Source organism: Vanellus vanellus (genome assembly GCF_965231255.1).
Source record: "Vanellus vanellus genome assembly, chromosome: 2".
Classification (NCBI taxonomy): domain Eukaryota; kingdom Metazoa; phylum Chordata; class Aves; order Charadriiformes; family Charadriidae; genus Vanellus; species Vanellus vanellus.
In genome coordinates, this window is record NC_138906.1 from 36,415,467 (window position 1) to 36,550,984 (window position 135,518).

The 135,518-nt window shown below is 40.5% G+C and overlaps 3 protein-coding genes and 1 long non-coding RNA gene across 4 annotated transcripts; 2 read left to right on the forward strand and 2 right to left on the reverse strand.

Moving 5' to 3' along the window:
- Positions 1-11,387: 11,387 nt before the first annotated feature.
- Positions 11,388-14,765, forward strand: IL6 (interleukin 6; the record flags this gene model as incomplete). Its single annotated transcript, XM_082479272.1, has 4 exons — positions 11,388-11,639; positions 11,765-11,878; positions 12,131-12,277; positions 14,574-14,765. 4 exons carry the CDS (start codon positions 11,388-11,390, stop codon positions 14,763-14,765), a joined length of 705 nt encoding a protein of 234 aa, XP_082335398.1.
- A 9,820-nt stretch (positions 14,766-24,585) lies between these two features.
- On the reverse strand, positions 24,586-30,158 carry TOMM7 (translocase of outer mitochondrial membrane 7). The gene is made up of 3 exons (XM_082479132.1): positions 29,903-30,158; positions 26,516-26,564; positions 24,586-25,287 (listed from the first exon to the last, which is right to left on the reverse strand). Exons 1-3 carry the CDS (start codon positions 30,081-30,083, stop codon positions 25,272-25,274), a joined length of 246 nt encoding a protein of 81 aa, XP_082335258.1. The 5' UTR covers positions 30,084-30,158; the 3' UTR covers positions 24,586-25,271.
- A 98-nt stretch (positions 30,159-30,256) lies between these two features.
- LOC309668660 lies at positions 30,257-36,119 on the forward strand. Its single transcript, XR_014268863.1, has 3 exons — positions 30,257-30,493; positions 35,244-35,279; positions 35,768-36,119. It is a non-coding gene; the product is annotated as an uncharacterized lncRNA (long non-coding RNA).
- A 26,311-nt stretch (positions 36,120-62,430) lies between these two features.
- On the reverse strand, positions 62,431-110,654 carry HYCC1 (hyccin PI4KA lipid kinase complex subunit 1). Its single transcript, XM_082479586.1, has 11 exons — positions 110,636-110,654; positions 91,162-91,241; positions 90,141-90,242; positions 85,464-85,643; positions 82,474-82,554; positions 81,040-81,155; positions 80,594-80,689; positions 75,120-75,236; positions 74,318-74,405; positions 73,617-73,776; positions 62,431-64,921 (listed from the first exon to the last, which is right to left on the reverse strand). Exons 2-11 carry the CDS (start codon positions 91,210-91,212, stop codon positions 64,365-64,367), a joined length of 1,548 nt encoding a protein of 515 aa, XP_082335712.1. The 5' UTR covers positions 91,213-91,241; positions 110,636-110,654; the 3' UTR covers positions 62,431-64,364.
- Positions 110,655-135,518: the final 24,864 nt, after the last annotated feature.

Below are 135,518 nucleotides of genomic sequence, written 5' to 3' on the forward strand. Positions count from 1 at the left end.
GGCTGCAGAGTAGCCTTGGCTTGTGATGGTGTAACATAAGGATGCTTTTCATGTGACCTTTCTCCTCCTGATAAACTCTTGCTTGAATATGGCAAGTTAGAAGCACTAAAGCAAGAGGCAAAAGAGAAAACTAAAATAGGAAAGAGAAGAAGTAGAATAATTACTTGCACAAGCCACACCGAAGGTTTTTACCAGTGCTTTACCACGTAAAAAAATATTCTCTGATGCTAACCACGGAAAAGGCATCCCATGTTTTTTTCAGTCCAGTTCAAGATGAGGGCTACCTAAAATTGTCTATACTTTATAGTGTGGTGCTGTATTAACACTGAAAGGGAGGCTAACACATACGCACAAAGGAACATCCTGAGCTGATTTGGGGGAAGACATTTTGGCGAAAGAGAAGCAAAGTGCAGGGGGGTTGGTTTCTAAGAATACAAAAAGTATACGTATAAGTAGGGAGTTAATAGCAAACTTCAGGAGTATCAAGGGACATTGCACTGTGAGATTACAAATTCCTACAGATGTCAGTAAGAGCTATTCAGGAAAAGGCCCTTATTGAACCAATTAAAACTGTTTCAACATTTTTTTTAAATTACAAAGAAAAAAAACTATCTCAAAATCTTTGAAAAGAGGTATCACTTCTGGCAAGTGGCCACAGAAAAAATTATTTCAAAAGAAAAAAATTTCAAAAGAAAACCTGGGACCGCATTTTGGAATCATGAAGTGCCAGGGTCCCATAGTGTACTTCGTGACGTTTAATCATTATAGTCTTCTTGTCACTCCAGGCTATGTCCAGATTACTCGTGCGTAAGTGGCTCACTCAAAGGAAGAAGTGGCAGAACAGAGTGACTGTACCCTGGCAAAGAAGTGTCCTGCGTCAATGGCAAGCAAAGGATTTCAAGCAGATGTCATCTAATGTTTGGGACCGGCAGTTCCTCCTTTTCTGATATGATCTGACTTGTTTTCTTCCTTGTGGTAGCTCAAAAAAACTACTTATATTTCTTACCGTGCTAGCCTTTGTTCTGGTGGCACTACTTTTAGAAGAGTTTTCTCAAAGTTTGACGAGAAGGAGCTGAGGCTCAGAAGAGTGAACAAATTGTACAGAGAGTAGGAGGGATGGTAGAAACCATTTCCCCCTTTATCTATTTGTCAGTCTTTCCTTTTAGGTATAAGATAGTGCCAGGTTCATAATGAATTAAATAGAAATGTTGCCATTGAGTTCACCCTCTTACAGTAATTTTACCATACCACCGAGGAAGTTTTAAACAGTCTGACACTGATCTTTCCCTTTTGAGAATCAGTTATTTTCGTTGCCCCTGTGACCAGTTCTCTGAAACAATATACAAAAATTTGCTCATTATTGACAGAGTAAGGAAACTATGAAACATGAAACAAAAAGTAATGGAATTCTAGAGATGTTAAAAGGAGCCTCCCACACATTTCGTATCATCGTCAGAAGCCAGAAAATGTCAGCTTTGTTTTGCTGACTGTTCGCAGGCTTTTTATTCTGCAGAGGTTCTCGGTAGACCCAAGAGCTCTGGCTACACCATCTGTCCACACGCCAACGCTGCTCTCAAAAGCCATGCTTTCCAGAGGTTAGGAGCTCCTGAAATTTGCAGTCTAGAGGGTCTTGCAACCCCATCACATTGCTTAGTAGAAAAAAACGTCAGCTGTGGACTTACCTATTCGGATGGCAAAGCATGCCCTGACGGTGGTCTGTGGCTGCAAAACTCTTCAGCTTGACTCTCTTTGCTCTTCCATCAGGCAAGAGGAGTCCTGTCAAAATCAGTGGAGTTACAATGGCATAAAACACGTGCAGTGGCTTTCCGTGGGCAAAAGGAAGTAAGGCTGCCCAAAAAATCCATTCAGGGAATAGCAAATATGTCCAAAACATGATCTGGAACTGAAAGCAGGTGGGGAGACAAAAGTCCTCATGAATTCAAACTGACTTTAGCTACTACCTTTGTCTGTTAATAAAAAGCAACAAACACGTCAATGTCTTAAAACTTTTTCTTTTTTTTTTTTATCTGGTTTCAAGAGTACGTGCTGCTTTGGAGCTGTGAGACGTGAAGGTTATTTTGAGATGAGGTAAAACCTTTTTCTTGTTCAACGCAAAGCCATGGTGATTTTTATTATTTGTTATTGGTAGAGTCCTAGGAGTTGCATTGCAGCTGGCTCCATCATGCAGACACAAGCATGCGGGCAGACACGCAGTGACTCAGATCACAGAATGGGTCCCAATGAAAACTATTTTTCACTAAATTCCTTTGGTGGCTTAGTCTTAAACTAGATCCTCTCCCCAGTCTGACACAGCTGCTCGAACGCCAGCACTGACACACATGGGAGGTGGTGAGAAAAAGTGACTCGTGGCAGAAATCAGACTACAGACTGGCAGCGACCCTCTTTTTGGTAGCATCATTCCCACATTGATATCAGCTCATAACAGTTGTGGAACCACATGCTAAATGTCAGGCAGAAAGCAGCAGATTTCACTGAACGGGCATGTGGCACCCAGGCTAAACAGGAGACATAGCTCATAGCTGATAATTGCATAGCAGTCTCCAAGGAATGCCTTCTATATGACTTTTCAAAAGTCCTTTAAAAAAAAAAAAAAGTAGAAAATATATTTTAGAAAGTAGCAATTTTACAAAATGTATAAATTCTGCAACTTCACACCAGAAATTTTGCATAGACTGTTACAAACACATAATGAAAATACTGTGAAATGAAACACAAAAATTTAATTTATCCTGTCTTAAAGGTGCCTGTAATTCTGACCAAAGTCTTTGCTCTCTGTTTGTGTTTGCCAATGGTTACTGTACTCACAGGGAATAAAGAGAATCCATTTTGCGGCTTTCACGTAGACTGTTTTGAAAGTCTAAGCCCTTCCTCCTGACAAGTACAGACAAGCAGTACCAGAAAAATGTAGACCATAGAAATCCCAAGATCTGAGCATTTACAAATGACAATGTAGAAGATCAAAGTCAGAGCAGCGGGGAGTGACACTTGATGCTACAGAGCTGAAGTACAAAGGGAGATACTCGATGTGTTCCCTCTCCATGCCAGAATTGCCACTGTTGCATGTAGCTTCGGGCGTAGGGAAGAGTCGGGGGCTTTTCAGATCCAAGCGGTTCAACCGGACTGCTTCCGTTTTTTAATTTTAACTTTTGGTTTCACATGTGTTTTTAACATCAGCGGGGGAAATGGAGTACGTTCTGCGTTTGGGACGAGCAATACCAGGGGACTTTACAGTGAGCAGGGCCTGACTGGGGCAGGCAGAGCCATGGTGTTCCCCTGCCAGGCACGGGCAGAGCCCCCGCTGAGGAAGGGGTAAGCGAGAGCCACTTTGTTGCATGAGGAGGTCTTGCGTCAGCCCGTAAGAAACTCCACGGAGAGGAGTTTTTCCCCCTCGGAAAGCAAGCGTCTCTGCCGGGCAGCCGGGACCCTTTGCCGGGGAGGATGTGGCACCCAACCCTCCCGGCTTTCACCAGACCAGCTCTTCCTCCCAAAAGGCAGCCCACGGAGGAAGCGATGCCCTCACCCCTGCCCGGGCTTACCCAACAGCTCTGAGGTCAGAGCACTCCCTGGAAATCACTTTCTATTTCTGCCCAAGGGCCGAATTTCTTGTACTACGCATTTGAGCAAGCGTCGCCTGGATTCCAGGTCAGGCCACCGAGGTGGCACGCGGTCTCCTGACTTTCTCTTTCTGACAAAAAATGGCTCACTTTAAGAGGAAGGATTGGAAACCATCTTGGCCAAGATTATTCTTAGGAGTTGGGGGACTTTCCTGTAAAGTAGCAAATCTGGGTTCATAATCCCTTTAGATAGGGAAGGGATATGATTCAACATCTCCCACATCCTGGTTGAGCAATCTAAACCAAAAGTACCAGACCATCTAATTGGCCATCTGAAGGAAAAACCTAGTTGGACCTAGACCACTTGAATGTCCTGATGGGATCAAAGTCCTTATAGCCAGCCTGGCCCCCAGGATACTTTTGCTTCAATAACAGCACTGTGGGAAGAGTGAAGATTACAGATCCAGCACAACCTATTAATCCTATTACAGTGTGCTGGCATGTAATTAGAAAGGGCTCCCGCTAGAGTAAGTAGGTTCGCTTTCACGAGTTCAGTTTAGAACACTAAAGGAGTTTACTAGAACTCACCCAGAAAGGAGGAAAGACCCCAAAAAACCCATGTGTGAGACACTTTCTGAGTAGTGATATTCAGGTTTCTCAACAAGATTGTAAGGTTAAATGTACGACCTAAGTGGCAAACTCCACAGCAGCTCCACCGTGTCCCCACAGGACCTTTGAGCTAGAAAACCTTCACGAGACCGCACAAGAGTTATTGCAGGTGTGCAGTGCATTTCACGTTTCTAGTTACCCGTCTCCTAAGAAAAAATTCCAACATATAAACTGCTAACGAAATGTTATCTCCTGAAAGGAAGGTACTGAAGCCTTGCATCTGATTCTGGAGATGGAGTTACAATACTTTTATCAGCGGCCTGTTAAGCCATACTACCACATTATAGCATACGTAAAAGGTAGCCCTCCAGCTGGACAGTCTACATGTCTCGTTATACTCAAATGGGATATAAATTACATCTACCCGCGTTCAGCTATATTTCCCTATTCTAAGCTCTGATGTAGAAATAAAGCTCTCCGAAGCATGAGAAATACTATCTCTTGCGTCATTTTGCATAGAGTGGCAAAAATAACCTCTGATACCACCCTACTTCTGTTCTCAGTACAGAAAGAAACTGCTGCTATCCAGGAAAAAGTACAAAAATATAATTCAGTGACTTGGGTTATGCGTAAGTAATTTACAACACCACAGAAAGGCAATCACCAGGAAAAGCAGAACGAGGATGTACGGCTGAATGTCAAACTGAGTGAGATAACAGTCTGAAGAAGAGATTACAGGCACCAAAAAATTAGGCATGAATGAGGGTAAACACATTTTGATCTACAGATGTCTCATTGAGCAACACATTGACCTTTTATGTAAGAATGAAATAGACCCTTTGGTTACTGAACTGAACCAGACTTGGTATGAATTCACCAGCGGGATTACTTTACGGATAAACATTGACACCCCTTCAGTTTCCTTTGGCATTGAGCAAGCTCCTCAGAGAGAGAACTTGCCTTTTGAATGCTTTGTAAAACACAATCTACTGCTAATGCACTATGTTAAAAATAGCAAACAATAAAGATAACAAATATTTATACCATTCAGGACCTCCCATACACTCAGGCTCCTCACTGTGTTCTTTTCAGCTTCATCATCTTCCCCGGTGACTGAAAAACTCCCTCTTCTCCTTTGTCATAAAACTGCTTCGAATTTTCATCTGTCACGCTTAGAAGAGAGCTCAAAGGGAACCAAGAAGTTCCTTAAAAACGAGTGGAATATACAGTCAATTTATTTTTAAAAGGGAACAGAGATTTTCTATAGACCCACAGCCCAACAATAATTTAAAACACAATACTCATAAAATGGGATCCTTGCCAAAACAGTGTGTGGCCATAGTGGGCGATGATCACAAACAAACCAGATAACAGCATGCAGGTATCACGCTTGTGAACGACAAAAGGCCGCTGGGGTACTTCTAACTCGGCCGGTTCTCTACTCCGGTGCCTCATGCAGCCCTGCGAAGAGGCGTCACCCACCAGAGCAGGCGCACTGCGCCGTGACGGACGCAAAGCAAGAGCTACCTTCCCTCCATGAGAAAAGTTTGTGGAATAGCTTCCTGATGCCGTTTATCAGTGCAGCCACAGCAGCAAAGTGCTGCTCGTACACATCCAGGTTCGATGGCGAGTATTACAATATTCCCTTTCTGGAATTAAAATGCCTGCGATCGTTTTGATTTGAAGATGTGTCTATTTAAAGCGACCTGTGGCATTCGGATATTCACCAAGAACAGAAAGAACCTCTTTCACCTAGGACTGCACACCTGCCAGCCTCAAAGTTGACTAGAGAAGACCATGGCATTATTTAGGGCAACTTAGGGCAACTAAGATGATTAAGGGCTTGGAGCATCTGCCTTATGAGGAAAGGCTGAGAGAGCTGGGACTCTTTAGCCTGGAGAAGAGAAGGCTGAGGGGAGACCTTATTATGGTGTACAAGTATCTAAAGGGTGGGTTGAAGGAGGATGGAGCCAGGCTCTTTTCAATGGTTCCCAGTGACAGGACGAGGGGCAATGGGCACAAGTTAGAACACAGGAAGTTCCGTTCAAATCCACGGAAACACTTCTTCACAGTGAGGGTGACAGAGCACTGGCAGAGGCTGCCCAGGGGGGTTGTGGAGTCCCCTTCTCTGGAGATTTTCAAGACCTGCCTGGATGCAGTCCTGAGTAATGTGCTCTGGGCAATCCTGCTTTAGCAGGGGAGTTGGGCTAGATGATCTCTAGAGGTCACTTCCAACTCTGAAAATTCTGTGATTCTGTGATTATTTTTCTTCTCAAGATTAAGCACATAAAGCTGAAAATGAAGACAGAATTTAAAGCTAACTAAGAATTTTTCCTCTAAACCTCTGATTTAGCTTAAGGCATGGAAATTCATGGTATTTGCATATGATACACTCCTGTAAAAAAATTTAAGTCTATTACTACACATCCTAGTCTTGTTTAAAAATGATGCAAGCCTGCCTTTAGGGAAGAAAAATGAGCAATCCGCAGAGTTTTTCACCAAAAAAGTCCCCAAAAAACTCTGCAGTTCCCTAGCAAACAACCAACAGAGAACCAAAGAGCTTGCAAAGCTGCAAAAGCAAAGGGCCATTAGCCAAGTGCACCAGCGCTCTTCGGTGACGTGCGGCTTCTCAGAGCAATGTTTCCTTATGAGAAACGTGAACACAGGATATTAATGACCCGTTCAACCTCTTCACTTCAAATGCAGCACAGGGCAGCTTGGTTTAACATTCACACATGCAAGCTCTTAGCAGAGCCAGTGGTGACCATTTATTTGAAAATGTATTGGAGGGGGGATGTCCAGTTTTTGAAGCTTGGGATATTTGATGGAGACTGTTGAAGATTATACTAATGCTTTGTACCACAAAAACTCCAGAAAATGTAGAGGAAAGGCACATAAACATTTACAGATCCTTTAATGTCAGCACATGCTCAATATCAAGATCCTTGAAAGAAATGAGCTCTAGAATGGGTGTTCACACCTTGCTGGACTACAAAGAACTCATCTCCACTTTTTACAAGATCTGTAGGAACTCAAGATCCCTCATTCCAAGCTTTGAAGGATTCAACCGAAAATATGTTAGGGGAACTGAACATCAGCTTTCCACCTCACTCAATACATTTGGAAGTTATCTGTTTAGTCATTGTCATGAACCCACTTGAATGGTCTACCAACAATTGGCATTTTCTTCCACATACAAACTCACACTTTTAAAGAAGAACACCACATTTTTAGTTGTATTCCTTCTCTTATTATCAACAGCACAATCTGAAGTCATAGTCTCCAAATAAACATTAGTGGTTTGTATTACTATTATAGAATAGCGGAGATTATTAGAACAAACAGTCAAACCAAACACACAAATAAATCAGAGTGAAACAAGCTGCAGCCCTAGTAATTCTCTTACTTTATTAAAAGACCTTATTTTTCCATCTAGGAATGCTATTTATATAGTCATTTAGTTGACTCTCAGCATTCAGCAAGCAAGGTCTCCTGCTGCTGCTGGTAGCACTGGGCTTTACCTCGGTCCACGGCGGGGCTCCTTGCAGACACGTGCCTGATGGCTGACAGAAGAGGGGTGACGAGTTTTGATCACAACAGCTCTGCAGCCTGTTGAATTCTTCAGTGGCAGTAGCATTTCCATGCTGGTGTCACCCACCTCTCCTGAAAACACCTCTCCTGTGTGCAAACTTCCCAGGTTATCAGGAGCAAAAGTGGCATGGGCTTGTTCATAATTCTAGAAGAACCAAAACTTGTTCTGGAACGGGTCTGAGTTGCCGTACTGATCCTAGAAAACTGAGTTTGACACATGGGGTGATCCTGGATTGGCTCCCTGGCCATAAACTCACCCCCAACTGTAATGGGGAGTAATCTTCATGTGTGGACAGCCTGAGAGCAAAGATTTTTTACAACATTCAGAACCGGTCCCTCTGCTCCCACAGAAATGTACAGTAGTAACGTTCATTGCTCAGACAGAAGAAAAAATCTGATAAGCACTGAGAATTTCTGAAATCCCACCTTAGGGAATTTTTGTATGTCAGGATGCAGCCACCTGGCTTATAGCATAAATGACACGGAAAAAAGAACCCGTACAGTGAAATGAAGAACAGCAATAAAAGGATACAAGAAACGGTAGTCTGCGGTATTACAAAGACGCTATGCAGGAAAGAAATTACGCTGTATCTTGAAATTATGTCTTAGACTCTCAGTAATACTACTTATACATTTTAAAGTACCAACAGGCAAATTTCCTGACCTGTAGCTAAGTCATGAGCAAGTGCTGCTTGTTCAGAGCTTACAAGATTTTGAACAATGTGGCTACTGATGAATCAGCGTAACTCAGTGTAGTACCGTGCGGATTAATTAACCCACTTTAAGCCCTCCCCAAACTTTAACCATTCTTATAGACAGATCAGCGCAAAGTAATTCTTTTAGGTGCAGTACCGATTAAAAAAGTGGTTTTCCATAAGAAACTGTCCAGAGTAATAGCAGAAGTACTTTAATGCTATTGTGTAAATTGGAGTTCCTCCTTCCCTTGAATGCTATTCTTTGTCCTAGATTATCAAACTGAGTTTCTAAGACATTAACGAGCAACTTCCACTGCGGCATGTAAGTATACCTCGTACTTCTGAAAAGTCACATGGACAATCACATAAAAGAGTAAAGAAAATCCCAAAATGCAAAAGGAGACAATAGTAACTGAAGGCTTAGAGACTTTTAGATGAGGATGTACAACAGTTGAAATTTGCTTTCATTTCACTCTGAAGATGTAACTACATACATCAGCAAGACTGATCCCTTGACAACAGTGGTCAGCACAAAAAGGTTCTCTGGAAATTGCTAAGGAACAGACATCCTCATGACACAAGGAGAAAAGGACAACTCACAAAATAAGGTTACAAAATTAAAAATTACGGAGCTACAAACAAGACTTCCAGAACGCCTGCTGAAAAGACATTATGAAGCACATGTAGTCTTCTACCAAGCTCTGGCAATTTTAGGAATAGTCAGTGTTTTCACTTGGGTTAGGAAAAGTTTGGCTGTCTGCAGTGAACAGCCTATGAGCCGCCTGGCAGCGGAAGGAAATCCCTCTCTGAGACTCCGAGACGTGTACGTCCATGTGCTATCAGGAGTTCCCGTCCCTGCTGTACCTGCCCCTGATGGTTATCAGAAGGCAAATACCAGGCTTGTCCGGAGCATTGACCTCATCTGGTCTGGCTGTTTTAATCCTTTGGCACCTTGCAACAGGATGTTTTGATTTGATACTGGTCAAACATACCTTTAGTGGTACGTTTTATTCTTATGCCCAACGCCACAGACCTTGTCAGGGAGAGCTAATGTTACGGAAGACCATTGCTATAGCTCCCCTCCACCGCGCGCAGGGAACTGGGCAGAGACCGAAGGCTGCTGTTGAAAATCTCTCTCTCACACTTGTGTTTCAGCGTTCTCCACTGGGCAAAATTACTGCCACTGCCTTTCTGCTACTGGCAGAATGGAACACTAAATAAAAAAAAAAAAAACAGTAGTACCCTGCTTCTTTCCTGAGGCTCTCTATCCAGGCTGTTCTTAGAAAACTCATTAGCAGTATCTGGGTTTTTTTTTAAAGGGAGAGTCCAAATGATGACACCCAAGTTCAGTCACTGTATCCTCTCTTTATCATCTCTCTTATTCCCCATGTTCTGTTCTCCCCACTCTGTGCCCTCCCGTTAGCACCTCCCAAAGCAGAATCAGGTCTTTCTCCGGTCTTCCTTACATGAGAAAACGGTACCGATTTAATTAAAAAAAAAAAAAAAAAAGTCATTTTGGCCAAAATCAATTCAAGACATTCCAAAAGTTGTGTCAGCATGCCTTGCACAGTTTGACTCAGTCCACGCTCTACATGCTTGAGCCAAATGGGCGCACTTGCCCTGGATGAAGAGTCCCTCTGTGAAAGGTGAAAATTCCCACCACACTTCCCAAGGTAGGCAGAAAAGAGATAAGGCAGCAGATAACAGGGAACTGCGTGGCATTTCCTGCAGCCACCCTCCTGTGGGAGCCGTAGGAGCTGGATTCGCCCCAGTCCCTGTGCATTAAAAGTCCCTGTGTATTTCATCCTGCCTGGGCACAGTTCGCAGGGAGAGAGGCAACTTCGGACTAAAACTAAACGCACACGTTTAGTTTCACGTATATAAATAATGAAAATAGCTAAAATATAGAGATAAATACACATAATACATAATACATAGTCGTTGAGGAACGACTGAGGGATCTGGGGTTGTTTAGCCTGGAGAAGAGGAGGCTGAGGGGAGACCTTATCACCCTCTACAACTACCTGAAAGGAGGTTTTAGAGAGATGGGAGCTGACCTCTTCTCCCTGGTGACAAGTGATAGGACAAGAGGAAACAGGTTCAAGTTATGTCAGGGCAGGTTTAGATTGGATATTAGGAAGCATTTTTTCACTGAAGGGGTTATTAAACATTGGAATAAGCTGCCCAGAGAGGTGGTGGATTCACCATCCCTGGAGGTGTTTAAGAAAAGGGTAGATGAGGTGCTTAGGGACATGGTTTAGAAGTGGTGGTGTTTTTATCAGGGTAGGTTAATGGTTGGACTTGATGATCTTAAAGGTCCCTTCCAACCTCACTGATTCTGATTCTATGATTCTAATACAAAATTCATAAAACATTAAAGCACATTAAAATATTATAATAGGTGAAAGTATACGAAACATATAAAGCATGTATGTACATAGGCAGGTATGTACGTATGATTTCCGAGGCTTTCTGTGTGGCTGGAGCTGACAGGCTCAGAGGCTGCCGGCCGGCAGCGGGACCGGACGGCTCCAGCCCCGACCCCGACCCCGGTCCCACGGGACCAGGTGAGCGGTCGGCGGGGGAGGTAGCCCGGCCCTCAAGGAGTTACGGTGCGGGAGCAGGATGACTTCATGCTGCCGCCGGGGCAGCTCTCAGCTGCCCCCCCTCCCTCCTCCCCGGCCCCCCCCCCGGCCCCGTTTCACAATCCCGCGGCGCTCGGACGGGGCGAGCGCTGTGTCAAGCCCAGCGCTCTCCGCCGCGCACACACCCCCGTGTTCTCACGCCGGATTTTCCCGGGCCATGAATAATCTCGAAGCCCCCTCGATAAATACACGTTCAGGGATGCCCGGAGCTCATTCAACCCGCCAGCCTCACCGACGACAAGGGGCCGGGGCCGCAGCCGAAGAGCCGCACCATGAAGTTTCCCGGGGGCTGCTGCGACTGTGACCGCCGCCGCCCGCCCGCCCTCCGCGCCGCCGCCGTCCTGCCGCCGCCGCTGCTGCTGCTCCTCCTGCTGCTGCCGCAGGCCGCCGCCGCCCCGCTGCCCGCCGCCGACTCCTCGGGGGAGGCCGAGCTGGAGGAGGCGGCGGGGCGGCGGGCGGCGCTGCCCGACTGCGAGCGGATGGCCCTGCTGCTGCGAAGCCGGGCGGCTCAGCTGCAGGAGGAGGTGGGTAGCGGGCGGCCCGGGGGGGGGGGGTGGGGGGTCGTACATTGGCTCACACTCGGCCCGGGGGGGGGGGGGGCTGCCCTACGGGCAAAGGTGCGATTAAACCTCTTGGTGTCTCTCCCCAGATGTGCGAGAAGTTCACCGTCTGTGAGAACAGCATGGAGATGCTCGTCCAGAACAACCTCAACCTCCCCAAGGTGACAGAGGAAGATGGGTGTCTGCTCACCGGCTTCGATGAGGCAAGGAACTCCTCTCCTTTCTGGTCTAATCCTATATACCTGGGGCAAAAAGCCCCAGCTGTACTTTTTTGCCTGCTCCAAAAGACTGCAGAAGTGGACCTAAAGATCTGCGCCAGCTCCAGCTGGCTTTGGGATGGCACAGACCTCCACGCTCTGTATAAGCATCACCCGCTTACCTGCGCTGTGTGTGCAATATTGCGATCGAGGCATTTCTAAGCGCTAAGTGACCTTCTCACCTTCTTCTCATTTCAGGACAAATGCTTGAAGAAAATCTCCAGCGGGCTTTACACATTTCAGACATACCTTAAATACGTACAAGAAACTTTTACTAGTGAAAAGCAAAATGTGGAATTGCTGTGCTACAGTACAGAGCACCTGGCACGTACCATAAGGCAGATGGTGAGTTGGTTTTAAATTCACTCCAATAATTGTTATGGCTTAGCACCGATGTGTAGTCAGAGAAATAGGATGCTATGGGAAGTTGAACATTTCCCGCTTTCATTTCTCTTAGCGGAAACAGGTGATGGCTCCTTATGCTCACTTACCCTTATGACTAACTAGCAAGTTTTACAAGGTTTTGTTTTCCTTTCTTAAAGAAACAACTCTTCTTTTTACTTTCCATTGTTATTTCTAATTTCCAAACCAACAATTAAACGCATCATATTGTTTTATGAACAAATATACTAATGCTGCCTGGCTGATAGAAATAAGATTTCTCAGTGAGTTTGTTCCTAACTGCAGAACTGCAGTTCAGTCCAAACCTTCTAATGCTGCAACCCCCCAAGAAGTAGAAATAAATAACTTTAAAAAAAAATACATAAATAAAAGCAAATACATGTTTACAATATTATTAATCTTTAAAACTCTCCAAAACAAACTTTTAAGCCAAGCTGTGTGGTATATTGAGATACAAGTAGCTTAAAAATCAAGGCAGTTAAATTCAAAACATAATAACGACTAAATAAAAGTTGCTGCCTATTCAAAAGCACTTTTTACTGGCAATCATAATGAAAAATAATCTTCCTTCTTTAAAAACACACAATTCTCTTTCGATTCAGTAAACTAAATGTTATTTATATCTGACAGTCATTTCCTATGTTTTGGAGAGCTTTGAAAGATCCCACTTCAAAAATTCACTTCATTCCTGCAGTTCTTACTCATGTTAATAACCCTTAACATGAATACTTCGTCATCAGGGAAACTATTTGCCTGAGTAAGAACCACCCAGGTGAGTAAGGACTGCAGAAATCTCAGGGCATTATTTCCTTCAAGGTGTTTTTCAGTGCTTGAAAAGCCCATTGTATGTTTGCCATACCTTTCCCGACACATTTATTTATGTCCGTCATTCTTTCAGTGAAAGGGGGCTGAATTGCTTTTTTTCCACACCATACTAGCTAAGAAGAATAGTCCTGTCATAAGACAGCAACCGATTGCTGGCTTCCAACTTGATGTATTAGTTTGTAGAAAGTTTGTTTCATAACTGGGGGAGACTAGTCATTTTTGAAAGTGACAAAGATCGAGGTAACTAGAACAGGCAGAATTAAATACAATAGTCAAAAGCAAAACCTGTACTTAAGGAAACTATAGAGATGTTGAGAAAAAGAGGAGTCTTGATCTCCAGGTTGGAAGTTTGAGGTTTGGTTTTGTTTTTTTGTTGTTGTTGTTGTTTGGTTTTTTTTTCAAGATAAGTCTATCTGCTATTTAAGGCAAGGAGAGCAAGGACAGGATCTGTCACTTGTGGTCAGGTAGATCAATCAGCACGATACCTGTCTGGATATCCAGATACAAACTTTTACAGTGTGCAACAAGGAGTTGGGATATACCAGTAATCGGGTGCATGATCAGAATCCTCTTCCAAGTAGTCTGGACAGAAAAAATATTCCTCTTACTGAATTTCACCAAAAAGATGTTCCAGAAGGAGGTGCACGTGCTATTGTCTCTTATTAAAGGGTAGATCCTAAAACCAGGATGAAGTAGATACTTTATTGTTAGACTTCTAGATCCCAAATCATCTAAAACAGCTCTATGATTTGGGTAACTCCCATTTTCAGAAGTCATTTACCTGCTTCATGGGACAAATTCTTAACACACATTTGGGTACCAGGTGCCCAGCATTGTCAGTCAGCATTAGGTACAAAGCTCCTTTCACTCATACTGCAGCTAGCATCCCACACATCAGTGAAAGTTGGTGACACTTAAGACTCCCACGTGCCTAAATGCCTGGAAAGTAAGAATTAAGCAGCTAAACAAGTTTGACATCTTTAGAAACTCTTAATCCACAAAATGTGAGAGTACTTCAATGTCATCTAATTAACTTATGACTCAGAATGGAGCACCCAGTACAGGTTAGGACAAATCAGCATCTTCACAAGTCACCACGCGGTCGGCAGGTAGCAGGAGAGGTGTATTGACCTGTTCAGCGCAGTGTGTTGGACCACGACGCCAGATGTTGCATTCAGACCCAAACAAATGGTACAGATCAGATGAGACTCTCTGATTCTTCCGCAGTAATCATAGCAGGTGCCAAGGTCCCTCAAACCCCACTGCAGAAGTGGGGCTGTAGGGAGGCCCAGGTCCCAGGGAGGTCTATCATCCGCAGCTGGTCTGGAACATATTATACATACAAACTGATGCTCCCCAGCAAGCTCAATTACAATGTTTTAACCGGGGCACCCCAATATTGTCTTTTCCACAGGTGATAAAACCCAATGAAGTGATCATCCCCGACTCAGCTACCCAGGAGTCCCTCCGCGCAAAGCTGAAGTCCAACAAGACCTGGATAGAGAAGATCACCACCCACCTCATCCTCCGAGACTTTACTTCATTTATGGAGAAAACCGTGAGGGCTGTTCGCTATTTGAAAAACACCAGGAGTTTCAGTGCCTGAATGTTTTAGTTCAGGCACAATCCTTTGTTACAAATCTGTCATGTGGCAGATGACAGTGTTGTTCTGTTTTAAGAACCAGAAATAGTAACAATGGTTTGCATTTATATATATTCTGATTTCCTTCCAGGAACCTATTTATTGTATTTAAAATATTTATTAGTTTCTAATGTTTTGTATTTATATTTTCGATATTTAGAAATAATTTAAACAAAGGACCTATTTTATTTCATTTCTAATGGTACTATTTAGAACATCAACTTATTTAATATGTATTCAACAACAGCAAAAAAAGTATTTTCAGAAGCCAGAAAAACTGTTGTATAACTTATGCTTTTAAAATATGAGAGATGGTATTTATGACTTATTTATATTTTTAGAATAAATAAAAGCCGATTAAAAAAACCAAAACCTGGATAACCTGTTTGAACTTTAAATAAGAATATAGAACTCTAATGTATCCAACTTCTAATACCTGCAATTATCAAAATAACCACTTTCAAGAATTTAAATTTTATCTGTATAATTCGGTCAGTTATGTACATAGCGCATACACACACACATACAGACAATCTGATCAACATATAATTCTTAAAATGTGATCTAAATGAACCAGACGCACTGAACATGGCAATTCAAATGAAGACGATAAAGCATCATTGCTCTTCAGAAACAAATGAACAAGTCCCCTATATTTAATAAACAACACTCCATACAATTGTAATTGGTTTTAAGTAGATGCTTACAAGTCAAGCAATCTCTTTTAAACGAATAAAATCACGAGACACCAAATTAACAGGTTTGACATGAATACTGTCATCCATTAGACTTACTGCTGTCATCCAAGGGAATTTTTCAAGTTTGATTAAACATCTCTCCCTACTTCCCCAAGAAGCAGGAAAAAAAATAATCTTAGGTTCTTTCCTTAGGTAACATAAATCAACATATTGCTGTGGAGATGTCAATGACTGTTGATGACCTAATGCATTCGTCTTTTGTCATTTATGTTCCACTAGCACGGACAGGCCACACAGCATGAATGCAAATTCTTGAATATACTGTAGAGAAAAAAAACAAACCCACATCCTTAGTCTGAGTACCAAACTGCTGAAACATTCCTCAGCTGTATCATCTGCTTCATCATGGCTGTGCAGGTACCTCCTACACCCAAACTCAGAGGAATTCACAGCACACACAAATGATGCGAGCAGCCAGAGCTCCTTGAGCTTTGTCCCTACAAATGGTGGAACATCAATTGCCCTCTCTTTCATGAAGCATGGTGGAGCAGATGAGGAGATGAAAGGCATGCCCTGGAATGTGGATAAGGATGTCAGTAAATTCTCCTCTTCCTCTGAGCGATCTGATCCTACACACACACATTCCACTGCTGGGGATGCCAAAACGGTGACCAGTCCACCCAGAGCCCGCAACTTAAGAGGCTCAAAACAAACCAAACCACAGCTTTGCCCAATATGGTAAAACCAACGTCTCAAGTTGTGCAACATCTCAAGAAGGAAAGAGGAGACCTCAAAGTGGTCACTTTCAAGATGTCTGCGGTGAATGTTTTTTTCTCGCAACATAGAAGAACCTGCTTTAGCCATCCTGGCATGTGTTCTAGGAGACACAGGAGAGCCTGGTTTGGCTTTGTCACAGCTTTCCTTCACAGAGATTTTCTTAGTGATCATTTGGTTAGAGACCATTCTGGCCTGTATTATGTCCATAATAGCTATGAGACCCCAATAGCTATGACACCCAAATGTAGACCCCACGCTGGACCTTTTAAGGACTGTATTGACTATGCGAGAACAGAGGGGGTAAAAAACAAAAGACAGAAAGAAAGACAAAAAAGAAAGGCATGTCCTGGTCTCACCTCTCCCAATACTGGGTGGTTGCCCAAGATCACCATTAGTTACTATGTACACTGCAGCTAAACAAACTCACACTGATTTCCTCCTTGAATTCCAGGAAGCATCTAAGATACAGGGTACTGAAATCTTGCACAATTAATAGACAAGCATCCACACTTTCCACCAGCACCCTTCAGCTGGTGGCCACCCCAGGTTTTCCACCATTCAAATAAAGATGTAAATGTTACCACATTTTAGGATGCAGAAGATGAGCAAAGATCACCGCTTGCTGGGTGGGGAAGTCAACTTCAAGTCCTTCCTAGGGTGACAGGTACCACTGATGCTGCTGCTGAGCTGCCATCATTCTACCTGTGCCTCCTCCAAAGCCACCCGCAATTCAATGCAGCAGCTGCCTTGCTGGCCATCGTCTTGCTGTCACTGTGCCAACGTCAGGGACTGTACCCAGGATAAGCACCACTTGCTGAAATCTACACTCATTGGTGCTTGCGGCACATGAAGAATTGCAGTGGGGAATTCACGTGGAAGTCAGAGGAGAACTAAACGCTGTTGAGCATGTTATAGGGCCTCTCAAACCAACTTATCATCCTTTTTCCAGTTTGCTGCGTAGAAAGTATTTTACAGCCATCAATAAACACACATGGACATTTGTTTTAGTTGGCAGACCAGCGCAAACACATAAAAACCCAGAACAATAGTAAAAATGAACATTCCCAACTCTTATAAATCAATCCTCAAAAATAACTGTGCTACTTTTAGCAACAATGAAATACCTCAATGCTTCTGTTGAAGACTGCTCCTCCTAACTGACAGCTAACTCACTGAGCAAGGCAGAAATACCCCCAAACCAAAAAGACCTGCTAATAATTGCTTATAAAAACTAAGAAACTCCACAGCAAAGCAGCATTTTGGCTGCTGCTGTACAGGACCAGCCTCTCCCTACAGATCCCAGCTAGCCCTTCCCCATGTTCCCACTGCATCCCTACTCGTTAACCTCACACAGAGATTTCGGAATGCTCAAAAGATTACTAACTCACTTCAACTTGAATTTGCTTTCCCAATGCAGTAAGAGGGTAAAGCTATGTTAAAAAGCACACATACACTCTACAGTATGCAAGAAAAAAGCCCATGGTGTTAAGAGACATTGTTAAGAAACAAAATATTCCTCGGCGCTGTGGACATGACACTAAAATGCTAGACACGAGAGGAAAAAAAAAGACAGAATGCAATCTAATACTAATCTGTAATGCACTACTTAATTTTTTTTTTTTTTTGCAATGACAGTCTCTGAAGTATCATTTTTCTGTTTAACCACACATTTTCATCAGACGGCTAAGAAACTTAAAAAAAAAAAAAAAAAAAAAAAAGGGGGGGGGGGAGGAAGCATTTCAGCCTGATCCGCTTCCCTGGCTGCAGTACCGCAGTACCACCCCCTGCCCAGTAAGCCCATGTACTGACATAAATGCTGAATTTGGCAGAAAGAACAACAGCTACTTGAAAGAGACTGTCTGCATCTCTAGTACCTTCACAGATTTTATTAGCAAGTGAGGTTAGCAAGACAGAGCTGATGCTACAAGAGGCGGAAGATTTACACCACCAGTGAAGCAAGGGGAGCAGGATCACTTTTCAGCAATAATGAGGCATTAGGCTGGCTTAGCTCAATGGGAAACTTCCTCCTAAGTTTGCCACTGTTATTTGTGACTAATAATCTTCTCCACATTCAATTTAAAAGATAAAATGGTGGAAAAGTAAGTATACAACAGTATTTATCATTCAGATCCTAATGGTCAAGAAATGCTGCCAAATATATATGTATTATTGTAAACTTTGTAATATTGGGTGGGAAGCTTTCTGTAAGCCCTTGCTTCTCCAGGTGAGTGACCAGATAACAATTTCTGACCCCTTGCAGTGACTGTCTGTGTTGTGGTTTGGGCCGGACTGACCACTCAGGTGGAATGACAGATGCTCTCCCCCACCTCTCGCTGAAGAGAGAAAGAGGGGAGAGAGAAAGAGACTTATGAGTTTAGAAAAAAACCCTAAACTACTTTAATGAAAAATTAATAATAAAATAATTTTAAAAGGAGGAAAAAAATATATACAAAACCAGATCAAGCTCCCAGGATTATGATCATGTCACTGACAGGCACTGGGAAAGTCCCAGACTGGACTCAGTGATGGATGGGAACTGGATTCCAGATCTGGATTTAGGATCAGGATCAAAGGCAGACAAACAGACAGAGTCCTCCTCAGACATCAGCCATTGAAGAAAGAGCACTGCCCCTTGATCCCTCAGCTTTTATACTGAGCATGAGGCAGATGGGGTGGAATACCCTGTTGGTCAGTTTTGGGTCACCTGTCCTGTCCGCTCCTCCCCACAGGTGCGACGCCTCTACGCTTTTCCACTTCCAACCCTCCAAGAGGGCAAGTAACAAAGTTATCTGGCCTCGGGTGTTATAGCAATGAGCATGAGCAAGAGCCTCTCTGCATACCATGCCTTGGCATCAGCTATAAACATAGGTCTTATCACTCTGGGAGCAAACAGTGTCTGCACAATATGCTGTTAATCTCAGTAGTGAGAAGAGTCTTAGCTAAAAAGTAAAGTTACTGAACAGAAAACTGGTTCTGTTTTACCTCAAACCAGGACATCTGTCTTCTTGATAAGAGGAAAACCAAACCCCACCCCTGCACCCCCAGAAATGCAACCCCTGCAGGCTCCAACACTGAAATACCATTTCCTCCCTGAACTCTTAACAAAATCAACTAATTCCTGTAATCTAAACATATTTAGCCAAATCTCGGTATTACTTTCAAGACTGACTTTGGCTGCTATCAGAAAACACACTACAGAAATTTTGCAATCTGAATTTTTATTTGGTGACCAAAATCTAAGACGACTGAATCCTTCGTGAGAAAATCTATTTTTAAAAAATTAAATATTAATCTTCAGATTCAGAAAACTGAGATTTGATTTGCCCTGACATACTTATTTCTACCAGACAGTGCTTACCTAACACAACATTTTCAAGATTTCATTCCATTTCAACTGTACCGAGAGCAAAATTCGACTGGTTTCAATAACAGCTAATGTATTTATGATTGGTTGTCTCTTTATCCCTTTGAACTTAGATATTAATACAGTTCTATATTCTGTACCATATAAATAGGGACAACATGATGTATAAGCAAATTCTTGTAACGGTTTTATTACCTGAATCACTCAGAGCTGTTACACACACACAGAGAAGTAAAATTACCTAGGGAAAGCTCAAAGTCCTGTCCTCAGCTCAAAAGAGAAAAACCAGCTACTATGCCATCACTACTGCAGAGCAATAGTCTTTGGCTCCTCTTCCACTTCTAACACTCTGGAAAGAGATGTCAAGGGAAAAGGGACCATATCTTGACTATGCCTGTGGATGCCACATTAGCATGCGTTAACAAACACAATGAAGTTCAAAGATGTGCCTCAAATTGCAAGACCTATACCCCTCCTAATCATGTAGCTTAGTGACCTGGGATGGGACTATAAAAGAAAACAGAATTTCTTAGAAGAGAGACCATTTGGGATGAGGGCAGATGTTCAGGCAATCTTCCAGTCTGGCTGGAAAGCAACTGCTTTCAGGTTGCACTGTCAAAAACTGCACCCTTTGGGGGGTCTTTACGAGAAAGAAGTGGACCCTGAGAAACAGAATTGGAGCATAACTGGAAATCTGGGCTTATCCCACTTCCTAAACTAATAACTGCTCCCTGCTTTGCAGTTCTTCAAACTTCTTATTTTTGATAGAAACTTGGAATTGATCTCTTCATCAGAAGAAATAAACAGAGAGTAAATATCCTTTTCCACTTAGCAGATAAGCATCCTCTCTCTCTTACACATCCCCTAATCCTGAATTAACATAAACATAACCATGAAACAATGCATGTAACCCACAAGCTTAACCAAGAAACAGCTATTGCATTGCATACCATCATGGAAAAGTATTTAGAAATTGCAATTAAGCAGTCACTTGTAAAAATTAAATTAGTCATATGACATTTAACCAGGATGTGGTCTCTACTCCTGTGGTGAAGACAGATGTAATGAGCTTTTATTTCCAAATATATCATGAGTATCATCATAGCTTAAATTCCAAGTCTAGAATGAAATATTTCCAAAAATACCCAGGTTATATAGTTTGCCTTAGCATTTTTTCCTGATAAAACCCAATGTGTTAGATCCCCGTTTCACTTACAACACAATGCAATAAAAATACATCTTAAGAAACATTTTGTCATCTACTTCCATTTTGGAAGACAGCTTGTACAAAGAAGCAAAGGAAGGGTTTTATACATTGCTTACACAGGGACCCACTGTGACAAAATTATGAATGTTGTTTCGGTCTGCAGAGTTTAAATGTTTGAAAGCTATAGGTTTAAGTTAATGTGAGTTCTGCTGATTATTTAATTAAAGAAAAAAAAGCACATACCCTCTGTTTTATAACTGTGATGAGATACAGTACAGTGACTTTATACTAGCCATATCTACACCAGGAATTTGTAGCAGAACTAGATACTTGTTCTAAATTTCTTATCAGCTTCATTTTTACCTCACAACTGGCCAGGACTTTACGAGTTTTTAGAGCAAACTAGTAGGTTCCTTTGTAGATTAACTTATTAATAACAAATTTATACTGAAAGCCAGATATCTTTTTTTTCCTCCCTCGTTTAGTGATGACACTAAACAAACCGGTTTTTCACTCTGCTACCAGGAGATTCCCCATCCACACACCAAGACCACCAAACTCACAAAACTCCTTCAGCATCATACACCAAGTATTGCAGGGCTCTGCGCCTCCTTCTCTGACGCATGCATCTTTTTCTCATTTCTTATTTAATTTTCACCTTTAAAACCTTGTCCATTTTTCCTGCTCTTTATTCTTCTTCTGACTGACCTTCTTGTCTTTGTTGCCTTTTCAGAACCCTTTCTGCCCCCCTCTTAGCCCAATGTCTTTGTCCCCCTTTGCACTGTTTGCTATGCCCGCCCCCAAGGGCAGTTCCTCAGAGCCAAGCTTGCAGGAGATGCCTTACTAAATGGGCTCTCACAACTGAGGCCTGATGAGTTACTGCCCTCCACGATTACCAGATAATACCAGGTCGTAACTGATCTTCTGACTCCAGCCAAATACAATGATGGAAGAGGCAGATTTAAGAAAATATAGAAATGACAGAAAATACAGAAACTGTTCCTGAATGGTAAAACCACCACCAGCTCTTGTGCACCAGTGAACAAGATATTCAGAAGACAGGATGCCATATTGCTCCTTGCCCTTCATAACCTCCTGACACTTTGCCAGTATTTCACACACAGTCTGGCAGAGGAGAAACAGCCCATTATTTCAATCTCTTGTTCTCAGACACACTCCTTGGAGACCGAAGAAAAGCCATTGCTGCTATTGTCACTCTCACAGGAAGTGCCCGAGAGGAAGACCAACACCTTCTGACAAGGAGAAACATTGTCTTCCTGATGTGAAAGGATCACGGGCATGGGACTACAGGTCACTTGAGATGCAGAACGGGGAATTCTTCTTCCCTTAAAATCTTCAAGATGCCTTCATTTTTGGGAACACAGCATAGTGAGCACGGCAGCCTCTGATCTTCCTACGAGTGGTCCAGGAGAAAACGGTCCCCTTGGCCCCTTGCGCAACTGTTTGTCACCAGGCACAACGGGCAGAAGGGACAGTCTCCCACCTGGGGTATTTCCCCACACTAAGGCAACCACAAGCACACTCCAGCTCCACTTTGCAGTCACAAGGCGCACAGCCAAACAATTTCTATCTCCAGGTAAGATGAGATGAAGACACCTCAAAGTTAGTACAATCTTCACAGCACACAGGAAGGCATCAATGATTTTATTTCGCACATCTCAGACTGTAGCCTTGAGCTCAGCTGTGGAAGCCACAGCTCGATTTTCAGTAAACTACACTCATCGACTTTATTCCAACACAGAGTTCATACGTGGTCTCGCAGGGCTGCACCACAAACCCCACTACAGGAAAGAATCCATATTTGGCTGCAGAAGCCACCAATTCACTTGACAGAGATCAATACAGTCAAGCAGGGGAGCTCACATTTGCTGTTAAGCATCTCCCATTTGACAGGAAAATAAAACTTTCTCAGGTTTTACTGGGAGAAAGATGGAAAAGCAAAAATTATGAGATTAAAACATCTGGAACAAGTAACACTGAACTTCAAGTCCCTAACCCACAGCCCTGACAAACATAAGAGTCCCTCCACTTTACTCCAGAGAACTGTCCTCTTCTCCCTAGCACCACCAGAAAAAAAACCAAACAAACAAAAAAAAAAAAGAAGTCTTGATAAAACTAGCATATTTCCTGAAGTTATTTTAAGGAATGAAGGCTGCTCTTCATAGGAATCTGTTTAATGTTTAACTTCACAGAACACTGGTCTGCTCTTATAAGCACATCTGAATTTTGTGAAAATTACAATAGCTGCAAAGTAATTTCAAGACATTGCAAGCAAAGATTCCCTCATATTTAAGCCTGAAAAAAAATAGTTCTCCAATTCCGTTTTTTGCTACCTTACAATTAATTACCAAGATTTATGATTACTATTCTGTTTTACAGGGAAAAAAGGAGTGTTTATTTAAGGACTTTCACTCACCTGTCAGTTACAGAGAGAGGGCTATACTGAATGAAACACATTTGTACATTTGTGTTTGTACAAATGACATACATTGTACATATTAGCGTTGAATGTACATATTGGCATTGAATTTCACATGATTTGAATGTACTATGAAAGCCACTTTTTCCTCAATGTGAAACCCCAAAGAGGCTATGCTAATGACTTTCCTGAACTATACTTGATTTTCCTTAAAAGAGAACAATAATTTCACTTATTTCCACAATAGTTGTGACTCATCAAAAATTTCACTTAAAGCACATTGGATAGCAAATTTTAAAAGAAGTGCATAAGCAATGTTATCCAATAATTTCAAGTCTTTGAGAAAAAACTGAACTATGACAAATTTTAAGGGAAATGTTCAGGATGGTGAGGCCACAGAATCCATCCCGTGCTTGATATATCTATGCTTATGTAAAACTTTTAACGGAAGAGACAAGAATGCTTCCCTATTTCTCTACCTCTTACCAAATACTATTATTCTTGGAAAGCAGCCAGAGCAACCATGCAGTGGTTAAGACCCACAAACCACATCCCCAAGTGTCTGACACAGAACAGAGCACATGAAATACACTTCTGCAGGTGTTTAGGTCCACCCACTGCTGCACTGTATATCCTTGTGAAATGCAAAAATCTGATTTTGAGAAATCTGAGTTATTTCACTCTGAATACTGTATCCCTCAGTACTGAATATCTTGAGTTATTCCACCAAATTCAACAGAAGCAAAATGTTCCTGATCATGATTAAAGCCACTATCAAGTAGCAACAGATTATTTCATTACTATTGTAATTAGGATCAGTGAAGAAAAAGGACCAGTATTTGAACTCCTTTCATAATTTAAGACTACTTTCATAATTTAAGACATATAAGTGGTTACATTAATCTCAAGTTACCATTAGAAAAAAGGCACTAGAAAAGCTGCACTAGCAACAGGATATAGGGTCACGACTGTTCTGCATTTGGTCCTTGCTCTACTCCCCTGTCAGCAGTCTATTATCATTAGCTATTCCACTATTTCATGACATTTGATTTAATTACCACAATTAATAGAATTTCAAGGAACATGCTGATTTGCATTAGCTCTTATAAATGTTTCCCATTTTATTTTTTTTTTCTTTCCAATTCTTGTCTCTCAATTGAATTTTTTCCTCTTGGCTCATTTCCTTTCTAATCACGTCTGCCCTTAAACACAGTAACATTTTACCATGAATTTTCATAGCAGATGAGAAACTGAGCAATCTCCTATTCCTTAAACATTTTATTAATGTAAAAATTGTCTGAAAATCTATGGGGTTAAAAAAAAAGCCAATCTGAAATCTAGAATACTTTTGTTGCAGTGGTAATTTGGAGCCAATAAACATTTGAGGTTTTTTTTTTAAATCGCAGCATAGATACAAACTATCCTGTACAGTTCTAGAGGGGAGAGAGTAATTTACCTAATGCAGCTTCTATTTAACAGAAACCTAGCAGTTGCCATTTCAGTGCCCGAATTTCAGTGTTAAAAGGGAGAAAACCAACTGAAGTCAAACCATCAAGATTGCAAAATAAAGCATATACCTTGTTTAGTGTACTTGTTTTCTTCCTTCAGTTGTACATTAATAAATTCCGCTTACAGTAAGAGCACTATATAAGCATACACACACACAGAGCATTTTTGTTGTGTCCTCCCAAAAACAAACCAACCCACACAACAGGTTATCCTTTCTGTAATAAAATCACTACATTATACTTATGTAAAGACTTACAAACAATGTGCATCCATTCAAATTGTATTTATTTAATTACACTGTAATGCAAATAAGTTAGGTCCATATAAACTCCATTTTGTTGTATGTACAACCTATGTCATTAGCAAACTGATTGAGCCAGCTGGTGTAAGTGTCCACCTCATCCTCTGGAATGTATGTATCTTCAGACACTTTCTCTGTCCATCGCCTGGTTCTAGAACAGGACCGCCACATCCTTCATCCCCAAAGTAGACTGAAAGGGGAGGGGGGAGGAAATGAGTCAGATTTTCAGCATGTTCTTGTTTTTAAATGGATATTTGTAAAACACAATTCTGGAGAAACAGCCCTGTAAATGTACAGAATAAACACTAGCCCCCAAAATACTGAAATAATGCCACCTTTAAAATAAAATGTAAGCCTGCAGAGCATGAAAATGTGCTCAGAAAAATCACCATCTGTAAGCTTTGGATTAGACCAAACACGTGCTTCTGGTATCTATGTACATACACTCTGGTATGAAATACATACTTTATGCTGTGCAGAGACACACTCAATGGACCAAGGAAAAAAGTCTTAAGTGAAGCTTAACATAGAAACACTGTCAGCAAACAACTCCCGCAAGGTAGCTCTTAAGACAACAAAAGATTTTACTGAAATTGTAACATGATCTTGACATATTTTTTCATATTTTCTACTGTTAAAAGTAGCTTCCTTGAACGCTTGAAGCCTAAAAATGGGATTTCTATACATTGTAACTATGTGAAGCTAGAAGGGTTAATATATGACTTTGCAAACAGTACAGGCCATCAATACAGTGTTAGGAATACCTGGTTCTGCACAGTAACCAAAGTTATTTCCAGAAAAGTAAGAGAGTCGCACTTTCTTCAAAACTTTAATTTAATTACTTTGACCCATGGAAGCCCCCCAATAAAACTCAAATACCACAAGAATTCAAGTATTACTAACGCCATGATACTGCAGCACTAACAAACAGTCCCACAAGAAAGAGGCAACATGAGCAAATGCACTTTGCTTCATGACAATGACCGATATTGAAGAATGTAGCCCTTTATTTCTTGCAGCTTTTATGCAGAGTAACTATCGCATTTGCAAAGGAAGGAGACTGGGTTTTGTTTTAAATTCATGCTAGAAAGCTGAGAAGTTATTCCTCAATGCAGAAACTTGCATGCCCTAGCTCTACAACAGATCAGAAGGGCAGCTTCCACTCAAAATGTACAAGAAGTGCCATATATTAAAAGCCATGCAAGATTCAGATAAAGGGCCTCTGAAGAACTTGTGTTTTGCTGTCTTCTCCTTTGGATTTCTAAAGAAACAAGAACCACGACCAGCTATGCTTTCACCCTAAACAATTAAAAACAATGGATGAAAGTAACCTTCACAACTGTTGCTGTTCAGCGATAACACCCAAAACAGTAGCTATCTGCATTGAGTTTGTATGTACATTTGGTACCGATACATACCTCCAGATAGTTGGCTCAGGCATTCCAGGATCTGCACCTCTCTTAAAACCTGAAGTGAAACATACATTACATACATACATATAAATATGTATGCGTAGACTCCTACATAATTAAATCACCATAAAATTATTCTAGCCCATTAAATTGCAATACAAAAGAAAACCTACTGAGCAGGGAGCTGCAATTCACGAAGTTGTGTATTAACCTGAATAAAAATTGCACATTCTTATCAGGGTTAGAAAACAGAGAAAATAAATACAAGTGTACAGTTTCTTTTTTTTTTTTTTTTTTTTTTAATTCTTACCTGCATCTTTATCTGACTTAAAATTCAGGGACAAATAGCTATGTGAGATGAAGGAAGTTATCCCAAAGATAAAGACGCACATACCTATACACACACAAGCATGCAGATTTTAAATGTTGTTTAGAAAGCAACTTAGTAAGGCCACACCAACAGTGACACCTATAACTGGTATAAGTGAGCTCCTGAGTCCTAACAGGCAATATTCTGCAGTGACATCTGACGCAGAACTTAAAAGCAGTATTTCAGTAACAGTTCACTCAATTTAGGATAATAGAATTCTAAATGTTAAATCATCCTAAAATCTTCTTTTTTTTACTGGCACTTTCTGAAAAGCTGCCTAGTACTAATGTTTGCAAAGAAACAATATGTTTGCCAATCTACTAACACCCAGGAAAATGAAAAGTAATTATAAAGAGTTCATCCCCAGCTAATGACTCAAATACCAATTCACTGAAGCAAATGTATGCCAGAGAAGCAACTGAAGTTTCAGTGTATGAAATATCTTGGCCCGCTGGACTGTGAATTAAAGGTTTTGAAGCGGAATCATGCAATTCATGCACTGTTCAACACACTCTCTTCCACACTTGCTATCTAGAAATGGATATCCTATGAAAAATATGTTATTTCCCTCATTTACAGAAAATAAATAATGTCAGCTTGCCTGAAACATAGGCCATGAAAGTTAATGGCAAAACTTCCATTAACCTTCAGGGGAACAGGGTTAGCCTTCAAAGATAACCTTATGTGATTTGAGACTATTAAACATGCTGACCCATCTTCTTTAGTTGCCATACTGTCCAGTAAAGTTGCTTTAAAATTCATGAAGTTTTATTAGGAGTCACACTGTGCATGTGAATGTTTCAGGCTTCCCCTCCCCTCCAGCACTTTTAAATAAGCAAGCCAGGTTTAACAAAACTGCACTGGTCTAATTTACCTACTTAAAACAGGGGCAGCCACTTCAAAACAAGTTTAAAAAACACAACAAAACAAAACCAACAGACCAATGACCTATAACTGCACATTCATATACCAGGCTCCCTCATACCTCTCATGAGCATCCCATCCTGACCTAGAAAGCCTCTCATTGAAAGTTAAAAGCTCAAAATTTCTTAGTTTCTTTGCCTGTGTTCAGTTTAGTGCGTATTTCATATGCACAGGGGTCAACAGAAAAATTTACCTCGAATCAGTGACACCAAAGACTGTGTAACCTCTTGCCCTTCCACTGCATCACACTTTCCTTCCCAGATTCAAATGTAATCCCAGTACAAAAAAGGTTCTTCCAGATCTACAGATTTTGAGTGCATGCCACCTCCAAATGTCTATGCCAAGCAAAGGTGGTACCTGCACATGCCCCTCCCATCTGCTTACACTTAATGTCCCTTCACTACAGCAGACGAATTTAGAAGACAGCAATGTAGATGTGGAACAGCACACTTCTTTCTGGAGATATGAAGTTAAACAACTACAACTTAGTTTCTCACCACCACTACCTAACAGAAATATACTTGACAACCTGATATTAGTGAAACTGTAAACACTAAGATGCCTTTATATGACTCGAAGTAACTTAATTTAATTTCCTCTGCTGTCCTCAGAACAAAGAGCATCCTTCCCATATTCATAGCTACTGTCACAAAAGTAAAATCAAAACAGAACTTCAGCATGAGTAAAATCAGGTCACAAAACCTGCTGAAATTCCCCATCCAAAAGTTATCAATTTAAAATAATTCATAAACTAAAAATGGAAGTGTAATTAAACTTTAAATCTAATACTGCCAATTAGATTTTTCTATAGTATTTAAAGTGACCTCTTCTACTTGTAGTTGTTAAAGGATGTAAGCAACTGTTGAAGAGACCAACTTTTTCCTGATTGTTATCTATAATGTGAACAATCAAAGCCCTTCAAATTGGACGCTGTACTCCCCTCAATTAATTAAAACGACCTATCAGGTTTGACTGTAAACACATCGAGCTCCCAACCTTCCTATGTTTGCATTCAAGGCAGAGATGCCTGCCTGTTTCAGACGCTTTTCCCAAAAGGACAAACAGAGTTGGGGCAGAAAATAAGCCAGAGGAACAGCAGGAATCAGCACCCCTTGTCATTAAAGAAGTGAAGAAAAGTGTCAGGCCTATTGAACACTGTGCATATCTTAAGTAGGCCACTCTCTTTCACAAGGACAGCTGATGGCACACAGCCCAAGCTCAGTGGGAGACCTACCATGCAGCAGTGGCGCCCAGTCAGCCCCATGACAGGAGCAAGCGAAACACAACCTGGGCGCCGGGAATGACTTTAAGGGACCCCCTTGAATGGTCCAACAGCAGCTCGGAAACAGGAGCCGCGCCATTTTGGGAGAGGCGGTAACCTGTACCAAGCTGGCAATCCCACTTCACCCAGAAGCTGGCAAGCCCCTCGTCCCCACGAAGCAGAGCTCCCGGCCGCAGGCCGCTTTCTCCTCGCGCACGGCCACCCCGCTGCAAGAAACAAGCAGGCTCGCCCACTAGAGCGATCGGTCACTGAACGCATCGTTACATCGCGGCCCCGTCTGCTGTTCAAGCTGCCCCGGTGCACGCTCAGCCCGCTCCCCAGAGGGGCCCGACCCGCCGCGGCCCTCCCCTCATCTGGGCACCCAGGCTCAACGCGCGCTCCCAGCGCGGGAACAGCCTCCAGGAAGAAAAAGGGGCAAAAATAACTTTTTAAAGGAATAAATAAATAGAGAAATGAATAAATAACTAAAACTACCTCGCAGTTCTGTCAAGGGCAAGCCCCCACCCCCGCACCGGGCCCAGGGGGCTCCGGGCCCCCCGCCGGCCCTTCAGCGCTGCCCCGCCTTCCCTGGCCGCGCATGCGCGCTCAGCGCCTCAGAGCGCCGGTAGCAGCGCGGCGCCCTCCACCCCCCAACCCCACCCCCCACCCCCGCACGTGCCCTTCCGTATGCGGTGTGTCGTGTGTGTCCCCCCCCCCCCCCCCGGAGCGCGCGCGGCCGAGCGGGCAGTAACGGCCCGGGCGAGCAGCGCGCGCCGCTGGCCGCCCCCCTCCCCCCCGCCCCGCCGGTCGGTCCCTCGGTTCCCCGCCCGCCACTGACCGAGGTAGAGCACGACGGGGATGAAGCCCCAGCGGATGGCGAACTGGCCGCCCTTGAAGAGCTGCTGCAGCCGCTGCTTGGCCTCCTTGCTAAGCTTCGGCATTCCGGCGGCGGGGCAGGGAGGAGGAGGAGGAGGAGCCCAGCCGCCCTCGTAACGCTGCGGCGGTGGGCGGGACCCCATGGCGCCGCCGCCGCTGGGTTGCGGAGAGGAGGCACTCCCTCAGCGACGGGTGGAGAGGGGCGGTTCTTCCCTGAGAAGGGCGAGGAAATGGCGGCCGCGGGGCTCCTTCCGCCCCTCGCCGCACATTGCGCATGCGCGGCGCGGTGGGTCGCTGCCGCCTGGGGCCCCGAAGGGCCCCTTCAGCGTCGCCTGTGGCGGCCCCGCGAGCCGAGGGTGAGGGGCCGAGGGCGGCCCGCCGGAATGGGGGCGTCTGTATGAGGGGGAGGGGGGGAGGTTACAAAAGCTTTGGGCCTCCTCTGCCTGCAGGTTCTGCGTTTACTTAATTGTTTGGGGTTTTTGTTCCCCCGGGAGCTCTCAAGGTACGCGCACGTTTTGCTCGCCGCATCTGGAGGCTGGGAAGTGCCCTTTTGGTAAGTGGAAGGTAAAGATGGAGCGGTAAAGAAAAATGTTTCTGGGTGAAACGGGAAATACCTCTCCGACTTTGGTACCAGACTCTGTGATGCGCTCAGTCTGTGGAAGCTTGACTAGAAATATGGAGAGAGGCGCTCTGTTTTTAGACCTGATATCAAAAAAATGCTGATACAGCACTTAGGGCTTGTTGTCCTCACAAACTCAAGGCCTGGAGGCACTGTCATTTCTAACTAATAAATGAGCGGTCTCTGCAAGATTCCCTTGCAACACCCTAAGCACCGAGCTGTTGTCTGTTTGACACCACTGCTTACGAGACATCTTGCTGCGTGATGTCATTGACTCAGCCAGTTATGTCATACCTGTATTATTCTTTCTTAGGTAGTCTGCTGCCTTTTGCTGTAGTGCCAGATTCAGGTCTTCAGGTTCCTAGAATTACTAATGTGGCTGCGGTATTTAGCATTGGCAGTCTATATCATGTCTGCTAACTATATCAAACTACTGACAGTTTGGAGGGAATTTAATTGCATATGGAAACAATGAAAAAAATCTTAGAAATCACTCCTTGTGACAGTGCAGAAATCTGCTCAGGTTTGTTCATAGTCACGATTTACTGAGCAGACATAGTTAAGGTTCTGCATGTTATGTATTGGTTTGCCTAAAGCAATTACTTGAACTTCTATAGCTGTTTTATCACATTAAGAATAACAACAGGTCTGTGCTTTTAAATCAAAAAAGAATCCAGGATTATACTAAATATCACTTATACAAATACCTCATTTCCTCTTCCAGTGTTCTGTGATGATCAAAATATGTGTTTATAGCTTGCCCCTTTCTTTCCAGGTATGGACAGGTAGCAAACTGCAAGCCACATGAGGGATTCTGGCAGACCACAGCTTGCTTTTGCCACGATCTACCATTAATCAAAATGTGGGGCATAAAAGAGTATTTTGGTGATGTGGTGGCACAAACATGCTGTCACATTACAGAAAGCACAAACAGCCTTTCGTCCTGTAAACCAATCCGTATGCCCTGTGCTTTCTTATGCATTAAACATGTTAATGAGATACATCAGTATTTCTAGTCATGTGACTGACATATTTAACGATAATCTAACAAAGTAAAGCCGGGGCTTAGAGTTTGTGAGCAGCTTCTTCATAAACTGAGTAGCTTATCCCTAAAGAAAGGTTAGGCACCAGTGCTGTAGTTCATCAGCAGGTGAGCATCAGTATGAAGCTTGGACTTTGAGCCTACGTCTTTCCCCAAAGAATATGCCTTCATGACAAGTAGCACACGATGTGATGATATATTTTCTGTATACCTTCTCGGCCATTAGGTGCAACAAAGTGTGCTCCAAATAATGATATATCATAATGGAAGCACATGTTGTGTCAGTTGACTTTGTAAGAGTTAGTTCTGCATTATGAAGTTTTCAAACAGTCAGTTTTGGCTCTTTCTGCAGCAGGTAAGCTGCTGGGATAGGTAGAAAAATACCAGCTAGATGTCTTCATTTCACTTTAAAAAATAAAGTGTTCCCAGTATCATCTTGCACGTAGGGCTTTTTCCAGTTCATTGTTTAGCAACCACTATGATGTTACTTCAAAACAGTACCTCCAGATTAATGGAACACTTTCAGTAACAAATCCAGAATTTATGGAACACGCTAATGAAGACTTTCTTGTGGCAGTCTTAGGCAACTAGTAATACAGATAATTCATCCATAAAAGACAGAGCTGCCTCTGAAGTGCTCTTTGGTGCTTTTTTCTGGATGGTATTAAAAGTGAGTTTATACTTACCAGTGCGGTCACATAGTCCTACTTTGTCCTATCCAGCCTGCTACTTGTACATCAGTGGATTGCTGTATTTCTGCTCCTGAAATTGAGTACTATGTAACTATTGTTAAATTATTTTAGGGATAGTCTTCTATTCAAGCTGAGAATTCTAACTTGAAATTGTGGTAACAAGTCTTTCTATCCGTAGGTTTGCATTAGCTTACAATTTTTTTTGGTATATCGCTGTTGTCAAATTTTTCAAACTAGTACTCATGAGTAGAATTGTACAGCCATTCAAAATGATAAATTTACTATTCTTCTGAACAAGTATAGTGCAAGAGGCACATTCATTTGTCAGTAATGGCTTGTCATGCTCAAAAAAACCTCAAACCAATGAACCGTCTTTGCTGACCTTTGCAAAGGAAGAGAAGTGGTTGCTGCAGGAACCTATTTTTCAGCAGTTTTTATTAAATTGATTTTGCTTTGTAGATGAGACCAAATCAGATCTGGTTCCACAATGTAGTTACTGTTACAGCTTGTTCTTTCTAAACATACAAAACCAACTGTTCATTACAGCACACAGCTTGTTAATAATCTTACAAAATATAGCAAGAAAATGTGACCTACTGTATTGGAATTAAATTCAAAAGGTATTTTCCTTAAACTTTTTATAATTTTAGTGTAAGTGGGATTCAGAAGGTCAAGTGTACTAAACCAAATGGTTAAACAGCTTTGTCCCCTCTGAGTATAAATTGGCTTAAGAGAGCCATGTCTGATACAGTATATTCTTATTGTGGATGTTCTTGAGAAAGGGTATTCACAGAAGTGTGACATGTGTACCAGCTGCTTCTCTTTTTTCCTTCACTTATCAAGTCAAAGAATAATTTTCAGAGTACAGAAGCTTTCCTTGATAGCTGTCATTTCTCATGTCTGTTAATTCTAATGTTTGACTAAAAGCTTGTAGGTTATTTCTTTACATAGAAGCCAGGAAATGAATAGCAAGAAAGTTAATATTTCTTCGCCACAGTTCTCTTGCAAACAAAGTCAATGCTGTGGCCTAGAAGAGCTCAACAGTCCTTTAGTGAGCTATTGACTTGGCCAAAGGGTGAAAGAGAGCATCAGTCGTCTTCCCTGCAAGTTCAAGCTGGTGGGACATCACTATTCAAATAATTGGAATATTGAAAATTGGCCCCTAAAACCAAAGTTGCCTATGATTGGGCATGAAACAATGAGCTGTTTTGAAGGGAGAAGAAGTAATACCCAAAGAAATGGGTACTGTAAGAAACTGATGGAGGCAGCTTTGCCTGGAGAAGTCAGAAGCAGGATGTTGTGGGACTGCTGTGGGTACTAGTTCATATTTATAATTTATTGTGCTAACTCTTCCATGAAGGATATTGGGTTTATTTGATTTTTTTTTTCTTATGGCTGATAATGAAGACAAAATAATTTGGAATGTTGTATCCATTAAATAAGAAAAACAAGAGCCCCAATTGCTGGAGCAACAAAAGAAAAATAGTAATACTATTTTGATTGAATTTAATATTGAATTTCTTTTGCCTCGTAGTTCATGCAATCAGCAACAATAAAATCAGAAATAAAATTGCAGAGATTTCAACTAGGACAACAAGAATGTGAATCCCTGCTGCTTTATTAACTTGATTAACAGTAATTCCACAAGTGTTTTCATAGCAAATACCACTAACACTCACTGTAAACTGTCCAAATGTTTGTTTTTATGGGTAAAGGAGAGAATTGAGATTCTTACAGACATGACTGAATCACTTAAGTGTCAGTCTCTGGTTCAGGGAAATAACACCACTCAGTCTTCAGACTTTAGGTTGTCTTTGGGTTTTTTGGTGAAAAGGGTACATTTCAGGTTAAAGAATTCCAGACCTCTAAAGCTTTATCTCAACCCACCACAAAGTGAAGTCATGCAACAGTGCATGCGACTCAGAAGGAGACAAAGTGAAGTGACACATTAAAGTGTGTGGAAAATTGCTGTAAACTCTACATGGGAAATCCCTGCAGACCTCCATTATGCACTTACCACTCTCACTTTTGAGATTTCCCCTTCAATTTACTGTCAAGAAACTCCGTTAAATTAATCTGCTTGGGAACAAAGTTTGAGTTTTACTCTGTTTAGGAGGAATTTACATTTCAAAAAACTACAGTAGATGTTCCATACTTGAGGATTATGCTGTAAATCAGTATAAATAATACAAGAGCGTAAGGTAGAGGTGTTTTAACAGATTTCCATTACAGGCTGAATCATTACAATGTCAGTAAAAACAGTAGTATATTATGACTAGGCATTCTATTTCACTTTATTATTATTATTATAATTAAACTTTTAATTTTTCTTGTGCCCTAGTAATCATGGCTCTTTTCTTCCATTCCATTTTAGTATTCTCATTCATTTAGTCTAATAAATCCCAGCTACTCTGCAGTACTACTGGTCTGAGAAATGTGCCTTGTCATTTCACAGAGACAAATAGAAATAGAAAGCACTACAAGCAAAATAAAAAAGACTAAGACCGTCTTATTATGTCCTGTGGGAAATGTCAGAATTCTAAAATGTCGTCTTCTTGAATGTTGTTAAGACCTAGATTACTTGGGGGTGAATATGTTTGAGTTTTTGCATTTAACATATTTTCAAAGCGTACTTGGAATACAGAGCAGGAATGCATATAAAAAAGTTCTGTCCAGGTTAGAATCTCTTTCATGTGAATTTGTGTATGATACTCGTTGGCTGTACTCTGGTCACTGTCTCATATGGGATATTTCCAAGAAAAGGGTTATTGTCAGATGCCTAGCTAGAAAATTACTAAAATTATCAGAGCAGTAGGAACAAAAAGCAAAGTGAAGTAATTTTGTATGTTCAGTACAAAACCTATACAATTCATTTATTTAAAAATAAAACTGAGTGATGATATGGAGTTGAGTGCAAACACAGTAATAATTTCATTATTTTTCATTACAGCTCCAGAGGCCAGTGAAGGAGAAAAAGCAGTCTGAGGTGAGGCAGCATTCAACAGAACCTCATCAAATTTTTTTAGACACCTTTGATAAGAACTGCCATTGTGCTCAAAAATTGAATAATACCTGCTGCAAAACTTTACTGTTGTTTGAAACTTGGCTTTCCCATTCTCCCCATCTTCATTTAATAATGAAAATGAAGTGTTACATTTAAAGATACTGCTACCTTTTCCCATAGGTAGTTCTCTAAAAACACAGCAGTTCTTAAATGCTTGTTTTTATGATTGCTTGGATTGCTTGGCCGAGGATGAAAACAATTATCTGATTCCTTGCATACTTTCAGTGATACGCTACAATCTGATGGATTAAAGGATTTTCTGAGGCCAAAACTAATATCCATATTTACTCATTTGTTGTTTTTAAATTAAGCTTTTTTTTTTTTTAGCATTTGAGCGGTGAAAGTTTCAGTAGCTCTAGGAGGATTTTCCTCTAAAGACATTTCAATGTAAACCTTTTATTTGTCAACAGATTTCAACTGGATTTTTGTTGCTGAAGAATATGTTTTTACAACGGCACACATCTATAAAGATTTTGAAGGACTTAAAAGATGTTTGTTTTAGGCAAATTTTTATTATGATCAGAACAAGATGAGGAAAATGGTGAATATATTCTGATTTCCAAAAACATCTGTATACTTGTTTTTGTACCAGTTCTGACCTTAGTACATTGTATGAAGGCAAGGCAACCGGGAAACTGAGAATGTAAGTCTTTGCAATCAGTTGGCAGCATTGCACGTGAAAATGAAACATTTCTGTTTGATACAGAACATAAAATTGGAGCATTTGAAAAATAAGAATTGTAATTAAAAGTCATATTCTGCTTCCTGTCTTCAGTGAGTGTTTGTTGTAATAGTCTTTCTTGGCATCCATCTACAAAAAATAAATATGCTGCTGAAACAGCTTTTTCTGACAATGAAACATTTGAAATCATAACTGATTGATGCACAGCATTCACTTCACTGATTTACAACAGTGCTTTTGGATGCACTCTTTCAGATTTTACAAGACAAATGTATACAACAACAACAAGCTAGTAATTATCTCCTGGTTATAAGCAAAGAGAAAACAACTAGTAAAGCAAAAAGAAGGACCTCTGAATTGAAATATGCCAGGTGGATGTGGAACAGGTCTGCGTGGGTTTTCTGCGAGAATGTGAGTTTGTTCTGGTTTTTATCTTAAGTCACTGTTAGAAAAAATACATAGTTTCAGTTACTGTGTATAACTCTAAGTATCCTTTTCCTTTGGTGCCTTCGAAACAGGAAGGGTGTTAAGATATTTTTTTTTAAAGTATAAATTCAAGTTTACTTTAGCATAGCTTTAATTTAAATAGAATTTAAAGCATAGCTTTAATTCTTACTTCAAAGATAGTCTAGGTTTTAGTGTTGTCATAATAGTTTTTAACAACTTGTAATGCAAATTACAGAGTTCAGAGCATAATAGGAAAGGTAAAAATATGTAAATATGTATATTTTCAGATCTTGAATAAGATTACCCAGTCAACAAAGTAAATGTGTCATATGTATGCATAAACTGAATCTTTCTCAGTGTATCTAAATGTTGAACAATTGAATGTAGATACTAATTTATGTTGATTTTTCACTTTGGGTGAATTCACTTCAGAAACTTAAGGAAAGACCTGTTATCATATTCCTAATTCAACATGGCCTAACCATGACCAACAAGGTGGGAAGCAGTTCACACCTCCTCTTGCCCAGCTCCGTCAGAATGCATTGCATGAGCTTCCTACTAAAGAGGACACTCCAGAAAGAACTGCCTTTCAGAACTTGAAGTTGAACCATATTGACTAAAGTATCAGCATTTATGTCTGTATTTTTCACATTTCAGTAGTTCAGATTTCACTGAAAATTCTTTGAGATCTTCAGCACATGGAAGATTATAATCAGGAATTTAGTATTATAATGAAGAGAATTAAGGCCTTTCATAGATACCAGAAGGTGATCAATGAAAGCTCTTTTCTTCCTTTGCAAGTCTTGTGTAGTGCTATCAGGATTAAATGAAGCACAACTCATGGTTAATGAAGATTTTACTATTCTATTAAAATAAAACCCAATCTCTTAAAATGCTGTCCCATTTGCCTTTCATACATTATTTCTGTCCAGACTTTGTCTATTTTAGCATAATCATATGCCATATTTCGCCCAGACAAATGTTTTTAGATTTTATTAATTTTAAAATATTGTCAAGTAGACATGAAAGTATATCCTCTATGTAATGACTGCCTAATTCATTTATCTGTAAGTTCATCTTAGACTCTTTCCACTAATGTATAGAACACCAATGACCTTTCAGGAAAACATCTATCAGTGTGGCAATGCTGCTGCTTTTCCGTTAGGATTATTAAAAATCTCACACAGCAATCTCCTAGAAGTGCAGAATGGCAGTCATTTTAGATACTGTTTTTTTTGGAGTCTGGTTTAAGAGGGTGATTTGTAACAGTACATGCTGGAGTGATTAATGAGATTTCATTATTTACTTCCTACCTGAAGCAAAACCAAAAAACCCCAAACAAACAAAAACCCACCAAACCCCACCATCACCACCAAAATAAAACACCCACAAAACAGTAAGGACAGATTAGTTGTGTGCCTTTCACTTTCTCTTGTAAAATGTTATATGGACTCCTGAAGGGTTGGGTTTTTTTGAATGGTAGCTGTTTCAGCAAGAATTTTAGCAGACACAGAGGACATTCAAAGAACTACTGAAAGTTCCTTATGTTCTGCGCTATAAAGTCTGTTAGGCACACTTGGCACAAGCTATGAATCTGAACCTGATTTTCAAGCATTTGAAAGGTCCCAAGCAAAATGACATTTCTGTAATACTTTTATTCTTTCCCTTTTTTTCAAGTATATATTAAGTACACATCTGAAGAAACCACATTTTTCTACTTTATTTTTAGGTTTAGGTAGCAGTCACAAGAGATTAGATGCTGTTAAGTGTAACGAAGCATGAAGATGACAAGATACATGAAGCAGAGACTTTTCAGCTTGATCATATCCTCCAGTGCATAATGGTACAGATTTTGTATTCCAGACACAAATGTCACCTTGGGTTTGAAATCATGCTAGATGAATCTTATGTGAGCAAGTATAACTAAGATAGCTTCCCCTCCACCTCCCAATTACCTTCCTACTTTAAATATAGAAAGGAAAATGAGTCCTCCTGAGTTAAGAGATGAGTTAATTGCATGTGGGATTTGTGATGGAAAGTTCTCTCTAAAATAAACACAGTAATAAAAGTTGTTCTTTCCTTTCACATTTTAGGGGGAAAGACTGCTTCTAGTGGCAGTGTACTGGAGTAGACTAAGCTGATATTTGTCTCTTTTAGGACATTAGTACTTGAGTAGTACATATAGCACTATATATTAGAATTGTTAATTATATCACAGCAAAATTATTTTCTGTAGTTTTTCCATGAAACGTCTTTAAAACCACGTGCAGAATGTTACTTCCCATGTTGTATATCAGTTCCAGCAACTCTGAAATGAATGATATGTTGATCGGCTTTTGAAAACCTGAAGAGCAACAATCTACCAGGGACCCTAAATGGGACTTTAAAAAGAAATTTACAAATTATTTAAATACTATTAACAAATTAAAAAAGAAATGCTGACTAAAGGTCTCAATTAATAAATAGTGTCAGCTTCTATTTATTTAGTTCCTCCACTTCATTACAGAAAGACACTATTGATCCAAAATTTATTAGCAGTGTTTCACTAAGCCAGCGGAGGGCAGACTTGAATTGGAAACTATTTTTGCTGCTTCAGTTACTTGAACTTAAAATACCACGTAGTCCCTCGAGCTCAAAGCTGGTGACAATCTCATCACTTCTCTACTATTCTAATTACACTTGTGCTGAATAAAAGCTTCTTTACATTTGCTGTTTGACAAAATGAGTGTTTTGCTACTTTGCAGTAAGAATAGCGAATGTTTAAATAAAGATGCTAATATGAAAGTGGATAAGTCAGTGTATTAGCAGCTGTGTGTTACTCACGGGGGAGAATCCACACTGCTTAATAATTAACCATGCATGTCTTAAAATGGTGTTTAAAAGCTAGGGAATATCATCATCCCAATTTTACAGAAGAAACTGAGGAATAGAGTGGTAGCCTTGCAAGTCACCCATCTAGGTGACCTACAGAAGAAAGAACAAAATCCAGATTTCCGAGACCCAGTCCAGTGTTCAAGCATACCTTTTGCACAAATAAACTCTGACATGTCTAACTCTTGCAAACATTATGGAAAGGATGGCTAGCAGCCCAAATTGCTGAGGCTGAGGAGCTTACGTGGATGAAATAGACAGGTAACCTGACAGGGAGGCCATAGCTCTTGAGAAGAATATTCTCAAGAAGATGAGTGGCGATCAGATCAGATGGCTAAAGATCTGCTTTAAGAATAGTATTTTGTTATTGAAACAAATACTCTGCATTTTAATGTATATTTGTCGTTCTTTAAGTTAAGTTGTACTCTTTCCAAGGAATGAAGAGCCTTTCTATGTAAACCTTTAAAGCCATGCCATTCTCAGTACTAGGAATGTATGCTTAAAAAGTCAATTTGCATGCAGGTGAAGGATTAAGATGCTAATAGACTGCTAATATCCCTTCATCTTTAATTATGAGGGTTTCAAATTATGAGTGCTACAGCAGTCTTCCTGTTAACTCACCAAGCCCACCCTTTTTACTGTACCTGTGGTCAGTAACATTCATGGAATTAGTGTGACTATTCCGTTTTCTTTGTATGCTTAGGAGGTCATTACCCATTGTAACAGCTTTTTAAATTATAAAAATACACTTTTTTTTTTTTTTTTTTTTATCTATAAGCCTTAGTGTAAACTGTTCTTTCTGTTTCTGGAGAAGACCAGAGGCATGCTGTTACGAAGGTTGCCATTTCTAAGACTTGTATAAAATATAGCACAGAACATTTGGTGCTGCATATTGAAAACTCCATTTGTAGAATGAACAAGCACATTGCACAATGCATTTCTTCCTTTATTTTTTCTTACTGTTAATTTGCAGTGGACGTTTGTTGATGGTGGGAATTAGTCTTTGGTTTATACGACTCCACTGAAAAGGACCGCATTGAAAATTATACATTAGAATGTGACTGAGTGGGCACTTACAGTTTGAACTCAAATAGTGAATAACCTATTATTGCGTTACTCATTTTTGGTATATTTCCAGAGAAATCATGTTAAAATTGGAGTCAGAAATATCTGGCAGTGGCTTAAAGTAAATTAAAACAATATTGGAATTATTACAAAACTTATTACTGTAAATTCAAGCAATAAGTTTCAGGTTAACCTTTACAAAAGTAAGTCCAGAGACACCAATGTGCAGGGAAGGCTTTTAGACCTTTACGATGGCCTGTTACTGACTTTTCAACTCCATAGTCAAGATTTTCTAAGTACTGTGTGAAGGTTTGTAAGAATAGATTACAAGAGTCCGCTGTGAGATTCTTGATGATTTCTCCTTGTACTTTATAATTTTACACCTCACAAAGAGTTGACATCTCCAAATAGTCATCACTTTCCATAACTCACAGAGGCCTGAAAATGCAATTATCTCAAAAGGGAAAAGACTTTTTTTTTTATCTTCTGCAGAAGGTAAGCTCTCCTCTTCTCAAAATAACCACTAATTGAAGTCATTTATTTACAGACTAATTTTATGTAGTAAACCACTGTATCCCTTAGCTCAAGAAGAAGCAAGAACGATAATGATTCAATTAACTAAAACTGCTGCTTTGTGATTTGTGGTTCCCAGTGTCAAACTTCTTTAATTCATCCCTAATTGTACATTGCTACCTATAAATTTTTAAAAAAATATTTCATATTCCCAGGACAAATGCTATGATTTTGGGAAGTATACATATAATATACCATATCTTGAGTCTAAAATTAAGCCTTAATTCCAACGTAGCACCAACACCTTCCAGAATTTTTTAGATTCACTGTATTGCAGTGTGAGGAGGCTTTAGCTCTCTTGTTTAATCCACGCTCTCTCGGTCTCTTGCAACAGTGCTGACTTGGTCTTCATTCTCAGTGCAGAAGTACAATATACTGGAAAAGCCAGCGCATTCTCCAGCAAGAAATCAAAGGTGTGAGTTCGTGGGAAGGACAACATCCATCTTCCCCCCCAGATAAATCTAAGCCCGCCTTCCCGTCTTATGGGTGGCTTCTTTTACCTTTTGCTCTGTGGTAAGAAACAAAACTTCCTGTGGTAAAATTCCCTTTATATTAAAACCACAGATAAATCCACTCTACACCCCTTAATTGAAGTTCTTCGACACATAACTTCTAAGCTATAAACATAAATACCATGTATAAATAGAAAAAGTGTTGATAAAACAATTATATAAGATAAGGTGTATATGAAAATTAATGTTAAAAATGTCCTGAATATGGGGAAAATGAGAGGTAAGTTGCACCATAGCAGTTATATCTGTTCAATACATGGAGCTGAAGGAGAGTTTTACCTTGTTATTGTTACCTGTGTAACTGATTATGTCTTTCAGTTAAACCCATTAACCATTATTAAGGGGAAATAAGCCTGAACTTTTGGGAGCATGGCAAGTTTTTTGTGCTGTTAAGCTTCACAGGTTTACAACTCTACCTCCACAATGACCTTTTCTTACACTAATTACACTTGTTGCGTGCCTGTGACAAAAAATAAAACAGTATTTCATCGTCAAAGTATACTTAGTTTTGGATTTAAAAAAAAAAAAGAAAGAAATTTGAATATGCCATGTATAAAGCTCATACAATTGTATTTGATCAAAAAATCAGTTACTCTGGTAATGTACTTTCAGAGGTGGGAGTTTCAATGACAGTGTAAAGATGCTTCTACACCTATGGAAATTAAATCTTGCTGCTGCCAAGTTGCCGGGACACTTAAATATATGCTGAAGCATCCTCCTCCCTTTTAGTAAATTAAGCATGTTTATACTTTCTGTCACAAGTGGCAGAAAAACACCAACGATTGCTTCCGTGTATAGAATTTTGTGGAGTCTACTACCTGTGAACAGACTCCGCTTAAATTATCTGAAACTACTAATCACTAATCTCGTTCTTGACATACTTCAGCCTCCCGCAGTCTGCTGCAACTTCTGTTACACCTTCTGGGAATCTATGTATAGCAATTTCTTTTTCTCCCCAGCTGGCTCCAAGCCAGAAATACAGCCACTTGCACAAATGGTTCTTAACCTTATTCAGACTGGGTGGTTTTTTCCATTTTTTTTTTTTTTTTTCTTTCTGCTTCTCTGGTTGTTGTATGCTTTTATAGTAAATTTAGTGCTTGTGGGGTTTTCTGTATAATAAACCAGTGGTCACGACGCATTTTCTGAACTACTGTTTGCTCCACTTTAAGTGCACTCAATAAAATTATCTCTCCATGATCATTTTACACACATCTTACTGTAACACAGGAGTCCTAAACATGAACGCATTTAATCAGCCCTCTGTTAAGGTCGTATTCTTCCTGTTCAATGGGGCATGAGGCCCAGTTCGTGAGAGGGCTTCAGCATTTGCAGAGTAACCAGGCTGAAGGCTGAAGAAACATTAAGGCACAAACATTTCTCCCCAGCTGCCTGGCCAGTTGTGGTGTCCCTGCCATGAAGAACCTGGTTTATGACTCAGAGGGAAGTCTGTGCTTGCCACGGGAATGATACTGGTATCCAAGTTAACTTGCCTTAAGTTAATTCTGAAAAACCCGCATCTCACATATATATATATATATCTCTCTACACATGTGTAGACACTTGTGTGTGCATTATATGTATATAAATGTACATGTACAGTACAGAACTGTAGATTTATCAGAATTAATTTAAAATGAGCCAGCTTGGATAGCAATACCAACAACTTCACTAGGTATGTATGTTTATACATGCATGTATATATGTATATACACGTACAGTGAACCTCAGCTGCAGCTTGGAAGCACTCAGTGTTTCAGCTACCTAGAACCACACATGCAAATATTTGACATTAGAAAATTAGGAAGATTTTGATTGGAGTGATTAGGTTGATACATAGGAGCTCTATAGTAGAGGCAGGAATAGATAGTCCTGAATTCTCCGATTCCAGTTTCCACAACAAATTTAAAAAAATAATAATTTTCACACACTTACTTTACCATTGTGGGATCTTAACCACATTTAACTTCCATTTTTAATTTGTTCTCAACATTAGAAAAAAAAACCTGCAAACTTTAGCTTGTGCAGAATTTGGTTTATCTCCCACTTGGACAAATCCGGCCTCGCAGCTTCCGGTCATCTGGGGTGTCCACGTACCTGTCCCAAGAAGACATTACGTTAGAACCCGAGGAGTAAACTGTTAGATCAGTGAAGTTTTGCTCTCGTTACGGTGTTGCATCGTGCGTTGGCAATTTTTTTCTCCCCATAAAGCAGCTGGAGTTTTGGGGCTATCCTGCTTAACAGCATCTGTGTCTCCAGTCACTGACATCAGAAACACATCTTAGCCCCGGTGTCACAAATGAATGCAGTTACAGAACGAAAAACACAGTTACTAAGAGAACGGATTTTAAGATTCTGCTTCCAGCTAATAGCGAGTAGCTAAAACAGGGCTAAAAGCCAGGGGCGTGCAGGCTCCTACCAGTTGGTTTTCAGCCAATCAACATTGGATTTTAATAACTAGCCGCAAAAGACTAATTAGTGACTTTACTGTGCTATCCTACATAGTGTCCAATGCTGTCATGTAGGAGCCCGCTCTAACACCGGCTGCTAAATGCAGACTTGCCCCTCTTCGCTCCATACCCAGCACTGATTAGGACTGGCAAACCTCAGCTTCAGGATTTAAGGTAAAGTCAGGATTTCGCCTCCTGGCAGCCATAACATATAACTTTCATCGCTGGGCACAGGAAAGAGGATATTAACCTGTGAATGGTTTGCTTTTCTCCCACTAACAGTAAATTTAGAGCAGTAACTTCATGACACCAGTGGGAGTGGTCTGTTCAAATCCTCCAGCACACGGCACGGGAAATACACGCTATCAGTTTTCCATTTACTATTTTGACAGGCATAATTTTTTTTATTTTTCAAGCTGTTTATATTGACCACCTCAGTGTTTTAATTATTTCACACATACTTCAGCATTTTAATAAGACTGTGCTTCAGCAGACATAGGGGACGGAGCCCACCCCCACATTTTAGAGTTATCTTTCACCGAGTATGATAGCTTAGCATTTACAAGCTTCATTTACATGTCAACGGAGCATTCATCTGCATGCTGTCAAAGACTCTGTGTGGCATTAAATGATATATTTTAGAGAGATTATAAATCCTAATAAAAGGGGATCAGGAATATCTATGGCAGCTGTAGAGATTTGTAACAGAAAAACGAAGGTTGGTATGAAGTATGAATGGAAATGCGTGCGAGCACCAGCAGCAGAATAGAGGGTTAAAAGAATGGACTGTTTTGTTAACACAGAAAACCGTTCCCAGCAGAAAAATTAAGGAAATTGAGAAAAACTAAGCTCCGTTTATGTCAAGGCCAAAGATCCGCGCTTCCAGAACAGCCACAACACAGATGACCTGTCCACGAAAGACCGGGCACCCTGACCCCAGGAGGGTGGTAACAAGGCTGCAGCATCGGATACGCTGTGCCTTTCCAGTCAGCCCGTCAGGAAAACACACATGTTGAAAACAAGGGAAAACAGGCAATGGGCAGCAGCATGGACCATCATTTATGGAAAATGAAGTAAGCAGGATTCTGAAGACTACCACATACTAGCTGATGCCTCCTAAGGGATAGGAAAGATCTGTCCAGAAGCTATTTTGTTGCCCCCAGTCAAGGCGAACCTTGGGCACGCAGTGAGGGCTTGGCAGGTGGCGTCCCTGCTCCTCTGGGTCAAACACAAGTGGTCCTGCCCAGGCCACTTGGACTCCGATGTCTCTGTGCTCATGAATATATGAGTGTCTGAGTGTGAATGAGTTAGATCTATAGGAGAATGGGTGTGAGTGGATAAAATCGGTTTGGTTAACGATTTTGTGAATAAATACACCCTTCCCCTTTTGTAAGATCTCACACTGAACTTTCTCACACCAACTTCTCTGTTGCAGCAATTTCCCATTGTTATATGAATGAACAGTCATTCATGTTGAGGACCTCCCACACACAGAGAGGGGCAGAAATGTTCATGACTCGGTCTAGCTCTTATATTCGTTCCTAGATGTGGCATAATAACAAACTGTATGTCAGTTTATCTACAAGTATATAGATGATCATTTCCTCCCATTTCTTTTCTAAATGCCTCATTTGCTCAACAAAGAGGGACTTTGTACAGTATTTCATGCCATATAATTTAAGCTTCTCTGAGGAAACCCATGCTCTACTAGAGTAAAACAATCATAAATCATAGTTGAGTAGTTATTGATGAAGAACAGTTATTCCATGGAAAGCCATACAAAAAATGAAGGGTTGGAGAGAAAGTGAAGGAGGAGGGGTGAAAAAGTTTGCTTTAAGTCCTTAAACATTAATGAAAATGAGGAAATAACACGTTGGCCTGAGACAAGGACGATACGAACTTGGCCAAATTCAGAGTACAACTCAAAGTCAGTAGGATACTTAAATAATACCTTCCAACAGCCCACACTAATGTGGATCCATAGTGCCAGAGAAGGAGGCTGCTCGAAGGACTCAGTTGGCAACGAGGCTGGGCTGTAGCATGCAGAAATGGAGGGTGGGATGTGTTTCTTTCATGAGCTTCGATCGGCTTCACATATAAAGTCCTCTTAATGACAAGATTAGGGCAACAGGCTACACTGCCTTTTGCACTCCCCAGTAGAAATCTGGTGGAGAAATAAATATCCTTGTCCTTCTCTCTCACCGCAGTAGCATTAAAAGAAGCTACAGTATGTACATCTGTTTAGCTGTAGTATATATAGCTTGTATTCTTGAACTGGTCACCCAGATGTCAGTGAGGCTCAACGTCCTTGGGTTAGGTACTGCAAAAGCTTTTCTGTCAAAAGACTAAACATTAGATGTTACCTGGGAGCCCACTGTATTTGATCTTCGATGCTTGTCACAAAAGGAGCTTAGACTTTTGTTCTGACACAATTATATATTTATTCTTTCAAATTTAGCTCAGGGTTTTGTGGAAAGCAGAAGGTCTACCTGTAGCTCACCGTCCAGGTGGCTTCTGCTGTCCCCAGAGATCACCATGAGCCCGCCTTTCTAGATGTTTATTGACAATATTACACTTGCTAGTTTAGGCAAGACTGGTAACATGCTCACCACTGCGTAACAGAGTCCATCACAGCAAGCGAAGGAAAAGAGGGCAGGTTCTGTAAGGAATTGATGCTACTTGGAGATCAATGCCTGGCAATATCATCCAAAGGCCTGATAAATGTGAAAGCTTTCAGAAACTAAGTTTGTCTCCAACTACGTTTTACTGTTATAATAGTACGTTTACTATTTACTATTTTACATCTCGAGTTGTGAACTCCAACTACTATTACTATTGACATCACAAACTGGATTTTCTACTCAAGTAAAATGTCTTAAAACCAGAGCAATCTCAAAATTGTTTTCTCTGGAGTGCCTCTCAATTTACAGAGCTCAAGAGCAGAATTTGTCCTCTTACAATTGATGTTAGAAGGCTTGCGAAGCTTCTGCCTTGATATATACTTGGCACATACTTCATCACAAATCAAAAGATGAGCACTGGGGAGGGGGAAAGCCTGGTTTGCTAAGAACGATATGTGCCAGGCAATAAACAGGGTAGGCGACCTGAGGGATACTCTTGGTCGTACTGGCTACCAGGAGTTGTTAGAGACAGGAGGTGACCTGACTACAAGGGACTGCAAGAGGTCCAGCCTAGGCTGTGGTGACCACAAAAGCGGCTCCACTGGCAGTGTTCAGGACCTCCCATGCTATGCCTGATCCCTCACAGCCAACCGCAACAACTCTTGATTTGCTAGGCAAGACAGGTCATAGCAGCCCAGCACGAAGAATAATCCACTTTCTAGATCATCTCCAAGGATAAAGGGTCTTAATTCGGGCATTACTAAGTTACAGAGCCCCAAGATTACACTGTTGACGTTTAATTAAGCCGTGAAAGCAGCCAAGTGCCGGGTACTGACAGTAATTCATCCATGCCACATGCATTCAGTCTCATTCCTGCACAAGACTGCAGCATCCATGGAGCTGCAAGGAAGAAGTGAATGAGCCACTGCCAAAATGTAAAGGAGATCTCATCCAGCTGTGTAACACCATCACAGAAGTGTTTGCATTATAAAATAAACAAGTTCATTGGACAAACCCTGTCACCATCTCGAAAAGCCCCATGAACCTGCCTGCATAGAAGTACGATGCAAAGAGGCCAGCCCAGGCATCGCTTCCAAAGCGCAGACTATCAGATCTCCAAGAATGTGAGGCACATGCTGAGGATAAGGTCTGGGCTGTTACTCTCGTTACAGAGGGAAGGGGTACTCTGTCACCTGCTGATAAATACATGTTAAATATGGCTTTTGTTAACTAATTGCAGGAGATAAATCTGAGGGAAGCTAACCAAAAGACAGACACCTCTAACGATCAACTTGTGAAGTTTATTTGAGGCACTGATATAAAAAAAATTGTGAGCAGATCTTTGGCAATGAGGCCCAAAATTCAGCTATGTGCACAGACATCTCTGGGAGCTGGCAAGAGTGGCCAGGAGATGGAATAAGAGATTATTTCCTTTTATATATTTTATATAGAACACATAGAGGGACAGTGTAAAAGACATACTGGTGTTTTGGACATATTTTTCCTTGTAAAAGTCCCATTCAGGTACAAAGCATTTCAAGTGTTGGCATTTCTGTGTAGAGAAGTTCATGCTCCCACCCAGCCCTGTATAGATGGCGAGTGTTTCTCTGATTTCAAGGTCATGATTAGGTCCGGCAGGTGAAATACCAAACATCAGAAAAACACAGCACTGTTCAGCAGCAACGCCATTTTTCCTGGCCAGACCAGTGAGAAGAAACTGCAGTTACGGAATCAATGTCTTGACACTGTAACTATGAAGTACCTTTAATTAGCGGGATCGGTTCCCTTCCTCCAGAGCCGGGTTTGAACTACAGTCAGAAACCGCGGTTTGTTCTCACTCACCTGAGGACAACTGAGTTTCTGTTAACAGGGAGGGAAAGAGAAAAGTTTGATAAACACTCCTAGAAGACTCTATATTACCTGAAAGCACGCAGTCCATCATGCGACAAGAAGAAATAAATTCCTTTTACCTCAAGCCGTAAGACTGTGAACATGGGTGTAGGCTCCCAGCGCCATTAGTGCCATCATGTCTTGCTTTTGCTTTTAACATCTTCACCTGGGCTATTCCATTTCCCTCCTTTGCAGGAATCATTCCTTATGCGGAAGGACTCCTTATTTCTTTGTTGTCTGTCACTGCAGTTTCCAAGTAAGTCTACAAACAACTCGATGGAGGCAGCCACCACTAACCCAAGAAGAGCTGTCAGGAAGAGCTTATACCCCCGTAATCCTGTGAAAGACACGTACATTGCAAAATACCATCTGAGTTAAAGGGAAAAGGCGGAATGGTATTTTTGTTTCTGCATGACAAAGCAGACCTATACCATAACTACACAAAGACAAACACAGGAAGCGGGATGTATCAACACTTACGTTTTCAGCTCAAATACCAACATTTCTGGGCATGCTGCCCCAAACAGTCTGGTGTTTGAGTACATATCAGCTCTTGGATAGATTTCTGTACTTTCCAAAATCAAAATGCCTCTCGGAAATGACATTCATCTTAGCCTTTTGGAGCAGAGAGACCAGAACAACGCCCATCAGGCCCCTGCTCTTCTGCTTGTGGTTTCCTATGAGGGCCAAGGTGAGGAGAAGCAACCCAAGGCCAAGAGCAGCTGAATTAGAGGGCTCTTATACCATAAAGGGTGTACCTGACTGATAATAGCTTTTGAGCAGCCACCATATGACTGAAAAGTGAGCTCCAGAGATGCTCCAAAACCAGAGCCACAACACCAAAAACGGAGGACCAAGCAGAGCAAGCCACTGCAGAAAGCTCAGAGCTCGCAGGCTCAAAGCTCTGGTTTTACAAGGTATCAGTGCTGGCCTGAAAAAAAAAAACAACCAAATTTGAAAGCCATTGACTTTCAAGTAATAATCTGCATGCAAGAAGTGCTTATTTATGAAACTACATACCCAAAGAAGGAAGGGTAAGGTAGGTGCAATAAAAGCACACAATCTGAGACAAAGGATGGCATTCTGCTTTCATGAGCACCAACACCGCCACTCTTACTGAATTCAGAGGTCAAGATGTTTGCTGACAGAACACAGAACACCCACCTTCATTTCAGGTACGTGGAAATGTTGTGAAAGGATACCGGAGCCTCCCATTAAGTGGTGCAAATGGCGGCAGAAAAAAGTGACACTGTGTCTGAACTACGCGGTGGCTGTTAATGAAACGTGTGTTTGCTGCCGGACATGGCACACGCTGCAGTGTCTTCAGTGAGGTTCTGATCTGTAGAAATCAGGCCAATGCTGTGCTGTCCTTTTGGAGCAAACCTTTGCGGCTGCAGCTCCTGTCACGAGGAGAATGTGGCATCAATGGCTCTGATCTAAATGGGCAAAGCACTAATTATCTTTTAATTTGCAATCCATGCTTTTGAGTCCTCAGTGTAAGCTAGTGCAAGTGTTTAGACAGGTACCTAACTCCCTATTTTCCAGCCACAGGTGGATAAATGAACGTTTAAGTGGTGCACTTGCTCTTCTGGTTGAAGGTAGCTGGATGCTTTCTCGCCTTCAAGCAACCAAATGTTGTAACAACATTCATATTTCAACAAAATACCTCATATTTCTTACTAGTTTTTATTCTGGTTATTAGAGAATAAAAATGATTAAACACACTGGCTACTGTATCCGCAGCCTAATAATCTGGCCTAATAATGGCTTTCCTGGCACCACAAAACGTCACATTTTTGCATGACATCCAATATTGAGCTATCTGAAGCAGAATGGAAGACACAATTGATCTGTATTGGAAAGCACCTCCCTTTCACAATTAGTCTAGCTGGCTTCATTAAGCCTGCTTCTCTAACCCCCCCCCGGATTGCCCTTCATGCCAAATACATACTGTCACGTTCTGCTTTATCCTCACGGATGAAAAGTGCTTACATGGGGGAAAGTTAGAGGAACGTCTGGCAATATATTCTAGTGCGTATTTCTTATTGTCCTTTTTAAATAGTCTGGTAACTGCGCCATTATCTCCAGTTCCCAGTGGTGGCAGGTTGTGGCCCTGGGCTCTACTGCACCCAACAACTGGCCTCTGGGGTTTGAGGCTTTGTCATCATTCCCACACTCACTTGTGGTATCTGCACCTACACAGACCAGTCCTCTGGCCTGAAAATCCATCAGGAGAGGTGAGGCAGAGGAACGATTTCTACGGGACACTGATCTGAAAGCCACGCTTAGTTTCTAAGCAGTATTTTAAATCAAGCACAAGTTTATTATCAAATAGAAAAAAAAAAAATTGAGAAACGCAGCCCTCTAGGCAACTCTGCATTTTTTTTAGTGGGCAACCAAAGCTGCTGTAGATTAAAAGTAGCCAGTTTCCAGATACCTGGAGACATCAAATCAGTTTGGAACAGCTCTGCTTAGCTTCAAGAAGTCTACTATATTCAAGCTACAATTCTACTATATTCTGCTTAGCTTCAAGAAGTCTTCTATATTGTGCTTGGCAATAGCTCTTTTCTCAGTAATTCTGTGCCTGCTCCTAGGGGATATTTCTGCCGCTTCATCTATTTCTTTCATATTTCAGTCTATTTACAGTAAATAGCAATAGTAAAAAGAAAAATAATTCACATATTAATACAACACACTAAATGTATGTTAGATCCTGGTAGGATATTTGGCGCAATTTTAATTTGTACACTTTGAATGAAGATTGGTTTTATGCAATGCTGAAACCACTCAGACTTCTGTAAGGCATTCAGTGCAGGGATGTAACCGCTTTCAGCTCCACCAATGCAGCGATCAATAACGTGGCACGTTACTGTTATGCCAGAGCAAGGGACATATGGCCATGTAGCTGCAAGTTATAATTAACTACTGATTTACAACAGAAAGAGGATAGACTGTTACATTCAATTAACTCGCCTTCCTTTCAGCTGACAGGCAGATGAGTGCTGAATACTGACTATTCTTTTTTTTGTAAATTTCCTTCTCCACAAGCATTATAATTGCTGTAATTAGCACAGATCAACTATGACAGCAAAACTATCATTTCATCTATACAATGCGGTAGCTTGTAAAAAGTTAGGATTTATCAGTTTTATTAAGGAGCTAGCCAGCATTTCTCTTTTATCATACCTTCTCATATAGTTCCATCTAGTTTTTTCCAGATAACTCAATCCCCTTTTGTGTAACTCAACAGAAAAAGAAAATTTCCCCAAGAAATATGAATTGGGATGAGTTCAGTCGATGACAGTCACATGCACACCTACAAAGAGGTCCGGCGGTATGTGAAAAGTGATACAAGCGCTCCATATCTGCTGATGAATGAGAGCTGGTATTTTCTGTCGTGCTGTTTCTTTTCCTAAGGGCTGTATATTGGTCTGTTGGAAAAAGGCTGTCCGAGCACCCTGACCCTCCTTTTTTGACTTTCTTCTGTTTTCCACATGACAGCCTGCTGTCATAGGTGCTCAGTGTTTTATTTGAGTTGACGTTTCGATTTGCCTGTCAGAATATTGTGGAGGTTAGAAGAGGTGACTGGCAAGGCCAGGGGAGTTTGTGCGAGCTAATAATTTGCCTGCCGAGTAGATACTGAGAGATTTGGGCATCTTCCTTCTGACTGCTAGAAGGACCCACAGAGTGACTTCAGGACTATAACCCTGCCATGCTTCACATCACCTGTCCAGGTAATGAAAGCTGCAAAGAAAAAGCGTAATGCAAGTATTTCCGTAGAGCACAGCACAACAAACCGCAGGGAGGCTTCTATTGCATTTGCTTGAAGCCTCAAGGCAAAGTGATCTGCGGTGATAACTAAAAGCTTAAAGGAGGTCAGCGGCTGACCTTGTGAGTCACGGGATTGTTCTTCTTGGCATAAAGAGTCCACTCTACTCAGACCACGTATGGTGGGATGTAAATGAAGCTGTGGGGGTTACCCTGGTGCCTGCGGTGGGGATGATGAACAGCTCAGGCTGTGCATTACCCAGGACACCCGGCCTTTCACTGCCAGTTTGGAGAAGTGGTTGTGACACAGACTGTAGGAAGGTCACGGAATCACGGAGTTTCAGAGTTGGAAGGGACCTCTAGAGATCATCTAGTCCAACTCCCCAGTAGGTCACCCTACCAGACATTCTGCTTTCACCTTTGGACGTGCATTACTATATCCTTGTGCCAACTGGCCGTGGGGTGGCAATGTCAATCTTCTTGAAAACATTTACTTACAGCTGCTGGTCTCAGCCCGGTTCCTGCTCCTCCCCCTTTGTGCTTTTTCCCTCGTTCTATTTTTATAGTTAAGGAATATGTACATGTATTTTAATTCCCTTTGCAAAAGTTAAACTCAGTTTTGTCTTCTGGTAATTCAGTCCATCACAAAGACTTTCTGATCCCACTGGACTGTATGCTTTCTTCCGCTCCCCCTTTATACATTTCCTTACAGGTGCTTAAATACACTTCTAAAGGGAACGGTATTTCAATGCCAGCTTTCCACACAAGACTTCTCCCCTTCTTAAGGTGCAAAGGACTCTGCCCTTTGACTAAAGTTTCTTTGAGGTTTTGGGGTCGGTTTGGGGTTTTTTTTTGTTGTGTTTTTTTTTTTCCTCCTTTCTCTCAGGCCAATAAACTTCACTGTCCAGCCATCTTCATTTCTACAAGTTCACCCTTTTGAAATTAAAAATCCTTTCATTCGACATCTATTTTTTATTGTCTAAAACAAGTTATTTTATATAATTCTCTCTTACTTCACTGTAAGTCTTGCACAGTGGTACGATCAAGTCTTGTGTAAAAGTACCAGAGCCCCAGCTGAACAAGGTGGTTGATGTGCCAGAAGGACGCTCTCACCAGCCAAGTTCCCACCTGAGGCTGATTTACTTCTTTTACCAGTTTCAGGAATCCACTGCCCAGCAGTATGCAACATAAAGATGCTCAACACCTGAAGCAGCACTCCCTCTTCTTGGTTCAGGAACATTTTGTTGAACAAGCGTGTCAGTTACGACTTCCAGAAGCAGTAAGGACCTGCAATTATTGATAGAATTTGTCCTCCAATCTGTAGCAAGAAAATTTGTCTCTCCTGATGACGGTTGCTGTTAACATTCCACAGCCAAGATTACAATCAGCTCCCCAAAGGATTATAGCAGACCTGTAACACTATTCCACTAAAGTGTTTTTACTACTCTTTTCCCAAGATTTTAGCTCAAAGACCATATAGTAATTTCCTTTTTTTTCTTTAAATCTGAGAGATTGCTCGTGTGCTGCACTAGTTCACCAACATTACCTTTGTCCATTCCTTTTCTCAGTCCCATGGATCTCTCCATGCTCATACTTCACTCACAAAAGCTATTCCAGTGTATTATTTCTATTATAAACATTTTCACATACTGAAATGTATGGTCTCAGTTAGTCCTGTTATGCAAACTCCTTGCATTATTAAAAAAAAAAAAAAACTCTAAGTCACATCACACTGGCCAAACCAGTGAGACAATCAATGTGGTGCAGGGTTTTTATTGAGATCTCTTGTAGAGTCAGATCCACACCTCACTCTTGTGCTGGGTGGACAGATCAGCTATGCCATGACACATGGACAGCTTTGATCCTCCATCACGCCAGGCTTACAGCTTCCATCTACCTTGTGAACCGCAGGCTCCTCATTGGTTGATATCTGCAAACCTTGAGATGTCCCAACTTCCAACCCTCCATCCTTATTGATGCCTCCTTCACACCTTGTAAGGTCAGATCTGACCAAAGGCTGTAGCCTTTGCACTGTCTTTTCCATAAACTCCCTCAGTTACCCAGCTGATGGTACATTCACCAAGTCCTCTCAATTCCATTGTCACCTCGATAAGGGCCACCTCCTTTGAGAGTGCAAAAAAATTCTTCACACCCACTCATCGTCTCTCCTCCTTTTCTTTAACCCTCTGCCAGAAACAGTCCAGAAGTTCTGGACATTTTGGCTTCAGGTACCAGTCACACATTTCTTGACACCAAAGCACAGCAAGAAAATCATCAAAGCTTAAACCTACGTAAGCAGAGGACAGCCACCAGTACTGCCCACAAACGCTCTTCTGGTCCCACGTTATGTTGTTTCAGCATTAATCTCCTGTGTTTGTTACTGTGGTAGTACCAGCGCTCAGGTTTCTCTCCAAGGAAGAGACAGAGGCGCAAGTTTTCAGTGGAGTGAGGGAAGGGGCAGAACACTAAAGCACAAACCAACTGCTGGGAAGATGCCTGCCCCTGCAGTCAGGTGGGGGCCATGGGAGAAGAGGCTCTCCGCTTTATGCCTCTTTCCTTTTGTGCGGCTTCTTCATTCATTCAAACCTGCCTACAGAGACAGGCAGAGAGGAAGCGTAGTAGACATTTTGAACCGCTTTTAAAGCTTCTGGTTTAGCCTCCCATTCACCTCTTTTCCCACAGCTCAGTACAAAGTGCACTTTATATGGCGTGTTCCTCCTTTCAAGCGTGAAACAAAACTATCCCTCAGTACTTGTGCGGCACAGTGCCTGCTTTTATTAGAGTAGGAAGGAATAATTACAGGGAGTCTGAATGTGGTACTGAATGTCAAGGCGTATTAAAGCTGTTCAATATCTCAAGATTGCATAAAGATTCTTCCACGGCGCTGCTTTTCTGCCTGAAATTAAATTATGGCATCAAATACCTTATAAGTGGATCTAGCTGGTAATTAATTTTGTTGGCGTATTTAAGAAGTTACTCATCTCACCATTACCAGAATGCGTCAAAACTCTTTCTGCTCACAAGCATCACAGAGATTTTTATCCAATACCACTCCTAAGGTACAAAACCACTGTCATTCATCGAGAACGGAGCACATGTATCATGCTGCAGTCTGTATGAGGCATGCCAGGCTTTACAAAAAAGATGGAGCATACAGTGGGGGATCTTGGAGAAATCCATTGCTCAGTAATTTCTTCAAGTTATTTGTCCATGAGCACATTTTATTTTGGGCAGTGAACTACTCCATTCAGAAGCTGGATCACAATGTTTTAGGAGATTGGCAGCTCAAGTGCTGCTTGGGTTCAACGTGGTATGCAGTCTGAGACTTCTGGAATTGCCTCTCCAGCTGGCCATTTGGGAGGTCCACCCAGCCTCCTGCTATCCCACACGATGGAGGTCTGCCCACACAAAGGCTGAGTACTGGAAGCACCCTCCAGCTGGCGGTTGCACTGGTCTCTGTCCTCACTCCTACTGCCACACGTAGGACCGGCTGCTATACGAACGCCTCTGTGCAAGGCTGGCAGCGTTATCACACACCCGAGGCTGGCCAGGCAGCCTGCCTTGGGCAAAGAATGAAGACGTGATGAAAATCTCTCCTCGGCCCTTCACTGAGCTGGGGAAGACAAACACCTGAAACACATCCAGGTTCATGCGAGATGCAAGGGCAACGCTTGCATAGCACGGCTTCCTGCGCTGGCAGCAGGAAAAAGTAAGTTCTCATGGATAACTGAAGCAGCTTAAAGTCATGAATTTGAAGCGGTGTGCGAGGCGGTCAAGAAGCTGCTTCCCAGACTAAGTAGTTAAGCACCAAGCCTCAGATTTGTCAGAGGATTCAGCTGGAGCTGAACAGGCGTCATTCAGTTGTAAAGAAGCTTTAACAGCCTTGCTGCTATCTTACCTTTAAATTCAAAAGCTGCTAAAGCTATGACATACTTTTACGGGGGATCCTGAAGCAAGAATGGCAGAAACAGGAATGCTACAGAGAGATTTGTGCTCCAGTTCCTTCCTTCTTCCCTGCTTTAGACATTTAGAAATGCAACTGCTTTATGATTACTCAAATAATCTGAACAGATGCAGGTTGAATCTTAACTCCCAGCACGTTCCACATTATTTCAAGCTGATCTTTACATCCTGGCCAGCAGAACTACTAAAACAGATCTATTCTTCCTAGATATCTGCCTGCTTGTAAGGCCTTTCGTAAAAATAGGGCAGCTGCTGACATTCAGAGCTATGCTGAAGTGACTGATGCTATGCTAAAGCTTATTTTGGCTTTATGCAGCAAGAAGGGACATGTAGAGATTCAGTTCAGTAGGAAGCAGTAAAGAGGCAGCAACGCTCAGCTGCTGGCTCAGGATGAGAAGGAAGTGAGACGAACGCTTTTTGGGTGTCAGAGAGGATCTCCCTATCCCAAGATGTGCTGAATCCATTTGACAGTGCCTGTTATCTTTCTCCAGTCAATACAGGGAGAGCTGAAATTAGCTTAGCTAAATAACAGTTGGATTGGTTTTCTTTAATGACTGAAATTAGGAATATAAAAACCCAATGAAGTAACAAGTAAACAATCTGGGGAATATCAACACTCTCACCTTGCAAAAGTCTTTCCATTTCGTGATTTATTATAGCAAATTTCTCAAACATTAATATTTTAGGGGCAAGACAGTCTGCTGAAAACTGACATTTGGTATGACAGTTGGCTCGCACTCGATTCCAAAATCATAGAATCACAGAATGGCATAGGTTGGAAGGGACCTTGAAGATCATAAAATTCCAACCCCCTTGCCATGGGCAGGGACACCTCCCACTAGACCAGGTTGCTCAAAGCATCATCCATCCTGGCCTTGAACACTTCCAGGGATGGAGCTTCCACAGCTTCTCTGGGCAACCTGTTCCAGTGCCTCACCACCCTCAAAATGAAAAATTTCTTCCTAATATCTAATCTAAATCTACCTTCTTCCAGTTTGAAGCCATTACCCCTCGTCTGATCAAACATTATTGTTATAATGTTCAATTATTCAATCTAAATTATTAGCAAAGTCTGAACTGCAAGTTATTAACAATAATGAAACCACAATGCATTTTAACAACAAAAAATCTAAAGAAAAAATATCAATATTGTGATTATTTTTTTTTAAATATGTTTAAGGAATAAGTGCAAGATCCTTTACCATTTATATTCAAATGAATTTACTCTTGGCAGGAAACTCCACAAGGAAAATACACCAGTGACAGTACAACTTTTTAGTGCCTGCATTTTAGTTGGTATCACAGGTCATTGACAGCAATGATGGTTCAAGTCTTTGCCAGCTCCAATACTCTCCAACAGTTCTACAACCTCCATACCTTGACTAGCTGAAGAGGAAACCATATATACACGTGTGTATGTATAAACGTATATACACACGTATATAACAAAAACATATATACATGTTTTAAATGAGTCACTGTTCTGTTCCTACTTCGACAGGAATTGAAGATGATATTCAAGTTTCATGCATGAGCAAAGTATCTTTTCTGAGGAACCACCGAATGCTTGTTCATTATTTTGGTTTGCTATTTGTATTACGGAAACTTCAGAAAACCACATCCATGCTGAGGAGGACTTTTTGCACCCATACCTGACACTTCTTCATCTACTTTATTCTGTGTTGGGGAGGTAAAAGCTGATGTTTCTTCTCCCTTTCTCAGAAATTTATCCTCTCACACCAGGAAAATCCACAACTGTATTCCAGACCAAGAAATCTGACACAGCGGCCCGCCAGAATTAGTCAGCCGCAATGATGAGAACAACAACTAGGTAGCTTGTCAGAAGAACAGTGTGATTCAGACTAACTTCCACAAGTCTTTCCACACCATTAAATTTCAGTATTGTCCCAGCGCATTTACAGTAACAGATGATTAAACACAACCTCATTTTAAGAATCAAGTTAATGAAGCGAGCACCGTGCAATGTAAAGGCTTGTTTCACAAAGGTTTCTGGAGTCACAGTGACATTTTTTCCCCACTATTCTAAATTAGCAGACGTATTTACTACCTGGCAGCTGTGGGTTAGGAGAAAACCCTCGTACTGAAGTCACCTTTAATACAGAGCCAGATAAATGTAAAACACGAAAAATAATTATTACAAGCTTAATGGAGGCAACTAGCTGTAAAGTCTGTAGAAACAAGTGTCATTTCTGTAACTGGTTGCTAATTGCTTGTATTGCCTTCAAACATCCTTCTCACTTTGAACTGTCCAGCTGGCTCTCAGGTACTCTCATCCTCCATTAAGGGCTGTATTTTGGGGTACCATTACTTTCTTTTGTATTCCCAACACATTTTGGGAAGACAGAAGGTATTCAAACTTATGTTTTCTTTCACTTATCAATAACAATTCCTAGCTGAAACCACGTAAGAGCCCATTCTAAGCATTGCCTTTCATCCACTGTAACTGAAATAGACTTGATTCTGTGTAAGATTTACTAATTTGTACCCTTTGGAAAAGAAATTTTTTAGCTTGTTCAAGTGAAATAGTAGGAATCTGAGATTTCCTTTTTCACCCATTTGAATGAAGGGAAATTGAGTTCTGCCCATTCAGGAGAACAGCTTCAAGATTGACATTTGAGCTCCTTTTTTTAAGGAGAAAAAAAAAAAAAAAAGAAAAAAAGCAGAGTGTTCCCAAAACATAAGATCTCCCACTGCTGCTAACTACTACAGCTCTTCCATTCATCCAGGCTTCTCTACACCATTGTGCCAGAGACTACATTTGTAAGGGGAAAGGAAAGAAATCTTGAACAAAATGCAGGATCGCAACCCTGGACAGAACTTGTCACTCAGGGAAGCTGCTCAGTAGATGCCCATGGGAGACCATCCTAGAGAGAAGCCCAGGAGAGCTGGTTGGTGTTCAAGAACCATCCACTCCAGGCTCAAGAATGGCCAATCCTAACACACAGGAAATCAAGCAGAGGCGGCAGGAAGTCTGGATGCATGAACAAGGAGCTCTTGACTAAACCTAGACATGAAAAGGAAGCGTACAAGAGGTGGAAGCTAGAGCAGGTCAGCTAGGAGGATTACAGATGCACTATCCAAGCACAGACAGAGGGGGATTGGAAAGCCAAAGCCCAAATGAAGTAGAATCCAGCAAAGGTAGTGAAGGGCAACAAGAAAAAGCTTTAGCAGACGTACCATCAGCATCACGAAGACTAGGGGAAAAGAGGGCACCACAGCTGATTGGAGCAGAGGGCCTGGTGACAGGGGACAGGGAAAAAGCCAAGGTACTCACTGCCGCCTTTGCTTTTGCCATTACCAGCAAGAGCTGCCCTCAGGAATCCCAGGCCTCTGAGAACATTAAACTGCCTCAATTACCACGCTCCAAGGGCTGGGACCAGTGGCACAAAGCCCAGCTGCAGACCTGGACTTACTGGTGTACGCCAGGGATCAATACCTGGGCCAGGACAGTTTAACATCTTCATTAATAAGGATGGGTGATGGGATAGAGCTCACCCTCAGCATGTTTGCAGGTAACACAAAACCAGGAGGAGAGGTCAATACCCCAGAGGGGTGCGCTGCCATTCACAGGGACACCATGAGCTGACCCATGAATGTCAGGAAGTTTAAAGGGAAACACCAAGTCCTGCCCCTGGGGACAAACCACCCCAGGCACCAGCACACACAGGGGCCAGACAGCTGGAAAGCAGCTTTGCAGAAAAAGCCCTGGGCGTCTTCATGAAAAAGGGGAACGTGAGCCAGCCACAGGCACCCTTGCAGCAAAGATGGCCAACATCCCCCAAATCACCAGCAGGTCACAGCAACGCAGCAAAGATTGCTGCATAGAAGATCTAATAATAAAGACACATTGCAGATAACGGCTGTGTATCACATCACTGTTATATCAAGACCATCAAAACCAAGTTGCCCAAGTAGCGCTACACTGCTGACAGGTCAGTCATCTACTTCTGCCATCAACTAGTTTACCACTTGCCTTTCACCTGCCAGTCAGTGTTTCTCAGCCCAGTGGTTTAGGCATGGTGTCTTATCTGACAAGGCTGCATTTGCAGAGCCTATGCACTGTAAAATGGGTATTCAGCATATTTTAAGTAATGCGGTCAACCTTACTGTGACTTATAGACAAGTATAATGAAAACTGATCAAATATATTGCTATCTAATGCGTATTTCAACAAAGCCTGTGAAGAGGCGGTAATCTTTTCAGCTGTACAAACTATTTACAAAAGCATACAACTTAAAAAAAAAAAAACCCACCCAGTTTATTTTACTGCTCAAATTATTAAACACTAAACAAGACTTATTTATACATTAGAAATGTAAGTTCTCATGTACAATTAAGAAAACACTTCACTGTAAAAAAAAAAAAAAAAAGGTGAAATACTGAGTTACTAACACAGAAAAGTGTCACACAACAAACTGAAGAATGAGAAAGTGTGGCACACATTTGAACTCAGGTTCTCAGGTGGAGGCAGACATCTACAAACTGATGCAGCTATGCCACAGACTGGTGAATATTAAGAAGTGTAGACATCTAGTCTTAGAATTATACAAATGGCAATCTATTACACACCTATATACAGCATTATAAGCCTCAAACACTGACAAAAAGATATCAAGACATAATAATTAAGGTAGAAATTTCTAGAATCCTCATAGAAATCAGAAGAGATCTCCTTAGAGAGAAGTGTGGCTAAAATAGCTATATATTTCTGTACCTATCAAACCTGTCAGGTATTATTCAAGGCAATTCAAGGACATTTCACTCCTTTCAGAAAAGTTATTGCAGCTCTACAGCAAGTTGTTAGAGGCCATACGCTTTTTGTGCAAATGTTACAGATTCTCACAACAAAAATAATTCTTCTCAGTTTCAACAGAGTTTTGAAAGTGTTGCTGTTCAAAGCCATCATTGGAAACGGTGCCCTTTGATTAAAAACAGTAAGGTCAGTTATAAATGTCAGCATTAAAACAACTTCCTTTATTATAATTTGAGATGATTCACTCCTACATAACATTTTCCTGCAGAATGCTGCAGCCGTGTATGATGTTTGGAGTGTATTCATCAGAACTACCCACTCCCGGGTAGACTACAACATGGGACATTTTTAATAGGTTTTCCTTACACTGTTAGAAGAAATATACATTTTTCATTCATCAGTCTAAAGTGATCAGATAATGCTCAAAACCCAAGAGCTTGACAATTTTAGAAATACCATGAAAGATTATAACTGCTTCCAGCTGTACTTACCCCCTTCCCTCCCCACCAATCCTGCACCATGAATATTTCAACAACAAACAATTCTGCCCTCCCTACCCCATCCCGCTTTATTTTATTTTTCTTTTCCATTTTTAAGAAAAGAAAGAAGCACAACTGAAAGTTTTATTACTCACATCAGGAAAGAAATTTGTTAGACTTCATCAGTATGAAGGTGTGATGTCAGTTCACAAAATAACGTTCATTGTGTAAGTTACTCCAGAGAGAAATACATACATATTTATATGATGCCACATATGTATAGAAACAGCAGCCTTTGGTACCAAAAACCTTTCCTTTTATAATTTCCTCAAAAAAGTATGAAACTTCATGTAATTTCAGTTGTACCAATATGAGCCTATGTCCTGGGTTCGAGCCAGACCACAGTTAGAATAATTAGCTGGATAAAATAAAAGGATAACTTGACTTTAGCACTGTTTGACTGGTAGCCAACAGTATTGTAAACATTGTTACATATCTACATTTTGTGGCATTTTAGATCCTTTGAAATTCTAATTATTTATAGCTAAAGTGACTAAGTCTTACCAGTACAATAAACACCTTTCACAGCCAGCTTGAATGAGTGTCTACTGTGGAGATAAATGAAACAAAGCAAAACCAGTAGAATCACTTAAAAATTCTAGTCCTTTAACACTTAAAACTAATGCCATCACAACAAACATTTGTCAATTGCAATTTTATTTATCTATTCCAGTTTATGTTTCAATTTAAATGACTGTAAAACGTTTCGGAAGTATTCTCAAATGCTGCCCTGCAAGAGCAGATCCGGAGGAGCTGTAAGTTCTGCAGGTTATTTCTTTGTAATGTCTAGAACAAATCTCAAGGAAAGGAAGAGCTCTACATTCAGTACGTGTAGTGCCAGCCAATGTCTGCTACCAGCTGCCTGAAACCCTTCTATTGCTTATGGTTATGCATGCTCCAGCAGCCACAGATTAGTCAGTCTGAAAAAAAAACACTGTCTAATGTTTATTGCAGAAAAACCTGCAAAAAAAGAGGCTAATTTTTCTACTGTACAAAGTATTTACAAAAACATACAACTTCAAAAAACCAGTTTATTTCACTGGCCAAAGTATTAAACACTGAACAGGACAAATTTGTGGTTTATACATTAGGAATGTAAGTTATCGTGTACAGTTAAGAAAACACTTCACTATAAAAAGGTGAAATACTGCATTACTAGAACAGAAGTGTCACACAACAAACAAGAATGAGAGCGTGGCACATTCACTTAAACTCAGGCTCTCAGGTGAAGACAAACATCTATAGACTGATGCAGCTATTCCGCATACTTTGGTGAATATCAAGAAATGCACACATCTAGTCTGCAGTTTTAGAAGTAGAATTATACAACTTACTTGTCCCTATCAACTACGTCTCCTCATCTCTTTTCATTAATTAACCAACTTATTAATTGCTACAAACCTGAATAAAATTAGCTGCATAAAAGTTAATTGTGCTTCAGTTTAAGTCAAAAAGGGATATCTAAACTTATCTCCAGGAAAACAGGAAAGTCTACCAGAATTTTAGTGTTTGTTTTGTTACAATGTTCTTGTAGCTGCAGAAATCTGGACAGTTGGGAATGACTGTGCCTTAGATCTTCAGCCTATTTCTACACTCAAAATAATATATTGAGTGTTTATCAGCTAATCACTGCTACTGGAGTGGATTTGTCACCTATTGCTTCTCCAAATTTCTGCATAAGAATTTTTAATGTCCATTTTTAATTAAAATCTTAACAGTATAAAAGTTGGTATCAAACAATGTCACCAAATTAACTGAATGTTAATGGCTATGTAACCTTGAACAGGCTGCTGTTTTAGAATTTCAAACTAGAAAAATAATAGATACAAAAGACTAAGAATTACAGTGCTAGTTATATTTACATTATAATTTCCCTTTGTGCTTGCGAGTTACTGAAAGTACACATCCTTTGGTAGTATTCTCTTAATCTCAAGTAAGAAGTTCATGTCAAACACATTCACACCCCTGATTTGCTCGAGTCAGTTCAAAGGGCTCATACCTTATTTCCTACATAACATTGTTACATAAGCACATCTCTTCCCATAAATAACAAAAATACAGATGACAGTGACTTTTCAATGAGTAGCTTTGTGCCTGATATTAAGAATCTGAAAGAAAGAGTCTGTCAACATAATTTGAAAGTCTAAAGACTCCCATCCACAAGTACTGCTGCTGTCTGACTTTTGACCTGGTTTCAAAGACACATAGAAAAACCAAAATGCATCTAAACCTCAGATTCATATAGGCATAAAGTAGTATGAACATTGCAACGTGTACTAGCTACTGGTACAAAAACCGCCATAACATCAAACACTTAACTGATGCTTCTAGTTTTAACCTTACATGTAAGCACAGCTTTCTCAGGGGTAATGTAAGAGAATGTTTATGATCTTACAATGCTGTTCCAATATTTCATGCCCATACCACGAGACTCCTCTTAAATAAAAGAAGTACGTGCAGTTTTGCCTGTGCCAAGTGGTAGTAAAAAAGCAGAATCTGGGGAAGAGGATCTATTTGTTCCCATACTGTGCATCTGTAAAAAGCCACACATCTTGGTGGGTGGCTAAACAACCAATCAATGTTTGTTAAATTGGTGAAGCTGTAAACTTCACATGAAGCCATAAGCAATCAAGTGTATAAATACAGTAAGTCAAAGAGGAACTTTCCAAACTATCAGAAGTTGATGCAAAATAATTACAATTGTTGTCTATTCACTATTACTGTCAAATGTGAACCAAATAAGAATTTATGGGCTGCAGGTTTAAGAAAGTAATGTATAGCATATTAAGGAGCTTTATGTACCAATATCAGCATAAACCCTCAATGTTTTATTTTGCATACTTGCCAATTGAACATTAATCTGTTGACAAAGTTATGCTAATACTAGGAGGTCGCTGCTGATTAGGTTGTTTGCTTAAAACCGGGAGATCTGTTCTTTCTGTTCCATATATCAGTTTTTCTTCTTGAAGACTACAAGCTGAAAACCTGTTTGCCTCTGTACCAGATACACCACCACGATTATTTGGAACTGTGACACCACTGACCTGTTCAAAGGATTTACTAAACACAGTAGTGGTTGTTCTGGCCAGACTATGGCTGCCAGGCTTAGGCAGGGACTGGCTAGTTGTCAGTGTCAGTCTCTTCAGAGAGACAAGTTCTAGATTCTCACTCATGGCTCTCTGAGTTTGTTTTCGTGACAAGTGTTCTCTGCAGGTTTCTCCTTCTTTTTCTTTTCCTCCAGCTTTGCTTCCTCCAGACCTTCGTTGGCTCTTCCCTAAAAGGTTCTTACTGCTCGTGTTGCTGCTGTTAGATAGGGCAGACTGACTGGTACTAGAAGTAGCCCTAGAGTAAAACCCTTCATCAGTTTCAGATACTTCTATCAGTTCTTCTTGGATTGCTAAATCAGTATTACCTGCATGGTAGAAAAAGAAAGAATTAGTAATTGACTTTCTCACATTAATTGATTTTATGTATTGCTAGATTTTGATATTTACAAGCATGAAGCGATACAGCAACAAAACAGAGAACACAAAACACTTACCTATTCCATTACATTTTGGAATTAAGTTCATTAGCATATAGAGTTACAGCAAATAACGCTGCATTAACAAGATCAAAAAGCATGCCCACAATCTCACTTTGTAGTGATTTTGAAAAAAAAAAAAAATAAAAATGCAGTCTTGTTAATTCATGCAGGAGATTAGAAATTTACAGATTAGAAGATACCACACAGAACAAAAAAGTTTAAATCTTATTTTGAGCAAGTGCTCTAACACATGATTTTGCAAAGCTCATTAATTATAATGATCAATGTCCCAGGACACCCAATATGGCACCTCCATATTTAGCAACCCAAGAATGCTTTAGGACTGAAAGGTCACCTTCTGCATCATAGGTCTGGTGGTATGAGTTGGAAACTCAAGCACAATATGAGATCTCCAGTATACCACGAAAGGTGGAATTTGGGAAGTCTGAGATACACAGCAAAATACTTTTTACATCCATTTTGAAGGATTCTCCATCACTGGATTTTGTAAACCAAATAAATATGCTTAATAAACTCAAAGGTAAGTTGAGTCTCACAGTGTATTTTCCTCCAGATTAAATAAATCTACTTGTAAGTATGTCATCATTGTCTGTGGCACAGACGAAGCTGTGTGCAATACATGCATTTGTGTTATTACACATGCAAATATATTAACTGCATACTTTAATTCTCCAAACATGCAGCAGTGACCCTTTCAATCAACAGTGGTACCTTAGAGTGCAGCTACAAGTGCTCTGCTAAAACTGCACTCTGCCAGATGAGTTTATTCCATCCTCCATCATTTTTCTTACAGATTTTTGCCTCCTGATTTCTGGCATGCCTTTGCTGTCAGTTCTAGGATCTGCAGCTGTTTCCTGTACTCCCTGTAAATGCTGAACATCATTCTCTGCTAGTGCTCTGCTCTTTTCCCCATTCCCGGTCCTCTCTCCAGCCACACTTGTGACACTAATCTCAGGTATGATAAAGTTGCCCAATTCAGTAGCATCATTACCATTCTCTGGTTGTTCTAGAATTAAAGATGGATAAGAAAAAAAAAACACAACAACAAAAGATGTCTGAAACAAAACATGAAACAAAAGCCAATAGATACAGATGACTAAAGCATTATGAATTAAAGCAGATGTTCACATATTAACTTATTGTTAATTAGCAACATTAGCAAGTACGGAATTTTGCTTTATTCCTAAACTGCAGGCTTCAATCTTTCAATTATTGGTCTGCACCCGCATACTGGAAAGCCCCATGCTCAATCTTTCAAAATTGAAATTTCTGAGGATCATGAAACAAACATTCAGAGACTATCAGAAACCAGAGAACTCTCCATAATTCATTTTTATGACTATATTCTCTGTATCACTATGCTAAAGTGAAACTTATTTTTACAATGAAATGGCATATCAACTTCAAGTGTTATCATATAAGACTAGGAATTCTACAGTGTCATGATGTTGCATAGCGGTCACCCTGAAAACTAATAGTGAAACTACTAAGTCAACACAAGCACACTTTGACCTCCATTTTCTTTCTTCATTTCAAAAAACTATTTTCAACCAAAAAGATACTTACAAGTAGGAAAATTCTCCCGTTACTAAAATCAACCTGTTCAGATAAAACCTATGGAGTTTTACTGCAGTTTTTGCTACCTACTAACAACATAACATAAATGTTGATTGATCTCCTCAGCCTTTTTAAGCTTCTTATATGAGCTTACAATTAAATTAGTTTGCAACCAACTTATTTGTGTCACACAAGTCAGTTACTAAGTACAGTTGAGAAAACAGGAATTAAGCTTTCTGCAGCAGTAGGGAAAAAAAACAAACACAGAAATTAAGGCAAAACCCAATGCAGCTTGGTTCTAAGATTACTTTTTTCATTTGGTAAGTTATCAACAGTGCTTAGCCTGGCCAAAAAATTATTAAGACAGTCAAAGATGTCTTCAGACATAGCCAAAAATCCCCAACCAAACAGAGAACTCTAATGCTACTCAATGCGTGAGAACCATGGTTGTGCCTAAGCACAAGAGATTTAATAATGATATTTAGTGATAAGAATGCTATAGTTCTACAACGTACTGGTAAAACAAATCCCAACTCAAAAGTTGCCTGTCTACATTAGATGAAGATTGGTTTGAGAAGGATGAACTCTTGAGAGGAAAAAAAGCAAAAACAAAAATGTGAGTTGAATATTTATAGAAATTCCATGTATATGCAAGTAACAAGTTACAACCCTAGCAGCCTGTCAGACCCACAGCATTTGAAGTATTTAAAAGACTGTCAGATACTGAGAAAAGTATTCAGAATTGCTTGATCAGCACTAGCTCTACAACCAGAAAACTGCATTTAGATGATCTGGAGAAGCTATCAGTTACAGATAGTCACGGCACATCCTCCATGAGGATGTATACCGCAGTAATACAAGTGAAAAAGAGCAAGAACTACACTATATGCTGTATAGTTATATATTCTGTGTGTTATATATGCATACTATATACAAACTCTATGGCCACAAACTTGACTAGACTTTTTGACTATAACTTCTTTCAGACCTGAGGACTGCCCAGACTATATTGCCAGTTTGCTACAGCACATGACAGAAGTTGGCAGTACAGACATTTAACTGACACTATGAAGTCCAAAAGCAGGGGAATTTATAAGATGATTTTTCACAGTGGCAGCTCTAATGCTTTTTAACTGGAGGGGATCCCCTCTTCCCCTGTCCCCACACTGAAGACTCTTGTGCAGGCACAGCGTACTTCTAGGTGAAGCAGGCTACAGCGCTGTGCTTTTTGTTAGCATTTGAGCTCTCTGCACTTATCACAACAATGAAATAAGTCTCAGAGCTAGAAGGTTATTCTGGCAGGGATGGGCATCATTGTCCCCTGATGTAAGAGCTATCCCTCATTTCACCTGCAAATGCTAAGTACATGATTCTTTCTAACTAGTCAACTACTAATGAAAGCATCTATTTACCAAGTTGTACAATTCAAAGGCAATGGCATTAATAATTGCTGCCATTAGCCAGTAACTTCCTGATATCTGGCAGGAAACTCAAGTTAGAACTGTTTCCAAGTGTTAGCCCTTCTAACAGCACTTTCTGCAAGTCTTCTATCATCAGTAACAAAAGTAAGAACCAAGCACCATGAGCTGCAATAGTAAAAATAATAATAACAATAATGCCACCTCCATCAAGTATAGCCTTTTTTCTAAAAACATAGGAGCAGAAAGGTTAGTGAGGAGAGATCTATGCTCTGATTGGCCTCATTGGTCTAATTTTACTAGGGTGAGGTACCTGTGCCTCTGCTACGCCAATCTTCAAACTCCTTCCTGCTACCCTGTCAGTGAAGGCACCTACAGGCACCTTATTTCAGCAGAACTTCTTCCCAGGATCCAATGATCTCCGCATGCACAAGTCGACTCTGCTAGAAACTTCATTTAGAGCCAGGACACCAGAGAGGAGATGGCAGAACAGAGCTTACTGTCAGTCTTCCTCACCAAGGGCAGAAAAGCTCTAATTATCAGCATCCAGCTCCAAAGAAAGGAGACTCTGAGTGCACGGCAGAAATCAGAAAAGCAGAGGAAAAATGTTCTTGTTACAGATTTTGTATAACAGTGATATTTATTATTGTTTGGTGGTGTGCATTTCTAAATGTAATATCCTACTGTGATACAGGCACTTCACTCATCATTGCTGCATTCCCCCAGCTGAGTAACCATTACCACAATGAACTGGCCAAAAAAACAAGAGTTTTACTCAGCATCATTATGTCTAGTCCTTTAGTTAAGTGCTATTAACTCCTTCTAATTAAAGGGAATATACCTTTCTCTGAGTTTAACATTGAACTACAGGAAGAAATTAATCACAAAATAGGCCACTGGGTATCTCAATTCCTGTTAACACTGTCTACCGTAGCATCTAGTCTCTTGGCAAGGGTAAGACTACACAATCCATGTCCTTCATAGTAGCATCCCCTCCCTATTTTACAACTTTTAAGAACACCTAAAACAAACCTCGAGCTTTGTAGTGCTTGGTTTTGAAGAAGCTTCTTCAAGCTGGACAACTCTTGGGGGCTATCATTTGGGAAAGATATATTAATACCCAGTGCATAAGGCAATGTAGCAAAAGAGATAACAAAGGACACTGCTAAATAGTGTAGAGACAAAACTGAATAGTTACATCAGTTTGAAAGTTTATATAAATATGCCATAGCAGTTGAAGAAAAATGCAGTTGGAGTCACATTTCTGAATGCTTTGAGGAGCACAACCAACCTTGATAAATGCATTTCATGATTACTAGCTGCTAAGAATTAATTTAAAAGATATTTCAGTCTACCTTATTATTATGATTGCCCACATCATTTACCTCAGATTGCACAGGGAAACTGCCAATTTGGATTGTAATTCAATTTTAACCACCACAAGCTTAAGCTGCATTTCCTGCACAACAGTGTTAGCATTTTGAATTATCACAAAAGCATCAAGCTTATATCCCAAAATTAACATTCATTCCAGATTCCTAAGAGTTATAACTATTTCAGGAACTAATACTGCTTCAAAATAAGTAAGAAAACACTCTCCACAGAGATTCAAAGACTAATGTTTCTAAGCCTTGTATACTACATGAAAGTCAATCTCTGCAATGGGAAAAAAAATAACATCTTGTCCTTCTTCTCTAGTTGATGTCTTTGTGTTATGTACCTTTCCAACATCTGCTTAGCTCTTCTGACTCAGTCATCTGACTATTTCTCTTACATGCATTACCTCTAGACACGGGGTTTTTTCCTGAGCAACCCTTACATTGGGCAGTTTGGCAGATTTTACATTAGTAAAAAATGTATTGCTAGGGCTTTTTTTTTTCCTAGCTTCCATAAATAACCATTCATTTAGGTGTTTATGTCCCTGACACACTGTATGATTTTTCTGGTTTTCCTCTATTTGTGAAGGGAAATGGAGATGACGCTCAAGGCTTGTTTTTAAAACATGAATACTACAAAAAACCTAACACTTGACAGAGGAGTTATTGCTCCTCTTTTTAAAGCTTTACGATTTATAGGCAATCCAATTCAATAGCACTAAAAAATTTGTTGATAAGCAGTGGCTAGTATCAACTGACTCTATAAATACTATCCATTTGTGATTAGATGGATCCATTTTGCAAATGATATTTACCTTTACAACCCCTAAATTACCTACCTTAGAAGTCCAAATTCCCAATATAAATTTGATTTTAAAAAAAGTCCTTCTAAGTGACAGCTCTAATGAACGAGTTGCAAGGTTGAGCATCACAATAAGATTAAATGTTAAGTTGACCCTTTTTTCAAAACTGACTTCAATCTAGAGTTCTAGCAAAGGCAAGTAAGATTTAATGTCTGAAAACTTTTACAGTAAACTGACTTTTTTTAAAGATAAAAAAAATGAAGCCCATGTTTCTCAGCTGGAAATGTGATCGGCTGCAATTCTTTTATTCACTTTACACAAATAGCTAATAATTGAAAATTGCTGCCCTGGCTTCCCCAATGGATACTTTGCTTCATCAGGTCTTCTGGTTCACGTAATGTGTAAGATCAAACTACCTGTCAGCTGTCTCCTCTAGCTTCCTAATCCATTTGTACAACTCATTTTTATTATACTGAAGCACAAAAATGAAACCCCTGAATACTTCCCCACCCCCCCACCCCCCCCCCACCCCCCCCCCACTGTGGGAGAGAGGATAGTGATCAGGAGGTACAAGGTTTCTCATCCGATTACTACCAATTCCAGTATTTATTTTAATTCAAACAAGCTTCTGTAAGCACAAGCCTCATTATTCTTTCTGCGTGATGACCCTGAAGATCTATTCCATAACTTTCTTTCATCAGGACTTGTGGGGCACTGAATTTTGTTATTAGGAATTTTGAAATCAGCAGACCATCCACTCTGACTTCAAAAAGGCTTTTCAAGTCACAAACGATTTTGTTAGTATTGTATAATGAAAATTTTGAGGAGATCAGCTGAAGTGGTATATGCATGGAACATTTACCATATAAAACAAAACAACTGGACAGTCAGTTAGTCAAAGATACCATAGACTCAGTTTTGACCTTTAAACTAGCCTTCTGTTTACATAGCCTTCAAATTTACAACTACTCCCACAACCTGCTACACAAGTTCTCCTCCACCCCTGCCCCACACCAAGTGATTTTCTTTCTCTTCATTAAATCCTCTACCATCAAGGCAAATCCAAAGTTTTCCCAATAACCCCAAAAAAATGTTGGCAAGAGCTTTTTTGTAAAAGCCCTTAATGTTTCAACCCTCACCCCTAAACACTGACTACTCCTCACTTGGGTCATGCTAACTAGATTATCACCATTTCTCTCAACTTGTTCTGCTTTATGAGACTCCCATAAATCACAGCATTCCCCACCCTCCCCCTTTCTATGAGTCCTACTATTATTCTCATTTCCCTTTCACCTTACTGTTATCTACTGCAAGGCACACTTGTCCCACCCATTTTTTCCTTGAAGTTCACCAAGCATTACCCCCTGCAAAAAGGCAATAATTGTAAAACCCTCTAGATTTCTGCATTTGCTGAAAAATTTGCATTCTTATAAGGATGGTTCCAATACTGACTCTTTAATGCTTTTATTCTATTTTTTCTGCAAATGCAAAGACAAAGGGAATGTTTATTTTAATACAACTTCAATTCCTCTGAATGAACTAGCACTCAGTACCCTTGATTTGTGTTGCCCTCCCCCACCTCATTTGAACAAGCATGAGAACCACTCAAAAATAACAGCTGACAAAATTGCTAAGCTTCAGAGAGCATTTGTCCATTTAAAAGCTTAGCTATCCATAGTTTTCTTGCACCTGGTCGATAATCCCTGTTTAACAACTGTAAGCCTAAATTAAGGAAAGTAAATAATAAAGATTAAAACAGTCTTGAGATTTCAATAATGACTTGCTACTGGATCTCACTCGAGTTAAAGGCACTAATGTTTTGCTCCTCAGCTTTGTCTGACAGTTTTAACCAGTTTTTAATCAGTTGAAAATAAATTTGGTTATTTTACCTTATTTTGTGCCTCATCCCCTATGGCAGCTTACTATTGGTACTACCACCACCAATGTGTATCATTACTGCTAAGATAGCTCTGTCATTATTTTAAAGTAATCTTCTACCAGGATATTTATAAATAAATTTTCTCAACACTTACTTGAATTACCTCTTGGTCCTTCACAAGTAACTGGGCAATATTTTTCTATCCGATTTGTCCACATACTACAAAAGCTCCTACAGTGCACATCATACAGAAATTTTTATGATACTACTTCAAAATCTTTATTGAACTTATTAAAAGAGCATTCTTATCTACACTCACTCACTTAGCCTGTCATCAGAATTACAAACCCAGCAGAACAAGCCATTGCCAATTTTCATTGCTGGTCCAGCGGCTCTTCCCTCATCTGAAGGTGGTAGAAGAAGTGGAATATGTTTCTCCTTTTGCAGTACATTCAGCACCATTTTTCTACTTCTCAGCCCTGACCCGTGTTCTACTTTGTGGAAGCCCTTATATTAGTTTGCCCAAATGTGCTGCTTTTGTTTGGGACAGAGTTAAATTTCTTCATAGTAGCTAGTACGGGGTTATATTTTGGATTTGTGCTGAAAGCAGTGTTGATAATAGAGGGGTGTTTTTCTTACTGCTGAGCAGTGCTTACACAGCATCAAGGCCTTTTCTGCTCCTCATACCGCCCCACCAGCGAGCAGCCTGGGAGTGCACAAGAAGTTGGGAAGGGACACAGTCGGGACAGCTGACCCCAACTGACCAAAAGGATATCCCATACCATGTGATGTCATGCTCAGCAATAAAAGCTGGGGGAAGAAGAAGGAAGGGGGAGACATTCGGAGTTACGGCATTTGTCTTCCCAAGTAACTGTTAGGCATGATGGAGCCCTGCTTTCCTGGAGATGGCCGAACACCTCCCTGCCGATGGGAAGGAGTGAATGAATTCCTTGTTTTTGCTTTGCTTGTGTGCATGGCTTTTGCTTTACATATTAAACTGTCTTTATCTCAACACACAAGCTCTCAATTTTACTCTGATTCTCTCCCCATCCCACTGCAGGGAAGCAAACAAGTGGCTGTGTGGTGCTTAGTTGCTGGCCGGGGTTAAACCATGACACCAAAACATAGTAATTTATCCCTCTACCTTTATATCTGACTTTTATTTAAGTAATTTAAGCCAGATGAGGTTCTTTGGTAAAGTTGTTAAATATTTGCTTTGCTTCAAGTACTATATGCTACTTTTCAGAAGAAAACAGTAACACCGGTCTCTTCAAAGAATCAGTAACTTTTGTACAGCTCCTTTTAACAAAAAGGTTTCTTGTGTGGATTTTTTTAAAACGTGATTTAGAAAATAAAGAATATACTTCATCTGAATTGCATTAAGATTCCCATTCACCAGTTAAGAAAATAAAATTCTACAAACTGCTACTTGCTTACTAGCAATGAAGATGTACAATAACAAAATTCTTAATATCATTTTAAATACATGTAAAAAGCTAAGAATTCATTGCAAAATGTGTTTCTTACCATGCCTTTTCCATCTATGCCCTCGGATAGACATGCTAGTCACAGCATTTCTTGATATTCTGGATGAAGTAGGTGTAATTTCAACCTGAATGCATCTTGTACCTTCTTTACTAGATTTCATGGCACCCTGAGGCAGTGAAGCTTTTATTGCATTAGCAACCTAGAACAGAAAAGATGCAGTGAAGTTCTTAATGTGAAGATCCAAATTTTAGAAGAAAAATTCTGTCAGGGGATTCTTATTACTCCAAGAAGAATACTGTGAACAATTCCAGTTTAAGGTCAAAAAGTACATTAGCTTTTTGCACAGGTTATAAAGAATGCTGGTTGCAATTACCTCTCAGAACTAAGTTACACTTAATACCTGCCACTTTTTAAAACAAAGTTTCCAGTTTAAAGATGTGGCTATTACTTAACATGAACTTCAGAGTGCTACTGCACTATCATCTAAGCTTTCAAGACTAAGTAGTATTCTACTGAAAACAGTTTGTTCACTAGGGAAGATGACAAAATAACTAAGTATACTGAAAATACCTGTGTGCATGTGTGTATACTTGCAGATCTAGCTATTCACACCAGCACAGCCACATAGACCTCATGGGATTTAGGTTCCTGGAGTGATGTTGCATCACGCACGTTCATAGGAAGGGTTTCCTAGGCTAAAAATTCTACTAAAAAAAAAAATATTGAAATGTAACACGTACCAGCAGAGGTTCTGGATACAGTTCCAGCTGTGCTCTGTACAAAACATCATCCATAGCTTTACGAGCCAGATCCCATTCTCCATTATAACTACAAAGGTAAATACATACATAATAATAAGCATCTATATCAACAGATGAACATTCTTGGTCACATAACCTTCACGGATTTAGTATTCCTTCAGAGCTCAGTTTGGAGGAGTTGAACCACTTGTGTTCATTAGCAGGACACCTGCTATTTAGAGAACTAGTTCTGAAGTAGCGTCTATAGAGACAAGGTCTTATTTTCATTAGCCACTGAGCAGTTTAAAAAAGATGACATAATTATTGATCATGAAATACTCCAAAATTCAAACAGGATTATTTTAATGTTACTCCACCTTTTGAGTATTCCTGTGTTACTAGTGTCTAATTATTTCAGTCAATGAGAGCTTCACACATTAACATGACTATCAAAGGGTAAATGACATCAGCATTTCAGAGAAAGAATAATAAGACCTTTTTTCCTTAACTAGACTGATATCAAAACTAAGCACACAAAAATGTGGACAGCAGACAATGGTTGGGGCAGGTTTGTGACTTTTTTTTTTTTTTTTTTTTAAAGATTTTTTCACATCAGAAGTTATACTTAAGTGCTGTTCTAGCCCTCTTTCCCCAGTATAACTTCAGGTAACTAGTTGGAGAACTACTATGTTCTCTTCCTGAGGACATAAATAAAACATTTCCAAGGCAGCATGCCTAAATAAGTGTAGAAGTTATACTGACATTTCTTTACTTTGTATGCATACAAAAAACCCGAACTTACAAGGCATAATAAATCCCTGTTAGCATTTGCACCATGAATTCGGATGAAACTGGAATCCTACTGTTGACTCCCTTGTACTTTCTCACTTGTTGGCGAGGGTATCCACAGACACAAATTCTAAAGAAACCATGCATTTATCATTAGAAAATCATGTAGAACACCATTATACAGAACTCTACAAGGCTAGGTGTTTAGTATACTTTTTAACTACAATAGACCAACAGGAAGGTATCTACCAACAACCCTGTGCTGAAGCAGACTATTTCTTATTGTGGAAGAAGGGTATGCCCTCTACTGGCAGAGTTCAAATCCTTCAAAATAGAGACGCCATAGACACTCATGTTACATTTTTATACTACAGTGGAACATGAAAGAAAACTGCCAGTAAAAGTCATTCTGAATCCATGCCTTTGCTGCAGAGCAGACAAAAAATAAGTTAACAGTATTTAAGGAAATAAAGCAGCATTGCAACTATTAATATTACAGACAGAAGCATGTCACTGCACGTAATACAGAAGTTGCATACAAATTTTCAAGCAAAGAGACCAGAAGTGTCACATTCATAAAATACTATTCTAAAAACAGCATAAAAGTCAGTTTCATAATTTAGTTTGAAACTAAATTCCACACCAGGTTCCATACTCAAAACATCTTGGAAATCAAAGATAATGGGTAGTTAAATATTCAATTCATTGGCTATTACTGGCCTCTGGAATAATCCAAACTGTGACAAATGACATTAATCAAAGCATTTCCTTCTCCCAAGCATGCACTAGAAGGTTTAGTCTCAGAAAGCTTCAATACCAGACAGCTTGAAAAACTTTTCTTAGTTTTTTTTTTCCAGAAAAGAAGATTGCATTGTAGTACCTTTCAAATTACATGTGCAATAGAGATTTCAGGAGCCTATGATTCTATTCTATGATTCTTTTTTTATTAATACTAACTTTGGCACTAACCTACTGCACTTTTTTCCTCTCCTTCTCTACCCTGCAACTCGTTGGTTTTTTATATTTAAAGTAGCCAAAGCAGAAGACAACTACACAACCACAACAAAAAAGCAGAGGGCTCCCCCAAGATGTCTATGACTCAACAACTCTCCCAGTATGCATTCATGATCTAATTTTGACTCTTCATGCTGATATCACCGTATCTCCAAACAACAACAAAAACACTTTAAACACTTCTTCAGAAAAGACAGGGAGCCACGCTAGTGACAATCTGCAAGGAAACTAAAACATTGAGAAGTTTATGAAGGAAGAATCATGGAATGGTTTGGGTCAGAAGGGGCCTTTAAAGATCATCTATTTCCACTCCTTGTACCATGGGCAAGGACACCTTCCACTAGATGAGGTTGCTCATGACCTTGAACACAATGCCATGATGGGGCATTTACAACTTCCCTGGGCAACCTGTTCTAGTGCCTCACCACCCTTAGAGTAAAGAATTTCTTCCTTATGTCTAATCTAAATCTACCCTCTTTCAGTTTAAAACTCTCGCCTCTTGTCCTGTCACTACAGGTCTTGGTAAAAAGCCCCTCATCTTTCTCATAGGCCTTCCTTGTTTATAACGAAGGGCTGCAATAAGGTCTTCCTGGAGTCTTTCCTCCTCCAGGCTGAACAACCCCAACTCTCTCAGTCTTTCTACATAGGACAGGTGTTCCGTCCCTCTGATCATTTTTGTGGCCCTACTCTGGACCCAGAGGTCCACAAAACAGGTCCGTGCCTTTTTATTTTACTGGGAACACCAAAACTGGATGCAGTACTCCAGGTGGGGTCTCACAAGAGCTGGGTAGAGGGAGAGAAACACCTCCCTCGACCTGCTGGCCACACTTCATTTTATGCAGTGTAGGACACAATTGGCTTTCTGGGCTGCAAGTGCATATGGCACTGTATCCCCAAGTCCTTCCCCGCAGGACTGCTCTCAATCCATTCACCCCTCAGTCATACTGGTATCGAGGATTGCCCCAACACAAGTGCAGAACCTTGCATTTGGCTTTGTTGAACATCATGAGGTTAAGATACCTACAGGTATAGGACTGCTATCTCTATGCACTCATCTATTATTGAAGGTAATTCCATAAATCCTAGGCTTGAGTTGCCACTTTATAGAATCGGTCAACTGCTGCTCTGAGCATCAGTATTTGATTATAATAGTAGCTCTGAGGAGAAGGATCTGGGGGTCATGGTAGACAGTAAATTATTCATGGCCCAGCAATGTGCCCTTGTCGCCAAAAAGGCCAATGGAATCCTGGGCTGCATAGGGAAGAGTGTGGCCAGTAGGTAAAGGGAGGTCATTCTCCTCCTCTACCCTGCATTGGTGAGGCCACAACAGGAATACTGTGTCCAGTTTTGGGCTCCCCAGTTCAAGAGGGACAGGGAACTGCTGGAGCGAGTCCAGCGAAGGGCAACTAAGATGATTAAGGGATTGGAGCATCTGCCTTATGAGGAAAGGCTGAGAGAGCTGGGACTCTAGCCTGGAGAAGAGAAGGCTGAGGGGAGACTTTATTATGGCATACAAGTATCTAAAGGGTGGGTTGAAGGAGGATGGAGCCAGGCTCTTTTCAATGGTTCCAAGTAACAGGACGAGGGGTAATGAACACAAGTTAGAACACAGGAAGTTCCGTTCAAATACACGGAAACACTTCTTCACGGTGAGGGTGACAGAGCACTGGCAGAGGCTGCCCAGGGGGGTTGTGGAGTCCCCTTCTCTGGAGATTTTCAAGACCCGCCTGGATGCAGTCCTGAGTAATGTGCTCTGGGCAATCCTGCTTTAGCAGGGGAGTTGGACTAGATGATCTCTAGAGGTCCCTTCCAACTCTGAAAATTTCGTGATTCCGTGAATTCTCACTGGAATTTACCACCCTAAACTAAAACTTCTCAGATTGGCCTAAACCAAGATTTAAACATCTGAATTCAACAATTCAAAAATCACATTTCTAAAAAAAGGATTATTTTGCTTAGTTTTTAATTTGGATTTTCAAGGGTACCCAAACATGTTAATTTGTAAATAACTGCAAGTTTTTCCCTAAATTTGATATTGTCGCTGGCCAGAAGCGCAGACTATTTAAGTAGTCCTTGCTTATTCATTCAGATTTTAAACTCTGATTATTGTTATGAATACATTACTTCAGATTGCATTATGATTTGCATCTCACTTTCAAATGGCTTAAAACTCTAAATTTTCAGAAACCAGAATGGAAATAAAAATGGAAATATCTTAAAACAGATATAGTTCACCTGCAAAGTATATGCACAGCTGAAACAAAAATCTTACTTCCAGCTAAGTGAATCAAATTGGCTGTTCTGTTAAATATACTTAAGATGTTGGAACAAAATGAGTTCATCCTTTCATATTTCTTTTTGTCCATACATGGTAAAAGTTAAAGCACAAGAGCTGTTTTTCTGACTCTTACCTAGTCTTAAACCACATGAGCCAGTTACTGAAATTAACTAGGTTGAATTACTCCCCTACAAAAATCCCATCCCATTCTTCTCCTCTTTATTCCCCAGAAGAGGCTATTATTATGCAACTTGGGAAACACTTTAGTTGCAGATAGTCCATAATTTCTACCAACAGTTTGGCTCAAGATGACACTTACAATCTACTAAAATAATCAGCATTTCAGTGTTGTGTAAAGCCCAAGGGGTGAAGACTGCAGGAAGCAAGAGTCCAGTTTAAACAAAAATGTTAGTTTACATAAAAGCTTTTTAACTGAGTCATTTTTAGGCCAATGTATCTGTTTATGCATTTACTAGATGCTATTGTATAGGGATACAGTAAGTATTTTGGGGAGAAAACTGTGAACTTACAATAGGAATGTGATCAGTTAACACTGACAGTTATAGAGAAAAGACCTTAATGCAGACACTCTATTAATGCCATAATTTTAAAAAGCCCTACTCTAATCCAAGTTACTTCCTCTAAAAGGCTGAATGTAGAATGACATCAGCTGAACTGCTTTGCTTTACATTAGAGAAAGATAACATTCTTGTGAAAAGAGACTTAGTAACTGAAGATGCCCAAATACAAAAAAATCTGAATTTGCAACACTTGAGATCAGCACAAAATATTTCATGCTGCAATTGTCACATTTACAGTTCATGTTTGTAAATAAGAATTACTACAAGCTTCCGCTTCTTTAGAGAAGTCATAAAAATTGAATTAGACTTACTAGAAGAAAGCACATTCATTGTAGATTGCTTTCATACAGATCTTCCAAAAGAAACCTGAATTCAACACTGCTCAAACCAATTAAAGGAGTTATTCTATAGATTCTTCTGAGAATTTTGTCAGCACCACATCCAAACAGGATACTGAAAGTTATTCTGGGTCTTCTGACATATATTCCCTTGAATCCCTAAAATGCTGTCAGGGCGAGATTTTCAGTAAGCAGAGAAACATGGATGCCAAAACCAGTAGGGAATGAAGAACTAAGATGAAAGTCGAATTGTATAGTATCAAATAATTCAGTATCCAAACATTCAACATTTTGAAGTAGAAAGACTTGCTTGCATCTGCTGGTAATTTGCTCAGGGGTTTTTAGAGGCCTTTTAAAAATTATTTATCCCAAATACAATCAAAACCTAATCAAGCAGAATAAGCAACATCAGCCTCATGTCCACAATCCTCAGCTTCTGAATATTTTCTACCTTAAAATTTAGACCTGCATATCTAACAAATATCTTGTAAAGACTCTTGTAAATATTGTCAAGTGGTTCAATGCTCTCTCTCACCTTCTCTGAAGAGGAGAAGAACTTACAGGCATCCATTGCCATGTTTTGTTTGCTTGAGGAACCTGGGAACTATGACTGGTTAAAAGTTCCTGTAGTTGACTTTTAGGTCTTTCTTGGGTTTCCTGGGTTAACAAGAGCATTCTGATTTTTTCCTTAACCCAAAGTCCACTTTCAAAAATTTAGCGATAGTCATGTTTTCTACCTGTTCTTCCTCTTTGAAAAAAGAAATGGATCAAAAATAGACACTATAATTAAAGCTGAGGTGGGTTTTTTTCTGGTTTTTTGGAAATACCCAAAGAATCTGTAAGAATGGATGGATTTCTAGTTTCAAGATCTACTAAAATTTCAGTAAAGTTTCAACGTGCACAGCATTCAAATATATTTAGTAAGCTTGCAAGGCAAAATTTACCAAGATTTTAGAAGACACTTCTGATTTTATTTAGTTAACACACCTACAACTACTTTGATTAAAACAAACAGTTCCCTTGATTTGACTTTTCCACTTAACAGCACTGCATATAAGCCAGGTCATTGTGTCCCCATTTTGAGATCTCAATTCAAAGTTATATAAGAGATACTTTAAAAGCAAATAATGCAGCTGTAAATACTTATGAAAAAGAGTCGCGTTTACAAGCAGCTTTTGGGAATATGAAGCCTTTTTTTATTTAAAAAAAAAGTTCAAACTGATCGCATTTCAAGTTGAAAACGCCATTTTAAGTATAATCAACCTACAGAAATTACCTTGAACAAAACTGACACAACGACTGAAGAGAAATTGCAGGCATGTAACTTAAGGCAGCATTGTAACAGAGCAGAAGGAAAGTCAGCACTTCAAACCTGGGATTTACAAGAAACATTAGAATTACATTACCAATTTTATTTTTGAAAAGAAAACAAGTTTACACAGAAATTTGCAAGAGTTACTTGAACATATTTTGTATTTTGTTTCAATAAAATTGACAATTGAGTATTTGGTTCTGTAAGCTTTTCCACTTCATGTAGTAATATACACTGCTAGTCTTTCTGCACCTACAGTTTACATGTGTTTAAAAACAAAACAAAAAACCACAAACCACCACAAAACACAGCATACACATATCCACCTTCAGTCTACAACTATATTAAAAATTATAGGAAGTTAAGATTCATTAGTAATTCTCAAGCAAAATCCTATTATACAATTTCACCTGTTCTGTGCTGTTAACATCTCCCTCTGAGGATGAGGTCCACTGTATACAACCCTGGACAGACCATGCTGCGATAAAGCTCCTTCAGTGAGAGCCATGGAGCCAATGCTGGAAGGCTAAAGGAAAGAGGGTCATTTAAAACACGTCCACCTAATGTCTTGTTACAATGCAAGTGAAAATAGGCAATGATCAGCATCACCATGTTTGTTCATGAATTTTTAACAGCCTTAAGGTTATCCAACTGCTTAGCTGTCTTAGATTTGAGAAGTTATTTTACACCAGGTAAGGTATATCTCTTCAGAATATATATAAAAAAGGCATAGTTGGAGTTATGACTATTCAGTCTTGATGAGGCCTCAGAGATCAGTTAGTGCCAGTCAGAAGACTGAGAAATATTTTCCTATGTCATCATGCAACAACTCACCCTCAGTAAGTTTGCAGACGACACTAAACTAGGGGGGGCGCGTTGATCTGCTTGAGGGTAGATTGGCTCTGCAGAGGGATCTGGACAGGCTGGACAGATGGGCTGAGGCCAATGGTATGAGGTTCAACAAGGCCAAGTGTCGGGTCCTGCACTTGGGTCACAACAACCCCATGCAGCGCTACAGACTGGGGGCGGAGTGGCTCGAAAGCTGCCTGGCAGAAAAGGACCTGGGGGTGTTGGTGGACAGCCAGCTGAGCATGAGCCAGCAGTGTGCCCAGGCAGCCAAGAAGGCCAACACCATCCTGGCCTGCATCAGGAATAGTGTGGTGAGCCGGACTAGGGAAGTAATCATCCCCCTGTACTCGGCACTGGTGAGGCCTCACCTCGAGTACTGTGTTCAGTTTTGGGCCCCTCACTACAAGAAGGACATTGAGGTGTTGGAGCGTGTCCAGAGAAGGGCTACAAAGCTGGTGAAGGGTCTGGAGGACAAACCTTATGAGGAACGACTGAGGGATCTGGGGTTGTTTAGCCTGGAGAAGAGGAGGCTGAGGGGAGACCTTATCACCCTCTACAACTACCTGAAAGGAGGTTTTAGAGAGATGGGAGCTGACCTCTTCTCCCTGGCGACAAGTGAAAGGACAAGAGGAAATGGGTTCAAGTTATGTCAGGGCAGGTTTAGATTGGATATTAGGAAGCATTTTTTCACTGAAAGGGTTATTAAACATTGGAATAAGCTGCCCAGAGAGGTGGTGGATTCACCATCCCTGGAGGTGTTTAAGAAAAGGGTAGATGAGGTGCTTAGGGACATGGTTTAGGAGTGGTGGTGTTTTTATCAGGGTAGGTTAATGGTTGGACTTGATGATCTTAAAGGTCCCTTCCAACCTCACTGATTCTATGATTCTATGATTCTATATTAAAACTACTTTTCACGTTTATTCTTAACAAATAGGGCCCTAAAACATACTGCCTTTCTCAATCAGTAACAACTTTATGTTGTGCATGTCACTTACTTCATGATAGACCGAAGGTTTGGACAAGGACGGAATTGTGAAACTCAGCACTTTGCTATGCCCCTCTTTGTCAACTATCTCCTGAAAAAGATAGAGGATACCAATGGTTACACTGTACTACGGAAACCAGACATTCAAAAGTGTTAAATGCTGGATGGTGCTGAATGGATAAAGAAAGCCAAAAAGTTATTATAGGGACAGATAGGGATACTGTAACCATCCAACCTACAAGCTAAAAATTATGTCTGTATTTGCTTTCTATCACAGTGCATTTGCTTTGTTTCTGAAAACTATTCAAATGACTTAGCAAGGGCCACATGCATTTGCATACATGCTCCACTTTAAAAAACACCAACTGGAAATCTCAATATGTTTAATCAGTGTTATCTTTTTAAATTATATACTATTTGCTAATTGTGAAGGTTAACATTTAACAATTCTGTTCTGAAAACTATTTACCCACCAAGTAATGACTGTACAAGTAATTTGTTTTGGAAATATTATAGCTCTGGAATGATTGCAGCCTCATATAGTTTGATAGTAACAAACATCATAGTATTTGCGGAAGCCCAAGTTTGATAATTCCATACTTATAGAGTTGGATGCAAAGCTTTAGAGAAGCTACTTTCCTGCAAGATACCACCACAGTGTGTTGGCAGAGTTCTCGCTCCCATAAGTAAACAGAAGACTAATGGATAAGGCAAAAAAAGGCGTGCCTGACTATCACAGAAGACCACTGAAGTGTTTCAAATAAAAACTTCAGAAGTTCCAAAGCAAACCTGAACAATAAACACCATCACACATACAATAACTTCTCCTCCCCCCCTCCTATAATTTTGGTACAGGATTTCACATATCCAAAGGTAGAGATTAGGAGGCAGTGAAGCTTCTCTCTAACACCCATGCCTTGAAAGGCAGAAGGACTAACTTCACATAGCAATTATTAAAACTCGTGTCTTACAGTAGACTATGAAGTGGTAAAGGAAGACTGAGAAGTTTCAAAAAGGCATACAGAGCTGTTATGTCTGAAGAGTTATACAGCTCCTCCACTCTCCACATAAACAACTGATACTTTAATTTCCAATATTGCTTCTGCATCCATGTGGGAAATAATTTCCTCAATACATGTGAGAATGGAAAAGAAACTGGCTACATCCAAACTTTTAAAATCTAAAAATATCAATATTTTGACTCTTCATTCTAATCAGATTTGTAATTAAGTTTCAGGAGTGAATTTCAAGACTTGAAGCAGATTAGAAAACACTGATACCTACAGCCAGGAAAGACAAAAATATCAACTGCATCTACTGTATGTCTCCAAGCTGAAATTAGAACAAACCAGTTCATGATTCTCAAGGTTCAGCCACAATAATTCCATACTCATGACAACGTAGAGAATTTAAAATTATTCTGAGCAATACTTAATTTTTCCACTTTCTTCAGTAAGAAACTGCAGGACTTTGTTGAGCGTGTTAATTCCCTCAAGTTCCAAGAAGCCACCATACATATTCACAGAAGGATTACTATTGTGTTAGGCTACATCTTTCCTCTTGCTTTTGAAAACAAAGTAACTGGTTAAAGAGAAAATACATATCTAAGCAGGTCACCTACTACTTTTCAACCTTGTATACTGAAGAACAGTACCTTCTTTATTATTTAAGTTACAAATCTCATACAACATCAACAGAGGGGAAGAAGTCACATCAGTAAAATGGCACTACTTTAGCATAAGCATTCATTATGTCTCAAAGCAGAAGGGAAAAAAAAATGTTTCCAAAAATCAGGTTAACCTACAGCTTCCTACAGAGGCTTGCTGTAAAGTTCTTATGACGTCAAGCAGCTGGTGAGGGATGGCTGTGTTACTAACTGAGGAAGAAACTGTTCATAGCTTAGCAAGATGTTACTGAAGTGGTTTCAAGTTTAACTGTAAACATATCTTCTAGGAGAAAGACCAGTGATTATAGCCACATCTGTCAATCATTTTAGATTACTTCATCATGGAAATAAAGGAGTGAATTGACTTCAGGTATAAGATAGACCAAATGCTTTCCAGGAATGTTTTTCTCTTCGGATACAACCAAGCACACAGAAAGCACAAGAAGCGTTGAATATAAGGGCTCAGGTCTTTTTAACTAGACTCCTGGTGAAAAATTGTTTTCACTTGCGTGGTAAAGATACTTGAGATTATTTTTAGAAGAAGGATGGGAGCTGCCTTCTCCAGATTTTCAGAATTGGAAGAGGAGACAAGTTCATCACTGTTTCACTTGCCAAAAAGCCTTCCTAAAACATCCAGAACACATGAACTACACTGAAGAAAAACCCAGTGGACATAACACTAAGCTTTTTATAATGGCCATAGAAAGACTAACTAAAATAGGTACCTCTTATAGTCTAATAACTCTTAAAGTTTCCTTTATAATTCTGTTCTTCAAAGCAGTAATTTAGTAACAAACAGTATCTTTTTCTACAAAATACAAAAAAAGATGTCAAGGTTACTACAAACTGAAAGGAGACCTTTAATTTCTCAAAGCTAAGCAATCAGTTCAGCAGTCGAGTACTAAGAATTTGTTGAATGAGATTTTTTGTGTTTTCTAGGCCAGAGAGAAAAAATACCCCAGAAAATACAGGCAACCAGTTCAAACGTAGTGCCTCTAAAAGCTCTTAAGCAGAATGTAGGTTTAATCACCATACCAAGAATTAAGTAAGAAAGACTAAAAAGACTCCTTTGGCTTCTTCAGACACTCGTGCATTAACACTTTCCCAGATTGACAAAAAGAGCTGAGATAACATTCACCAAAATAAAAGAATAAAACATCATGTTGCAGATTTCTGACAAGGCCACCAATTTGAAGACTCAAAACCGAGATCTCAATCACTTCATTTCAATTCCGAAACAAAATTGTTAACTATTTACCAGTAAAATACTCTATAGGATTGCCAAAAGGCACACTAGTATTTTTAGGCCTGAATAATTGAATGTGAATACAAACCAAGTTATAAACTCCTAGGAGAAGAGCTTCTATGCATCCACTGCTCTGCAAATCTCTGCTGGCTGAGACAGCAAGATAGCACCACATCAATTCTGGTAGAAACTGCAGCGTAAATCGTAGCAATTGTTCCTCACCACTGCGATAGAACTCAAAGAGCTGATGGCAAACTGGCTCCAGAAGCTGAAATATAAATTACAGTTGTGAATGAATAAGACTTTACAAGAAACTACAACTTTGTGTGGATCAATCTTTTGGACAAAACTGTAAACTGATAAATGTTACATTTTAGCTATTAGGGAGTGACTAACGAAATAACTGCCCAAGTCGCCTTCCACACTTTTCATCTCTTTTAACATACTTTCAGACGATAAAAGTAGAGCTTTCCATCCCATGTGAAGAAAGAATTCCAGTGGCTCCTTTCTCTTAATTTGGTTCACCTCCTCCAGACTCAAAGGCATAAATAGAGGATACTTGTTATCATCACACTTTATACTATGTCCTAATATTTCTAATACACAGGAAAAGTACCTGAACAAAAGGTCTTGCTATTCTAGAGCTCTAACAGCATACACACAAATTGCTAGAAGCTTTTACCCACAAAGTGAGAAGAGCTACATAACACTCAAAAATTCACTATATTACAATAACTTAGTATACAGAAGAATTAGTTCACTTTGCCACTCATTAAAATTTTCTAGAAACTTCAACATATTTATAGGTTTGAGACAGAAATGGGAATCAAGTTTGTTAAGCTGATATAAATGGAAGTAACATGTTGAACTGGAAGTAATACACTGAGCTAGAACAAGTTAAAAAAAAGACTTAAAACAATTAAGCAATTGGCTTGCACTGTGTTTGTAGATTTAATGCTCATTCTTGTGCCTACCTCTGCTTAGTGTTAACCATCATGTGTCAATGAATGTTAGTTATATTTTTGTTACCTAGATAGGAGATTTCCTAACCCAAGGGGAAAATACTGTCAAAATCAGTAGGCACTTTCAAAGCCAGCTGAACTGGACACTGAACTCTCAAGCAAAAAACTCAAAAGCACATACTCAAAAGTACTTTTTGGCAGCAAACACAGCAAACCACTGATAAGAGTTTGGAACTATAAAAGTATTTCTTCTAAAAAAAGTGGGGAAGGCAAGGGAAGGGAAAAAGGGGATTTTTAATTAAATATTCTAAATCATTTATTTGTGAGTAATAACAAATAGGAGGACCCTATCATCTAAGAAGCTGCTCCCTGAAAAAGAATCTAGGCAGTTGATGCATTTATATTAGCAAACTTTACAAGATGAAATCTGAGATTCCAGCTATTTAGAATTCATCTTATCAGCTCCAGCTAGTATATAAAAAAAGCAGCACAAAATGTGACACTCTCCAAATGCAAATCTCCGAAAGACAGGATTCAAATGTAACATAGCTAAAGGACTAGTTTTGCTACCTGGCTTCTTACCTCCAAGATTTAACATCTTAACAGTTCATCTACGTGACTCACAGAAACAGGCTCTAAATTAATTTCAAAACCAGGAATGTTCAGGTTAGTAATAGACCTTCACTGAAATGTATTCCTGCACAAAATCCCCAAAAGTCTCAACTTGAAAATGATGGAATCCAAACCAGACATGCATTTTGGAGTATTTTAGAGACTGCACTGAGAAAAGATACCATAATAATCAGAATTGACACTGCATTTCAGTTCAGAAAGCAAAGTATTACGCAACCCCTTTCTGAAAAGCCTTAAAAACCGGAATATATATACTTTACTGCTAGCAACACGCAGATCACATTTTCCATTTTATTCTAACTACAACACTCAGTTCTTCTGCTATTTGTCTAGGTCACCTTCAGTTTTTCGATGGAGCAAGCTTTCAAAAAAGTAAGAAACCCATTCTGCTATACTTTCCTCCCTTTACCACAGCAAAGAAGGCACCACCACCAAAGAGCATGCTAGAAAAAAAGTCTGATTGCTTTCCTAGGTTTTTCCTCCTGACTAGAAAGTTGAGTGAACATTTCTTACCTCGCAAAATTACTTCTAAACCCAAAGGATCTTAGCAGGTTTTGATTCTTTTTAAGAAGTAATTTGGGACAATCTGATCCATTCAAAGTAAGAAAAACTTTTAGCTTCTGATAGATAGAACTTCCCTTTGGAAAAATAATTTGTGAAAAATTTACAGCAAAGGCAAAAAAATCATGCCAAGCTAAACTAGTTGTCAGTTTTAAGAGCAGAATATCAAAGATCCTTCTAGAAAGCTTTACCAGCACAAGTGCTTTCCATCTTCAGTTTACGTATTTCACAGAATTTGCATGCTTCCTTTAATGAAGTATCAGCTCAGAATGATGTGCTTGAACTTTAAAAGGCACATAAATAGCTATGACAGGTATCCATGTTCACATCGTTATCTCAGTTGAGACAGCTTTATATCAGCACATTTAAATGCTTAACCAGTACAAAACTAAATTTTCTTCCTCAAAATGCCACCACATGCTACAACTAATATCAAAATGCACTAATGATTGTTGCTGTTTCAAGATATTTTTTTACACTAAAACAGTTCTAAAAGGTATCTAGACTGAAACAATTTTTAATGCTGGAACAGAAGAATATCCAAGCAATTTCATCCTTCTTCCTTTTAAGCTGCACCCCAATGTGTTAGACACTCCAAACATTTTCTATTTCCTAATGCAAATGCCTTCATGGCTACTATCTAGAAGGACAGCAATAGCGTTTTAGTAGAAAGCAAAAAAAAAATCTTGAGAATTTGTGAAGAAACGTACCTCAGAATTTTTTTTTTTTTTTAACTCTTGAACTCTTGAGCCAACTAAAAGTCCTTTAAATCTTGGCATCTCCTGAAGATGCTCCTTGTACTAAATTATGTTTTTCACTTATCAGCAGCCCAGGAACCTCAAAAGTAACTAACAAAGTCTTTACTAACGGAGCTACTATGAATTGGATATTTATTTGTTATATATATATTATTCATTTTTTGGAAAAGCAAACAAAAACCCATATGAAAAGCAAACATTAACCAGCAGGAAGATGCTGTCACAGATGCAAATACACATGGTTACTTTTCAAATGCTTAAAAAAAAGAACACATCCATCCCCCAAAATGAGATTAATCACAATTTTAAGGTACAGATAATTATTATATTAGAAGTCTATATAGTCAGAGGTGTACAGATGGGGTTGTAGGTTTTTAATCTCAGCAGTATTTGTAGAGTTCACACATTAATCTTTCCCCTTCGCATTACATACATCAGATAAGAAAGGACAGCAAATATCCTACACTGTAAAGCAAGTTGTCATTACACAATGCAGCTAACAAATCTCAAACAACAGTCGAAAGAAATTACTTGGTTTTTTTATACTGCTAGTTTATAAGTATTTTCACAATGTGGAAAACTCAAAGTAACCCTTTCCACAGTGTGACAGGTGCTTGGAGAACAGTCAAAATAAAGATTTTGGCACTTTTTTCCCAAGGCAGCACAACACAATGTCAGCACTGCCTTTTGCATTCAATTCAAAGTCTCACTGACAGGGAAATCTTCGATACCTTGCCCCCGGAACTACCCCAACAACTTTTTCAAGCAGAATTTGCAGGGCCTTGACCACCCTGCAGCTAAGGTCCCTGAGAAACCTAGTGATAGCTAGAAGTAGTAAGAAATCAAAGAACATGTGAAAGTATCAATTTGGCTATCAACAGGGAGACTCATCAGATTAATTTACACATTGATACACATTCTGAAGACCAGACAGGCTTGACTCAGAAGTTGGAATGACTCAGAATGTCTTTCTGAGCAGCAAAGTAAAATTATATTTCTTCTTTGCTGGACAACTTGGGAGTTTCTCTACCAGCATTCTCTCTAAAAAACATATATACTGAAAGCATTTCATCCTATGACCACTACTGGCATGATCTCAAACTTTGGAAAGGTTCCTTATGCTGGATCTTTTCAGAAGAGGAATTAAGGATTTAGTGCAATTTTGAAATAACCCACAAAGGTTTGATGGATAGGAGAAAGTGTGACAATTCAGTTAACAAGACACAACTAAAACCAGCTCAGTATGTTCTGAACTCACACGGATGCTTTAAAACAAAGTGTAGTCATGGGGTATGGAACCACGCCTAGCACAGGTACAGAGCAAACCTGTCCCCTTCCTGCCAATTTTTTTTTTTTTTTGCCATCATTTCAGCAAGGGTACATCCACTGTAGAAAGGCATATATTTATATTGTATGTATTTAAAACAAGAACAAAAACCCTAAAACCTAAGCAATAACTTAGAAGAATTGCAAACCTATCTAACCTTGTTCTCTTGGGTTGTAATATACAAGCTTCTGATAGCTATAGATTTACATTAAAGTGATTCTGAATTACAGAAAGAATTCTCAAACATCTTTTCAATTCCTTAACATATTTTGCAATTCTATATCCAAGTCCTGAAGCCCAGAAGTATGTTCTACAAGCTTAGCTATGATCAGTAGGTTACAAAACTTATGAATTGTTTCCATGGTAGTATGTCATTGCTAAGAACAAACATTTTGATGGAGACCCTTCATGTGGTTCTGTAGTTCACATAGTTAGAACACAATTAACTAGCACACAAGGTCTTCTTTTATTCTGCTGGTGTTATGTCAGCCATTTTATGTGACGGATTATATATATATACTCACTTCACTCTGTGGCTCTCGAATTACTTTGTAAAGAGATGAAATCAAAGTACTCTTGTCTTTCAAGTTTGTAGCATAGCTGGATATGGATGCTTCTGGCAGTGTCTGAAATAAAAATATTATAACTACTAGAAAAAGCAATTTTTGTCATTATAATATAACAGCTATTTCAACAACAATTTTCCATTACAAGTTACCACTTATCAGTTTATAGTAGACTAAGATCTGTTTCACAAAAAAATCCTTACTACGGAAATCATCATGTTTTCAGGACAAACACAATTGCCAGAAGACACACTGCATTTTAATATTTTGCAGACAGTTTCATACAGAATGTAATGACAGTGGATGGGAAATAGATAAAAAACCAAGACTACAATCCAGGTGCAATCCCAATGAAATTTCACTGTGAAATTTCAGTACTGTGAAACTTAGCAGTTTGCAGATCCATACTTTAAGGAGTTTTCTCAAGGCTGACTGTACACAGCTCATGAACACTATTACAGGATATAGTATTACTCTGAAAGAACACAAATTCCAGGTGACATGAGCAGCTCTTTAACACTGAACAGATTTTCTGCCAGTACTTAGGAGGACAAAAATCTAACCTCTTTGACAACCCTTTGGAAGCTGTATATTTAAACTTACTATTTGTAGCTTTTACAGTACTTCTTATCTGCATTCCTTCAAAGGAGATCATACTCCATTATACAGATAGGAAAACACTTTCTCAGTGTACCCAAGCAGACCAGGAGCAAAACCTATAGTCAAGTCTAGTCCACACTCAAACTGACAAGACCATTCATCTGTGATATACATTTTCACTGCTTTCTATCAGGAAGTATGTAATCCCAAAGAGGACAATGAAAAAAATCCTTTCAAGCAGACGTTTGCATATATCACATTATCTCAGCAAAATGCAAGGTTACTGTTTTTCTTCATTTTCTACAACAATCAAGCACTCTTGCATACTGCTCCAGCAGCAATTCAAACACTACTGACTAAACATCTGAGAGTATATTACCTTGAACTCTGATAACCACTCCTCCACAACCCCAGTATCCACAGCTAACATCTTCCAACATCCGTTCGGAAACCTTCAGCCTGAAAGAATAAACAAACACAGTTTGTGAAAACTATGTAGTCACTGCATTAAACACAATGAAAATTAAGTCCCTGGGAATATTTAAAGAATCTTATCATACTTTTACTTGTTAACATTTCACATGCTGACATTACTTTGAACTTTTATTCTACTTCACTTAGCAAGCTGCTGGAAGCATTAAGCATGGGAGTCTTCACGTACAGCAGTTTAATAAATTCCAAATATGTATTGCGTGGGAAGCTCAATAAGTCAAAGATTTGCAGAAATGGCATTTTGAAAACAGAAAATATTATCTTCTCAATTTCAGTTTATTTTTTAGCTTACAGAATTTGAGAGAAATCTGTATGGATTCACTGAAGAGAAATTACTGTTTCAGCTTTTCCTAGTCAACTGCTATTCCTAACTTGGAAAAGGTCACTGAAATAAAGACTGATGGAAAAACCTTTCAACCCTCCCCCACCGTGGCAACTGCAAGACAACGAGCCTGCTGCCTCAGCACATAGCCAAAGATGGACTCCCCCGTCCAATATCCCGCACAATCTCAGATCAGTACTAAGACCTGAACACAAGAGAGGCAGAGCGGCTTTACTTAAAGAGAGATTGACCAAAATCTTTCAATGCACAGGACATGGTTGTGAGGAAATAACTATTCAGACATGAACGACAAAAGGAATAAAGTTGAACAAGCTGTCCAGCAACTTCTCGAATCATTTAGTACACAATAATAGTGTAACCAGCCAGAGATTCCACACACCCCCAGCACTAACATTAAAAAAGTGACCTGGGCGGGTGAAACCATGGGTAACCGGGTAGGGCAATCTCCTGTTACAACCCCAGAAAGATATGCAAGTCTGCACAAAGCATACAAGAGCAGTGCTTTCTGAGGATGAAAGGGGAACAAGGAAGGGCTAAAGAATAAGCCGCACAGGGCTAGATTTTATTCCTGGAGAAAACAGCAGTAGTAGCTGTAAACACCTCAGAGGTACAATGCAGCAGCAGCTCCACTAAGAGGCTTCTCCTGGCAGGTAGAGGGGGTTGGGACAGCTCCATGAGAAGGATATCAGCAACATCAGGGGAGGTAGATGACAACCCATAGCCAAGTGAGGAAGCAGTAGACCAGGTTGGGAAGCAAAGTGTACAGAGTGATGTAGGCAAGAGAGACCTTGTAAACAAAAAAACAGAGCTAACCAGGGCCCCACCTCAAATGTAAGCACATAGATAAAGTGCTGCCTACAGGACAGCATGATGGGGGAACCTCTAATACCTTTTCTAGCAAATCAGCATGACTGGGTGCCTCTGTGAAGCGAGTAGACACCAACACACAGCATGGCAGCCAAGCAGGAAGAATTAGTGGTCTGCATGCAAGTTGCAGGGCTATGATCTCAATGGGGTCACTGAGACACAGCAGCATAGCTCACACAACTAGACTACTGCCATGTTGTTACCGACAAGAACAGCCCTCAGGAATCCCAGGCCTCTGAGAACAGAAAATTGCCTCAATTGCCAGGCTCCAAGGGCTGGGACCAGTGGCACAAAGCCCAGCTGCAGACCTGGACTTACTGGTGTACGCCAGGGATCAATACCTGGGCCAGGACAGCTTAACATGTTCATTAATGAAGATGGGTGATGGGACAAAGCTCACCCTCAACATGTTTGCAGGTAACACAAAACCAGGAGGAGAGGTCAATACCCCAGAGGGGTGCACTGCCATTCACAGGGACACCAACAGGCAGGAGATATGAACTGACCCATGAATGTCAGGAAGTTTAAAGGGAAACACCAAGTCCTGCCCCTGGGGACAAACCACCCCAGGCATCCATCAAAAAGGGGAACATGAGCCAGCCACAGGCGCCCTTGCAGCAAAGATGGCCAACATCCTCCAAATCACCAGCACGTCAAGGGAGGTGATCCTTCCTTGTGCTCAGCCCTGATGAGATACAATTGAAGCACTGGGCTCCTGGGCTCCCCAGCACAACAGACACATGGACATACTGGAGAGAGTTTGGGAAAGCACCACAAGCTGATGGGCAAACTAGAGCATCTCTTCCATGAGGAGAGGCTGAGAGAGCTGGGACTATTAAGCTTGAAGAGAAGGCTCACAGGGATTTTATGAATGTAGGTAATTACCTGAGGAGAGGGATTAAAGAAGATAGAGCCAGGCTCTTCTCATTGGTGTCCTGTGACAGGACAAGAGGCAATGGGCACAAATTGAAATACACCAAAAAAAAGGTTTAAATGTAATGTCATGTAATCATTATTGAACACTGCAACAGGTTTCCCAGAGTGGCTGAGGAGTCTCCATCACTGGAGACATTCAAAACTCAGTTGGACAAGATCCTGAGCAACCTGTTCCTATTTTCACTACTTTGAGCAAAGGAGGTTGGACTTGATCTCCAGAGGTCTATTCAAACCTCATCCATTCTGTCATCCTGTATCAACAAAGAAATAGGAAGGATTGTCACAAAGGAAACTCACCTAGCTAAATACCAAGTCTTTCTGATCAACACCGGTGGTTTCTAAATGTATAATGATGACAATATAGATTAACGGCCTCTGAATGGTATAGGTTGTGTGTCAAACACTGCTCTGAAGTGAGGCTTTTAAGGATAATATTGTGTGCTAACAAACACGAAAGCTATTCCTACTATAATTATTGAAACAATGACCTCATCTGTTCCTACAGAATCACATGGTCTACTAGCCCTACTTTCATTCCTGTGAAGGCATACAAAGGCTTTTGCAATGTCTTATGCTTCAGCAGGGTTAATAGTAACCATTCCCTACTGAGTCCCATTAATAGCATAAATGCCTGTGCTAATATAGACTGTTCAAAGCAAGAAACCCACGATTTAAAAGCGTGCAGTGGAGTCCTGGGTACTCCAGTCCATACTTGACACCACATTTATTGAAGAGATGCATTTTTTTTTCCACCTAATTCTACTGATCCATCAAGCACTATTTTCAGATTAAAGGTCCCCAGAGAATACAGGATTCATTTGACCAGTAAAAACAATAAGAGCATCCTTGGCCGGCATTATCCATTGGACTAAGGACAATACTTCAAGCTTTTATGACTGTATATTTGAAGGCAAGTCGTCTTTTTGGCAAAAGCATGAACTTTTGAAGTGAAATCTATTAAAAGCTAAACTAAAAGAAACAGGACAAAGTTTTTGCTATTCAGTCTTTGATTTTTAAAGTAGCAGAGAGATTCCATTGAGAGTTAAGGCAGTTCAGATGCACAGAAGACAGACTGTCCTTACTTTACCTCCATGCATTAAACAATGTATATACCCTTCTGAATACACTGTTTAACCTCAAGCACATATGCATCCACAGCAATACACATTTGAGCATCACAAATAAGAAATCTAATTTTATAATTATTTCTCTTGAAGACAAAGATTAGGATTATCTGTTAGACTGATCTCTCCCTTGAGGGAACAAAAAGCCTCAATTCCACACATCAGGTGTGTGGCATCTATTAAAACAGGCAAACTACTGTTTTGCTGAGGATTGCCACATTTTGTTCTAATTAACTAATAGATCAACTTGGACTGCAACAATATATGGACATGGTCAGCAAACCCAAGACTGTTATAAAGGAAGGATTAACAAATTTCATTTAACAATACAATTTTTTATGAAGTCCATAGAAAGTTTACAAAAACTAATTCTAAAATGGAATTTTTAACACAAAGTAGGCCAAAATACAGCCTAATTTATAGCATCTGTTAACCTTTTTCAGAAAAAAAAAAAAAAAATCCCAAAAGGATTAAAAAAGCATGCCTTAATGATAAATCCATTTGAGTGGATTCAACTGCAAGATACAGGCCACTGTAAGCTTTAGGTGCCCCAGTCACTATGGAATTAAAGTAACATAAAGTGGATAAAGTAAATACATGCTACTTTGAAAAAAAGCTGTAAAATTATGTTGTGAATGGACTCCGTAAATACCAAAACTGTAATGAAAATTCAAACAATACAGAAGGCACTAGACAGCATTTAAAAAAAAAAAGTCTTGTTTTAAGGTACATCAGCACATAATTCCCTTTGAATAGACTCTCTTCCTTGGTCTCTTCCTCTTAAGTCCCTGCAAATGGTTCATACAAGTGGAGTTTGAGAATTTCTTTAAAAACAAGCTGCTTTTGTCCCCCACAAATCAAACAATACTTTGACAAAAACTGATGAGCAGATTTGAATGTCCCCATGCTCCTCATTCTAAGAGATTAAGAGACAGTCATTTGGATATCCTGATGGAAGATAGTTGCAGAAAAGAGGAAGAAGTCTCAAAGATTCAAATGATACCACAAAATTATTTGTGAAGGATCTCAGTAACAGTCAGGTTGTCACATCTCTGTTGAACTTTTATTACACACATATATTCTTAGCTTATACCATACATGAGGTAAAACAACTTTAGGTGACACTCTTTCATTACAGGTCTTATCACATTACTGCACATTTGCCACATGATGAAAGCATGCACAGCTACTGCAGTCCAGCTAACATGTAAATTTATCTGTGTGTTTTATGCCTTGTTAGTTAAAAGCACTTTGGAGTATTTTCAACAAGACTCTCAACTTGGATTAGCAGCAAGAAATATAATTTATACTAAACAATAATTTACAAACTAGTTTTCCTAGTGGAACATCTATTTAAAGTAAGCATACATAAAGCCATACAGTCCTTACTAATCTCTAACACTGCAACCCTAGGAGATATGCAACTTAAGCTCTAATATGAAGAAGAGAAGAATAAGTCTAACTTATATTCCACTCAAAGTCTGCAATACATTTTCATATAGCTTGAGATAAGACTGTTCTCTGGATCTGTTTCCAAGTAATAAGCAGCCTCTGAGCACTGTAAATTGATCTTGCTCTATTCTAGTACTATAATAAAACTCTTCTTACATAGGAGATATCAATTTTTGCTTTGTTTCAAGATGAGCGGTATAACTGGAATAAAACATCAAGCAAGTTATCTGACAAGAGTAAGTTTTGTTTGGAAGAGATTTCTACAAAGTCTCTACAAAGACTATTCTTTTTTTCCATTACAGCACAAATACAACAGGAACTTACCAAACCTACTGTTTTTAATAGAGGGGGCAGAAAAAGTTGCTATGCACTGAGCTGGTGTTGAGTAAGCCAAGATGAATTACGATGTCTTCTCTGGCAAACTTACTAAGGGATCCATCTAATTAAATGGCTTCAGTTTTTCATATCTGTCACTCAAGACTTTTTTAATACAACAGTATCAAATCATAGCCTTGAATGACATCACAGACAACACATGCACAGGTTGATATTTAAAAAGAAATTCTCACAATAGGTGGCTTTCCTATTCTTTAAAGCTACCCAGCCTTTGTAGAATTCATTCACAGAATCCATGTATGTAAGTGAAATCTGTATTAAGCACAAGGAGGCTGGACTTGGACAAAGAATGAACTCCTGAGTTCTGTAGAACTGACCTTTATGGAAACACAGTATTTGGCATTTGTTAGTAAAAGTCACAGAGCTGAAAAAAACAAAGCCAGGAGCCAAAAACTGCTCAAGTCCCATCCTCTGGGAATTGCTGGAAGAGGAGGGAAAGCATATACTGTGTCCTTACCTAATCTAAAAAGCATCTGCTTGGAAGTTTGTACCATTTGCTAAGGATTTATTTTTTTTTTTTAGCCTAAGGGAAACAAAGCAGAAAGTTAAGACTTTTACAAACTATCAGCCAAGTTTGTCAACTCATCCCTGAGAGGAACAAAGTAAACTTGTGAGCATTCTGTTAGGATGTACCAGACCCATAAGGGATCAAGGCCCCAGTACATGTTGATCTGGTATTCTATAGTAGATTGTATACAAAAGCAGGGAAGGGCTAATTAGGACTCCACTTTTCTTACCCTTTGAAGTGGTACAAGTAGTATTAAAAACTTTTTAATTGGCTCTACATCATACATCAAGTTCATTTAAGGACTACAGTCTCTAGTTAAAATTCACATTGCTGAACCCTTTTGCCTCCCGACTTGTTTCAGAGGCAAAGACACAATGCTTGGTAAGCCTCAGAACAGTAAACAGCACTCAGGCAAGTGTATTCTTGAATAAATTGCCGAAGAGAATGTATTTACCTGATGTTAATGAACAACTTATTCTAGTGAGTTCATCATCATCTGTTCAATTACTATACAATTTTGAATATGATCAAGCTATCTTGTTCAGATACTTGTAGATGCAGTAATAGGTAGCAAATCATTCAAAGTCTCTTGAGAAAAGAAATCAATGCTACTGTGGACTCCAAAAACCACTCTGGCAAGCTTCAGAAACCACAAAGGCCAGGTGTGACTTCTTGACATTTTCCAAACTTGCACAAAGAAACAAAACACCCATTGTGCTAAGCCTGAAACAGTCACATGCTCTATTCAAACACACAATGCAAGCAGTGCTCAAAGACTCCATATCAAATACCCTCTGAGAACTGCCATCTTCAATGTAAAATCAGGCAGTGTCAACAAGATAGCTACGGTGAACCAAGCATCACTGACTCAGGCTCAAGCAAATTCCTGAAGTGTCAAGAAATGGCTGTTCAGCATCTTCTAACAGGAAAACTAACAAGCATTACATGAAACTATAGGTGACAGGCTCAAAACAAACAAAAGGAATCACCAAAGACAATGTGAAGGAAGTATGCATTAAGTCCCAAGTCCAAGTGCACGAACTTTACACAAGTGCACAGAAAAAAGAAGCCTGGACACATTCATGGAAGAATCCATCCACAGCCACCATATATAAGCATTTCTTCCAGCTCAGAAAGCTGAAGTCAGAAGTTGCTCCCCCAGAACACTTTTCCAGTTTCCCCTTTCAGTTCCTCTCCAGGCCGCTGTTAACAGCCACTGCTAGATAATGAGGTTTCAGAAATTCTGGTGATTCAGTACAGTCATTACTGCAGTCTTCTTCACAATATGGTAGTGAACCTACACAAAGATAACTGTTTTGAACATGTTTGTTCACAGTGGTTTGTAAAGGAACTGAAACCGCAGCCAATTTGAATTTCATATTGCCAAGGGCATTTTTCAGTTTTGCCACCTCCCTCCCACGTGAGCCAAAAACATTTGTGATGAAAGCTTTTTAAAAAGTCTTGAGCAGAAAGTAGGATCCCTACAAGCATAGGCTTTTGAAGATTTTTAATCCTGATCTTTGACTCCTGGCAATTATATTTGCTCAACTTCAGATTAGCAAACAACAATTACAAACCACCTTTGTACATAACTAGCCTCATATTTGCCCTTCTTCAGTAAGGAGATAACTCTTTCAAGACAACCGAATGAATCATGCCAGCTAAACAACTCACCAAGATAGAGATATGATATCACCAGTTGACATACTCACTTGAATTTATACAAGCCATAGTAAGATTTATATTGTTAAAGCAGTACAAAAGCAGCCTTAGCAGTACAGTTCCAAACTGAAGTAAGATGAAGTAACTTCCACAGGTTGATTATTAATTTTTTTTTTTTTAAGTCCTACTTTACTATTTCTTCCTTGCCACATAAAAGCACACTGCAAGTACAACTGCCATACTGGTAACCGCAGAGTCAGTCAAAACTGACCACCTGTAAGCCAATTTATTCCGGTTACATCCCATTCTCCAGCTTGCAGAAGCTCTACTCTCAAGCTATTTCATTTGCAGTATATCCTCAAGTGTTAGATTTTCTATCATCTGTAATATACCAATAGTAACATTCATTACAGGAAATTAAAGTAAGAGCTATTACTTTTAAAACAGTTTTTCTTAGCAGCTGAAATATACTTGCTTCCTCTTTTGTTTTACTCCACGAAAACACTATTGTCTACATCTTATTAAATCTTTAAGAAAGAACAGATATAAACAGCTAATTCTTAGATAAAGTGAAATATATGTAGTTGAAAAATCTTCTCTTAGAGTATGTTCTTACTTATTCTAGATTAATATAGTTAACAGTTTAACATACACAAAGAAATAACTATATACATCATAAGGAAACAGAATTTAAATTAAAGTAACATTAAAGTGAGCACAACTATAAGCTTAACCAAACATAACTGAAACAACAGAAAGAAATGTGTAAAAGGGAACAGCATGCTAATACTACAAAAGTGACCTCATCCACACAGGTTTTCCAGTTTTTACTTTAGTCACAAAATTCCATAGTATTAAAATAAAGGTATCTTCTTCATGCTCTGATAAAAACGAACTAGAAAGCTTTAGAAATTTTTTTCTATTTTCTATGTATCAGCACTCCTGTAACTTGTGGTCAAGTGTGTCTAGGAGCAGGCAATACTGCACAGTGCTCTTAAATTCTGCAGCATTGCTTTCTGTTACAGAAGTGCAATCTGCTTAAAAGAAACATTCTCTGTAGAACCCCAAGCAAAGTTGCACCCTAGTTTCCCTAATACCAAAGTACGCTCATTCCTATGAAGTCAGGAAGTTTCCCTGAAACTCAAAGACAAATTTAAAATAGTGAAATAGAATAAACCATGCAGAGAGTATAATTATGGTGCAGCTCTCGTTTCAGTGTTGCATACAAGTCCTGAACCAACCAATGGCCTTTTCAAGAGCACAGAGCATTATTTTGGTAACAATGCCATGACTTCTAGTTCCTTGCCTCCTCAAACTTCAGTGCTACTATAATATACCTTTACTAGTGTTATTCATTTAATCTAGCTGTTTGTGAAGTCTGTGTTGCTGCAAGGTAATTTTAAAAACAAGTTTTTCTTTCTAAGTGAAAATGGCAAGTCATCTCAAGTTAGAGTTCGGTCAGAACTTTCAGCCACATATCAAAAAGAAAGGTCTCAGGTAATTCAGCTGTTGGAAAGACTCTCAGTGTAAAGCATACATAAGCAGATGCTGCACAATAGCTTGAGTATGACCTAAAAAGCATGTGGAGAATTCAGCAGAGGCTGTACTTCATCTCTGAGCATCAACTGTCATTACAGCATGTACTTTCAGCTAGAGCAAGTGGAGCAGCATTCATCTGACAAGTAGTTTAGCAGTGACTTATCAGAAGGAAAAGGACTCAGCTCACAAAACAGGGACAAGAGTTTGAGCAGGCTCTTCACCTTCTACTTGTTAGTAGCAACATTAATAATGCCACACTTTGGGCCAAAACTTCCCAACTCCACTGGCTAAGAATGAGATTTCAGGAGATTCTGCCTGTTTCCAACCCCATTCTATGTATCTGCACCTCATTTAATTTGAAAGGCAGAGACGCCTACCTGCAAGCTAGAGACTGACTTTAGAATATACTACACAAGCCCCATGAGGGAGAAATTTTGTGCAGCTCTTGGGACTTCTTTTCAACTGAATCCTCCTTCTGCCTGCACAAAATGCGAGGAGTTCCACAAACTGAGAATTAGGTTGCAAAAGTTACACGTGCTTCAGAAGTGACTTATTTTTATTTGCCAAAAATTAATTGATATAAGTTCTAGAAACTTTTAAAAATAGGATTACTAGCATGAAAAACACTTAAAGAGAATTCTGTCTGCTTTGAAATCATACCCTCCTTTAGATGTCCAGTTAAAACTTCCCTTTACAACCTGGACTCCTACTCAGCAAACATTCATAAGTTTTCATGTACTTACAAATATGATGTATCCTTTCAAAGCATTTCCACTTGTAGCTGAGAAAGTCCAACACATTGCATTTGAAACAAGCATGAAACTATGCTTTTGGCCCAGAAACAGGCTTTGAAGAACTGAGTACACTGCAAGAATAACCATTATGGTGTGTTTACCTAGGGTAGATCTACAATATAGTGTAATATCAGACATGATCAAATACAAATGTAATGGAAGGGTTTGATTTTACTTTTACTCCAGAGCATTATTTTAAATGAGTGCTACAATACATCCCATCAACCCAACTCCACCAATGCAGCACCATTAGAATTCTTGATAACCTAACATTTAGAAAGTATTATCTCCAGTATACCATTCTACCATTTCCTCAAATATCATGAGAGAAAAGTAGGAACCTTGCTATTAGGAATAAACCACAAATTTTATAGCAAAAAGAAGTTTACGGCGGTCTATTGATATGTGTTTTAGTAGCTCATTTTGACAGAAAAAAGCTATACCAAGGTGTATTTTCCAGAGGAGGGGTACATCAACACTGAAAAATCTTAGGATCTAGTTTGCTTTGAGTGTTTGATGATTGCTCACTCTTAAGTTACAGAATTACAATGATCCATCAATACATGCACATAATGTTGTATCCAACAGCTTCAGGAAAAAAAATGGCAGGTTTCTCATTCTTCCTGATCCCTTCCCTTCCTCCCGCCCCAACAGCCCTCCTGCACAAGCCTGTTACACTCACAAGATTGGACACATTAATTTGAAAAACATTTTAGAGCACCTAAGAACAACTCTATTTTTTACATATTTTGTAAGCAATAGAAAAACATGACTTCTTTAACTAAAATTTTTAAAATGTAACAGCAGAACCCACACTTCTGTCTCATTCAGAAAAGATACATGAAATGGTCTGTAGCCACATATAATTTCAATGCTGTAGTGCAGACAAAATGTGTGCAACTTGAAGTCTAGGGTCATTTACTACCCTGAATGTCTTGGCCTGTATTGTAATGAAAAAAAAAAAGTTAAAACCCAAAAGCATGATAGAGGAAAAGCAAAAAAAGAGGTGTTAATTGTCTTACATTGTAGGGAAGATTAATTTAGGTTGAATTCATATTAGATGAAGAAGCTCTTCAAGTAAAAGTTGCACTTCATTAAAGCATCTAAAGCTCAGGATATTAATTGTTCCAATAAATAAATAAAATTTACATGTTTAATTAATGATTAATTTAATGCTTACCCAGGTTCTAGAGGGACTTTTATTTGAGCTACTCATGTAAAGTTTTCCAGGGTCAATGGTATCATCAACTAATCTGCCACTGTTCCAAAGCCATAAGAACAGAAAGTTTCTAATGAATTTATATTGATACTACTTAGGTAGCAGAAAATAGTTTAAGATTAAAAATATCAGAGCACGCGTTCATTTTCTTTTCCTGTTTCTTTTATTTGCATCCTCATTAAATCTCAGGGTGTCTTGTGCTCAAAACAGGCTTGATTTCCAAGTGCATTCCTTAAGACCTACATACCTAGTATTTTTAGAATAAGTGAGCAGTACTTCAATATTCAGTTACAAATTCAGAGCCCTGGTTTAGAGCACAGACTTCACTATTTAAAGCCTGACAAGTATTTCCATAGCCTAACAAAGTAGTCAAAATTTGTTTCCATAATAATATGAAGTCTATGAACTTGGAACTTGATTTAGTTTATTCTGCTAACGAGCGGCAACTGAAAAGTCACTTGAATGGCAGATGTAATTATGACAATACATGGAAATTGATCCTTGACTACACATGTATTTGGGACACAGTGAACTCAAGTGAACCAGAGCGGAATGACATTAATACAACTTAACAACCCGAGGAAGCAACATGTTATGTTTGTAAAAACTCTCATATCCAGAGGAAAGAGGAGTTGCAGTGAACCAAGAGCAAAGCAAGCTATATTACATGAGAGGAAAAAACAAATATAATCTCAGTGAATGACCACTTTTCAAATGGTATGACATTTGGGGGGTAGGGGTTAATAACTGTATAACAAAAAGATCACACACCTATCATTTAAAAATCAGTAAACACATTTAAGGAACCTCTTGAAGGGTAAATACGGCATCATTTGGTTCCTGTTTCATCATTTGGTTAACCTCCTATTCACACTTTTGTCAGTTCCTCTGTTTACTGTACAAGCAGGGACTTTCTTTTAGGTGTTCCTTCTTCCGTTGATGTCAAGTGTATCCACATCTTAATGCTGCCACTGAATTTATGCAGGACTTTTATTTTACCAAACCAAATAACAGTTGTAAACGGTTAAGTAAGTTAGTCCTTGTCACTGTTTCACTGGATTGCTGCAACTTTGTAAATATAGGAGAACTATCATTCACTTTGCCAGAATAGGACAAAACAGCTAGGATGCTTTTAAATACCACTAAAAGGGGAATTAATCAAAGATTTTCATTACTACCTTAAGGCATAAACAAATGAATGTATGCATTATGTATGCAAAGGAACTGCACACTTTAGAGGTCTCCTCTGATCATGTTAAGTTTCACGTGGAAAACCCCTATCAGTTTTCCCTGTACAGCTACAGCTTGGCAGTAACAACAGTTTGGGATAAAATATCACTGCACAAAACCCCATTACATTCTAGTAAAAACTCTTGGTAACCAGTGCAAATGCATATGCTTTCAGACACATCACAATTTTTGCATAATACAAAAATAATAATACTGAAAATATGTATGCCAAACAAAAGCTTCTAAGGCAGAAAAAAAAAAATTAGCAGAGACTGCTAATCTATTTGGTCAATCTCTAACATGATGTAGAAGTGCTCAAAGAGTAGTTCTGCTGTATCTGCACACATTATTGAAAATTCAACAAAACATCAACCAATTCTAGCTGAAACAACAGAATTCTGATACTTCGAGCAGTATAATTAAATACTCTGCAAAACAGATGTTCCCTTTGTTGTGTTTCACTAAGTAATATGACAAATTTGATTGTCTGAAATACAGGGTCTCATCACACTAACACTAAATGCTGCTGAGAAAACAGGATGGGGGGAAAGACATTTGATTTTTTTTTTTTTCCCTCAGCTTTACAATTAAATGTAAATCACACTCGCAAGTCAGGCAGGAATTGGTAAATACTACACCAGCACTGGCAAAGCTACAAAATGCACATGTAAGCAGACATGCAAAATTACTGTCAAAAGCCTCTCACCTGCTCCTCTGGCTGCTGCACTGGGAATTTAGTTCAAAGCAGGAAAAAAAAAAAAAAAGCAAGACCCTATTAGTCTTTCTAGACCTCACATGTGGAGTCAATATAATTGGGAGCATGAGAGATATGAGTGGAAAGACTACAGCTTATTGAGCCTAAAAGCTGTAACTTCGTAAAAGCAGTAGCATGTCCGCAGCACATGACACGAAGCAGGTAGGTATTTTGGCACAACCTAAAGAAAGTCAGTAAGAAAGGTATTATTTTAACTGAGTAGACAGTAATTGGTTCAGCCAGATGTGCTACTAACCACAAACTGTAAGAGAATACTCAGAATTTCACTGGCAAGATCCAGTGTAAAGTTACTGTAAGGAACGTAAAGTTGTTGCTTTAGCACTAAGTACCAAGAGCTAAGGAATTCCCTAGCATCATTCCTCCCCATGCTTTCCAAAAAATTTCCCTTCATCAACCAGACACAAAGTATATGACATTGCAGTCTGATTTTGCAATCTAATTCAGCTCTGAAAGAGTAACACCATTTCCTTCAGCCAAACACCAAGTAGTGTTACCAGGGAAAAACTTTTTCATTTTGTCCCTGAAGATCCTATAGTCTGCTTCCTCAGATAGAGATGTTACTATAATATACCCAACATATCTTACATGAGAGACTGTTTGAAAATATTCACAGTATCCTAATTTTCAGAGATGGTGGCTGGTATTAAAAACCTGTTAAATGCATTTTTTAAAGATTTATTAGGTCAACTTAATGCTTTTACATATATTCCAGTCATTTCCTTTAATATAGCAAATACTGTAGGATTAAAAAGAATTTAAAATACAAAACAATTGTCTTTACATATGAGGACAGGATTCAAGTACTTGAAAACAAAATACAATGATGTAGTGCAGCCTTGTCCATTAACCAGACATTCATGAAGACCTTATATTATCCAGCACTAGCTTCTATACAATTCTCAGACTGCTAGACAGCTTAACTATTGAGCATTAGATTTAATTCTCTATCACATATTGAAAGTGTAACAGGCTTCTTCCCCCTTTAAAAAAAAATTGCAATAAAATATAGTCATAATACTGAATCATGGTGTTTAGTACTAACAGAAATATTAAAGTTGTATGCACTATTCATCAGGTTGAAGTTAATGTCTTGCTGAAGCATAAATATTTATCCAGTGCAAACATCAGGAAACCTTAGGAGGCAGCATGGCTTTAAGCACTGAAGCGAGTTAATTAGTATCCTGTGCAGCTTCAGAGCATGCTATGCTATTTTTAATTAAAAGGTTAGCTTCCAAATAGAAAAAAGTAACAAAATGCAAAGGATATCTTATCTCTTACCTAAGAGAGCAGTCTTAAGCAGCTATCAAAAGCGCCCAAAATATACAGTTTCTATCACTAAATTTAGAATGAGAGCTCTTATGCCAATCAGGACGGAAAACAAATTCTCAGCGACTTTTGCATCAGCAATAGGCATGTTTTACTAGTCAGCTAGTATTGCTTTTACCTAAATTTCTTTGTTATGCCTTGATTGCTACAACAGCATTTCATATCATCAGGGGTTAGAGACAGAAGAACACAAACATACATCTGTTTTGCAGAGATAACCCTTTTCCAGTCTTCCTCTCAACAATCAGATGTTTCTCCAGCAACACTGGTCATTTAAAATAAATTCAAGAAATGTTTTCATGGCATTCTCCATATAGAAGAGTGATGATTATTAAGTATCCGTCCAAATTCTATATGCTTTATTGATTCCAGTTCTAATAAATAATACTCCTAGTAACAACTATTTATCAAACTCACTTGCATTAAATTTGTACACCATTTAGAAGTAACACTGAAGCCTTATATGAAGCCCTTAATTCAAACAAATACACCAACATCCTCCCATTTCTGGCACTGCCATGACAAGAAAGGGTCACATTCAGACAATTTCAGTACTCTCTTGGACTGCTTTCATTCACTACCTTTCCAGTTGTTACCAAAGCATGTAAGTTCATATGGGGATGCATCTAAAGAAATCGCTGTAAATAACAGTCGCCCTCCTAGACTAAGCCGATGTTCTATTTTTATTCCCCTGCTCTTCAACATGGTCCCGATTAGGACAAAGGCTTCACAACAGTTTCACCAGAAGTAGACGAAAAGACTTCACACCCTGCATTATTTTAGATGTGCTATAAATTGAAAACTATTATAGTTGTTGGACCTTTCAGATGTTGCTTTAAAATAAATAAATAAATCTAATCCAGGCGTATTTGACTTTTCATGCTAACAATGTTCCAGCACAAATTTTGATAGAAATCTGATGATTTACAAGAAGAACAAATGCAGAAGCATTTCACCCCTCAGCCTCATGGAAAACTTCTAAAATTTCACCAATGTTTTCAAATAACTTCAAGTGTTTTAAGTGTCAGTTATTTATAAAGAAAATCTTGAGAGCATGCAGAAGTACTTAATCTCAAAAGTGTGTGCATACACTTATGATATACATTATAGAGTAGAGGGAAGATTCTGATCAATGCAGGAACTAATAAAACATTTTAAAGGCATACAGAGCTTTAGCAGCCTAGAAGCTTTCAACACGGCCTTGCAGCAATATGCAGTTGCTACATATTCAAAACATTTTCATGCTTTAGTACTCCTTGTCTTCAACACCACCGATCTGACATAGCTTTCAGTCCTTATCCCAACACCACTTTGTTACTGCCTTCCAAGATTATCTCAAGAAGCATTTCAAATAAATCAATCCAATTTAAGTTCCCAAATAACTGATGCTAATAAACCAAGATTTTTAATTCCAACACATTCTCCACTCCCAAATGTGCATTTAATATGCCACCATTTCAATTCTGGCAACCGAGGACAACAAACTGCCAAAAGGGCCATTTTATGGAAAAGAAAGAAAATATGGATTTAAAGAAAAGATATCATGCCTACAATTCTAATTAAGGGGGTGGGGTGGGAGTGTTATACTTCCATAACTAAACAGAACAGCTTTAACAAATTAAAAGCTGTAATGTTGTTGAGCAGGAAAACTATCATATTCCAGTAAAACAACAAATACTTTCAAGTACGCTCTACCAAGTACAAACCAACACACTGAAGAACACTTCATATAAAATCCAGATTTTAAGCACATTGTATTTTCATAATACCATGGAAGAAGTCTTAGAGATTATACAGTGTCACTCCAGTCATCAACCTATTACACCTCAGATGTTAAATATAAATTTGGAGTCTTTGGTTTTCCTAAAGTGAAGATTCGGACTCTATTTTAGATTCTATTTCTCCTACCTTCAAAGAAGACAGAGCATACACACAGTGAAGGTTGCATCATCAGGCTTCTCATTTCCTATACAGTATGATAGGATCTCCTGCTTAAACTTTATGCGTATTGCTCCTGGAAGACTGACTGCTTGGTAACTGGTAACACTGTAAGTAACAGACAAGTGTAGTGATTCATACATGTAATCTCCATCTATGCTGACAATACCACCCGCACAAATCCTATGGCAGATTTAAGCATAAGTTTCATACCCAATCTTGCATTTGTGAGAGAAGAAGCAGCATGCCAGGTTACACAGACAGTGTATTTGTCTAAGTGAAGGCTTGGGAATGAAACCTGACCTGGTGATCCACCCAACGGATTTAAGTCTAAGCTGTTCCTGATATAGGCTTTGTACGTTTGCAGAGTGCCCAGGTGATCTTTGTTAAGAATCCAAGTGCTACTGCATTTTAATATTCTGATCAACAGAAACAAGCCTCATGAAAGCTTCATTTGAAAGTCTCAGATACAGAGTACTCCACAGGCTCTCAGTCCCAAAGGAAAGCCAGGGAATTGTGACTTTTCTCTTACAAATCATGCAAATTTCTCAAACCACATATCTTCCACACAGCCTAAAGTGAAAGTGCGTCATGAGAGGCCATAAAACGTATCTTTATTTACTAATTAAAATAGCCAGACATTAGCCAACTTTTGATGACTAATAATGTAAGTTTCCAGAAGGAACAAGGTGATTTTCACATTGCACGTGTTAAAGTCAGGGACAGGTTAAGAGAACATAGTATTTACTTTAAGGCAGGATTTAATGAAAATGCATTTCCTGACATGAACATAGAGAGAAGGTTCAAGATACTGGGGTTTCATACTAACATCCTAAGAATTAGGCTTTAACTCAGCAATTTACTATTAGGTTTGATGCAATCATAACATATGCCTCAGTAAACGGTCTCTTCTGACAGCTTAGCCCTATTGTGTTAAGTAAAATGTAGATGACACATACCATTTGTACTGCCTAGCCTTGCAATACCTCACGCACGTGCTTGTTTGCAATACAAGTCCTTACAAAATTAGAATCCAAGTGACTTAACTACACAGCTATGCCTGTGAACATGTCTACCATGGACTCTTTCGAGTGAAAGAAAACCCTCCCATTCAGGAGACTATGGCTGAAGTTCAGCACAATTCTGCCCATGAAAGCCTTTTTCCTTCCAAGAAGCATTCTGGATAAATTCAACTTGTACCTTTAAAACAGCTCAACACTGAAAGGAAGTGAATTGCTACAGTTAAAAAATTATCCAAACCAATACGGAACTTCCTCAAAATTGTTACCCCTCTGATAAAAGGCCTGTTAGAAGTACCTTGTCTCACAAAGAGATTATCACAGAAGAAAAGCAGCTAAGTTTCGCATTTCAAAAGCGGTATTTTCATATTGTCTTCTTACTCTGGAGGAGAAAATACATCCAAGAATAGTGCCAGATGGATCTAAAAGTCAACTTCAAAGTACATTACTTTTACCAAAAGTATTTCACTGATGAAAGTAAAATAGATTGGAAGTTAATTTGACCAAGCTTTATAACGCTATTTACTTTTCACAACATGAAAGAACTTGTTCGAAGGCGGAGAGGACAACAAAAGCAAGCCACTGTCATAGAGGAAGGCATTCTGTGAAAAGCACAAGCTTCTGACAAGACACTGCAGCATCTAGCTGCATTATTGGAGGGGAAAACTGCAGAAAAGCCTTTTAGATGCAATGAAAAGCAATCACCAATGTCATTGTACACTTTGCTACATAAAACTGGTTTTTGCTTCTTTGCAGCGTCATTTGTTCAAGTTGCCTTTAAAAAAAACTAATCACCAAGTCTGAATTTGCAGCTCACAAAACTACCTAACAGCAATCACTTAATAGAAACTTTCATATTTTGTTCTTCTCATGCACTAGCAGTGTATATTAAAAAATTATGAAAGATCAAGGCTAACGAGACTTAACAATCCTCTAGCACTCAGATCTTTTCCTTGTGAACTTAAGACTTGAGGAGCTTTTTTGGGATAGAGTTAGAATGCAACTGGACAGGAAACAAACGTGATGGCTTTTGGGGTTACAGGGAACAAGACAAATCCACGGGCATTACCTCTGCTTTTACCATTAAAACACAAAGCACGTGCAAAGTTACTTCCATTTAACGTGCGTGAAGTTCAATAACGAAGCCTACACAGGCACACGCACACACACACACCCCGCAGTCTGCGGCACTTCCTACTTGCGAGCCTCAACCGCAAACTCTCAGCAATTATAACTGTTGCTGCCACCTCTCGCATCCCTACCCGCGGACACCCAAGTCAACGCGGCAGGAAAAGAGAAACAAAACATACAGAAAAGCCGGGTTAGAATGAATGTATGTCGCAGCAAGCCACTAATCTTGCGTCCTAAATCCTTCCCACGGGCAGCCACAAGCGCCCAGCACCGGAGCGGGAACTCCGCTGCCAGGCACCGGGCTGGCTGCTCCCTGCTCCGGGGAGACGGGCGGGAGCCGCTCCTTTGTCTCGCCCGCAGCCCGCACCCACCCCCAGCTGCCTTCTCCAGGCGACACGAGTGACCGCCGCCCCGCCAAGACCGCCGCTTCCCCCGCCACCTCTGCCCTCCCCGATGGCCGCCCGGGAGCCGAGCCCAGAGACTGGGCGCGGGAGGACCCCGGCAGGCGGCCAGCCGCGGCCGGGATGCCGGCGGCGCCCCGGGGGGACCGGCGGGAAGGAGCTGGGGGGGGGGGGGGGTGAAGGCTGAGACCGGTCCCCGGAGCGCCGCCCCGCGGCCCCGCTCACACCGCACCAGGGGCAAACACCGGCTCTCCCCGGCAAGGCGGGAGGGGCTCCGCCGAGCCCATGGCGGCCCCACCGAGCCCGTGGTGGCCCCTCGCCCTGCACTGCCCCTCCGCCGCCCCCCGCCGCGCCCGGACACCGGCTCTTCCTCCAGCCCCACCACTGCAACTCCGCCGCCCCCTCCCCTCCGCCGCCCCCTTCACCCACCGCCGCTCGCTCGCTCCCTCTTCGCCCCCCGCCCCGGGCGCGAGCCCGGCGGGTAACAGCCGCTCCTCAGCCGCGCGCCGACGGTTGCCCCAGGGCGGGGCGGGGGAGCTCTGCCGCGGAGTCGCCGGCGCCGCCGGACCCCGGAGCCAGGGGAGCTCTGCTTCAACCGGCCGTTAGTTACACCAACGGCCGCAAACCGTCCCGGCGGCGCGGTAGGGCTGCTCCAGCCCCGCGCGGGAAAAGTTGGCTCCGCGTAAGCAGCCGCTACTCACCCGTCCCGCCCGGCGGCTCGCCGCCGCCGCCGCTCAAGCGGACTTACTCGCCCGCCGGGAGCGACAGCGGGGAGGGCGGGGGCCGCGACGGGCTAGCACCGCCCGACCCCGCCGCTGCCTGGCGGCGGCCGCAGCCAATGAGAGGGCGAAGCGCGGTCACGCTAGCCAGTAGAAAGGCAGAGCGGACCGTGCGGGCGCCCGCGCCCTCCTCTCCCCCAATGGGTGGTGGCCGCACCGCTCCGAGGGCGGGGCTGGGCGCGTGGAGGGGGGCCGCCGGTCTGTCGGAGCGCCGCGGGGGAGGCGGGTGGGTACTACCGCGTCCCGTCGCCGCAGGCCCGGAAACGTGAAGCAGGCGGCGGCAGCCCCAGGGGGTGAAGGGGAAAACAAGTCATTGTTTCCCCGTCGGGGCTGAATCGGGAACGCGAGTCCAGCGCCGGGCAGCACCCAGCCCCGCCGCGGGGGAATCTGAGGCGGAACAGCGGGGGCGCTGCGGGAGGGTCGTGCCCCGCGGGGAGATGATGCCTCCGGGGGGCTGCGGGAAGCGGGCGCTGTCGGAGCTGCCCTGCGAGCGCTGGTGGGAGCTGTCACACGGAACGATAACGTGCAGCGGCAGCGCTTGGGGTGGGTTTGGGGGAACCGGCACCAGATGCCTGTATTTTACCGCTGTCCGACGCCTTCCTCCCGCCCCCCCCCCCCCCCCCTTGGCTGCCATCGCATAGAAACAAAAATAGAGCTGGCGATAGGCTGACTAATGAAGCTCTAAAGCAAAATAAAGTCTTTAACTTCCCCAGCCCTAACAAAGAGACGATTATACTGGCTGACAGCTCCGCAAGGGATGTTTCCAGGCACCTTAATGAGAACACCTCTAAATTGAATGCCCCTTAATTTTTATCAGGCGTGTCTTTACTATTATTTAGATGCTGGATTCATATCAGCCTTCCCAAAGTGGAGCAATTGTGGGCAAGTCTCATTCCACAGCACTCTAAGGCCTTTGTCAATTACAAGTACTTTTCTTTTTTTGCATTTTTTTTTTTTCTACTGACTTCATCCTTGGATTGCTCTGAAGAATGAACTTGAAATAAAACTGAATACTGCATAATAAGCTACTTTTTTGTTTTAATTAAAGTTCAGTTTACATTTGTTGTTACGACCAGGGTTTCTTTGCAAGTATGCTTTGAGGATTATGTTTTAATCCTCAGAAGCACATGCTTACAGTAATCTTCAGGATTAATAAAGATTAAATTAATCAGTAATCTAATTGCTGTGTGGTGAAACTGAAGCAAGGAGGTTGTGATTTGGTCACTGTCAAATACCATGTAATGACAGTGCTCAAATTAGCTCCACCAACACTTACTGTCGCAAAGCATTGTCCCATATGATTACTCATTTAAAAGCCATGCTCTTCTATGCCTTACCAGTCTTAATTTCCTAAATGACTCTGTACAGGCAGATAATGTGTTCACACAAAAGTTTATTGACTTCCCTGGAACTTTGAACCTGAGAAAATGTCAGGTTCAATGCATTTCTTCAAGATTTCCTGGCCATCCTCTGCATGTACATCAGTATCTTTCTGCCTGAGCTGTATCTAGACTTGTGCCAGTGTAGCATTCATTTACACAGGTATCTAGTGTCATTTTAATTTATTTGCAGTAAAATGTATGGGTTATTTTCAAGGATCTTTTATAATACAAATTATAATACATAAAATCTGCTTTTAGAATATAAATGTCTTTCTTACTAAGCCATTTGTCTTTAGAATACTCCCACTGTGTTACGGTCTAAATTCATTCTGGCATCAGTTTCTATGACACTGGATAAAATAGGTCTGTTTTCCTGAAAAGAAAGATGCTATTAGTTCCGACAAAGGTGTAAGAGAGCTTTATTATTTTACTAAGATGAAGAGAGACAATTAAATGCCATAATCTCAGGAACAACCAACTGGAACTTTATGAGAGAGATAATACATTTCTACCTCAGAAAGAACATACATCTGAATCACAGCCAGAATGCTTAACGGTTTGGGGTTTTTTTGAAGCTCTTTATCTGAGTTTCTCTGCATTTACACCACTATTTCTGCCCAAACCAGTGCAGGCACATGCAGCTCCCTTCACAATGTCTTTCCCACCTGCTGCCTGTACCTATTCCTGAGACCCTTCTGGGTTTTGTGACCCAACAGTTACACAAAACACCAAATCAATTCAGTTTGAAGAGAACTGAGTAGAAAAAAATAAGTTTTTTTTAACATGATTCCATTCCATGAGCCCGTTTACCACTCAGTCCTGCAGTTCTGGGAGCAGTATGGACCAAAAAACAAGCAATGGGAGCAAAGCTACAACAGTGCAGGAGTTGTTTGTGAGCCTGCATCCTCAGACCCAGTATACGTAGTGCCAGGAGGAAGACTGGGTACTGGTGTGGCTTGTGACACAGATGACATACTAAGTGACCCTGATAATTGAAAAGAGATGTACTGAGATCATACTGTCATTAGTTATTCATTTTACTGTTATTGATGTGTTATGACTCCAATGATTAGTAAAAGTAATGAATCACCCACAAACAAAAGGCAGGCAAATTCTTCACATGCAGCATATGACATACATTAACAGTTCTGCAATGTCAGGTCACTTTATCAAAAGAAAATAGTTCACCTTGTATTACTTCCACAGATTTTAATGACTCCTAAATTATTTTAGTTTTTCAGGCATTCGTACCACATTAGCCTTAAATATTCTAAATGCACAAAACCGTATGCAATACATTTTCTTTGTACTGTGTTTATAGTTCTGTGCATATATGTGCACATCACTTATTGCCTTTTAGTCTTGTAATTATTGAAGTTTTTTTTTTCCATTAGCAATCCATTTCAAATTGCCCTCTAAGAGGAGGACTATAAAGAATTAGAACTTTTGTTCCACTTCCCCAGCAATCAGGGCTGCTTGGTGTTGTTTCAGACGCAGAATTTCCAGGAAGCTGTTTCCTTTGGTTTTCATAAAACATCCTCATTGCTCAGGAACATAATTTGGAACCTGCAGCTTCTGCCTGCTTCATTATTTTTGGTCAGCGCCTCTTCATTATAAGTTCTTATATTTAGATTGAGAACTATGATAGGGTTGTAAGCTTCTTTAAAAATAGAAATCCTTGATAAATAAATACTTAACAACTGTAATCTCTGTCATATGACCATGTTCTGAAAGCTCAATTCAACACACAGTCCATTTTTAAAAGACGGTGCATCTGGACCTTGGGAAAAAAATAGCAGTTATTTCCAGTCATCTGATCTCATACCAAATCCGTAGCCTATAAGGCACCCAGAAGGGACATTTTCTTGGTCGTCTGTCCCAGTGCCAGCCTGGGCCGGGCTGGTTGGGACCGTGAGAACGGCACACGCTGCTGGACGGATGGTAGCGCCTTTGGAGCAGCCCTTCTGTTTTGGTTAGGATGGAGTAACACTCGCTGCAGGATTAAGTCCGTAGTCTTGATTAGAAATTCAGCTAACATTTTCAAAGATGCCCAGAACTCGCATTGCTCTCCTACAGAGCCTTTGATAACTCCACTAATTGGGAATACGAGGAAGCGTCGAGTCGTTCTTCAAGTCAGAGTTCCAAGAGCTTTGTATCAAGTGCAGAGGACTCTGGAGACCTCTGGTCTGACATCCTCCACGAAAACAGTTTCAGTAACCAAAGCATGTAAAAAGTCAGGGAAAAAAAAAAAAAAAAAGTAAGAAAACCATGCTGACCTAGGGAAAAAAAAAAAAAAGGATATTCTGAAATTTCCTTTCAAATAGGAATAAGAAGTCAACAGTTTCTGCAAAAACACAAATTCTGCAATTTTTGAGAGCTCTGAAACAACTGAAAAATAAAATATTGTGACAGTGTCAGCTGTTTAGTTTTGACTTATGATTTTCCTCTTAATATTCTAGTTTCAGCCACGATAAAATATTTTGATAGCTTTCTCTTGAGAACATAAGTGAAACTGATATCTTCCTAGAAAAAGTTGCATTTTATTAAATCCATGTTTTGACAGAAAATTGCTCCAGCAGAAAGCTCTTTACCAGATCTTCCAGGAAAGTGAAAAATCACTAACATCTGTTTGACTCAAACACTGAAGATCTGTGTCTCACATTCCTCATGTTATCACAACACACTTCAAAGGAAAATGTTCAAAAAAAAAAAAAGGCCTCTATAAACATTTTATTGGTCAATTGATTGACTAAGTTGCTTTTAATAGAACTTCAGATTTAAAAAATCATACATTGGCATAGAACTATAAAAAAACATTTACTTCATAATTTATGATACATTTTATTTATTCTAAATAAAGATAGCTTTTATCTTATGCTTTTTACTGACCTGGAGTTCTCCTTAGGTCGCCTTACTTAATTTTTCTTGGCAAAACTTACACACAAGGATAACACTACTATGCCTTGATTTGCTAATATTGCAAAGAAATATTTAATACAAAACCACTACAGTAGAATTAAAAACAAAATCGTTCATTTATTCTACTATCCAAAGGCTTTTCAGAAGTTTGAATTCATATCATTCAAATTTAAAACCCCCTCTGACTTGCTGTTCTCTAAACAATGTTCCATATTAATATTTTGCACTAAGGGGTGATGTTTACAATACTAGAAAATAAAATGTAATAGCTCCCGATTTTGATTAAACTTTAAGGAGAAGCTACTATGAGGATTTGATAACAGAAAAAAGCTTTTTCTTACTGTACCATTAATGTAAGACAAAATTTAAAAAAACATAGCAACTAAATCATAATAAACATCAATAATGCATACACGATCCTTAATACATGAGAGGTAGGAAATCCATTACCACTTCTTCCTCACACTTTAAAAGCAGAGGTTAAAAGCACACACGTAGGTTTGTAAGCGCAGCAGTTCACAAGATTAATTATTTGAGGGGGAAGACACAAACATTGCATTAAAGCCCACATACTCCAGAATCCCAGAAACAAGCCCTCGAGGTAAGGGAAGGGAAAAGGAGAATTACGTGGAGATCACTCTTGTAAGAGGTACCGCTAAACACAGCATCACAACAGAATTGAGAACAGGAAAGGCTGCATTTGGGAGGGGGAAGGTGGAAGAAGATGGAAGGGGTCCACCACAGCACCTTCCCCCTACAGCACCACAGCCCTCCCTGCTCAGCTAAGTACAGAATGAAAGGCTGCTAACCACCAGGCCTTTTATGCAACATCCCTACACTGGTATTAGCAGCTCAATTAAAGTATCACAGCTATTTTAATTATCACAGCTGAGCTGGATTTCCTCTCCCTAACCACAGCTGTTTGTGGTGTCTGGCTGGGGGTTCCTCCTCGCTGTATAAACAAGGAGGAGTAGAGAGGGCTGCTGGGGATCCTGTGAAAGTAAAAGGGAGAAAGATTAGGACAAAAATGATGCCAAGCAATCCAAGGATTTTTACATTTTCATGGTTCTTCAGATGGGTTACTATTTGTTATTCTTACAGAAAATTCCTCTCCCAGCCCACATGTGCCTGGGTGTGCTCACAGTATTTTGTGTGTGTGTATTTATTAACTTGCTGCTGGACTATAGCAAATGAAGAGCTCGGTTTACCAGGGCTGCCAGAAACCCCGACCAGCCCAAGAGCTGCATACTCTTTTCAGGAGATGCTTACAGTCACAAGTTGCCTCCCCGTGACCAAACCAGCTCATGTCCCACCCTGCCTCCCACGGGACCCGGGGGGTCCCCCGTGAGAAGCCCTGTCCCACCATGGGACCGGGGCCAGGGCAAAGCCACCCTGCAGCCCCAGTGGCTCTGGGTGTGTAGGACGCTGGTGGGGCTGGGCTCACCGCTTCCTCCCTCAACATGTGGTTAGCTGATGACGAGGGGTGCGGTTGGGCTCAGAGCTACCAGCTGACATTTCGTTACTGCTTCCTCTTGGGTCGTGCTTGTCAGCTTTTCCTTTGAATCACAAGAGCTAGAAGCACATGCACGCACTTTTATAATGGAAGCCCTCCCTTCTGATGTAATCCCATTAGCCCCAAAAAAACGGGTGCTAGATCCAAGTCTACAAAGTGCACGTGTCTTCTGATAGCCCAGAGAAGCAGCTTGATCTCATAGAATCATAGAATCGTAGAGTGGTTCGGCTTGGAAGGGACCTTAAACATCACCTAGTTCCAACCCCCCTGCCATGGGCAGGGACACCTCCCAATAGACCAGGTTGCTCAAAGCCCCATCCAACCCAGCCTTGAACACCTCCAGGGACGGGATGTCCACAACCTCTCTGGGCAACCCGTTCCAGTGTCTCATCACCCTCATAGTAAAGAATTTTTTCCTAATATCTAACCTAAATCTACCCTCTAACAGTTTAAAACTGTCACCCCTCATGCTATCACTACATTCCCTGATAAAGAGTCCCTCCCCAGCTTTCCTGTAGGCCCCTTTTAAGCACTGGAAGGATGCAATAAGGTCTCCCCGGAGCCTTCTCTTCTCCAGGCTGAACAACCCCAACTCTCTCAGCCTGTCCTGATAGGAGAGGTGTTCCAGCCCCCTGATCATCTTTGCATCCCTCCTCTAGACCCTCTCCAACAGGTCCGTGTCCTTCTTATCTTGGGGGCTCCAGAGCTGAATGCAGTACTCCAGATGGATTCTCACCAGAGGGGAGTAGAGCGGCAGAATCCCCTCCCTCGACCTGCTGGCCATGCTGCTTTTGATGCAGCACAGGCTACAGTTGGCCTTCTGGGCTGTGAGCGCACATTGCCAGCTCGTGTTGAGCTTCTCATTAACCAACACCCCCAAGTCTTTCTCCTCAGGGCTGCTCTCAAGCCATTCTCCACCCAGCCTGTACTTGGGATTGGGATTGCCCCAACTCACATGCAGGACCTTGCACTTGGCCTTGTTGAACTTTGTGAGGGCCCACCTCTCCAGCCTGTCCAGGTCCATCTGGATGGCATCCATTCCCTCCAGCATGTTGACTGCTCCACACAGCTTGTTGTCATCTGCAAACCTGCTGAGGGTGCACTCAATCCCACTGTCCATGTCACCAACAAAGATGTTCAACAGCACTGGTCCCAATACTGACACCTGAGGAACGCCACTCATCACTGGTCTCCACCTGGACATTGAGCCATTGAGCACAACTCTTTGACTGCGACCACCCAGCCAATTCCTTATCCACTGTGTAGTCCATCTGTCAAATCCACATCTCTCCAATTTAGAAACAAGGATGTTGTGTGGGACAGTGTCAAATGCTTTGCACAAATGCTTTCCTTTGTCCTGCTTCGACACCCTGACACCTGGCCGGTGTTAGTAAGCCCTTAACAGGTACTGTGGTTGGCTCCATACAGAATGGGTGGAAGCAACCCTGAAAAGTGGCATCAGTGTGTCTGTACAGCAACATCTTTTTGGTCTGACCCAACCCAACTGTCATGGCCCCATCCTACTCCCAGCTGTAGCTCTTCCAGGGTACAAGAACCAGTACTGGTCTGAAGACTCCACATTTCAAGCAGTTCCCCCAGGGATAGTTAAGGCTTCAGCTACATTACTGAATTTCATAACCCTCAGAGAAGATTATGTCTATTTTGAACCAGATGATAGGGTGACAAATCACAGGGCTAAGCTGCAACGGAGACAGAAGGTAGGCATTAGGAAGTCCTGGTCTAACTGTACAGATAACACTACAACTGGAGCAGATCACTGGAAGAAAATGTGGAATTACCATCAGCTCAGTTTTTTAAGAACACTTTAGGTATATTTGACCCTGCTTTAAGACAGATACAGAGAACTGAGTGATGTCTTCATGATTCTCTGGGCTTCTGGGCTTTTATCAGCCATGCTTACTCTCTCCTCTCAAAGTAATGGGTTACAGACTGAATATTTTAAGACTTAAGTGAAACTCGTAGTGCTAAATTACACTATTATGAAATGCTTTTAGAGTAAGTATGGGAATACTGTTAATGGGAACATAAGTATTATTAAATAGGAATATATGTGTAACAAAAAGCTCACATATTTCAAGAAAAATCCAAAGCAAACATGAAGCAGGTAGTTATCTTTGTTACTTTTTCTGCTGGATTATAGCCAAGTTTGTCTCCTGCTTTTATAGTTGATAGGTCTACCTTCCCAGTTCTTAAAATGCTACTGTGGGGTTTTTTTACAGTTTGTTTTCATTATTAACTTTGCTAAGAAAACACCCTACATTTCCTGAGGATAAAGACATGCTTTTTTTCCCCAGTTCTATACTACTTTGACAGTGCCCAAATGAGGTGATAACTTATAAACAAGTGCATTCTTTGCATCCCCCTCATTACCCCATTTATTTTAATAGCATTTTATGAGGCTTTTCTGATATTTTATCTGAGATGGTTTTGCTTACTCAGGGCAGCCAGACAGATGTCTGTTCTTGTTCTGTCAAGAGCATCAGCTGCTTTGTTTTGATTAAATATTTTGTTTTCCTGCCAGCAAAGAGCCTTTCCACTTGGTCAAGGACAAAATTCCAGCCAACGTTGTTTTTTTTTTAAGAATGTGAACAATGAAAAAAATCTTGCCAATCAGACTTGCTTTCCTCTTACTGTGGGAGGTCCCAAATTTGGTCTAATCATTTGGCCATTTTCCCTAGAATTTATGTTGATCGCAGAGACTTGCTTCAGTCTCAAAGACTGGACTAAGGAGGAGAAGCAGACTCTTAAGTTAATCAGGCCATCAGTGCTCTGCTTTTGCTGTCTGCTTCTGCAAAGCCTGACATTTTAAAGAAGAAAAACTTATTATTCATTGGGCTATTATCTAGACAAAAGACAACATCCAAATTATGGAATTATTATTTGATACAGCTGCACCCTGTTGATTTTTTAAAAAGTCACATTTCAGCTCAGCACCTTTCTTGCTTCACTTGGCTCTGGTTGTGCTCTATTTCATCTGATGACATCCTACATATTATCATTCTGTCATGAAGAACACAGGTGTAGCACTGGCTGATACCAGATACGTATCACATTTTTGATCAAAACTGTTGGGACTTCCAAGGCGGGAAATGGTGTCTGATATTTTTTTTCTATGCCAGAACTTCATGATAGTGCCTGAGGAACTCAGAACAGCTATTTAACAATAACTAAACATATTTTCAGTATGTTTTTCAAATTCCTTTGTAGGTGCATATGTTGCAGCCTTACAGCCCTTGTGCATGTAAAACTGCCAGTGACTGATTATCCCTTGCCTTTTCTGGGGATTTGTTCTCTGTTTGAGAGATTAAAATTATACCTGGTAATAACATAAGGCTGTGGATTTACCCACCACTCAATAACCATCGCTCAGTCAGGCAGCTATGAACATTAAAGCGGACTGGATGCCCAGCAGTTCAGGTGCTGACAAGTGGGGAGAGATTCATTTTCGGTAAAAATGAAGTAGGAGGATTTGGGTTTTCCGTTGGAGAAATTACTCCTACAGAGGACTGGGGCGGGGAGGCAGGGGGAAGTATAACAGAAAGGGTGTGATGGCTTTGAGCAAGGGGTGTCATACAAATGAAACTATATTGTTGACAAAAAAATTAAAAAGCAGTCAACAAACTGATTATTGCACATGCACGTTTGCCCAGATATATCTATATTTATGGCCACCTTCAGAACATATAGACGCCACTGCCATGGACCACAGTCCTGTGTGAGCTGACTGGTGACTGTGTTTTAATAGTCACCATGTTTTTCAAAGCATTATAGAAATTAAAAGCTCTCTATAAATGCTAAGCATCGAGAGACCTACCTTGTTTTGACAGAAACAAAGTCTCTTACAGCAAAGCTTTTTTCCTGCCTTGGCACAGGAGGTCTCATCACCGGTATCCCTAGCAGTATTCCCCACTGTCACGATGACATCTACTGGAGGGGATAGGGTTGAACACAGATTTCTCTGTCCGATTATTAACGCTTCTAACATCAGCAGGGCTGGTGCAAATTCACACACTGAGAACTACTACGGTATTGAAATGTGTGGAAAGCAACACGACAACGTCAGTATTCTAGATATGTTAGATCGCAACTCCCTCAAGAGACACGTTATAGAAAAAGGATTAGAGGAAAAGATTCAGACCTCATCTAATACATGTAAATAAAAATCGCCCAGCCAGATAATTTTAACTTATTACATGAAAAGCAAATAAACTTGTTAAATATCTCATGAAAGACACAAATAAGCATTAATTTTAGAAGAATATGTAAGTGTGGCACTCAAAAAATACGCAAATCTGAAACATAGGTTTGTTGAAACAAACAAGATATTAGAAATCAGCTATGCAAAACAGTATAAATTGAAAAGAAAATATATGCAATGCTTTACACATGAGGTTTTTAATTTCCTCCACAATAAAAATACCATGTTTGCCTGAAAAAAGTGCATATTTTTGCTACATCATAGAATTGTCTAAGTTGGAAGGGACGTCTAAGATTATAAAGTCCAACCATCATCTTAACACTGCCAAAATCATCTCTAAACCACGTCCATAAGCACCATCTTCACTTCATATTTGCAAATGCAAATAGATCTTCACGATAACTGAAAAGAAGAACTGAGAATGAATATGTTTTCTGAAGCATCGCATCTAACTTCCTTTGTTGGAAATGAGTTTCTGCAATTTGTTCAAATGAAACTGGAGCCCCCAACCATTCAAGAGGCTTTCTAAAAAGAAAATTTTTCAGGGAACTACACTTGTTTTCCTTTAAGCCCTTTCATCTCTGCTCGACTATGGCCGCACCTGGGCAGCCTCCTCCCAGCCCGAGTAGGTCCACTGCCTGCACAAGGGATGGCATGTGCCAAGTCTATCTATTGTCCTCTTGTTCACTCCATTCTGTTCCTTTTCAATGGAGAGGAGCAGAGAATAACGATGTGGGGCAAATACTGTGTGCTAGCAGGTGATATCTGCAGGCTCAGTCTGTGTCTGGGATGGAGAAGGTGCATGTGGATTCTGGCTATCATTTCTGAGTAAGTTTATAGGACAATTTCCCAGGAAAGAAATGCACACACCAGGCCAGACCTTGCCGTGAAACCAAACCAAACCACTCCTGTTCAAATAAACTTGCAGCCTAACACTGCACAAACCCAGACTCACCGGAAAAAGCTAACAAAAAAAAAGGCTTTAATTTAACAAAAGAAGGTTGTTTGCCTCCTGGAGTCCCCCTTTCCTTCTTGTGGAGGAAGAGAAACAATAACAGGTGCCTGCAGATGAGTGGGTGGTCTGAAATTAATGAATTCTTCAGAAAAGTCACAATATACAAAGTCAGGAAATTTTTCCACATGAAGGAAATTCCCTGGAATAATAGAGAGAGGTGAGGACAGAAGAATAACATGAAGGAATTGTTGCAGGTGGCATCAGTGGCGAGAGAGATGTGGTGGAAAGCAAGAAGAGAGAAAATGAGACTACTGTGGATCTTCAACTTGGCAACAGGCAAAGATACACTGAAGGATTCAAATGGCAAAAAAAGCTCTTGCTACTGACAGCAATGGGAGATAATACAGGACAAACTGGAAATAAGCAATGTCCATAGCCGGGAGGCCAAGAAGGAAGAGCACCATGTACAACACGGGCTGAGCACTTGCTCAGTCTACGAATGGGTAGGAAGCCCGACGTGCCCTTTGTCAAACTTCCCGAGCATGCCTGTCCTGGGTTTCAAGCTGTCTAGAAATCAGAAGAGCACTGGCAAAGCAATTTGGCAGCAGATGACTGCTGCTAAAAGCAGCCATCTACTGCCCAAGGTATTAGGGTTGGCAGACTAGAAACGTGCTGTCAGTGCTTGGCAGCTTAGAAACGTGCTGAAAGGTACCAGTCACGCTGAAAGAAAACCACCACACCCCCAGTAAATAAGGTACCTCTATTAAAAAGAAAAAGAAAGATGATTCAAAAGGATTTTACAATACAAAAGGCTTCTTCAAACAACTCCACTTAGCCAACAATTATGTTAAATCACACTTTTAGAAAACACTAGTGCCTTTTCTTTGAAGGACATCCCCCGCATAGCTAGAGCATTAGTTACAAGAACTACTAGTGCATGCAACTATTTAACAACCCCGTACATAAAATACTGCCCTTAGGAGGATTACATGTATCAAAAAGAAGGAGACAGAAAAAGGTAAAGTCACAGATATGGAGTAGGAAGAAGACATGAAGAGAAGAACATACTCCACTTTTTTTTAAAGGGGGGAAAGCTGCTTATCGGCTTTGCTATACTTGAAAAATACCTCTGACCTCAGTTTGAGCAGGTTTCTTCCCACATCCCAAGCCTCTAGCTATCATCTTTTTGTGTGTGTGTGTGATGAAATATCACAATGCTTCAGCTTTCTGCTGGGGCCCTGTCTGCACTTTGCAGACTATTAATTATGACTCCCTTGGTCCTTCATATATAACCGTGCTTCTGTTTTCCCCAGTATCAATGACAGGTAATGAATGGCCAGCTTAAATCCTATGGCCTGTTACTTGCATATAAAAGATAAAGATATCTCTAAAACCATGAAACTGTCCACAAATACAACTGTTAGGCTTGCCATCCTCCTGGTCTAAGAAGGCTGGATGTATTTAAATTCTCTTCATAACCTCTCTCCTTCTGTCTCTGTCAGTTTGTCTCCGCAGGGAGCTTCTGAAAGGTGATCTACCCCTCCTGTGTCTTCTCGAAGGGTTTATAAGTGTTTCGACTCTTTTTGATCTTCAAGGTCTCAGACTGAGGTTTGTTTCTCCTTGGAGACTGCATGTAACATCCCCGAATCCTGGTAGTTTCACTCATTATCTTTTCAATGTGAGCTTGTCTGTTCTTATGTGGGAACAATTACATGTTCTTTGTTTGCTCTTCCCACAGTCTCAGGCTAAGAGAGAGGAAGATGGGACACTCAGAATCCATCCTGTACATAAAGTGTTTTCCCTCAGTGATTCAGACGTGTCTTTCATCAAATTGTTGCATCTCAGTGGTAAGAATTTTATTACATCTCCTCATTTTTGTCAGTTACCCATTGTAAGCATCCCAAACCACTGTCATTCACACTGCTTGGATCAAAGATCAGCCTAAATGTGATTCTGCACAAAGAACATCATCAATAGACCCTGATTGTTGATGTTGTATTATGCTCATGTTAGCTTTAGAAAGTCCACCTCAGTAATCTGTAAATACATCATTGTATAACTTAAATGAAGATTAGAACTGTGAACATTCTTACGCTCTCAGAATTTTACTTATGCAAATGTCCACACAGAAACTCGTTTTGACTAAATTAAAAGAAGCAACACTTTCTTTCCCCATGGAAGATCCTGTTTACTTATCTACTATTTCAACACAGAGATTGAAAACTCCTGAGACAGACACAACTTCAGTGAGCAGAACTGGAGTGCAGCTCCCGTGCAGCTGCCCTGATTAGGGAATAGGATCCGCACAATCTAACCTAACGCAGACGTAGTCTATCGGAAGTAATTTCTTGTGCCAGAGGTCAAACAACTTTCTCCACCATACTTCAGGCACAGCACCATTGGTCTGGAAGCTGGTGCAGAAGCCAGTGGAGATCAGTATGCCCTCCCAGCACTTTCTCCGTTCCCATTTAGAGTTTCCCTTCTTCTCAAGAGAACAGAAAAAATATAACTCCTTGCAACCAGCAGTGATTGTTCTTAAGCTTCAACTTCTGCAGTGCTGGTTCTCTGCTTCACTTAGATCTGTGTAACTCAAGATCTATGTCAATGGGACTAATGTTTGTAGGCACTTTGCAAGATCCAGCCAGAGTGGACTGCATCCTATAAGATTAAGACTCCTTTGAGCAGCCCTTTGAACATTCTAGTCATGCTTCTTGCTGGCCACATAGGGCCTGCACCTCTCTAGTACGCTTCATTGTTCCTGCATTGTGGGATACCGTGTTTATTGAGCACCTTGAGATACAAAGCTTTATTTCTCCTTTTACAATCTCATACGTTTCCATGATGTAGCTAGTTCATCCAGACAGACGCTAATCTGCTTCGTAAGAGAACTGCAAGAATCACTTACGTGGCACGAGCAGCTGCTTAACAGCACTCTTCAGCATTACACAGGACAGGGAAAAACATATCCATCTAAAGAAAAACTCAGGAGAATTTTACATAGATAGAATGCAATACTTCCACTGAAATCTGTCCAAAAAACCACCACAAGCTGCATTCACTGTTTTACTAAGTGGTTACAGCTCTGCTGACGTCAGCGGATTTGCAGCTGTTCACAACAACATGAATTTGGCCTTGGATCTGACAATCTTATTGTTTGCAGACGGGGAGAGAGAAGGGTTGTTTCTTTCAGATAAAAGTGGGTCAGTGATTGCATCGTAGCCCTGCTCACGGCCCAGTGGAAACCAGTAAAGCCCCTATTATATCCCAGTTGCACATATATTATTGGGGATATACCAACACATCACCACGACTGAAGAAGTGAGATATCATAGGTCAGTGTCTAACAGGCACTGCCTGAACTTTACATTCTCATAAAGACTTTTATTAATTTGTTTGAATTTTGGATTCTTTTCTAAAGGGATAATACGATACGCTACTGAAAGCAGCCATACTATTCCCAGCATCCCTGCAACGTGGGGACACTTAGCACTGTCTGGGCTTGGATCCAGACAGATCTACTGCATCTTGTAACCTCCTATTTAGTGCGTCTTTCAACCCTCTCTTGGTCACCTCCTCTGTCACCCCCCAGGGGTTCAGCTGTCTGCGGGCCAAGGATTCAACCCGATAGAGCCTAGCTGCATAACTGCGGCTCATACTTCTGAGAGAATTGCCAGGTTGTGACCAAAAGCTGTGAGAAAGTCTAGGCAAAACAAGGGAAAGGAAAATTACAGAGGTAGGACTGATTGACAAGAAGCTCAACATGAGCCAGCAATGTGCGATCACAGCCCAGAAGGCTAACCATATCCTGGGCTGCATCAAAAGAAGTGTGGCCAGCAGGTCAAAGGAGGTGATTCTGCCCCTCTACTCCACTCTCGTGAGACCCCACCTGGAGTACTGCATCCAGCTCTGGAGTCTCCAACATAAGAAGGATATGGACCTGCTGGAGCGTGTCCAGAAGAGAGCCACGAGGATGATGCGAGGGCTAGGGCACCTCTCCTATGAGAACAGGCTGAAAGAGTTGGGGCTGCTCAGCCTGGAGAAGAGAAGGCTCCGGGGAGATCTTATTGCGGCCTTCCAGTACCTAAAGGGGGCCTACAGGAGAGCTGGGGAAGGACATTTTACTAGGGCATGTAGCAATAGGATGAGGGGGAATGGCTTTAAACTGGAAGAGGGCAGGTTCAGATTGAACATTAGGAAGAAGTTTTTCACTTTGAGGGTGGTAAGGCACTGGAACAGGTTGCCCAGAGAGGTTGTTGAGGCCCCATGCCTGGCGGTGTTCAAGGCCAGGCTGGACGTGGTCTTGGGCAACCTGGTCTAGTGGGAGGTGTTCTTGCCTATGGCAGGGGTGTTGGAACTCAATGATCTTCAAGGTCCTTTCCAACCTAAACCATTCTATGATTCTATGATTACTAACACCAAGGATCACTGTTCCTTCAGCAGTTGTTCAGAGTCCAGGCTGCTCCCAGGCTTTCAAGGTCTCCCATCTCTGTGCTAGAAAAAAACTCCAAAAATCTCAGCTCGATGTGTGACTGGGGAGAGAAGAGTTAGAGAGGTTACATATTTTATTTTCTTCAAGTATATGGCAAAATGACAGAGCTTTTCTGTGTAGTACCTTTACTTTGCTAACTAACCAGTGTTTCCTGGGTTCCCTTTTACAGCCATTATTATTCACCTGAGGTTCTGTCAATTCACTGGAGAGCAGGTGAAGTTCAGCTTATCATTTACTCTTGTGCTGTCTCCTTATGGCACATGCACGCTATCCCAAGAATGAAGAGAGCAATGGGACCTATTCTAGTAGTAGGTTGGAATAGCAGCAATAACAGGAAAGTACTACAGCTGAGCAGGGCCCCCCCCTGGCTAGATGTATGGATTCCATACTCCCTGAATTTTATGCATCAGGTCAAGCAAAATTATTGTCCTCCTCCTAAATAAGCCATACCATTTGTTTATAATTTCTGAGACCCTCTATCCTGCACCTGTAACAAGCAGGCTCTAACATATGCTTACCTCTTCTCAAACCTTTCTTTCCTTGCATTATTTCTCCCATACCTCTCAAAGTGCGAGAATTAAAAACTAGAGCCAAGGGATTGAGAAACACAGCCAGCCAGCATTAAGTCCATGTATGACTGGAAATTAGTGGAAAAACTAGTCTACAATAGTATTTTCATAATACAAAAAAGTACACAGAAAAAAAACAATCCACACAAGTTTCTGAGTGCTGCTGTCTTACTCACCAAAATCCAAAGTGAGTTCTCCTTCCACCCTGAGGTTCCCACGAGAATTAACCCTCAGAAAGTATCTTTTACATTCAGACATTCAAACAAGTGTTTAACGAGGAGTAAAAGTCTTATGAGTGTTAAATGATCACAGGCTCATACTTCTTTTCTTAACATAATCCAGAACAAACTATCACTGAAATGGCATTTTAATCTTCATGTGATGTTATTCTAACTTTTAACATCAACAACTCAACATTAATTTTTACTGTCATAAAAAAAAAAACAGATTGCTTCTGAGGCCATTGGGCAATTATGTGCGTAACATAATACTGTTTATAATTGGATATTTTAGCTGGATATACATGACTTTGTTCCAAAGGATGTGCCTCAACTGCACGTCTCTTGAGGATGACTCACACATTGTTTCCTTGAAGGCATCCCATTCCAGGCAGCATTTGGAATGGAAAAATATGACTTGTTTAAAAATGTATATATAGAACTATCACCACATGTATTGGTGGGGCGTAGAGGCTGTGAGTTTCTTTAAATGATGATAGAAACCAACATTGCTATGAAGACAGTTCTGCTGTTTCCTACTGTGCTGCTACAAAAAAAAAAAAAAAAAAAAAAATTGTGCTCTAGCGGTTTTCCCTACACAAGGGCAATCCTTTCTTCCTTTTTTTTTTTTTTTTTGTTGTGTCGTTGAACAAGATGCAATTCATTGGCTTCTTCAAGTAGAAGGGTCCTAGGAATAACCCTTGTTCACCCTGGGAAATGGGTAAAAAGCTGTGAATCAGAACTGCTCATACCAACTTTTTCTGTTGATTAAATCCAACATTTGTGAGCCTTCATTGGTAGGTGAGAATTCATAAACTTCACTCAGCTGTTATTGTTATGCTCCTTTTATTGTATACCTCAGTTTACCTGTGGGTAAAGCTCACAGAGGTAAAGGTAATTCGGCTAAACTCAGTCCCTGACTTCACTGTTCCTATGTTGTCTTATATGTTCCTACTTAAAAAAAAAAAAAAAAGAGAGAAAGGTAAAGCTACCAATTCATGTTGAAAATAGTCACTTTCAAAGAGTTTAAATACAGATTTCTACTGGAAGGTCAGATAATGTTTATTATTTGGCTGAACTGCTGAAACCTTAGTTGTGGGGAGACTGAAGCTCTCTGTAACACAGAGTGGTGGTTTTACCCATTGATCCAGACTTTTGCACAAACAGCTCTACTACTCCCTGATTCTGCTTCCAGTTTGGAGGCTAACCTACTGTGAGCTTAAACAAGTTCAGACACTTAAACACATATTGCCTGAATTCCCCTAAATCCACCAAGCAAGTGGATTTATTAACACTGAGAGCCATCCCCAATAGGAGCTATTCAGGCGTAAGTAATCCTTGTTCTGTTAGGTTTCTCCCAGGAAAAGACTAGCTCTGAAGAGAAGAGGACAGCCCTTGGCGGGGGCTCTAATTGCTAGAACATGCAGAAGGGCGGAATGTGCTGGAAGGAGACAGTCAATATCATATCGTATGTTGTCACTTTAAGGTTATGGTATTTCAAACTCACTAAAAAGAATGCATATTTAAGGCTTCATCAAGTTGACACCCAGTGAGCAATAAAATCAAGAAGGGCAATTTATATTTTTTTCAATTCATTCCTCTGTGGATTTCATTTTTTTTAATCCTATGGTTATTATGACCTTGCTTTTCCCTCTCATGGGCAAGGAAGCCTAGGGCCTTTGCAGTATCCAGAAGCTCCGCAGTAGGTTCAGAGTCCGCTGGCCCAGACCCTGGGAAGCTCCCACGGGTCAGCTCCGGAGGGCAGCAGCCTGCGCTACCGGAAAACCGCGAAGCCAAACCCAAATCCTTATAGTTCAAAGACGGGTTTGCTATGTTCAGCTGCTCTACTGCTATGTTGTTACAACCCGTGTTATAGCACTTACTGAACTGGCTTGAAGACACATGAAATATTATTTTTTCCTTGAGGAAGGGGCAGAGAAGTGGGGTGGATTATAAGTATTGTAGACAGTCTAAATATTTATGGTTCTTCAGAGTACAAAAACTAAAAGAAGGAAAAGGTCCAGAATTAGTTCCAAATATTACCAAAACCCAGGAGATGTATTCACCCTAAGGCAGATGTTAATGACTTCGCGCAACGCCTCCTGTGGCAGAATTAACTTCATCCCACCCACTGTCTGGGGTCAGCCAAACAGGGATCCAGGGAGTCCTCTGCTTTCCTTCTTGTCTTGTTTGCTTTATCTGTTCCCCAAAGGAGACTGTTTTCAGAATATTTACATGCATTTGTCACAGTTGCCTCCTTTGGCTGGCTCTGGCAATAAATCATTCCACAATAAGCTAAAATGGAATTGCCGATGGTGAAAAAGGACCACTGCCTGACAAAAGGCACGTACCAACCTGGGCTGTCAGGATAAAGCTGCACTCGCTCCTTAACCCATCATGTCCCAAGCCTCACCACTGAAATACAGACGAGTTATATTACAGCAATAGTGCAATTAAGCAGCATGAAATTCAGCTTGGGGGAACGCGATAGGTACGCTTTCAAAACCAAACACATTAGGTGTTGTCTTGCTGGAAGAACCTCCCTCATCCAAACCATCGGGGCCCTGAGGGAGGTCCTTGCCACCTCACCTCCTCTGATAACCACTGGACCATCAGCAGGTCCTGCCTTGCTCAGATGTGCAGGACGGTGCCCTGACTGCAAGGGCACTGCCATGCCAGCCTGGGCTCGTCTTGGCAGCCGTCTCCCTCCCAGGGCAGCCCTGCTCTTCCCGCTCCCCGACACAAACATGCTGCTTTCAGGTAAGCATTACTGCTTGGGTGAACAGGCAGTAAAAATTAAACAATAAATACAGCAGTTACACAGTGTGAAAAAGCATCACTTTGCCAGTTGGGGCTTCACTCGTAAATTATTTTGTCTTTAATGCGAAATGGAAGCAAAAAAAAAATTAACTTCCTTACATCATGAACAAGTAAATAAAGTATAAATCCATTTTAGTCCCTCTTTCCTCTACCTTTAAAGCTTTAATGCAACTAATACATCTACCAAAACAGAAAATTTGGGATGCCAGGGGATGTTGTAAGCCACAGCTCACAGCATGGTAAGAAAACGAGAGTCTCCCCTCCATTAGCACTGAAGGCACAAGTCTAAACCATGACAGAAAATTTTAAAAAGGGAACAATTTAATTAAGAAAAAAGAAATAAAGCCATGTGAAAACAGTACTTGCACTCCAGAAAGAAGCAGCGAGAAAGCTTTAATTCCAGACAGTAAAACAACTCTCCAAGCCAAGAAATCAGAAGGACCTCCAGTAAACTGTACAGGAGGGAGTATCCTGGAAATACTTCAAACACAAAGAAACTATTCAGACAGAATTCCCCTTGTGCACTGGCATGGCTCGGAGGGACTGACAAAAGGTGGGACAAGGTGCCCGTGCTCAGAAGAGGCTGCCAGCACCCAGTAAGAACATGCTCCTGAGAAGAACAATGACAGTTAAAACTGTGCCAGTCAAAGCCAGAACACTGATTTCAAGAAGTCTAAGTTAGCCCACTGCTCTTGAGAGTACAAGGAAATACACATTTGATCTCCTTAATGCATACAGTAAGGCATCCTGGCTAATGGGGTGGTAAGCCCATTTTCTCCTTGAAGTTTATGCTTCCTGTGAGCATCAATACAGTATTGACAAGTCACAGTGACTTGTCCCGGCGCTCCTTCTGGCATAACACAGTTAAAATTCCTATATGTAGCTGCATGGCAAAAAAGGATTGGTCTGGGATAAATGAAGAACAGCCTTGAGGTTGTTTTTGTTTTTTGTTTTAAAAATCTGGGATGGGTTACGATGAAAAGATCAGAAACATTACAATTTGGAAAGTATTTTCCCACTTTGTTAGATAATATACCCAAGACCCACACGCAGTCCATTTCAAAGTGTCAAACCTGCTGACAATCCCTGGTTTAATACTATCCCCAACTAAACATCTATTTTCATCTTTGATGTCATTTTCCCACTAATCCAGTAGTGTCTGATCTGAGTGCTTGTCATTGATCTTTTTGCTCTCTGCTGTGACACGTTGGCTTGTATTTCTTTAATCCACTGAATATGAATTGATCACAAACTCAAGGGGAGAACTGCTTTTAAAAGCGGTGTCTGTTAAATATTTTAAGGTCTCATCTGGGCAATCTTTCTTTCCTGCCGAATGCGCCAGCTCCTCTTCAGTCAGTATACACTGAACAAAGCCTGTTACTGATTCCAAGTCAGTTTCTGTTTGATTTCATTGCTTTGCCAAGGTTGTTGGCTCTACTCACAACAGCAGCATCACTTGCACCTGACTGTCATCCACAGCGGCAGAAGTGGAGAGCACCCAGCCAGACACAAAAGCCGACCCAAGGCATTTGAATCTTTCACTACAGTACTGTCAGAAATAGGATCGGAATACCGCTAAGCATCACAATAGCATTAAATCTTTTTTGGAGGATCGCCTGTGCTTTTGAAGAGAGGTGGCTTGGTGCAGGAAGGAGGGATTGCTCCTGATGTCCACAGGAAAAGCCTTCCTTTGTCCATGGGAGCCTTCCTTTCACGGCAAAAGCTGCACTGCGAGTTGCCATGAGACGTTCTCCACGTCCAGCACAACCCTCTCCTTCTCTCTCACATTCCCCCTAGGATCCACAACTGTCCTCAGCTTCCCCATCTTCACAAATATGGATTTGCTGCCTGCAAGAGTCAGAGGCATTGCTGGTGAGAGGATGGGAAAAGAAAGAAGGGAGAGGCCTTGCAAGCAGTATTGCTTCATCTGAATGAAGAAGTGGCGTGGGGAGACAGGTGAGTAGACCCAGGCTCAAGAGAACAAGACACAAAACAGGAATGACAGATATATCCATATTATCATAGAATGGTTTAGGTTGGAAGGGACCCTAAAGATCATCAAGTTCCAACCCCCCTGCCATGGACAAGGACACCTCCCACTAGATCAGGTTGCTCAAAGCCCCATCCAGCCTGGCCTTGAACACCTCCAGGGATGGGGCATCCACAACTTCCCTGGGCAACCTGTTCCAGTGCCTCACCACCCTCAGAGTGAAAAATTTCTTCCTAATATCTATTCTAAATCTACCTTCCTTCTTCCAGTTTGAAGCCATTACCCCTCATCCTATCACTACACACCCTTGTAAAAAGTCCCTGTGGCAGCAGTTTCCATAACCAGTCCGTATCATTGCGACAGGAGATATCACATATGTTCAGATTCAGAACTTTTACATTTTGTCTCGCTTTTTGAATCAGAAAAAAAAAAAAAAAAGACACAGGTGAACAGTTACCATTTACAGACAGTATATAAAAATTTATTAATGCTACCATGACAAAAGGGGAATTAAGTAAACTGAAGAGGATTCCTCCTGCTCAAAGAAGCACATTCACCCCTGAGAGAAAAGGATGCTGTAAATATACTAATTTTCAGTCCCAGGCTAGCATAAAGAGCTGACCAAGACTGGCACCCTGTGTCCTTCTGAATCTGAACTGCAGAGATAGGCCTTGCTAATTTTCTACATTTCAGTATGATACGCTTAGTACTTCATCTCCTTAATGGAAACATCTCTACCACACTATGGATTAGAAATTATTGGATTAAGCAAACAATGCTCACTAAAACATTTCAAGATATCCAGCTGTCCTGCACCAGCCTGTTTAGCAGCATTAGTTGATCGTTCAAAATGTAATTTGGTATGCTTTCAAAACCACAATGGATATTATATTGTTTGTGCCGGGCCAATGGTTTCCCTGTCAAACTCAGAAATAAAACGCGCTTTAGAAAAGAGGATAATCCTTTTCTATTTTTAATTTGAACCTCAGTTTGTGAATCGAGGGATAAAATATCATTAAACTGTTAATGTTTATAGAGTGTTTTGAGAATAACAATGTGTTTAGATGAGAGACAGCACATCATGATGCTTTCATTTGTATTAAATCTGTTACAAACTGCCTATTCATTTAAATCATTTGGATTTAATTTCTCAGATTTCACAAGGAGCTGACTCTTCTTCTTTCCAATCCTCATCTCAAAATTCCAAGTAAGAGATTTTGTCCCTGAGATTACACCGTCTTCTACCATCCCTCCAAGATTCTGATATCTTGGACCTGAAATCTAGACCCTCTATATGTTTGGTTTTGGTTTTTTTTTTTCATCTTGACATGTTCTTCCTGTGTGGCTTTACTTAATTACATACAGCAGTGCATGTACAAACACATATGTACACACACATAAACGATAGCTGGTTTTCATCAAAGGGATATAGGAATATAGAATCTTATCTCAGCTAAAATAACATTTAACCTTAAGAGTATTTAAATTTAAACTAAATCTAGAACTCTCTTCCATACCATGCCAGCTCCTTGTTGGTGAGGCAACTGCTCCCTTGATATCACACTCTGCCCCCGGTTCACCATCCCTTTTGGAGCAGCCGACCCTCGCTGCTCCTTCACAAGCTGTTCATCTCCTGCAGTGGCCTAAAGTAGTGAAAACTTCCCCAGAGAAACCAGCCTTGTGGTATGTTGCCTCTAACAGAGTACAGGGGTTCCCTGCATCACAGGTTACCCACAGTCTGAAATCCCACTGAAGCTGCTTGCAGGATTTGGGTACAGCTGACCCCTCATTTGAGCCTTATCTGGATACAGACATCATGTTAGCTGCCTGCCTGTATTACAGGCAACTCCTTGGACATCTCCTCTAATGCTATGACTAATGCTACAGGTCTATGTTACATGCGTAATGGGATATACTAATGCTAATCATTAGGTCAAGTAACCTTGCCCACCCCAGGGACAGCGCAGTACAAAAGAAGGTAACACACAAGTGGTATCAGTGTACTGAAGTGCTCGTGTGGTGTCTATCAGCATAACAGGAGCCAGTAGTAAATTGTCTGCTTAAAAGCAGCTCCCCAGGGAACAGCAGGGCAGGCCCTCGCTTTTAGCTTTTCTCACCACAGCTCTTATCAGCAAAGGAGCCGACCTTGGACTCAGCAAGCTGAGCTCCTTAACTCAGCCAACTATGCTCCCAGAAGAGGGGAATGCACTCAGGGGCCCAACACAGCTATTTTTGTGCATCCCATGTGGAAAGCAGACGTCTTAAGACTGCTTTCCACCTGAAATTAAACTCTACAGGTAAATTCTTTACACTGTGAAATCTGAAATCCGCCAAATGCACATTGCCAGTTTTCTCAATTTGTCACTAAGATACCTGTACTAAGATTTGTGATGATAGGCCATTACTGTGGTAAGAGCAGTGTAGGATTCTTATTTTTACTATTATGTAATAAAATCTGTAAAATCAAGTGACAGATGTGTCAGTGTGTTTATTTCAATGAAATAAAGGATAAATGTGTTAAAATTCTTGCTACTTGCATGTAGGAATAATTATTAGATGGCAGAACCACAGAATATCAAAGTAAGTCCGTCTTACTGAGGTTTACCATAAGGTATGTGATACCTGGAACAAAATGGCTCATTCTTTTAGTTAACAAAGCAAAGCCTCACTTTATTCCATGCCGAAATCTCTCTCCCTTGTTATCTGTGGAATTAAATTAGAAACATCATACAAACATGCAAACAGCAAAGTCACAGTGAAACGCAGCTTTGGCTCTCACAACCCTATCCAAAAAACAGGGATCAAGGCACCAAGTATTTTGGCCGACGCACTGTTTCTGGAAGAGGAGCAGATGGAGCCACCAAGAAGGGGAAGTGGTTGCCTCTCCTTCACGTTTGTTTCCCTTCTCATTCCACATGAGCCTGAGACATGCATCCACCCTGCCAACGGAGGCTGAGGTCCCTCAGGCAGCAGCTGGCAGGGTCTCCACCTGTGTGCTCCAACTTTCCCCCCTTCCTCACCCACTGGCACAGCCAACACCCTGCTGGACCCTCAGGCAGGGCAGCTTCAATATCCCCCACCCCCGGCCAGAGACAGCACCATCTCTAAAAACATAGAATCATAGAATTGTCTCAGTTGGAAGGGACCTTTAAGATCATTGAGTCCAACCATCAACCTAACTGCCAAAAACACCACTAAACCATGTCCCTAAGCACCATGTCTACCTCTCTTTTAAACACCTCCAGGGATGGTAACTCCACCACTTCCCTGGGCAGCCTGGTACAGTGTTTGATAACCTTTCTGGTGAAGAATTTTTTCCTAATATCCATTCTAAACCACCCCTGGTGTAACTTGAGGCCATTTCCTCTTGTCCTATGACTTGTCACCAAGGAGAAGAGACCGACCCCCATCTCACTACAACCTCCTTTCAGGTAGTTGTACAGCGATCAGGTCTCCCCTCAGCCTCCTTTTCTCCAGGCTAAACAACCCGTTCCCTCAGCCGCTCCTCATAAGACTGGTGCTCCAGACCCCTCACCAGCTTCGTTGCCCTTCTCCGGACACGCTCCAACACCTCAGTGTTTTTCTTGTAGTGAGGGACCCAAACTGAACACAGAACGAGGTGGGGCCCCAACAGTGCCGAGTACAAGGGGACAAGCACGTCACTACTCCTTGCTTGCCATGCACGGACGTGCCCAGACCCAGACCCTCGGGGCGCACCCATTCCCGAGGAA

Excerpts from the sequence above, each read along its gene's own strand:
- TOMM7 (XM_082479132.1), bottom strand. The coding sequence starts at position 30,083 with ATGGGGTCCCGCCCACCGCCGCAGCGTTACGAGGGCGGCTGGGCTCCT. Across the intron at positions 26,565-29,902 it reads CCCCGTCGTGCTCTACCTCG|GTTTTAAGAGAGGTGCAGAT; the intron begins GTCAGTGGCGGG and ends GTTTCACTTCAG.
- HYCC1 (XM_082479586.1), bottom strand. The coding sequence starts at position 91,212 with ATGTTAGCTGTGGATACTGGGGTTGTGGAGGAGTGGTTATCAGAGTTC. Across the intron at positions 81,156-82,473 it reads AACCTTCGGTCTATCATGAA|CCTTCCAGCATTGGCTCCAT; the intron begins GTAAGTGACATG and ends TCTTTCCTTTAG. Across the intron at positions 64,922-73,616 it reads GCATAGATGGAAAAGGCATG|GTAATACTGATTTAGCAATC; the intron begins GTAAGAAACACA and ends TCTACCATGCAG.